The 140696-nt window shown below is 50.1% G+C and overlaps 5 protein-coding genes across 15 annotated transcripts; 3 read left to right on the top strand and 2 right to left on the bottom strand.

Annotated features, from left to right (window-relative positions):
- Positions 1-793: 793 nt before the first annotated feature.
- On the bottom strand, positions 794-9346 carry LOC101943973 (cytoglobin-1-like). Of its 2 annotated transcripts, XM_065559860.1 has the most exons (4): positions 9116-9346; positions 6968-7084; positions 3148-3370; positions 794-1189 (listed from the first exon to the last, which is right to left on the bottom strand). In XM_065559860.1, exons 2-4 carry the CDS (start codon positions 7063-7065, stop codon positions 1046-1048), a joined length of 465 nt encoding a protein of 154 aa, XP_065415932.1. In that variant the 5' UTR covers positions 7066-7084; positions 9116-9346; the 3' UTR covers positions 794-1045. The 2 variants fall into 2 exon arrangements, with proteins under 2 accessions (XP_065415932.1, XP_005306251.3); XM_005306194.5 differs by lacking the exon at positions 9116-9346 and having other exon boundaries at positions 6968-7251.
- Positions 9347-29233: 19887 nt separating this feature from the next.
- PGAP6 (post-GPI attachment to proteins 6) lies at positions 29234-83075 on the top strand. 3 transcript variants are annotated; one of them, XR_010591140.1, is made up of 14 exons: positions 29234-29519; positions 39448-39625; positions 48781-48988; positions 51109-51242; positions 51706-51971; positions 53337-53686; positions 68187-68280; positions 69150-69273; positions 71388-71524; positions 73604-73782; positions 75188-75334; positions 79029-79145; positions 79854-81205; positions 81314-83075. XR_010591140.1 is itself a non-coding variant. In XM_005306159.5 (13 exons), the coding sequence occupies exons 1-13, from the start codon at positions 29417-29419 to the stop codon at positions 80148-80150; spliced, it is 2334 nt and encodes a 777-aa protein (XP_005306216.1). In that variant the 5' UTR covers positions 29234-29416; the 3' UTR covers positions 80151-81248. The 3 variants fall into 3 exon arrangements, 2 of the variants coding, with proteins under 2 accessions (XP_005306216.1, XP_042717494.1); XM_005306159.5 differs by lacking the exon at positions 81314-83075 and having other exon boundaries at positions 79854-81248; XM_042861560.2 differs by lacking the exons at positions 29234-29519; positions 81314-83075 and adding an exon at positions 29601-31441 and having other exon boundaries at positions 79854-81248.
- LOC135974030 (uncharacterized) lies at positions 56343-58483 on the bottom strand. The gene is made up of 2 exons (XM_065559859.1): positions 57907-58483; positions 56343-56912 (listed from the first exon to the last, which is right to left on the bottom strand). Exons 1-2 carry the CDS (start codon positions 58481-58483, stop codon positions 56437-56439), a joined length of 1053 nt encoding a protein of 350 aa, XP_065415931.1. The 3' UTR covers positions 56343-56436.
- Positions 83076-87070: 3995 nt separating the features above from the next.
- On the top strand, positions 87071-101093 carry MRPL28 (mitochondrial ribosomal protein L28). Of its 8 annotated transcripts, none has more exons than XM_005306161.4 (6): positions 87071-87215; positions 88768-89068; positions 93684-93836; positions 94421-94555; positions 95275-95361; positions 100598-101093. In XM_005306161.4, the coding sequence occupies exons 2-6, from the start codon at positions 88781-88783 to the stop codon at positions 100691-100693; spliced, it is 759 nt and encodes a 252-aa protein (XP_005306218.1). In that variant the 5' UTR covers positions 87071-87215; positions 88768-88780; the 3' UTR covers positions 100694-101093. The 8 variants fall into 8 exon arrangements, with proteins under 8 accessions (XP_005306218.1, XP_023956415.1, XP_005306219.1 ...); XM_024100647.3 differs by having other exon boundaries at positions 87191-87251; XM_005306162.5 differs by lacking the exon at positions 87071-87215 and adding an exon at positions 87233-87322.
- A 28052-nt stretch (positions 101094-129145) lies between these two features.
- Positions 129146-132066, top strand: LOC135974092 (protein maestro-like). Its single transcript, XM_065560400.1, has 4 exons — positions 129146-129508; positions 129865-130017; positions 131269-131338; positions 132047-132066. Exons 1-4 carry the CDS (start codon positions 129254-129256, stop codon positions 132064-132066), a joined length of 498 nt encoding a protein of 165 aa, XP_065416472.1. The 5' UTR covers positions 129146-129253.
- The last annotated feature ends 8630 nt before the right edge of the window (positions 132067-140696 follow it).

Here is a 140696-nt window from a genome sequence, read left to right as displayed (position 1 = left end):
ATGTTAAAATCAATGGTTAGAACCTATTTTGGAAGGATCAGTGCGCAAAAGGGGAAAGGATGTGGCAGTCTACATAAAAAAATGGCACTACCCATTTTCAAGTTACTGATAGCTGTTAGAAAATGATCTTGAACACTAACTGATCAGTGTCCTAACTGGCAGTGGTTCTCAAACTTCATTGCACGGCAACCCCCTTTTGACAACAAAAATTACTACACGACCACAGGCGGGGGGACCAAAGCCTGAACCCGCCTGAGCCCCACCGCCCCAGGGGGCGGGCCACAGCCTGAGCCCCACGACCGCAGGCGGAGGAGCCAAAGCCAAAGGCCAAGGGCTTCAGCCCATAACCTGAGCCATACCACACAGGGCTGGAGCTGAAGCCTGAGCCCTGTCACCCTGCACAGTGGGCTTCGGGCCCCAGCAAGTCTAACACCAGCCCTGATGACCACATTAAAATGGAGTTGTGACCCACTTTGGAGTCCTGACCCACAGTTTGAGAATCGCTGTGGGAAGCAGGTAAAGCACAAGATGGGGTGTTAGTCAGTGTGTGCTACAGACCACACAATCACACTATGGACAGGTGACCAGTGACAAATGCAGACTGGAAATAAAGTGTAAATTTTTAATGGTGAGAGTAATTAACCATTGGAACAACTTACCAAGGGTCATGGGGGATTCTCCATCGCTGACAATTTTTAAATCTCTGGATGTTTTTCTAAAGGATCTGCCCTAGGGTCGCTTCTGCCCTTGGAATCTGTGAAAGTGGAGGGCAGATTATCCCACATCTGCCTATCGTAGGGCTCTTCCACCCTTTCTTCCTCTGTCAGACACGACCCTGACTAGATGGATCTGGGTCTGCTGCAGTCTAGCAATTCCTGTGTTTTGAAATCAAACACTGATCAAGAAAAATGTTGCTGAGTCTCCCTTTATTCCATCACATCTAGAACTATTTCCATATATATATTCATGTATCTATATAATAACATGAACAGTACAAAGAGACTAGTCTCCTCTCTTCCATAGCTATAAAGTGACTGTGGCCACTTCAGGACTTGGAAGTGCTTACATAAGATGCATTTATTTGTTCAGAGAGCAGACCAAAGAGCTTCTCCCAGGAGAGAGACACCTCTGTGCTGAATTCATTTCCCAGGACGTCTTTGCAGACATTCAGGATCACCTGAAACATGCTCTGTCAAAGGAACACAGACCAAGTGAGACACAAACACAGAATTGCATTAAGGTTGGTAAATTCTTCAGCTTGAAAGGAACCAATTCTGAACAAGCAGTGTGGTGCGGTAACCCTGGAATGACAGGCAGAACTGCCTGCCAGTTGTCAATCCTCTTACATCCCTTGGGAGCAGGAGCCCAAACTGACTGCCCCAGTTCCCCTCACCTCTAGGGCTGCCTACTCTCACCTCTCTGTTTGTGTCACAAAGTTAAATTCTTGTGGCTTTTGTAGAGCAGCAGATCTTGTGCGCAGACATTGGCTCAGATGTGAGGGAGCCATGGAGCTGAGGGTCATCCGGGGCTCCCTGCCCTAGGTTAGGGTTCCTATGGGTAGGGTACTAGAAGTTAGGGTTAGGATTCCTGTGGGCAGATTATGTGGAGCTAGATTTAGGGGTCCTATGGCTAGAGCTCCCTGCCCTAGGGATAGGGTTCCTATGGGTAGGGTAATTGGAATTAGGGTTAGGATTCCTATGGGTAGGGCTCCCCGCCCCAGGATTAGGGTTCCTATGAGAAGGGTACTTAGAGCTAGGGTTAGGGTTCGTAGGCTAAGGGTCCCCACCCTAGAGTTAGGGTTCCTATGGGTAGGGAATTTGGAGGTCGGGTTAGGGTTGCTATGGGTAGGGGACTTAGAGCTAGGGATAGCATTCCTATGGATAGGTTACTTGGAGCTAGGTTTACTGTTCTTATGGATAGGGATCTCTGCCATAGGGTTAGGGTTCCTATGGGTAGGGTTCTTGGAGCTAGGGTTAGGGTTCCTATGCATAGGGTATTAGGAGCTAAGGTTAGGGTTCCTATGGGTACAGCTCCCGGCCCTAGGGTTAGGGTACTTTGAGGTAGGTTAGGTTTCCTATGGGTAGGGTGCTTGGAGCTAGTGGTAGGGTTTCTATACCTGGAGACACTGCACTCCCTGTCACCTTACTAGCTCTCTACAGCTCCTGACTTTCTCCGTGTAAGTTACTGCTGTGGGCGTTATGGGATGTCAAACAATTACATAGGGGAGGGGAGGTGGGCCGCAGCCAGGAACAGGAGTGGAGGCATCTATTGGATGCTCTCTTTACTGAGACATGGGCTATTCTATGAAAACATTTGAAAAAGTACCAGTGGAGGCTGAACCTCATTTTATTATGTCCTGCCCGTATTTCTGCACCTACAACCTGTAACTGTACTTATGGGCTCTTTGCTCCCACTTCAGCATCGTGGGGGATGGACCTAACACTGATCTCTGCAGGACTCATTAGATGTCTCCCCCAAATCTGCACCTTCCCAATGTCATTCTCTTTAGTTTAGGCTTCTGGAGCCAGGGATCAAACCAAGTGTCAGTGTTTGCATCTAAGCCCATTTAAGTGCATTTTTCTGGTATTTTTTCATTAGAAGTTAAATACTTTGTAAAGACTTTGTGATGAGAGGAAGGATGATGTGGGTATGGATCTGGCTGTGGGTCCAGTGATCTGAGTCAGTTCCTAACTTTGCCACAGACTCCTGATGTGATTTGGGGAAAGTCACTTATCATCCAAGTTACCTCTCTGTAACATAGGGGCTATCCCTTCTTTGTTTATCTTGTGTGTGTGGCCTGTAAGCTTTTTGGGGCGAGGACTGTTTATTACTGTATTTGTGTACATAGTCCAGCACAACAAGGCCCTGATCTTGGTTGAGGCCTCTGGGGATTATTGTAATAAACTTCTGTGATCTCATTTTCCATTTGATCGCACACACAATTGAACTTGCATGGCATGGGTGCTTTATTAACTCTAATGCTTATTGCACATGCCTATGCTAACCTCCTGCTTTTTGACCACCATGTCAGAATGTGTGAACATGCATAACTATGCCTCTGGGATACTGATCTGTCCCCTGTTCCAGAACAAATAGCTGTAATCTCTAAACAAAGCATGTTCCCTTGATGTCTGCGTGCATCGATACCTGGAAATTCACTGCTGGCACTTGGTGCACATTCTTGTGCTTGTCTGCTAGACGGTCCAGAATCCTGCAGGCCTGCTTCCAATTGTCCAGGTTTTCAACCACCTGGTTGAGGGCAACCATGACTCTCCGGCCATGGAAACGCACCAGCGGATCCTCCTGCAGGTTGCCTTCAGTCGGGATGTTCTTGAAGTATGCTTTTGTCTCAGGATAATCTTTGAAGAGTCTGTATTGGGAAGAAACAATAGTGACTGAAAAATCACAAATTAGCAAAGCAAGCCCACTGTGGCTGTGGCTTTAAGAGAATCTCCAGGATGGGAGATGACTGTGGGAGGAGGCTGTTGGTTTTAGGTTAGACTGATAGATTGATCGGAGTTAAGATGCTCCGTCTATATGTTAACTATGTGTCTAATAAAGACCATTGTTAAATTACTAGCAATGAATTATTATTAAGCTTAGTAGATTACTTGAATATAAAACACCACATGGGACCAGGAGGGAAGCAAGTGATAAAAAGAACTGGAAGAAGTTTAAAAACAAACAAACCCTAAGGTAATAGTTACTCAGCGGTGAAAAACAAGTTTGAATGAAATAATATGGATCAATTAAAAGTTCCTACATTTCTAAAAATGTTGCAAAATGCTGAAAAGGCTTAAACAAATATTTGATTTATTTTTGAGGGCATAGGGATCTACTTATAAGACAGAAAAAGATTGTCATCTTTTTGAACATCGCAGGCACTGAAGCAATTTCATTATATAATTCATTTGAGCTTAATGTTAGAGAACAAACTGACTATGAGTTTGTCTTAGAAAAAATTGAGGCATACTGTTTACAAACAAGAAATGAAACATTTTTGAAATATTTCAGTTTCACTCAAGAAATCAAATGGAGGAAGAGATTTTTGAATCATTTTTAACAGATCTAAAGATAAGAAGGCAGACATGTAATTTCCAGAATCAATATGAGTTAATGATAAGAGACCAAATTGCGATGGGTATACAAGATATTAGTGTAAGAAAAAGACTGTTTGAAGAGCCAGATCTAAATCTGGAAAAAGCAGCCAGTGAAATACATGCCAAGAAAAACCTTTCTTGCTATGTGACTGTTCAACAATGTGTTCCCTCCCATTCAAAGGTGACATGTGTGGGGGACCCGCAGATCATGTGCCTGCCCCCTCCCCGATTTCTGCCAGGGTTTGCCAGCCCCACTTGGTCACATGGTGTGGCTGGGCCCCCTTCCTGCGCAGCAACTTCCAGAGCCCATGAGCTGCGACCGCGGGGAGAGGCAGGAGCCAAAGCTGGAAGCTGCAGGGAGGAGCCGCTGCTTGCTGGGAGGGCAGACTGAGGGTAAGGGGGCGGGGCTCGAGCTGTTCTGGAGGCGGCTGAACCTTTACACTGTGCCCTCGTGCTATCAGCAGATACCGGTTGTCTCTGAGCCAGAGTCCTGGGGCTTGGTGCCCAGTTACAGTAAGGCCACTTTGCACCAAAACAAAGATGCTCTCACTTTCAGGCCCCTGCGGACTGCAAGAGTGCATCAGTAGGTCTGAGACCATAAACACTGGAAATCTGGCAACAAGGCCTGTTCCTGAGAGTTCCATATCAAAGTTCAGAAAAAGTTCCCATCATGATTTCTTAATCCCTTCTGGTTGGTGCTAATTATTGTTGCCCTGAAACATTACGCTCTATGTTACCAGGTCAAAGAGGTCATTGGACCCTCTCCCCAGGTACTAATGACAGTGAATGGTGATGACTTTTCTTAGTTGGGACAGTAACAGCAGCAATTCTGGTTAATGGGGACATATTTGGCCAGTGCTGAGGCTTCATAGATTTTTAAGGCCAGAGGCACTATTAGATCATTTAATCTGACCTCTTTGCATAAAACAGGCCACAGAATTTAGTCTAGTTACTCCTCCAGTAAGTTCAATCGCATGGTGTCTAGCCAGGGTGAAACATTAAATTGAGGCTTCTTATTATAGAGTTTGTCAAATACACATTAAAAGAACCCCTGTATTTTGGTTCAGTAAATCATTTTATTTCATTATATATTTTTCAGACTGATATATTTAATGGCCTCTTCTCTTAATCGTGATAGCTGCTTAACTGTTTACTGGGATGCCCAAAAGGACAAACTTGTGGTAGGTCCAGGTGGCAAAAAACAAAGGATATTTGAAGGAAGAGGACCCCCTTAATCCAGATCATTCCCTTTCAGAGTGAACTAGCCCCCTCTCATAGTGTGACTCCTGTCCTGTATTTGTAATAGCTGCTATTTTAGCTAGCCAAATTCCCAAGGGTGCTTGAGAGTGACAGCTGCAACATTACAAAAGTCCAAGTGTGAACAGATGGGCTTCAAGGAATTTACAAAAGAGTAATACTCAGTAGCTTAGACCAGCATTTTTAAATGTGCAGCAATATCACCCCTCAGAGACAGAGGATAGAAACTGGCTAATTCACTCCCAAAGCTGTTCAGTACCTTTGGTAGATCACCTGATGCACACTCATTAACAAAACCTCTTAGAAGAACAGATTATCCTGGAACACATCTGGCCAGCAACTATTAAAGGGAATAACAGTGTGTCCCCAGTGAATGTAGTGGGAGGGGAAAGGACTCCTGCACAGTCAGCAGCATTGTAAAGGGCAGAATGAAAGGAGCAGTTATATTTGTAATGAACATTATTTCTAAGCACATTTCCAGTTTGAATAACCCTCTGCAGCTCAGAGACCAGACAGCGAAGGGGAGAGGCAGAATGAGGGAGCATGTGTCCTCTTGAACCTCATGCCAAACAGACAAGAAGGATGCATGTTGTCACTGTCCACCAGGCATCTCCGTCCCCTTAGTCCAAAGGCCCAGCTTCAGAATCTATGGACTTAGAATTTGAACTGAACCTGGAGTTCATTTATCGACTGAAACAAAACCACACGCGAAGATGAGAGGAGCTCAGAGAGCAGAGCAGACCTGCTCATCCCGTCACAGAGTAATGCCCTAAGTCTTCACTCTCAAGCAGCACAGAGACAGAGAGGGATGTTTCATGAGGAAGGAGAAGGGGGGAAAGTTTCCAGTGAAGCAAAACCAAATGTGTAGTGCTCTGCTATGACCTTTATCTGCAAGTCTGTCTCGTGGGCAATCACAGTCACTATATAAATACACTCACAGCAGGCATATGCAGTGTTGTTGTAGCCTTGTCAGTCCCACAATATTAGGGAGACAATGATAAAAGACAAAAACACCACATTACCTGTGGGAGAACAATTTTCACAAAGCAGTCACCCTGTATCTGACCTATGAGTCCTCATCCTCAAAGGAAACTTGCACAACATTTTCAAAAGATGAGCCTGGGAGCTTAAATTCAAATAACTCTGCTGCTAGACACTAACAATCATGATCTCAATAAAGTCACTGGATTTATGGCTTATTACAACAATCTGTATCCCATTAATCCCCCTTTTTGTCCTATGACTGCAGGGGTATTTCCAGGCCACTTCACCTTGAATGGTCTCTTCACACACATTCTATTTATGCTAAACTATCTGTTCCACTTTGTATTAAACTGGCACACTCTTGAGTACCTTTCCCAGCCCCGAAGAAGAGCGCTGTGTAGCTCAAAAGCTTGTTTCTCTCACTTACAGAAATTGGTCCAAAAAAGATATCTCACAACAGCTATGTTTAGTAGAGACAGAAGGAACAACAGTGATTATATCGGATGTCACAAACAAGGACAGAAGAAAGCTTCATTTTATAGCATATTTTACACTACAGTTTGAATTAAAACAAAAGCAGGAACTAAACCCAGATAAGCAGGAAGCCCTTGAATGTCATGACTTACTTGATCACAATTGTTTTGCCATTCTCTTCTGGATTCTCAAATAACTTTGCCCAGATGTGTTGGATATTCTTCTTATCAGCATCAGTTAACAAAGCCATGATGCCTGGAGGATGCTTCCTGGTGAAATGACAAGATAGCAGACAATTTCCAGCCCCTACTTTTGGAGGAAGCCAAACATTTTGATGAATTCAGACATAAATGGAACAGACATAAATGTTCCATATGAAACCACTCCTTCGACAGGAGGGGTCTGTTTGTGACACAGGGCTTACTTTCATTCTGTACTTCAGAGAGACAGACAGAGAGAGAGATGTGGGGGTCACTTCCAAACAGAAAGTGCAGACGGGACCGAAAGGGAGAGTATAAGAAAAGCCAAATGAGCCATTGCAGCACAGTGTAAAAGAGATGTTTTCCAATCAGAACTTTGATCAACTTTGAACTTTGGGGAAAGGAGTGAAATCTGATCTTTTCAGCCTGGGTCCATCTCTAGTAGAAAATATCTGCACATTTTGGATGAAGTTTCAACAGAATAAGCTCACGCTTCACGGGAAGAGAACATTCTGGGGTGGTGGAACGCATGGTATAAGTGTTCTTATTTACACTAGGCTTCCACACCATTAGGCCAATGTTAACAAGAAGACCTCCTGTCTCCTAGTGGGGATGCACGACCAAGCACCAGTAGTGACGAAGGGCAAAAACTGCTGTCTCCTGCTGGGGACAGCAAAGGGGACTGCATACAGTAAGAACCTATCAAACATCTGTGTTTTTTGACATTCTAAATATTTGAATAAATTGACTCAGGATGCCCCATAGCCCTTTCAGAGGGATCCATCCAAAAAATGGCCTCTTTACACTCCTTCCCACTTGTTAGATGGTGGAGGCTGGGTGAAGCTCAGTGCTGTAGTCCACTTGAACAGTCAAGTGGTGAGCATCCTCTTTCAAACTTTCAGAGGTCAGTTGGCAGACCCACAGCCTAGCTCCAATTCACACCATCCCTGGTTTTCTGAGGTGGGACTGGGAAACACTGCCCCAGGTCGTGCTACTCCTGACTGTGCACTGCTCTTTAAAGCACTGTGACACTGAGACATCAGGCCTATCTTAAACCCCCACTGCACTCTGGGGTATCAGCCAAAATGTAGGCGGAAGCAGCAGAACTTGGGGGAACATTTCCAGGCCCTGCTGCTTCAGAATGGGGTGGAAGGGAAGCTGTCTGCTCCCCAGAAGATCATTTTCCTAGAGATAGAAGGGTAGAGGAGATCTAGTAGCTGAGCTCCAAAATCCCATACAAATTGTAGCTGCCCAGTTGTGCCTTGGAGATGAGTTCCAGCATTGGAAGGATTAGTAGGCTGCTGAGACTCACCTCCAAGAAGACCTACAACAATGCAGAGGAGAAGCAAGGCCTGCTGGGAGTGGAAGATAGATAACACAGTTAAGAGAGCAGGGCCTCCAAAAGCTGGATTCAGATTTTTTTATTCAGAACCAGACCTGGAATCTGATTCTTTTAGGTTCCCTGATCACTGTCCATCAGCGAATTAGAGTTAATCTCAGCCCTGCCTCTGTAATTTGCTTTGCTGAGACGTCCCAGGCAAACTGTATGTTGGATTATTCCCCTTGGCCTTGGACTATTTAATGGCACTAACGTTTATCTCTCTGTGGTCCTAGGATCAGGGAACTCTATCAAGAAAGTCATGGTTCTACTGTGTTCTTTCCCACTGCTTCAGGCACAGGCAGCAATAAAACAGATGGTGTCTGTGCATGAATTGAGCTCTGTGACCCTCAAATCCTCATTTCAGGCCACACTCCCTGTCCTTCTTCACACATCTCCCACCTAAGCCTGTGTAGCTGGGCTTGACACTGGAGTGGCAGAGGAGAAGGAATCCTCCCCTCCCGGCTGCAGTGACAGCAAAGCTGCTCCATGGTGGCAGCTGCAGGCCCTGTGATTGCAATAGTCCTTGTGTGGCCCTTCTCCGGGGGGTGGGGTGGAGCAATATCTGATGGATAACAGGCCTCGCCTCTGGCCCATTGCCAGTCCCTGCTGTGCAGGGGGAGCCCATGCAGAGCAGGCCAGCAGCAGGGCCCTCTGCAGGTGCAGAGGAGGGAGTAGGATTTGCCCATGGTGTCATTTTAGGATGTATACATGCCAGGTACCTCAGTGCTGGAATCCTGTTTCTTCTGAATAAAGAGGCAGCGGGTGCAACCGAAAGGGAACTTCAAAACAAAAGTGAGACAACTAGTGAGCTTATTGGGAAGGTGGGGGAAGCTGAGATTCCCATCAGGGGCCTCAACAGCACAGCTGCAGTCAGGACCCCAAACCAATTCACGACTGTGTGTGTCCATCTTAATATGAACAGTAACAAGGTTTCCAAGGAAATCAGAGTTACTAGGGAAACCGCATTAAACCTCCCTTTCAAAAAGAAAATGTGTTTAGTTTGTGTTCCGTAGCTTCAGGGACCTACAAAACCACGGATCAGGCCTTTCAAACCAGCATCATTTACGGTCAACTCCTGGCCCCATCGAAAGCCGTGGGGAAAAGCCCACTGACACTGGAACTGTAGGGCTGAGTCGCCGCTTATTCACCCGTAATGAGAGTCAGGAGTGCATCCACGAAAGTAAAGTTAGTGGATGATACTGGTGTGACGCCTGAGTCAATGAGAGGAGATTTAGGTCCTTGTGCTTAGGAACGTGGCAATATCGTCTGTGTGCACCTCCCCCACCTCAGAATGCCCCTAGAAAGTGAAGGGTGCTGCCCCGTTGGCTCAGTGAGGCTGTGTCGTGCCCAGCCCTGATCACCTCAGCACAGCCAGGGGGCGACGCTGAGAGCATGGCCTCACACTGTCTGACTGGGGACTTCACCACGGGGAGGCTGCTGAGATCCAGACCCAGAGTGGGGGGTGCTGCCCCTCGCTCGGCCTACTCGCCCTGCTGCCATGCAATGGGCTGTGGGGCCAAGGTCAGCCCTCGCAGCCAGGAAGCTCCATGTAGTTAAACACCAGCCCCCTAGATGGGGGAGCCAGGGGCTTGGGGCCAGGGCAGGCTGCTCCCCTATACCCCATCCTGTGCCCAGAGCCTCTCCTCTCACCACACTGCTGGCACCTCCAACTGATGGAGCTCCCCAGCTCTGGGAGCATCTGGCAATGGAATGCTGGGGGTGACAGTTGGGGGGAGTAGGAGGGGGAGAGAGCTGAGTGAGCAATGGTGGAGGGAAAGGGAAGGCTGGGACAAGGGGGAGGTGAGAGAAATTCAGACAGAAATTTGGGAAATAATGAGTCAGCAGGGGGAACCCTGGGTGCGTGAGGCATGGGGAAAAGGAATATACATCAGTGAAAGCCCAAGGTCCAAATTCTCCCGCTGTGGAAATGCCCATCGGCAGGGCACATAGATAGAGCCATGCTTTACCTGTGAGGGGTTCTCTCACCACCATATATGGTGGGGACAAAGGTGCACCTGTCAGGGGACTGGCCAGGAACATTGCAGGGAGCAGAAGCCAGTTGCAAAGCTAGTCCCAGGAAAGCTGCAAGCCTGGAGAGAAAGTCCACCCGGAATGACTGCACCCAGGGCAAGGTGAGCTAGACAGATGAGCGGGTCCCCCAAGGAGCTGTCCTGGACCTGTGCTGTTTCACATATTCATTAATGATCTGGAAAAGGGGGTTAATAGTGAATTGGCAAAGTTCTCAGACAATACAAAGGTTTCAGAGTAGTAGCCGTGTTAGTCTGTATCTGCAAAAAGAAGAACAGGAGTACTTGTGGCACCTTAGAGACTAACAAATTTATTAGAGCATAAGCTTTCGTGGACTACAGCCCACTTCTTCGGATGCATATAGAATGGAACATATATTGAGGAGATATATATACACACATACAGAGAGCATAAACAGGTGGGAGTTGTCTTACCAACTCTGAGAGGCCAATTAATTAAGAGAAAAAAAACTTTTGAAGTGATAATCAAGATAGCCCAGTACAGACAGTTTGATAAGAAGTGTGAGCATACTTACAAGGGGAGATAGATTCAATGTTTGTAATGGCTCAGCCATTCCCAGTCCTTATTCAAACCGGAGTTGATTGTGTCTAGTTTGCATATCAATTCCAGCTCAGCAGTCTCTCGTTGGAGTCTGTTTTTGAAGTTTTTCTGTTGTAATATAGCCACCCGCAGGTCTGTCACTGAATGACCAGACAGGTTAAAGTGTTCTCCCACTGGTTTTTGAGTATTTTGATTCCTGATGTCAGATTTGTGTCCATTAATTCTTTTGGTAGAGACTGTCCGGTTTGGCCAATGTACATGACAGAGGGGCATTGCTGGCACATGATGGCATATATCACATTGGTAGATGTGCAGGTGAACGAGCCCCTGATGGTATGGCTGATGTGATTAGGTCCTATGATGATGTCACTTGAATAGATATGTGGACAGAGTTGGCATCGGGGTTTGTTACAAGGATAGGTTCCTGGGTTAGTGGTTTTGTTCAGTGATGTGTGGTTGCTGGTGAGTATTTGCTTTAGGTTGGGGGGTTGTCTGTAAGCGAGGACAGGTCTGTCTCCCAAGATCTGTGAGAGTAAAGGATCATCTTTCAGGATAGGTTGTAGATCTCTGATGATGCGCTGGAGAGGTTTTAGTTGGGGGCTGAAGGTGACAGCTAGTGGTGTTCTGTTATTTTCTTTGTTGGGCCTGTCTTGTAGGAGGTGACTTCTGGGTACTCGTCTGGCTCTGTCAATCTGTTTTTTCACTTCAGCAGGTGGGTATTGTAGTTTTAAGAATGCTTGATAGAGATCTTGTAGGTGCTTGTCTCTATCCGAGGGATTGGAGCAAATGCGGTTATATCTTAGAGCTTGGCTGTAGACAATGGATCGTGTGGTGTGTCCTGGATGGAAGCTGGAGGCATGTAGGTAAGTGTAGCAGTCAGTAGGTTTCCGGTATAGGGTGGTATTTATGTTACCATCGCTTATTAGCACAGTAGTGTCCAGGAAATGGACCGCTTGTGTGGATTGATCAAGGCTGAGGTTGATGGTGGGATGGAAATTATTGAAATCATGGTGAAATTCCTCAAGGGCTTCTTTTCCATGGGTCCAGATGATGAAGATGTCATCAATGTAGCGCAAGTGGAGTAGGGGCGTTAGGGGACGAGAGCTAAGGAAGCGTTGTTCTAAGTCAGCCATAAAAATGTTGGCATATTGTGGGGCCATGCGGGTACCCATAGCAGTGCCGCTGACTTGAAGGTATATATTGTCCCCAAATGTGAAATAGTTGTGGGTGAGGACAAAATCACAAAGTTCAGCCACCAGGTTAGCTGTGACATTATCAGGGATACTGTTCCTGATAGCTTGTAGTCCATCTTTGTGTGGAATATTGGTGTAGAGGGCTTCTACGTCCATCATCAGGAATCAAAATACTCAAAAACCAGTGGGAGAACAATATAATCTCCTCAATATATGTTCCATTCTATATGCATCTGAAGAAGTGGGCTGTAGTCCACGAAAGCTTATGCTCTAATAAATTTGTTAGTCTCTAAGGTGCCACAAGTACTCCTGTTCTTCTTTTTGCAGACAATACAAAATCATTCAAGATAGATAAGTCCAAAGCAGACTGTGAAAAGTTACAAAACTTGACTGGGCAACAAAATGACAGATGAAATTCAACATTGAAAAGTGCAAAGTAATGCACGTTGGAAAAAAGAATCCCAACTGTACATATACAACGATGGGCTCTAAATTAGTTGTTACCACTCAAGAAAGAGATCTTGGAGGCACTCTGGATATTTCCCTTAAAACTTCTGCTCAATGCTCAGCAGTGGTCAAAAAGGCTAATAGTATCTTAGGAACTATTATGAAAGGAATAAAAATAAGACAAAATATCATAATGCCACTATACAAATCCATGATCACCCACACCTTGAATATAGTGTCCAGTTCTGATCACCCCATCTCAAAAAAGATATAGTGGAACTGGAAAAGATTCAGAGACGTGCAACAAAGATGATCAAGGGTATGAAGTGTCCCACCAAAGCCAGCATCATTACAAGCACCTACAGGGGAAAAAATGGTGGGTGCTAAGCAACCACCAGCAGTCCCCCTATCAGCTCCCCCCCTCCCAAAAGTTATAACCTACTGAATATATTCCTCCTATTTGTATGTATGTATCATTCTTGTATCTGAAGCTAGAAATATAAAGTATAACTCTGGGGTCCTATTGTAATTATGCAAAGTGTGGGCCATTGATTGTGGTTTAGAATCTTGATGGCTCCCATTGATTAGGACAATTGGTTGTAAATGGCTGTTTACTTGCAAGCCTTCCTGTGTTTCTGTAAGCCAGCCCAGGAAAAATGGAGGTTGGGGGTCTCACAGGACATGTGACCATGTCACATGATGCTGAAATCCATCTTAAATCTGGTACTTTTCTGAGGGTGGGGACCCAGAGACACCAAGGCAAACCACACCAGCCAAACAGAAAAGACTTTGGTTTTACCCCACTGGCAACTGTCAGTCTCACAAGCAATCCCTTAGACACTCCAGTTTCCCAGTATCACCACCGGTGCCACTCGTTATGGGGACAAATGGTTATGAAAACCAATACCTCAGTAAAAGAAAAAAGGTTCACCTGATCTCAAAGGACCAAGCCCCAGACCCAGGTCAATATACAAGTTAGATCTTACTCATAAATCACTCTGTTGCCAATGCTTTAGAATCTAAAATCTAAAGATTTATTCATAAAAGGAAAAAGATGAGAGCTAGAATTGGTTAAATGGAATCAATTACATACAGTAATGGCAAAGTTCTTGGTTCAGGCTTGTGGCAGTAATAGAATAAGCTGCAGGTTTAAATCAAGTCTCTGGAGTACACCCACAGCTGGGATGGGTCATTCAGTCCTTTGTTCAGAGCTTCGGTTTGTAGCAAAGTTCCTCCAGAGGCAAGAAGCAGGATGGAAGACCAGATGAAGATGAGGCAGCTGCCTTTTATAGTCTCTTCCAGGTGTAAGAACATCTCTTTGTTCTTACTGTGGAAAATTACAGCAAAATGGAGTTTGGAGTCACATGGGCAAGTCACATGTCCATGCATGACTCAGTTCTTTACAGGCGGCGGGGGTTAGTTACAAGGTCATTGTAATGGGGGGAGTTGCAGTACTGCTAACCTTACTTCTGCACTGCTGCTGCTGCTGCCTTTGAGCTGGGCAGCTGGAGAGTGGCGGCTGCAGCAGTAAGGGTGGCAATACCATGCCATACTTCCGCGCTGCTGCTGGCAGCAGCTCTGTCTTTAAAGTAAGTATGGCATGGTATTGCCACCCTTACTTTTGTGTTGCTGCCTGCAGAGCTGAGCTCTCAGTCAGCAGCCGCCACTCTCTGGCCGCCCAGCTCTGAAGGCAGCAGAGCAGAAGTAAAGATGGCATAGTATGGTATTGCCACCCTTACTTCTGTGCTGCTGCTGGCAGAGTGCTGTCTTCAGAGCTGGGCAGCCAGCCAGCAGCCACGCCTCTCCGGCCACCCAGCTCTGAAGGCAGTGCAGAAGTAAGGGTAGCAATACTGTGACCACCCCCTAAAATAACCTTGTGACCCCCCCGCAACTCTCTTTTGAGTCAGGACCCCCAATTTGAGAAACACTGGTTTCCCTCGTGAAATCTGTATAGTTTAAGGTAAAAGTACACAAGACCAGTTTTCACAGTCTGTGACATGTTTTTCATGGCTGTGAATTTGGCAGAACCCTACATATGGTGCTCCTGGAACTACTCAGTGCTAGCAGGGACCAGGGCTGAGAGGAAGAGCTCCTGGCTGGCTGCTGGGCCTAAACTTAAGATGAGCCCTGGGGGTAAGGGTGGTGCTGTGGAGAAGTGGCCCAGGGAACTGAAAGTAGTGCAGTTAAAGGGACGTGGTGGCATGTGACTGCTATTTGTAGGGCCCCTGGGCTGGAACCTAGAGTAGTGGGTGGGCCTGGTTCCCCACCCCCCTCATAGGCCATTGAGGATGTGGCCTACATTTGGACAGAGATACACCACAAGAAGGGGATCTGAACTGTTAAGAGGCTGAGCTGATACCAGAATAGACCAAAAGGATGAAACCATTGCCTCCAGGGCAGAAGCCCTGGGGGTACAGCCCAATACCAGGGCTTTGACTACCTAAAGATCGCAGACACACTTGAGCAGAGGGGTGCTCATGAGAGGAGGGCACCATAGAATCATAGAATCATAGATTATAGGACTGGAAGGGACCTTGAGAGGTCATCGAGTCCAGTCCCCTGCCCGCATGGCAGGACCAAATACTGTCTAGACCATCCCTGATAGACATTTATCTAACCTACTCTTAAATATCTCCAGAGACGGAGATTCCACAACCTCCCTAGGCAATTTGTTCCAGTGTTTAACCACCCTGACAGTTAGGAACTTTTTCCTAATGTCCAACCTAGACCTCCCTTGCTGCAGTTTAAACCCATTGTTTCTGGTTCTATCCTTAGAGGCTAAGGTGAACAAGTTCTCTCCCCCCTCCTCATGACACCCTTTTAGATACCTGAAAACTGCTATCATGTCCCCTCTCAGTCTTCTCTTCTCCAAACTAAACAAACCCAGTTCTTTCAGCCTTCCTTCATAGGTCATGTTCTCAAGGTCATACTGCAGGACATTTAGAAACCTTCAGGGCTGGATTGTACCCTGGGGTTTTGAGGCTGCTGAAGATATTTGCTGCAGGGCCATGTGGTACTGGAGAGCATACCTGAGCAACTCTCTAATAGTCCAATGAGGGAGACCAGAGGGATCAGGTAGGCCATGCTCTCTTACCTGATGGCTCCAGGCAGGAGACCACTAGAGCTTATTGTTTTTTCCTCAGAAGATGCAATGGTCCTCTTCAAGACAGTTACTTATGTCCATATTTCTGGCCTTTTTACAAAGTGGATTTTGATTATCTAAACCCTAATCTCTAGGTTCTCGTGACAGTATGTAAATGTACCTAGCTGCTCTGCCATAGCCAAGGACATGGATAATCCGGTAATTCACATGTACAGTTCAAAAGGATCCAGCCACAAGAAACTAGTGCTGCACTGGTACTAAAATCCCAGCCATTGTGCTTGGGGTGCCCAGCCTAACATTTGGGGTCTGGATTTCCTGCATAGTTGAGATAAGGATCGAGGCACAGCAGCACAGCACAGATGCCTAGCCAGAGAGCTGTCTCTTTACACCTCCTGTAGCTGCTGTTTCAGTGAGCCAAGGGTCTCCATTATGGGAGATAAGGAAAAATGTGTTGTGGAGGCAAACTGGCTACTATGGAGGAGTCCATAGTCTATATAGGATCCATTCAAAGGCATCTGATGCCACTGTCTTATTTGTATATTTACATATTTTTCAGAATTTAACTTCAATAAACAATCCTAGTTTCTCTCCAGCTATATTTCAAATTTTGTAAAAAATGCTCTTTCAAGAGTGAGGCTCTCGGCCCAGCTTACGCCCTGAAATGTTTTTTTGAACTCCTGTTTACATGCCTGAAAAATCCCTGTAAGCAGAAACTGTATAGTTAGCCAGGCAGCAATTCAGTCCTAACCAGGCACACATGTTTCACTCCAGGTGTCCCTCACACCTGACTATGTCTATGGTGCATTTGGTTGGCTGTTTTTTGTTTAGTGTTGCACCTGGTCTTGGGGTGAAGTCCTAGTCCCAGTGAAGTCAATGGAAAACTCCCATTAACTTCAAAGGGAGTTTGAATTTCATGTCTGGTTAACTTTTAAAAGAGTTGCTGCAATTCTTGTTAGAGCCACAAGAGGAGGCAGCTGTCAAAGCATCTGCTTTTGGTTGCTTTACAGTTTACACTGACTTCTGTGCACACAAGAGGCACAGCATAGGCAAAGGCAGTGCAAGCTTCCCACACTTCCCCAAAGGGTTTAGCCCTGATCTGTAGGGATGAGGATAGTTCACTCTCCATTGCCCAATCTTGACCTTTCTGCTGAGAGTTCCAATGAGGGCCAATGGCAGTGGAGGTTTTGTAGATTCCCTCCACTGAAGGGGGAAAAATCCACCTAGAAAATTCCTCCCTGACTCCTTTGAAGGCAACCAGTAAACCTACCAGGAGCATAAGGTGTGAGCTGATTACTAATATAAAACTGCAGTTTTTAGGAACTGACACGAACAAATGAGAATTGAGAAGGGAACTGAACCAATATTGTGATTGGTATTTACTCTGAAATATTGTTTCCATATTGGCATTAGAAATGAACTCAACTCCTCAGGATGAAAGGGAAACAACCATTATATTGCAGGGGGAAATTCCTTCCAGACGCCACAGAGACAAGGTGGGGAAGGTAATATCTTTTATGGAACCAACTTCTGTTAGGGCACATCTTCACTGGCAACATGGCAGCGCTTTAATGTGGCTTGTGTAGTCGCAGCACAGCGCTGGGAGAAAGCTCTCCCAGCACTCTACAAATCCACCTCCATGAGGGGCGTAGCTACCAGCGCTGCAGCACTGTCTACACTGCCACGTTACAGCACTGAAACTTGCAGTGCTCAGGGGGGTGTTTTTTCACACCTCTGAGCAAGACAGTTGCAGCACTGTAAAGTGCCAGTGTAGACAAGCCCTATTAGTAAGATAGACAAGTTTTTGAGCTCATACAGAGCTCTTCTTCAGTTCTGGGAAACTAACTCAGGCCAGATCTACACTACACACTTTGCTATAACTACCTCACTGAGGGGTGTGAAAAATCCACATCCCTGAGCAAGGTAGTTATACTGACCTAACCCCCCGTCCTCCCGGTGTAATCAGTGCTATGTTGTGGAGGTGGAGTTATTAAACCAATGGTAGTGATCTCTTAAGCGTGTCTTCACCAAAAGCGCTACAGCAGTGCAGCTGCATCAGTGAAGCTGCACTGATACAAGTTTGTAGTGTAGACCTGCCCTCAGAATGTTACTGCTAAATACAAGGTGGAACAGATTGTGTAGCATAAGTAGTTCACACATAATTCAAGGGACCATTCAAGTGAAGTGGCCCATTAACACCCCTCCAGTCATAGGGAGGAAGAGGGGTGTGTGAGAAAGCAGTTGGGGGGCCTTGGAGATGGTTTACAGAAGGCTTTAATAAGCTATAAATCCAATGTCTCTATTCAGTCCATAATTTTTAGTATATACCAAAATTATAGATTTAAGCTCCCAGGCTCGTCTTTTGAAAGTGTTGTGCAGGTTTCATTTAAAGACGAGGACTGATCAGTAAGATACATAGAGTGATCACTTTGTGAAAAGTGTTCACCCACAGGTGATGGGGTGTTTTTGTCTCGTTATTTTCCTGTATGAGTTTGTTCAAAAGGCTAGCGATTGTCTGATTTCACTTACATGGTTTATTGGAGGCATTTAGTGCACTGGATGAGGTATACAACATGTTGTGATAGGCATGTGTTGTACCCATGTATCTTGGAAAGTGGGTTATGGGGGAGGGTTGATCACTGTAGCAGCAGAGAGATGTTTGCAGGTTTTTCACCTGTTCTGGCAGGGTCTGGTGCCACTTTGAGATGGTGTGTCCTGGTCTGTGGGGAGCTTGCTTCTGATGATGAGCTTGAAAAGGCTGGGCGTTGTTTGAAGGTCAGAGAAGGGGGTTCAGGAAAGATTTCTTTCAGGATGGTGTCCCTACTGAGAATGGGTTGTAGTTGTTTGATACCTTGTATGGGCTCCAGTGTGGAGTGGTAGGTGACAATTAGGAGTGTGTGGTCAGAAGGGGGTTTATTTCTGTATTGTAGCAAGTTCTCTTGGTGTATTTGGGTGGCCCATTCCATGATTACATCTACTCCGGTGGGGTGTCCTTGTTTGGTGAAGGCAGTTTTGAATGTGTTAGGGGTGTATATCCCAGACTTTCCCCTTGAAGCACATTCTTTGGAATCTGAGTGCCTGGCTGTAGATAACAGATTTCTTGGTGTGTTTGGGGTGGTTACTGGATTTATGAAGACAGGTGTGATGATCTCTGTGTTTCTTGTGTATATAGTTATCTGAAGGGTTTCGTTGTTGAAGCTGATCATGGTATCCAGGAAGTTGATGCTAGTGTGGGAGTGTTCCAGAGAGAGTTTAATGGACGGGTGGTAATTATTGAAGTTGTGGTGGAAATCTACGAGCGAGTTTGTTGTCTGTCCAGAGGATGCAAATATCATTGTTGGGTTTTGTTGTGCATTTGTCTAGAAATTCTTCTTCAGGGTGGCCCAGGAAGATGTTGGCATATTGGTGAGCCATCCTAGTACCAATGACTGTGCGAACCATGGGAAACAAAGTGTGTTGTTAAAGTAAAATTGTTATGGGTGAGGATGAAATGAATGAGATTGGTGATGTTTGGTGAGGATATCAAGTGTTGCCCATTGTCTTGTAAATATTTGAGGCAGGCAGCTATGCTGTCATTGTGAGGGATGTTGTTGTATGGAGAATGATATCCATGGCTCCAGGGCTGGAGCACCCATGGGGAAAAAATGGTGGGTGCTGAGCACCTACCGGCAGCCCTCCTATCAGCGCCCCCTAGCGCATCCTGCCCACCTGTGTATCTTGGGAAGTGTGTAGAACAGGGGTTCTCAAATTGGGGGTCAGGACCTCTGAGGGGATCACGAGGTCATTACATGGGGGGTTGTGAGCTGTCAACCTCCACCTCAAACCCCGCTTACCTGCAGCATTTATAATGGTGTTAAATATATTTAAAAGTGTTTTTAATTTATTGGGGGGGGGGTCGCACTCAGAGGCTTGTGATGTGAAAGGGGTCGCCATTAAAAAAGTTTGACCCACTGGTGTAGAAGATCCCTGGGGTGAGTTTGTGGGGGATGAGTTTATCTTGGAGTTGTTTGGGGAAGGATTTTATTATCTTAAATTCCTGGGTAAATTGTGTTGTGGAGTCTTCGAGTTCTTTATAGGTGTCGTGGAGTTGTTGGCCTCATTAACGTAGTTGTCACTGTTGAGGACTACAATGGCACCCCCTTTCTCTGCTGGTTTGATCACTATCTGGTAGTTAGATTTCAGGGACTATGTGGCTGTCTTCTTGGTGGTGGAGAGATTGTGGTGGATGTGATATTTGCTAAAGATTTCAACTCCCCCTCCCCCCCGCAAGCAGTAAATGTAATGATCAAGAGTGGTTTCATCCACCCTGTAGTGTCAAGTCAGATGACTGTCCTTTCTTATGATTGTCAGTGGGCATGTGGTAATTGTGAGTGGTGTCATTGTTGTGAAAGAATTCTTTGAGGCAGAGACGGCGGATGAATTCTTCTAGTTCTCCACATGTTAGTATGGTATCAGGTTGTATGGTGGGGCAGACGTTCAGTCCCTTGAGTACAGATAATTCAGTTCCAGTGAGGGGCAGACTTGATAAATTGATGTTGTGTAATGTTCATGTGGTGGGTACTGGTGCCAAGGTTTCTCCTGGAGGTAGTGCTCTGTGGGTTGTGGAGTAGTTGTAGATGGCTCCACTTTTTGTGTTGGATTGCTATCGTCAGGGTTTTTTTTTATATAGTCTTGGATTTCTTGCATGACTTCCAGGTAACTTTTTCCTGTGGTGTGTGATGTGGCAAAGCAGAACTCTTGGAACATACCCTGGATAGCTGACCATCCCACTCAACCATGTTGGTTCAAATGGAGGCAATGTGGCATGAGGGTGCTAGTACTTCCACCTATGACAGTGTCTTGTTCCCACTCATACTCTTTTTGGTCTCCTTTGAACTCTTAGGAGACAGTGCTCCATTAGCACAAGTGACATAATCAGGAGCACATGATTCTGTGTTGTCATTGCTGTCTCATCTATCACCACCTGCTTCTAGCAGTAACCAGCCAGAACTAGTATTTCAGGGGCTCAATCTCCTAGAGCAGGGGTAGGCAACCTTTCAGAAGTGGTGTGCCGAGTCTTCATTTATTCACTTTAATTTAAGGTTTCACGTGATGGTAATACATGTTAACGTTTTTTAGAAGGTGTCTCTCTCTAAGTCTATATAATATAACTAAACTATTGTTGTATGTACAGTAAACAAGGTTTTCAAAATGTTTAATAAGCTTCATTTAAAATTAAATTAAAATGCTGATCTTACACCGCCAGCCTGCTCAGCCTGCTTCCAGCCTGGGGTTCTGTTCACCTAGGCCTGCAGCGGGCTGAGCAGGGCCTGTGGTCGGGATGCCGGCTGGCAAGGGGCCAGCAGCTGGGATCCCAGACCTGGGAGGGAGGGTTCAGGGCAGAGGGTGCAGGGCAGAAGGCTGTGTGTGTGGGGGGGGTTCAGAGGTCAGGGCAGAGGGCAGTGGGGATGTAGGGGGTTCAGGGCAGAAGGCCAAGGGTGTGGGGGGATTCAGGGGTCAGGGCAGAAGGCTGGCGGGTGTGGGGGTGCAGGGCAGAAGGCTGGATGTGTGGGGGGGTTCAGGAGTAAGGGCAGAGGGCTGGGGGTGTGTGGGGGTACAGGGCAAAAGGCTGGGTGTTGGGGGACTCGAGATCAGGGCAGAGGGCTGGGGTGTGTGTGGAGGTGCAGGGCAGAAGGCTGGGTGTGGGGGGATTCAGGGCAGAGGGCTGGGGTGTGTGGGGGGTGCAGGGCAGAAGGCTGGGGTGCTCGGCTTGTGGGGATGCTCCCAGCCCCCTGCCCTGAGCGGCTCATGGCAGGGGGCTGGGAAGGATATGCCCTATTCCACCCCCTTCCCCCAGGCTCCGTCCCTACCTCTCTCCGCCTGTTCTACGGAGCAGCAAGCACGCTGCCGCTCGGCTCTGCTCCGCTCCCCCTCCCTCTCGCAAAGGCCATCGCCGGCAGGGAGAGGGAGGGGAAGGAGGAGGAGGAGGGGCCGGTATGCACCATGCTGGGGGAAGAAGCGGGGGAGGGGGGAAGCTTGGCTGCCATAGGACCAAGCTTCTGCCTCCTGCCCCCGCAGGGGAGAGTGGTGGGTGGCGAGGCAGGAGGCAGAAGCTTGGTCCTGCGGCAGCCAAGCTTCCCTCCTCCCCCGCTTCTTCCCCCAGCGTGGCGCTTTCCGGCCCCTCTGCCCCTCCTCCTTCTCTCACCGGGCAGGCAGCGTGCCACTCAGAATCGGCTCGCGTGCCGTGTTTGGCACGCGTGCTGTAGGTTGCCAACCCCTGTCCTAGAGGGTAACTTTTAAATGTGTTTCTGCTGCCACTTCACCCCCTGCTCTCTCCATGTAAATTACTAAGGATAAAAGGTTGTCTGCTCCCTCTACATGACTGCAGATGTAACAAAGAGATGCATTCCCCCAGGGCAGCACCCAGCAGCTCCATACCTATGCTGCAATTGTCACAAGGTTGATACTAATCACTATGGCCTGAAGAGAGAGAAGCTGCTGTAGAAGAGGGAGGAGTAGGCAGTGCATGTGCCTCTTACTAAAGTCATCACGGAAACAACAGACAAATTCCATAGTGTCAATAAACATCTGTTGGTACTTCCCTAAAACTGAACCACAATGGAGGAGGCAGCAGATGTGACACTTCCCAGGGGTACCCAAGGTTGTGAGGCACCTCCCTACCACCTGCCCTTAGAGCAGTGGTTCTCAATCTCCGGGCCACGGGCCATTTGCGGCCCAGTCAGCACAGAGTTGCGACCCATGTGACATCCTCAGGGCCATAGAGGTAGTATTGGATGCAGCCCACATAACACATTGTGGACCACATATGTGACCCACAATAGAAAATAGGTTGAGAACCACTGCCTTAGAGTCAGGGGTGAAAGAAACTTAAAGGACTTACTGGTACTCCAGAGTCCTGCGGAGGGGGCGGGGCCTCAACTGGAAGAGGTGGGGCCTTTAAATCCCAGGGATTTTAAATCAGGATTTAAAGGGCTTGGGGATCCGGCTGAATCTAGGATCCCCCGGCCCTTTAAATCACCCCCGGAGCTACCAGCTGCAGAGGCGGCTGGGAGCCCTGGGATTTAGGCAGGGGTGAAAGTAATTTACATTTCTTACCCATATGGTCCAATCGCAAGCAACCCACCTCTCCTACCTACTTCATGGATCCCTCCCATTGCATTACATAGATATAGAAAATAAAGCTGCTACTACTACTAAAAATACTGTCTGTAATAAAACTTTAATATTGAAATAAACACTGTCACATTTTTCTCCATGTCTTCCGTCCTCCTCCAGCCAGGTTGCCGATGCTAGGTTGTGCTTTCCCCCTGCCTGGCACTCAGCAGCGGCTGCAGGGGCTCCCCTCTAGCTTGCAGCAGGGAGCAGGGAGACTTGCTGAGAGGGAGAAGCAAGCCTACCCCCTGTATAAGAACAGTTTAAACTCAGCTGTTCCCTGTGCAGTTCAGCCCCTGGGGTTAGGAGCCATTTCTGGCATCCTTGTTAATTTCACTCACAGTTGTTGGGGGGGGGGGTGGAGAAGGGTGTGTGTGACCATGGCAGGGGCAGTTCTTTTCTGCCCCCTGGATGAGGGGATCTCCAATACTACTATAATACAATAGTAGGGGCCGGTTGCTGGGGTCGGGGCAGTCGGCGGCAGGCAGCAGCTGCATTGTTTGTGACACACACATTCATACACATACATACTGTATGTATTACTGTCCTGTGGGGAAGGTGCCAGTGCCCTTTTAAGGGGTGGGGAGACAAGTGTTTCTGGGCTAACACCTCAGGAACTTCTGCTTAATGTGTGCTGCTTAATGGAGTCCTCCTTCCCTGGGGGGCTGTTGGTCCAACTCCTACACTGAAGAGCTATCTTTTTTGAGAGATCCATCCATACTGTACCTATACATTTAGAACATACCTGGATCAGAGTAGATTTAGATCTGTGAAGCAAGACAAGAAGATTTTGTTTTCCCAGGAAGACATTCATGTGGATGTTTCAAAGTTAGCTTTGCACCATGCCCACCAGTGCCCCGCTTTCCCTAGATCCTCCCTATTTCCTAGCAAGTCAGATATCAAAGATTTTTTAATCTCCCTTCCAGGCACATAAAAGAGTGCAGGGGGCACATCAGTGGGTGGCTAGTAGTAGGGGAAGGCAGGGCAGGGGTGAATGAAGGACAACTGGAATAGCCTTCATGAAATATACAAGATACTTAGAGAAAGTTTTGTCAATTTCAGCTTCTGCACTCTGCAGGCAGGACAAAACAAAAAGAGATCTGAGATTGCGCCCTATGTTCTTATGCAGGCAGCTAGAGGGGAGAGCCCCTGCTGAGTGGGGGGTGGGGAGGATTTAAGCTGTGCAGCCAAATGCTTGTATTTGTTGTGTATATTAGCTTCGGCAGCACATATACTAAAATTGGAGAGATCCCCTCATCCCGGGGGCAGAAAAGAACTGGCCCTGCTATGGTCAAACACACCCTCCCCCCCCCCCCCCCCCCCCCCGACCCCCAGCAACTGAGTGAAATTAACAAGGATGCCAGAAACGGCTCCTAACCCTGGGGGCTGAACGGCGCAAGGAACAGCTGCGTTTAAACTATTCTTATGCAGGGGTTAGGCTTGCTTCTCCCTCTCAGCCAGTCTCCCTACTCCCTGCTGCAAGCTAGAGGGGAGCCCCTGCAGCCACTGCTGAGAGCCAGGCAGGGGGAAAGTACGGAGCCTAGCATTGTCAGACTGGCTGGAGGAGGAGTCAGACTGCACCTTTTCTTACCGGTCCTCTGTACTGGCCCATACCAGCTTTCTTTCACCTCTGCTTAGAGTAAGGAATTCTTGTCTAGTCCCTGACACCTCCAGCCTCTGGCAGCACAAGCACTGCCCTTCAGGCCTCTGCCAGACCTGTTCTCTTTACAGATTAAGGATGGACACATTCCAACATCTGAGTCCTCTGAGCATCTGTCTGGAGACTCCAGCCTCTGATCACTGGACACTCTTAGAACATCCTCTGTTCCCAAAGGGACAGTACACCCAGTCTTTCCAGTTACATTGCAGAACGTGGTTCTGCTTAATACAGCACTTACACTTCCTTTCTCTATAAAGAAGTTTATGTTTATTTAACAAAGTACAGAGATTCAAATGATAGCAAGCATAAATATTGGAAACAAAGGATACGATAAAATCATAACACACACAGCCTAAATTTAACCAATAGGACATAATGTCCTAAGAGCTAAAGCTCACCCAAAAGCCTTCCAGCGTATTACACCCAGGCTTGGCTGTGATCTTCCATTCAAGATGCAAACCCGCTGTCAGTTTACTTTCTAGATTAAAGATACAAGGGTGTCCTTTTGCAACTGCAGATATATCATACAGTCCTTTGATCTTGATTCATAAACCAGACCCCTCCAGCTGTGTGTTTTCTGTAGATTTTTTTAATTTCTTGTTCATTTGTTAATCTTGATTAGCAGATGGTTTAGGATGTAGATATGGATCCATGGTGAACTAGAAAATACAAAATTGTCATATAATTAGATAGATGAGTGTTGCCTGCCTGTCTGAAAAAAGCAACGTATTTGTCATCTCCTACTGACCTTCTTTAACTCAGACCTGAAGGTTGTAATTTCCAGTCTAGGAACATAGCTCCTTACATATTATCCTTACCTACATTTCACAACGGTTATGATGACCAGTGTCTTACTCGCTCTGAGATCTCATATGCCTCCTTTTAGTGAATTATGCATATAACTGACCCAGGGGAGCCCTGTAAAACTCCATGCATCCCCTGTGCCCTCTGCCAGTTAGCTTCAAGAAGTTCCTGGGTCTCAGCAGGAATAGACTCTAATCACACAAATCTCCCCTGATGCTGAGTGGGGGACACCCCAATAATCACCCACCTTTCCCTGGTCCTTTCAGAGAGGGGTTATACCACCTAGGACTCCAGTCAGTTTTTCCTCAAAGTTGTAAAACAGCCCTGGTTCCCCTCACACCTCATTGAACAACTGGGGCTCCCAACTGAACCTACATAGAAATGATGACTGGTGAATCTGGGCTGTCACCCTGCAGGTTTCCCAGCATCATCACCCAAATTCCTGCATTTGGGCAGAGAAGGGGTTTAATGTGAGCTCTACTTGCTACCCACAAAAAAGTCTGGGACTGTTCTCCTGCTTGTCCCCAGCACCTTCCACACACACCCCGAGCTCTCTGCCAGTCAAACAAATATTAGTACCTAAGAATGTTTTTGGTTTTGTTTTTTTAAATCGGGGGTGGGGGTGGGGTGGGGTGGAATCTGTGCCTGATTTCACATGAATTCTGGCAGGATCCACACTCAGAAGTACAAGAGCAGTCATCTACTCTGCTTCTCTGGGCAGAACGGAGCTCTCCAGTACACCCTCTAACCTTTCCAGAATTTGACTGCTGCAGCCATGGGACTAATGGCCCTGACAGCCCTGGCCACACCAATGGCTCTAAGATTTGTTTGCAAGTAGGTCTGAGAAATTTTCCCAAAGCCTGAGCCAGGGTGGGTAAATATTTATTTTAAAAAAAAAAATCAGATTTTTAAAAAAATCTACTTAAAATTAAATTTGAAATGACAACCTATATTAAGGCCTAAATTTATTATACTCTATTAAAACAATTTAAATTAAATTAAAAAAAAATTAAGCAATCCATGTTTGTTACCCAGTTTTAAAGAACACACTAAACTGCTGGAACTCACTGGCTAAACACCTGGAACTAGAGTTGATGAGTGAACCCAGGTTTTGACAGCACTTGGCTCTTCTTCTCAGGGGTGCCAGATGACAGAATGAGGAGTAATGGTCTCAAGTTGCAGTGGGGGAGGTTTAGGTTGGATATTAGGAAAAACTTTTTCACTAGGAAGGTGGTGAAGCACTGGAATGGGTTACCTAGGGAGGTGGTGGAATCTCCTTCCTTAGAAAGTCACAGAGGGTCCTCTGGCACCTTTAAGACTAACAGAAGTATTGGGAACATAAGCTTTCGTGGGTAAGAACCTCACTTCTTCAGATGCAAGGCTTACATCTGAAGAAGTGAGGTTCTTAGCCACGAAAGCTTATGCTCCCAATACTTCTGTTAGTCTTAAAGGTTCCACAGGACCCTTTGTGACTTTTTACAGATTCAGACTAACACGGCTACCCCTCTGATACTTGACTTCCTTCCTTAGAGGTTCTCATAACTATAAAGGGAAGGGTAACAGCCCTCCTGTGTACAATACTATAAAATCCCTCCTGGCCAGAGACTCCAAAATCCTTTTACCTGTAAAGGGTAAGAAGCTCAGATAACCTGGCTGACACTTGACCCAAAGGACCAATAAGGGGACAAGATACTTTCAAATCTTGGTGGGGGGAAGGCTTTTGTTTGTGCTCTTTGTTTTGGGGGTTGTTCGCTCTTGGGACTAAGAGGGATCAGACATCAATCCATGCTCTCGAAATCTTCAGAACAAGTCTCTCATATTTCAAACTTATAAGTAACAGCCAGGCAAGGCATGTTAGGTTTATCTTTGTTTTCTCAACTTGTAAATGTTCCTTTTGCCAGGGGGATTACCTCTGTTTGCTGTAACATTGAACCTAAGGCTAGAGGGGGTTCCTCTGGGCTCTTTGAATTTGATTACCCTGTAAAGTTATTTCCCATCCTGATTTTACAGAGATGATTTTTACCTTTCTTTCTTTAATTAAAAGCCTTCTTTTTAAGAACCTGATTGATTTTTCCTTGTTTTAAGATCCAAGGGGATTGGATCTGGACTCACTGGGAATTAGTGGGGGGAAAGGGAAGGGAGGGGGAATGATTAATTCCTCCTTGTTTTAAGATCCAAGGGGTTTTGGATCGGTGTTCACCAGGGAATTGGTGGAGGAGTCTCTCAAGACTACCCAGGGAAGGGAGTTAGCACTTGGGAGTGGTGGCAGCAAAACCAGATCTAAGCTGGTAGTTAAGCTTAGAAGTTTTCATGCAGGCCCCCACATCTGTACCCTAAAGTTCAGAGTGGGGAAGGAAACTTGACAGAGGTTTTTAAGATCAGGCTTGACCTTAAAAACCTGGCTGGGATGATTTAGTTGGGAATGGGTCCTGCTTTGAGCAGGGGGTTGGACTAGATGACCTCCTGAGGTCCCTTCCAACCCTGATAATCTATGATTCTCCAGGTGCAGAGAATATTTTCTTCACTTCAATTTATTCAGTTCAATGACTAATTCATTCAACAGTGAGAAAACAATTGAGTTGAAAAAGCAAGAGAGTCACTTTTCTCTTTCAATCTATGAATAAAAATGAGGTGTGGGAGGATGAGCTTGACTACTGTTAAAATCTTTAAAAACATGGTGTCCAGAAATAATTTAAATTCACTAACTCTATATAGCATCATTTTTTTAATAAATAAGTTTTAAATGCAAAACATACTTTGATAAACTTTTTCTTCTTTCCATCAAATTTAAAGGTACTTGTATTTAAATTTAAAAAAAAATGCTGTTTTTGTGCTTTTTAAGTGAACGTGAATTTTTATCCAGAGCTTGGCACAAAACACAAGTAAAAATTTAACATAATCTAGAGTAAATAAGAAATATAGCATTCAACATTTTCTAACAAAAATGTAAATTGCTTAAATGTGTACTCATATAGTGTATTCTTCTGGTTAGCAGAAAAAAAAGCACCAACTTTAGTGTAAAGGCTATATTTAGTTGCAAATTAACATGTTTTAGGTTGATTCTCATTTGTTGGTAATCTTTCTTTGGGAATGTACAAATGCAAAACACAATTATTAGTTAAATCAGGCTTTCTTGCTTGCTGAGGTAAATCATGATTAATATTGATGATTTAAATCACTTTCATTTCAATGAAAATCAATCCTGGCCAGAACTAGGGCAGGTCTGGAGATGGCTCTGCCTCCCAGATCACATATGTGCTCTTGCATTTTTCTAGCAGCACCGCTGTGGTTCCCATCAGCCCAACTTATGTGCCTATATTTAAAGGGCTTGTTTACACAGGGAAACTTTAGAAAATTAACCTTTGCATTAATTAAAGGTGTGTATTTGAACTGCAATAAACCTCTCTGTGGACAGTCTCAAGCAGAATTAAAGTAGGCTATCAGCTTAATGGTGAATTAAAATAAATCAAATTAAGGCCGCTTTAATTCTGAATGAGACAACATTGCTCTACCTATTTTACATCAGCATAGCGCCCCAGCAGTAATCACCAGAGTCCTGCCCCCAGCTCCAGGGGCCTCTTAAGGGTTATGGGGACAGGTGCACCACAGGGAATTGCCGGGGGATGGGTCACTGTGGGGTGAGGGGTCATTCTGGGGAGGTCTCTGGAGTCGGGGTATACAGGGAACTCTCTTGGGGCTAGGGAGTCTCTGAGGGGGTCACTCCAGAGTGGGAGGTGTCTAGGGGGTGACTCCAAGGAGCTCGAGGGAGGTCACTGTAGAGTGGGAGGTCTGGGGGGGGGGGGAGTGTCACTAAGGGCTCTATGGCATGACGGGTCACTCCTCGGTAAGGGCGCCTGTGTGTGTGTGTGGGGGTGTCTTGTTCCGCCCCCCGGGCTAGAGGAGGCGCCCCGCCCCGGCCGGGCCCTTCCCCTCGGGCGGGGCCGGGCTAAGCCGCGGAAGCCGGGGGGCGGGGCGGGACTCGGCGGCCAGGGAGCCGCAGGGGCGGCGATGGGGTTCCGCGGCGGGAGGAGTCCGCGGCCCTGGGCGGCGATGCCAGGATAGCGCAGCTGGTGCCATGGTGCGGGCAGCGGCCCCAGCGCTCGGGCTCCTCCTCCTGCGGCTGCTGCAGCTTCTCTCGCTCCCCGCCGCCCGCAGCAGCCGGCCCGGCGGCCCCGGCGGTGAGTGAGCGGGGCGGAGCTGAGACCCCCGCCCGGCAGGGCCCCGCCGTGTGGGGCAGAGCCCGGCGCCCCCTCCTGCCCTGCCCCCCCCCCCGCCCCGGAACAGACGCACAGCAGGGGCGGGCACAGCCCGGGTAGCTGTTTTCAACGGGCGCTGGGCACCGGGGAGCTCTCCCGGGCTCCTCCCGTCTCCAGAGACCTGTCCTGGGAATTCGGTGCGGCGCCGCGCTCAGGGGGCCGGGTGCTTGGTACCTACGAGAGCAGCCCCGGCCCCGGGGAGGGGAGCCCGTGCGCCAGGTCCGCCGGTATGGGGAGCGGTAGCGTCCCTGAGACCGGCCACCGCGGCCCCTTGGCGCTTTTCCTGCTTCCCGGTGGAAGCGGAGGAGGCAGGGAATGGGCCAGGCTGTGCAGGAGCGGTGCTGATGGCCTTGGACTAATGTCCTGGTTTGGGAGGGGGGAATGGAAATAGCCTGAATACTCCCTTAGCGGTGTCTGCGTCTCCTCGCTCCATGGCTGGAGGGGGGGAGTCAGCCTCTTTCATGCTGCTTCCTGGCCTCAGCAGCCGAGCCTGGAAACAGGGCAGCTGGCGGCCTGCTGGGCCGTCTGTCTAGAGCTTGTTGACCAGCTGTGCAGTGAGAATCGGGGGCCACTTTGCTCTGCGTTCTGAGCTGGCTGAGGGGGCTTAGCAGTTTGCGCAGTGTCTGTCCTCTTTCCTTCTTCCGTGCTCCGCTGGCTGACCCTATAGAAATTGAGTGTTGGAGGTGGCGTCTAATTTCAGCCCTTTAAACTGTGGCCATTATTCACGTCATCACTGGAGAGTTGCTTGTGAGGAGCTGAGTACGCTGCATTGGCTGGGCTCCTGTTACTTTTGTATGTGGCTTTCTCCTGACCTAGTCCCATATGCTAATTGTGTGTCATCCTTCCTGGAAGAGGGTGAGATTTCTGAACTCCTGTCCCTGAGGAATTATCACAGCCAGACATTTCTGTACCAATGCTGTGAGCATTGTTGGAATTTGGTGATGGCGTTTGGCTTGTGCAGCCTGCCTCGCTCTCATTTAGTAGTTGCATTTGTGGGCACATCAAATTCTGATCTCTTTCCATCTCTTGCATGTGCTGGTAAATTCTTCACCTGGCAAATTCTGCTGCCTGCATTAAATATGTTAGACTGAATTTACTGCCTAGGAAGGTCATTCAATCTATAATCGATATTAATTAGCTCTGCCAGAAGCTCTCTAAATGTTTATATATAGCATAGTTTCAAAGCTGCAGAATTCTGTCTGGGTTTGTAAGATTTCCTGATCCTCAACACTGCCTCCTCCCTATCTGTGTAGGCACTGGGCAGACTTTTCAGAATCAGTGGGAAATGGCTATCTAGGAAAGTTGTTTGCAGTGTTGGTTGTAGGCATGTTGGTCCCAGGATATTTGAAAGACAAGGTGGGTTAAAGTTAAGAGCATTCAATCCATATGCTCTATCAGTTGAGACTGATTAACATAATCAAATTCCATGGTCAGTGAGTCATTCTCTGGTGCCTTGTGGTGTGCTGGAAGTGGAACAATAGAGGGTTGGTACAACAGACCTGGCTTTTGACTTCCTCACTGCTCACTGGTTCTATATGTGAGTTCATCATCAATGAAATGGAATTAACAAGATTTTAGGAAATTTTTTTGCTCAGCCTGTGTAAGGGGAGAAGAAGAAGACCCATGCTAAGGGTCAGGGAGCTGGATGTGTCTAAAAAGGCAAGTCCCCTTTGCACCAAGATCACTTAAGAGACTTTCCACACACTCCTGGTTAGATGGACAAGCTGTTCTAAAAATGTGGAATGCCATTTTGAAAACTTTTCAAAATTGTCTTTTTTGCCCTATCCTGGCTACAAATTGGCTTGTCTGAGAAGCCTCAGAAGAGGATTATCCAAAAGATCATGGTGAGTTGTTTCCAGGCCACATCTGAGGTGCTTCCCTGCACACGTTCTACTTGGAAGTCCCCTCCAGGCGGGCTATCACACCCCTCAGCTGGTGTGCATCCTGGAAATGTATTCTGGTGCTGTTTGGGAGGAGTATGCATCCTGTTGAGACCACATACTTCCTTTCCTAGAGGCCAGGTTTCAGTGCAAGATCCTTCCCCACCCACGCTGAGTTGGATCATGCACACCTTCCCTATGGCCGGAGGCCATTCTCCAACTCAATTTCATCAGTTAGGGAAGCACGTCAGTGATGCTGTGAAAGTTCTGTCCTGGGGCTGCCAACCCTCCCAGCATGGCATTTGCTGGAGTAATCAACCCACACCTGTCTTGTGGCTGCCATCCCTTAGCATGGCTTATTGTTCAAATATTTGTGTTTTAACTCCTGCAGAGCTGTGAGTCCTAGCTGAAAGGGCAGATGGGGTATTCTATGAATTCATTACAGAGCAATGAAAAGCAAACAGCACTGTGCCGTTGCTTGTAATAAAGGTAGCTCAAAACAGAGTAAAATAAACATAATTAGAAACTAAGCTTGAAAGTGGCAGGACTGACCTGACTCCTTATGATTCTCATGGATAAAAGGTTATAAAGGTTTCTTTTACTACAGAGCCTAGCCCCTATTGACAGTTGTTCTAGCCACTCCCTCTGTAGCACTTTGCCCTTGAAGTGAACAGGACTGGTGGTGAGAAACAGAGCAGAACTGGGTCTTCTGGTTTTTGCTCTTGTCATTCTCTGCAGCGGGTTGTTGCATAGTTCATGCCTGATCATGTTAATGCCCCAGGTTCCCTTGTCCCTGCCATCCACATTGTTCTAATTTTCACAGTGCCTGAAGGTGTCTTGCCCTCAACTGTGTCCGGAAGGCAGTGACTCTGCCCTGGGTTAGGATGCAGAGGGCAGCAGGTTATAACATGGTCATGTCCAGAGAGGTTCATTGAAATAGGACCATTTCCTTCCAATCTTAGATCTGGGGGAAAAGGAATTGTTCTGATGTTTGTGACTACCTGTCTGGGTTGAATTTGTGCTGGGGCTTGAGTTGTGGTGTTTAACCTAGCGTAGAGAAGTCCAGTAATGGTGTCAGCTCATGGAGTCTCCTTTGTTTTCTCTCTCTGAGGTGCTTCAGCTTCTTTCCATGTAAAGTGAATCTTCAATTTTAAGTGTGTACAAAACACCATCAACTTGAAATCTAGTCAGTCAAACCATGACTTAATCATGGTTGTTCCAGGTACTGCTTCTGCCGGGGTCCCTCTGCCAATGACATGATTTTCAATCATGTTTTCCTATCTTACAAAATAAGGACCCACAAAATGGGGAGTGTTATTTACAAGGAAGCCAATAGCACTGGTGATAGGCATATGCACAAAGGAAACGAATTGAATGCTTACTGTATTACAGTGGTGCCCAGAATGCAATGCTGACCACAGGATGGCCCAGACCATGCCCTAGCGAGCTGCTTGTAATCCACTAAAAAACCAGGAAGAGTGATGTTTAAGTTGAAAGTGTCCATTTAAGTAATTTGGGGTTAAGGTGTTCATAAATAGATTATTTATTTGTATTGTGGTTTAAGACCAGAGCCCCACTGTTAGGGTTACCATATTTCAACAATCCAAAAAGAGGACGGGAGGAGCCCCGCCCTAGCCCCGCCCCCGTCCTGCCCTAGCCCCGCCCCTGCCCCTTCCACTCCCTCCCACTTCCTGCCCCCTCAGAACCCCCAACCCTCCCCCCTACTCCTTGTCCCCTGACTGCCCCCTCCTGGGACCCCTGCCCCTAACTCCCCCCCAGGACTCCACCCCCTACCTAAGCCTCCCTGCTCCTTGTCCCCTGACTGCCCCCTCCTGAGACCTTCCCCACATCCTAACTGGCCCCCTAGGACCCTACCTGTACCCTGACTGCCCCAACCTTTATCCACACCCCCACCCCCTGACAGCCCCCCCCCCCAGAACTCCTGACCCATCTAAACCCCTCTGCTCCCTGTCCCCTGACTGCCCCCTCCTGGGACTCCTGCTCCTAACTGCCCTCCAGAACCCCACCCCCTACCTAAGCCTCCCTGTGCCTTGTCCCCTAACTGCCCCCTCCTGAGACCCTGGACCCTGACTGCCCAAAGCCTTACACCCCCAACTCCCAGACAGCCCCCTCCCGAACTCCTGACCCATCCAACCCTCCCCCTGCTCCCTGTCTCTTGACTACCCCCCCCCCCCAAACCTCCCTGCCGCTTCTCTGACCCCCTGGCCCCCTTACTGTGCTGCAGAGCAGCGCGCTCGGCAGCGGGGGAGGGGAGCAGGGTCGGAGCTCCAGACTGCCGGAGGCCCGAGGCGAACAGCCAGCCGGGATCTGCGAATGCAGGGGGGGAGGGAGGGAGAGAGATAGAGGAGGGGAGTGGTCTCAAGTTGCAGGAGAGAGGAGGGGGGAAGTGGAGGAAGGGCTCTGGCTGCTGGAGCCCCCGTGCGAGTGGCAGGATCCGGCCGGCTGCCCTGTAAGCCGCGCGCGCTCTGCATGGGGGGAAATCCGGACATTGACAAATTCCCCCCGGATGCTATTTTTAACTCAAAAAAGCCGGACATGTCTGGGGGAATCCGGACGAATGGTAACCCTACCCGCTGTGCTATAGGTGGTGTACACAGAACAAAGACACAGTCCATGCCCCAAGATTTTTTGGGATCCCACTCCTCAGCCTTTGGAAGTAAGGAGATAATTGACATGTGATTTGAACCCTCTCTTCAGACCCACCCAACATTGTTTTTAATGGAGCGTTAGCTGTCTGCTGTGTTCTGCATTGAGCTGCCACTGGTTACGTAGTGGAGTTTGTATGATAGTTGATCTCTAGCCTTTGTACTCTCTCTGTGACTCTAACAACTCCCATGGCTGTGATACAGTAGAGTCTCCGCTGCCCTGGAGAGCCCAGTGTGGGCTGACTGCCTTGAGTGCAACAGGGTATTTGCAGTCATTGCTGACACAGGCTGTTTTAAGGAAGCTGCTTCTTTAAGGTTTATGTTTGGCCTTGGTTATCCTTTGACAGAATTATCTTTCGAGCTTCTCTGGCTACTCCCTCATTGTTTGCAGTGTTTGTTCAAGTTGCTGATGAGCACTGGGAGCCAGCTCTTGGTACAGTTGTGCTCTAGCCCCACCCTCGTCTGGCATGCTGTTTGGTGGGTTAACCGACCCCGCTCTTAAGCTGCCACCCTTCTTCCCCGGGCACAGTGCACTTCTGGTGGTGGGGGGTGGATAGAGCCGTTAGACCTCCAACACACAGCTGGAAATCAGGCTCTGATCTGAGAGCCAAAGGGGAATTTCTAAGTGCCAAATGAACAAACTTTCCCAGCAGGGATTTTCCATTCCTGGGGATGATGTGGTCATGAGGAAGCCAGCCCAACTGAAGGCATGAACAAAGAAAGTGGGGTTTCCTTTATTTTAAAAAGTGAGACAACCCATCATACTTAGAGCCCTGCAAATCTGCAGATACCTGCTTTATATCTGTGGACCATGTTTGTGGATCGCAGATCAGACGTGGATACAAATTTTATATCCATGCAGGGTTCTAATCATATAGCTGCACCATACTTGAGCCAAGCGAACGCCATCTCACTAATCGCTGATGAGCTGTAACTGGTGGGGGGAGCTGCCCCTGGCATCACCTCCTCAATCACTCATGGGTAGGGGGAAGGGCATTGCCTTTCACCTGCCTGGGAATTTGTCATTCTTTGCAACTGCTTCCATGCCCAGCTCACCCTGTGTACAGTGTAGTTCTGCTCACAATGGTTTGTCTCAATTCATCTCTTTTCTCTGCATCTCCCTTTAAATCCCACTGGCCTTACCTGTCATTGGGATGTAGCTAGGCAGGTCCTGAGCTGCTCTGTGCAAGTAGCTAGACTACATGAGAACACGCTCCTACTATAATTATTCTGTCCTTCCCCATGCCTTATTTCATCCCCATGTGTCTCATGACTGACCTGGACTGTGAGTCCCTTACTGTGTTTGTACAACATCCAGCACCCAGAGCTGGTTTCTTGGAATGCTCCTCTAAAAAGTCATGTGAAAGGGAAGCCAGCTCTGATGTTTGTCTATACACAGGTTACACTGGATTATCTACAATTGTATTGAAAATTGGTTCACTGGCAGGGGTTTGCACCAGTTTACCAAATGAAGCTGACAGAATAAGCCAGGTGTAGACTGATTGACATTGCTCCACACAGCAGCTGGAAGCAGAGCCTGTCACATCAGGGTCAGGAACTGACATTAAAACTGCAGAAAGGCTGTTCCCTGCTCAGGTTCTGTCAGATCCAACCTCCAGATGATTTAGCTGGGGTTGGTCCTGCTTTGAGCAGGGGGTTGGACTAGGTGACGTCCTGAGGTCTCTTCCAACCCTAATTGTCTAAGATTCTGACCTGCACGCACTGGCTCTGCTCCCAGCTGCTGTCTGGCTCTGCTCAATCCCCCTGCACTAACAGCTGTGCTTAGCACTTATCCAGTAGAGCTCTAGCGTTAACCTGTTCAAAGCCAAATCACCCCAAGGAGGTCAAGGAATTATTTCAGTGCCTTTAGCTATCTTTAGGGGAGGATGGAGATGATCTAAGAAATGGCAAAGGCCTTGTCTATGCACAATTTGTGCAGGTTTAGCTGAAGTATTTTTCAAGTTCATTTAAACTGGTGCAGACAACTGTGTGGCTCTTCCATCTCCCCATATCTCTGTCTACCTGTTCTTCCCCCAACCAGATCCCCTGGTGCTTATAGGCAGTGGCTGCTTTAAATGTTTGTTTCATTTATAAAGTGTAATGCTCTACTAGCTAATCTCAAACACCCGCAGTAGAGTTCCTGGGAAGAGGGGGAGCAGCATGACAGTAGGGCTGGTGGAGCAGTCCCTGGGTGGGGAGGAGTGGGGAAGGAAAGGAGAAAGGACAAGAACTACTCACAGCCTAGTTTATTTTTCTAAAGGGCAGGTAAAGAGAAATAAGTCGGAGTCATTCTGACTCCCTACGTCTCTGGAGGCTGCTATGTGATGCTGCTCCCAGCAACTTTTGAGATCTATTGGCTAGGGTCAAAGCAGGAGCAGGGAGAAGAGGAAGAGCCGCTGTTGCTCTCCAATAGCTATCAACTTTCGTGTGTGTTTGTAAACTCCAAAAGTGCCTGTCCCATGCTTGTCCTTGGCAATCTTAAATCAACATGATAAATAGAGACCCCTCAGTTCCCCAGAACAAATCAAATAACCCTGAGACGCAAATATAATATTACCTAGCTCTGGTATAGTACTCATCATCTGAAAGTGCTTTACAAAGAAGGTAAGCATCATGATCCCATTGTACAGATGGGGAAACTGGGCACAGAGAGGTGCAGTGATGGTCACCCTGCAGGTCAGTAGCAGAACCAGAAATAGAAGTTTAGAGATCTACTATCCACCCCACATGAACACAGTGCCCTCTGGGTCCAACAATACCGCTACCAACTGTTCCCTACAGCTGATCCCCCTGGATAAAAGCATTAACCGGGTATGAAATGTTATTGGAATGGTTCTCCTCGGGCTCAAGAGTTATCACCCCCATTGAATCGAGTGAGAGCAGTTCCCCTCTCTTAACTTACACTCTCAAGCTGTTTTTCTGCAGACCAGGGAGCTCCGTCTGCACTAAGAAACTGAGAGCCTGAATTGCTGAGTGGGAAAACTGGGCCTGTGTGCCAAGAAATTAAACCCATGATTACCCTGTCAAATTGCAGTGCCTTGAGTGTAGGCCAGGCCAGTTCCTGCTTTGAGGTATCAATCATGTTTCCTGTTGGCAATAGGCTCCCCTAATTTCTTAGGCTCTGGGCTCCAAACGCTGCTTGGGGACCAGCCCAGCATATGTTCTGCCCTAAGCAGGCCCTTTATGAAGCTGCCATAGCCTTAACAGCACAGGTTAAACAACACCCACTGCTCTGTTTCTTTCCCAATAGAAGTGAAATTGGTCTCAAAGGGGCCATCTTCCCCTGGTGCCAAGGAAATTGTGGGTAGAAAGAGGTAGTAATGGAATTTGGGAGGAGTGTGAAGTGGTGCCGCCTTCTCCCCTCTCCCCAGAACATTGCTGAATGTTAGGAAGCCTGCGCTCCCTGCAGGCATAGAATGGCCTGGGCCACTTGTTCCAATGCACACGGGCAGAAACTGGAGCGCAGTCTGCTAATTCTCTGCCTCCATGCTCTCTTCCCAGCACCAGTCATTTAGGGTATGTCTAGACTGCAATGAGAAACCCTTGGCATCCAGTCTCAGAGCCCAGGTCAGGTGACTCGGGCTCGTGGGGCTATAAAATTGTAGCACAGACATTCAGGCTTGGGCTGGAGCCTGGGTTATGAGATGCATCCTTCTGGCAGGGTCTCAGAGCCTGGGCTCGAGCCCAAGCCCATATGTCTACACTACAGTTTTACAGACCCACAGCCCGAGCCCGCTGAGCCAAGCTAGCTGCAGCCATCCTGCAGGTCTCTTATAGCAGTGTAGATGTACCCTAAGTGCTCTGTATCCACAATAGCCTTCTGGCTGTCCTATAAATTTTGATTAGGGCTGAACTTTTCACCCCACCTGGGAGCTGTGTCCCCTAGTTACTGGACAGCGTGACTCAGGGTAGGTCTACACTTACCCGGTAGTTCGGCGGCGAGCGATTGAACTTCTGGGTTCGACTTACTGCGTCTTGTCTGGACGTGATAAGTCGAACCGGAAGTGCTCGTCGTCGACTGCGGTACTCCAGCTAGATGAGAGGAGTACCGCGGAGTCGACGGGGGAGCCTGCCTGCCGCGTGTGGACCGAGGTAAGTTCGAATTAAGGTACTTTGAACTTCAGCTACGTTATTCACGTAGCTGAAGTTGCGTACCTTAGTTCGAATTAGGGGGTTAGTGTAGACCTGGCCTCCGACTACTCTGTTGAACCTCCCGGGTGTAATATTCAGGCCAGTAGACTGGCCTGGCCCATCAGTTCAGAGCCCTGCTTCCCCAGGAGACTCTGAGGAGTCCATGGCTATGGACCCTCAGTGCCTAGCTCTGTGTGCTAGTGCACGCCCTGAGTTACCATGAGCCACCTTGTGTCTGACCATGTCTTGTTGGCTTTTCAGGGCTAGGGAGCAAGGTCAGGCATTGGAAGGTGCATTTGAAAGAGAGAAGTTGGGGGCTGAGGATTGTATAAGCTTTTGTCATTCTAAATGTGGTCTTAAATTTCAAAGAAATTGTGAAAGTGTGCTACAAAACACTAATACCCTCGCAACCAGCCAAGGGATGGGAGTGACAGTGCAATCAAGGGGAGTAAGACACGGTTCTTTTCTTAGTGATGCCACAGCCAGTCACTGAGATGCAAAGTCCTATCCATGCCCCAAAGCCACTAATGACTTCTGCATACCTAATCCAAGGCCTCTGTGTGAGCCTCATCCTCCTGGGTCCAGCCAGCTCATTTTGGCCCAATTATTAACTGCATCCACCTGCTGCTGGGCTTTTGTGGCTGTTTGCTTGGTGGCTTTACTGCCTCCATCATGTTTGACTGTGACATTAGCATCTCCCTGGCTGGCTTCTCCCCTTCCCCTCCAGAGGGTCCCTCCGGGCTGTCTCTGTCCTTGGTCCCCTCCCTTCTACCTTGACTCCCAGGTTATCCGGTAACTAGACTGCACGGGATGTAATGTGTCTATCCAGCTAGGCAGTGCTGAGGATGCCCTTTCCTCCTCCTCTGACATATCCTGGCTACTGAAGGCTTGGCCTGCATGAGAGTGTGATCTTGCAGTGTGACAGGAGTAGTGAGATTGGCATCTGTGTCTGGTTAATGCTGACGGTGTTGACTGTCCCTCTCACAGGAGCAGGGCTCAGGTGGCACATAGGTGACTGACTGGATTGTGGCAGGAGGTGAGAACACAGGGTCCTGTGTGAGAAGTCGGTGAAGTAACAGGGTTCTTTCCAGCGACACTAGAATGCCCACACATCCCTGTGGATAGGACCTGCATGAAGGGTCCCTAACCTGTGTTCTGCTCTCTTCCTTCCAGACCTCCTGTACATCTCTGAGTATTTTTCTCAGAGTGCCCAGAAGCTGTCCTTCTACAGCTGGTATGGGAATGCCAAACTCTTCCGCTTCCAGGTGCCGGAGGACACGGTACTGCTGCGCTTTCTCCTGCAGGCATCCAAGGGAAAAGGACCTGAGTGCACCAGTATGGAGATCACCATGTATGTATAACCTGGCATCCATGGAGGTTGATTCTAATCCCCTCCCTTAAAATTCCTTCGGGGCTGCTATCAGCCCAGAGGGGAATTTGCCTGAGCTGCAACTCCTGATTTTTTGAAGGGTTAGTTCCTCCCTCTGTGTTTTGCACTTGTGTATGCTTCTTGTGCATTTAAAATCTATGTGTAATGCATTTTCAACAAACTGAAACTGTGAATTTGACATACGTTCACCAAATAGTTTTGGCCAAAAGCATTTTTTTATGAGGAGGTGGTGGCAGTGTCTCCCTTATAAGCTGCAGCCCAGTCATTAGGGCACTGGCCTGAGGTATGGGAGACCCAAGTTCAATTCCTCCCTCTACCCGATGTGGAGCAGGGATGTGGATTTGGATCTTCCATGCTGCAGGAGAGTGCCCTAACCATGGAGCTATGGGATGTTCTGATATGGGGCTCAATCTCTCCTGTGGAAACTGTTCCACTGTGTATAAATAGTCATTGGAACAAAAACATTAACTTGGGTGTCTCACCTCCCAGATGGGAGCCCTAACCACCAGACCAGGGGTTGGCAACCTTTCAGAAGTGGTGCGCTGAGTCTTCATTTATTCACTCTAATTTAAGGTTTCGTGTGCCAGTAATACAGTTCACCGTTTTTAGAAGGCCTCTTTCTATAAGTCTATAATATATAACTAAACTATTGTTGAATGTAAAGTAAATAAGGTTTTTAAAATGTTAAAGAAGCTTCATTTAAAATTAAATTAAAATGCAGAGCCCCCCGGACCGGTGGCCAAGATCCAGGCAGTGTGAGTGCCACTGAAAATCAGCTCACGTGCCACCTTTGGCACGCGTGCCTTAGGTTGCCTACCCCTGCACCAGACTATAGAGTCATTCTTGCTTGCTCTCTCTGGCCCAGTGATTGTCTGTATTTATACACAGTGGAATAGCCTCAACAGGAGAGAGTGAGAGATGCCACTTGTAGGCTGATGGCCCTAGTCAGGGCCGTCCCTACCTATTCTGGGGCCCTACGTAGCCCCCCTGTGGAGTGTGGGGGGGCCCCAAGCCTCCACAGGGGTGGGTGGGGCTGGCCCAAGGCCTCCGCAGGGTGAGAGGGGGCTGGCTTGGGGAGCAGGGGGGAAATCACCCCCAGCACTTACAGGCAGCGCGGAGTGAGCTGGGGCCGGGTCCCTGCACTTCCCACTGCCGGTGAATGCAGGCCCAGCCCTGCTGCACTCTTCAGGGGCGGGAAGAGGCGGGGCTGGGATGGAGCAGGGGTGGGACGAGGTGGGGCAAGTTTCCTGGTGCCCTACACCGCTGCGTACTTTGCGTATGGCTAACGAGGGCCCTGGCCCTAGTCTGTCACAACCATCGCCTGTCCCCAGGAGCAGTGTTCCCCACTCCTCCTTTGAAGGCATCGTACCCCCTGCCTTTGGGTTCGCCGAAGGCCTGTCTGTTTCCATGAGAAGTGTTGCTGTATCAGGAAAGCTGTAAACTCTCAATATTGTAACTTTGCCAGACTTCACCAAAGACAAAGAATTCTGTGTGGTTGGGCAGACGAGTGTGTGGGCAGCCAGTGGGGTCTAGCTGGGCTTCCCAGCACTGCAGATTCAGGCTCTTGGGGCTGCTGCTTTGAGTCTTGGCTTCTCCTGAGCTCGATTAGCCTCTGAGCTAGATCTTACTATACTGCTGCCATCCACCTCCCATCCAACTGTGAGCTCTGACCCACAGTGGCACTTGGGCAGCTGCAAGTTTGGGCACAATGCACCATTGAATGGCAGGCGCTGGGCACTGGCTGGCACAGCTGAGGTCTTAGTCTGATAACGTAAAGTGTCTCAAAAGGTTTGGTATGGTTGGACTGGATGACTTAATAGGTCTCTGCCTCTGTCAGTGAATGGTATGATCATTTATTAAGCAGCATCCCAGCAAGTGCTGTCGTGACCAGTACTGCAGTGAGAGGATAGTGGGCTTCCAGAGACCACATTGTATAATACCTGCCATTCTAACCCTCTGCAATCCCATAACTCCAGAATTAAAGGAGTGTAATATAATTCATGGCAATTAACATGGATTTTTGGAAAATAGATCCTATCAAACTCACTTGATATCTTTTTTTGATGAGAATACAAGTTTGATTGATAAAGATAATAATGTTGATGTAATAGATTTCTGTAAGGCATTTCACTTGTTACTGCATGATGTGATTAAAAAACTATAAAATTAGAACTATAAAATTAACATGGCACACATAACATGGATTAAAAGCTAGCTAACTGATGAGTCCCATTTACAATTACATTCTAAGACCTATCATCAAGGGGATGCAGTTCTAGTGGGATTCAACAAAGATCAGTTCTTGGCCCTATGCCATTTACACTTTTATTAATGACGTGAAAGAAAAGAAAATCATTGCTGGTAGAGTTTGCAGATTCCACAAAAACTGCAGGAGTGGTAAATAATGAAGAGGACGGATCACTGATACAGAGCAGTCTGGTTTGCTTGGTAAACTGGGCAAAAGCAAACAAAATGCATTTTAGTATGGCTAAATGTAAATGTCTACAGCTAGGAACAAAGAATGTAGGCCATACTTACAGGATGGGGAGACTGTATTCTAGGAAGCAGTGAGTCTGAAAAAGAATTGGGAGTTATGATGGATAATCCACTGAACATGAGCTCCCTATGCAATGCTGTGGCCAAAAGGGGTAATGCAATCATTGGATGCATAAACAGGGGAATCTCCGTTAGAATAGAAAGGTTAGAAGTCTAGAGAAGTCTGAATACAAAGATGGGTGAACGTGATTACCTGGTATTAAATGAGGATCTTGATATAATAAGCATCACAGAACTTGGTGGAACGATGATAATCAATGGGACGTGGTAATACCAGGTACAAAATATACAGGAATGCCAGAGTAGGTCACGCTGCTGGGGAGTGAAAGAAATCATAGAGTAAAATATAGTAAAAATCTTAAATGAATCAAATTGTACCTTTAGAATCTCTATGGATAGAAATTCCATGCTTGAGTAATGAGTATAGCAGTAGGCATATACTACTGATCAGCTGACCAGGATGTTGATGGTGATAGAGAAATGCTCAGGGAGATTAGAAAGGTTACAAAAACAGAAAACCTAATAATAATGGGGGATTTCAACTATCACCATGTTGACTACCGGTAGGTATATGTCACCTTAGGACATGATGCAGAGATAAAATTTCTAGACACCATTAATGACTGCTTCTTCGAGCAGCTAGTCCTGTAACGCACAAGGGGAGAGGCAATTCTTGTTTTAGTCCTAAATGGCACACAGATCTGGTCCAAGAGGTGAATATAGCTGAACTATTCGGTAATAGTGACCATGTAATTAAATTTAACAATCTTGTAAGGGGGGAAAATACCAAAGAAACCCACCCCAGTAACATTGAACTTCAATAGGGGGAACTACACAAAAATGAGGAAGTTAGTTCAACGGAAATTAAAAGGATCAGTCACAAGAGTGAAATGCCTGCAAGCTGCATGGAAACTATTTAGAAACATCATAATAGAGGCTCAATTAAATGTATGTCCCAAACAAAAACAAACAAACAAAAAAGGGGGGGAGAGAACCAAAAGAATGCCACCATAGCTAAACAACAGAGTAAAAGAAAAAGTTAGAGGGGGAAAAAAGGCATCCTTTAAAAATTGGAAGGTTTCAGAGTAGCAGCTGTGTTAGTCTGTATCCACAAAAAGAACAGGAGTACTTGTGGCACCTTAGAGACTAACAAATTTATTTGAGCATAAGCTCCACGAAAGCTTATGCTCAAATAAATTTGTTAGTCTCTAAGGTGCCACAAGTACTCCTGTTCTTTTTAAAAATTGGAAGTTATATCCTACTGAGGAAGATAGAAAGGAGCTTCAAGTCTGGCAAGTCAAGGGTAAAAGTATAATTAGGCAGGCCAAATATCAGATGCTGGATGACAGCCAACCAATCAGTAGGGCCACTGGATGATCAAGGTACTAATGGAGCACTCAAGAAAGACAAGGCCATTGCAGAGAAGCTAAATGAATTCTTTGGTCTTCACTGACGAGGATGAGAGGGAGATGCCCACACTTGAGCCATTCTTTTTAGATGACTAATCTGAGGCCTTGTCTACACTGGGAAGTTTCTGCACAGTAAAGCAGCTTTCTGCTGTGTAACTCCTGTGGTGTACACACTTCCAAGCCATTTTGTGCACAGAAACTCCTCAGTTGCAGCGTTGCAAAAAACCACTTCGAGTTGTAAGCCTTACAGCGCAAAGGATCCAGCGCTGTATTGGCAATGTAAACACATTACAGCGCAGAAAGCAATCAGTTGGCCTCTGGAAGTGTCCCATAATCCATCAAGTGGCTGCTCTGCTCGTTGTTCTGAACGTGGCTGCCCTGGAGACATGCGCCTCTCCCCTTTCAAAGCTCAGGACACAAAGCTAACCATTAATGTGGAATGCTCATGCTGTTGAACACAGAGGTGTGTGAGAGAGAGATTCTCCCTCCCCCTGCCTCAGGACTGGTTGCTTCCTCCACTGTATGAACTTACAAGACAACATGCTGACACACTCTCTCCTCCCCCCCCCACTCTCTCTCTCTTCCCCCCCACCACTTCAGTTGAAAAGCAGCTCGCAATCTAGTAGGATGCCCATGGAACAATGGGATTGGGAAACCTGCATCATGTGATGCTGTGCCTGCCCCATGAGGCATTGCAAACCCTTCCCAAAGCACCCTGCGACCAGTTGCACAGTGGGATAGTTACCACAATGAACTGCTCTCTTTGCAAGAGCTGCTAAAGTGGATGCGCTCCACCATCACAAGGAGCACAGTGTGGATACGCAACAATGGTTTAATTCCAGCGCTTTAATAAAAGTGGTATAACTTGTTGCACAGAAACTTGCCGTGTAGATATACCCTGAAACTGTCAGAGATTGAGGTGTCAGTTAAGGAGGATTTGGAACAAGTTGGTAAATTAAACAGTAATAAGTCACCAGCACTAGATGATCTGGAAAAGGGGGAAACAGTGACATGGCAAAGTTTGCAGATGATACACTTTTACTCAAGATAGTTAGGTCTAAAGCAGACTGCGAAGAGTTACGAAGGGATCTCACTAAACTGGGTGACTGAGAAACACAATGACAGATGAAATTCAATGTTGATAAGTGCAAAGTAATGCACATTGGAAAACATAATCCCAACTATACATATAAAATGATGGAGTCTAAATTATCTGTTACCACTCAAGAAAGAGATCTTGAAGTCATTGAGCCGATGTTTTCCGAGAACTATCCACAATGTGTAGCAGCAGTCAAAAAAGCGAACAGAATGTTAGGAACCATTAGGAAAGGGACAGATAAAACAGAAAATATCATAATGCCATTATATAAATCCATGGTACGCCCACACCTGTATGTAGTTCTGGTCTCCCTATCTCAAAAAAGATAGTAGAATTGGAAAATGTACAAATAAGGGTAGCAGAAAAGATTAGGGGCATGGAATAGCTTCCATGTGAGCGGAGATTAAAAAGCTTTAGACTGTTCAGCTTGGAAAAGAGATGCCTAAGGGGGGATATGATATAGGTCTATAACATCTTTGAATGGTGTGGAGAGAGTGAATAGCGAAGTGTTATTTACCCCGTCACATAACACAAGAACCAGGGGTCACCCAATAAAATTAGTAGGTAGCAAGCTTAAAACAAATATAAGGCAATACTTCTTCATACAATGGACAGTCAACCTGTGGAACTCATTGCCAGGGGATGTTGTGAAGGGCAGAAGTATAACTGGGTTCAAAAAAGAATTAAATAAGTTCATGGAAGATAGGTCCATTAATGGCTATTAGCCAAGATGGTCAGGGATGCAACCCCATGCTCTGGATGTCCCATAACTTCTGACTGCCAGAAGCTGGCAATGGATGACGGGAGATGGATCACTCTATAACTTGCTCTATTCTGTTCATTCCTTCTGAAGCATCTGGCACCAGCCACTGTCAGGGTCCTGGACTAGCTGGATCATTAATCTGACCTGATATGGCAGTTTTACCTCTGTGTTTGGCACTGGTTTGACCACTGCTGGAATACTGTGTCCAGTTCTGGTGACCACAGTTCAAGAAGGATGTTGATAAACAGGAGAGGTTCAGAGAAGAGCCATGAGAATGATTAAAGGATTAGAAAATATGCCTTATAGTGATAAACTCAAGAAGCTCTATCTACTTCGCTTAACAAAGAGAAAGTTAAGGGGTGATTTGATCACAGTTTCTAAGTATCTACATGGGGAACAAATATTTAATAAGGGACTCTTCAGTCTAACAATCAAAGGTATTACATGAGTCAATGGCTGGAAGTGGAAGCTAGACAAGTTCAGAAAAGGGCAACAAAAATTATTAGGGGTATGGAACGGCTTCCATATAAGGAGAAATTAAGAAGACTGGGACTTTTCAGCTTGGAAAAGAGACAACTAAGGGAGGGATATGATAAAGTCAATAAAATCATGACTGGTGTGGAGAAAGTAAATAAGGAAGTGCTATTTACTCTTTCTCATAACATGCAAATGACATGCACATGCAGAGCTTGTGTGAGGGCTCATTGAACTGCATCAGCAGAGCTGGGAGCAGGACTGGCTGCTGCAGGTCATGATAGATACTCTTGGGGGAATTCTGCGTCACTGCACGTGCACAGAATTCATGTCCCCCACAGATTTCTTTGCTTCCCCACAGAAAAAATGACTTCCGGGCGGGAAGCAAAGGGAAGCTGCAAGAGCGGTCACACGCCCCTCCCCAGCAGTGTAGGCAGCTTGGTTTGGGTGCCCAGAGCAGCCGGTAGGGACGTAAATCACCGCCAAGAGGGGGATGCACGTGAGAGAGACACTCTGTCCCTCTCATTCGCTATTGCAGCACGCTCAGTATGGAGGGGCAGGGCTTTGGGGTGTTTCTGAGGACGTAGGCATGGGGCGGGCTCTGTCCCCTCAGGCAGAGCAGAATGTAGCAGCCTGCCTGCTTAGTGATTTATTCCCATTGTCTTTGTGAATTCCCCCAGGAGTATAAAACAGGTGTAAAAGTTTTAAGGCTTCTTTACAATGCCAGAGTGGTGTAGAAGAAGACAGTATGACCTTATAAATGCGTATGGTGCTTTAGTGATTAGAACTGGTCTAAATTTGGTCTGAAAAAATTTCCTATCAAAATGTGCTCCAGGAACTGTTTGCTACTGACCTTTCTGGAGATGGTCAGTAGCCAATATAAATTGTGAGTTTTGATTCCCCTGCCCTCACTTGCTCTTCAGTTGCCTGTGATGTAACATGGAGAGCATATAGCTGCATATATTTGTTGTCTCGAAATAAAGGGTAAAACCTAGCTATATTACTATTAGGCAAGGGGGTTTGCGCCCCACTCCTGTTCGCTATCCATTATGTTGTAGTTTAAATAAATTACCAAAATAATTGAAACTAGCCCCTGTGGGGGCTGGTCCAGGCCCCGCTGCACCCCTTGGATGTTCCTCCATGCCTCCCCAGGGGGCATGCCCCACAGTTTGGGGACCTCTGGTGTAGATGCTGTGTTGCTTATGTCCACTCATACTGGCTTTCAGGAGCCATCCCACACTGTCCCACGCCGACAGTACAATTGATACTAGCACTTCTGGTGAGGATGTGCACCGCTGACACAAGGAGCAAAGTGTAGACATGTACAGGCAATGTAATTACTACGGCGGCTGCATGTCGACGTAAGTTAGGTAGATATAATTTTGTAGCATAAACATGGATTTAGCCTTTCTTGGGGCCTGGCAAAGTGCCTTGGGTATGGTCCCTCGCAGCTTTCTCTCTCAGAGGTAGGGAGTGGTGCTGGTAGCTGAATTTTCCCACGCCCTTGGACCCAGCTCTAACTGCACTCTGCTGTTCTCCCCCTGAAATGCACGCAGCTCCCTCCTGCCCTCCAGCCTGGATGCATCTCTAGTGCCCCACTTATTTCTGCTGTTGATTCACCACTTAGCTCCCTCTTCCCAAGCACCCTGTGGGTAAAGCCCTCCTGCCCACATTGCTGGCATATGGTGATGCCATTCTATAATGAATGGTGTGGCTGCCGCTGGAATCCCGTGGGCAGGATTGGCCACCCAATCTGAAAAAGGAAACTGCAGAATTAGAGAGGTTCAGAGAAGAGCAACGTGAATGATTGGGTCTGGGAAAACTCTCCAGTGAAGAGAGATTGAAATGACTGAGATTGTTCCCTTAGAGAGGAGAGGGATAAGAGGTGATGTAAGTCAGTCAAATAATTGTCTAGAAGTGATAGATTGGGAGTGTCTGTTCTTTCTGTTTGATAACACTAGAAAAAGGGGACAGTCAATGACTTTAAAAGGGAACAAATTCAACACTGATAAAGGAAATGCCCTTTCATACAGCAGGTAATCACCACAGAGTTTTGTTGAGGCCCAGAACTTAGCAAGATTCAGCGAGGAACTGGACTCTTACTGGGTAGTGAGACTATCCAGTTGTTATAGTTTTGGAAGGACTATAAACCCTCCCACATTAGGGCTCAAGCCATCTTCTAGGAGAAGACTTCTAAAGGAAGCATGTTATCCCACAGTGGGACTGCAGGGTTCTTGCACCTTCCTCTGAAGCATCTGGTGCTGGCCACTATCTGAGACCGGATACTGGACTAGATGGATCTTGGGTCTGATTCAGCCTGACAATTCCTATGTCCCTTTGCTGCTGCAGCCCAACTTCTTGCCTGTGGCTGCTTGAATTTAATCAGTCACTGGTGTCTGGACCCATCTTCTCTTGGTGCTGGGGACCCATTGGTTGCTCAGATCTCTGTCCTGTGCTGGCTAAAATGTCATCCCCATGTTGGTTTGCACACTGAGTACACTGGTGGCTGGAGGGGAAGGTGACTCCTAAGTTCAGACCCCTTGAGCACATTCTGCTGCTTTAATTATTTTCCAGGCCAATGAAATGTTCCCACTTTCTTTTCCTCAGGAGGATTTGCCAGCAGGTCAAGAGTGGGAGGGGGCAAGGCAACATCTGGAGTCCAGCCTGCAGCTCTGTGCTCTCCTTGGGACCAGGCTGTTGCCTCCTTTCTGCTCCCCGGTTGATCCAGTCCAGCCTGGCTGTTGCTGTAGGTGCTCATGCTATTGGAGGGTGGGCATGGCATTTTATGTGCATCCTTCCCTGCTTTATCTTGCAGCTACTTCCGTTATGGAGCCCCTCCCGTTATTAACCCACTGGGCACTCGGTTTCCCTCAAATGCAACTGTCCGCCCATCCTACAACCTAACCATGACTCTAAGCATCACTCTGCAGAACAGTATCTTTGTGAACATCACCAACCCAGCTGCCGGAGACTGGTTCATCGCTGCACACCTGCCTCAGGCTGCAGGCAAGATCGAAGTGAAGGTAAAGGCTATAGGGGACATGAGTCCAGAATCCTTTCACCAGTCCAAGGCCCCCAGCAAGGGAAGCCCTTGCCCGTAGTGAGGAATGGCAGTAACTGTTCACCATGGCCTGTGCAGTTGGGCATGGAATGGCATTCCAGCCACGGGAGAGTCACTCTGCCAACCCCGGGTTCCCAGTTTGCAGCTGAGATGTGGGAGAGGGGCTACATGGGGGTGGAACTCTCTGAGCTGTCCATGCACGCTTGGACCATGTCTATGTTCCCGTGGTAAGTGGGAGCCCAGTTGGCATCCAGGCAGGCTGTGAGATGGTTCCCCCTCCGCTGGGACACCAGGACATACAGCGAAAGGCTGTGTGGGAGCTACACCCCTCTGCTTCTGGGGAGAAGTGATTTTCTAGAAGATCTGCTCTAGGAATTATTGTAGTGTAGTTTTCTGGCCTGTGTTCTACAGGAAGTCAGACTAGTCAGCGGTACTCAAACTGTGGGTCGTGACCCTGTTTTAATGGGTTTGCCATTAAAACCCCCTACCTGGGACTGAAGCCCTTGGGTTCAGCTTTGGCCCCCCTCTGCCCGGGGTGTTGGGGCTCAGGCTTTGCCCCTCCCCCCTCCCACCTAGGGCGGCAGGGCTTGGGCAGGCTCAGGCTTCAGGTCCCCCTTCCTGGGGTCGTGTAATAATTTTTGTTGTGAGAAGTGGGAGAACCCCTGGAATAGATGATCATAGTGGTCCCTTCTGTCCTTGGTATCTGACTTCCCCAGGAGGGATAGACAGTCTTTGCTGGAGCCAGACTGGCTGCAGATGCCAAGGGGACATTCGTTGGGGAGGGGCTTGAAAAATGTAGCCAATGCCACACAATTAGGCTTATTGTCCAGAGACTGACTTGAGAAATTCCACCATTCTTGCGGCTCTACCCTGAGACAGCCTGGTCCAGAGACACTGCCCTAGGGAGGCATCTGGGTAGAGCCTTCCACCAGGGAGAGGTACCCTGAGGGGCTGGGGACAGGTGGCATCAGGGCTGCTCTGTGTAACGGTAGGAGAGGCCAGGGTATCTGCAGACCCAAGTTGGCTGGTTCTGGTTCTGAGCTGTTTTGGGGGTTCTCATGGCATGTGCTAGGTGCAGAGGTTCCATTAGTACAGACTGGCTGTTGGAGGAATCCAGATTCCACTCTGCTCTGGCATGCCTGCTGGGAGTGCATTCTGCCTCCTCCCATAGGCTCCCCTTAGGGCAGGGGTCTCAAACACGCCACCTGCAGCCCGCCAAGCTCCCCACGCCCCCCCAGTTACTTCCTGTCGCCGCTCCCCTCCCCCACCCTCCCCCCCGCTAAGCTCCCTGTGCGCTGCTCCCTGATGTTTGGGGCCGGGTCTCTTCCCCGGCCCCGCCTGCCGCCCCCACGCGCCTCCCCCGAGTATCCCCGGCCTCACTTGCTGCCCCCTCACCTCCCCAGAGCCTGCAGCTCATGCTGACTCTGCTCTGCCGTCTTCCGGCATCACCTGCTGCTGCAGGGTCCTAGTGCCCCCCTCCACTAGGGCCAGGGCAGGCTGCCCTTCCCCTGCCCTTCTGCCCTAGTCCTGAGCCTCTCCAATGTCCCGAGCCTCTCCAATGCTCCAAACCCCTCATCCCCAGCCCCACAGCCCTCACCCCTGCACCCCCTCCTATCCCCAAACTCCATCCCAGAGCCTGCACCCCCTGCCCCAGCCCAGAGCCTGCACCCAGCACCCAAACTCCCTCCCAGAGTCTGCACCCCACACCCCCTCCCCCATCCAAACTCCGTCCCAGAGCCTTAGGCAGGTGGGGGGTGGAGTTTTGGGGGGGCAGGTTCTGGGCACCACCAAAATTTCTACAAATCTGCCACCCCTGGAAGAGGCAGAGCAGGGGTGGAGTGGTGGACCCTGAGGGGTCCCAGCCCCCAGTTTGGGAACCCCTGGGCTAGGGTGTCGCTGTGTGTGCAGGCAATGGTAGGGGAAGGAGAGCATTGATTGGGAGTCAGGAAGGGCTGGCAGTGGGTGCTGGTCCCTTGGTTATAGCTGGACTCTTCACTGGCTGATCTTTCACCCAACAAAGCAGTTTTCGGATTGGCAATCCCTGGTGGCTGATGCTAAACTGCCTTCCTGCTCTCCCTGCAGGGTTTCTCCATTCCATGCGCCTATATATTCCAGCCGGACATGTTTGTGCTGAGACTTGTTGATGTCCCTGTCCTCCAGCCGGACATTCCCCTGCAGCAAACCATTGCCTCTCCTGCTAGGCCACTGCATGTCAAGTAAGTGAGCATGACAGCAGAGATTGCTTGGAGCTGCGGGTGGGGCTTCTCTCCCACAGGTGCTGGCCTAGTAAAGGCGCACACGAATCTCATAGAGGGCCCTTGGCTGCCTTGCACCTCAGAGCGAGCTAGAGCTGTGATAGTTCCCCTGGAACCAAAGGGTCTGTGTGTTGGGGGCGGGGAGGGGCTTGTACTAAATGGGGCCCCACTCCTTCAAGGAAGGGAAAGACAAGCTCCTTCATGGTGCTTTTAGAGACACAGTTACACATTACAATGCACCATCCTGGACAGGACTGTAGCAATACAAACCAGAGTGACCTTGTACTGGGCTCCAAAAGCCCCTCTGGACTCACCCTGGGAGGGTTTCACTTTTTAGGTCTACGGACCTTCTCCGCCCCTTGTGCCCCAGGCTGGCTTGTGTTCAGGGCAGGTGTTGAGGTGTTGATGGCTCCCATTCCTGCAGGATCTTCATCCCTGAGTACACTGCCACGATGCAGTTCACACTGCGGAGCTGTGTGGTGAACAGCACAAAGGCTTGTGCCATCCGGGTCATGCTGGGCTCCATCATGCTGCCGCAGTCCTTCCAGAAAACCCTCAGCTGCAAGGGGACAGCGGATTGCAGCCTGGTCCTCCATTCGCCCCCATGGGAGAAGTGGCTGCAGATCATGGCAGAGAATCTGGACACTGCCAACGCCAGCATCTCCTTTGAGATGATTGCCTCCTTCACAGGTGTGCTCTTGGATGCTGCCAGCCATGTGGGGAAGGGCCAGTGTGCACATCAGTCTGCCATGTCTCCACTGGGCTTTCACCAGCACTGGCTGGCTTGCTCCTGTGCTCTTCCTAGAGTGGGAAACGGGGGGGCAGGAGGGAAACAGAGGTGGGACAAGCCCCATGTCTTGAGAGGGGCAGCTTATACCGTGTGACTGGACGTAGTCGTGTGGGTCACTGTCCCCTGTATCCCTGCTGCCTGGCATGGCTAGGCCATTCAAGCTTTCCAGGAGGCTGGGATCCAGTTGTGCCTTGTGTGTGCTGCTCCTTGTTAAATGATTGACCACTGGGTCTGAGGCCTCCCTGCTGGGTGCTTACAGCTGATTCTGTTGGGTGGAGCAGGAGGCTGTGTTGGGAATTCAGAAGAGCCCAGGGTTTCTCAGCCACAGACTTCTTCAAAGGCCACTGGGGCGGCAGAGGCTAGCTCAGGGCACTGCAGTGAGAGAGGCAGCCTCTCCCCTCCAGCACTGAGGCAATAACCATCTGCTGGCTGTTTGGCGGCTCTGCAATGAGCCTGGTCTCTGAACGATGTGGGGCAGGCCACTGATGCATTGGGTGCCCCAGACTCGTTTGGCTCTCAGAGCCAGGTTTTACTTTGGGGAGTTTATCTGATCCTTGGAAAGTTTTTAACAAATTAGCTTTTAGAAACGCTTTTCTCCCACCTGATAAGAGGGCTCTGGAGGCTCTGCCTTCTGCAGCAGCTGGTGGGCTCTCGAGGCAAGAGAAGAGCATAATCCTAGGTGCTTGTAGGGAAGCAGTGTCTCTAGCTGCTGCAGAAGACAGAGCTTTGGGGAAGGGAGGCAGGAGCTGAGCTCAGTAATGGGGCACTTTGGCCCCTGTGAGTACCTGGTTGTGGTGACCTGCTGCCAAAGCCAGTGGAGCACTGAGTGTCACAGTTCAGATTGTGCCCCCGCGCTTTGGGGTTTATTCCTGGTCCTGTAACTGGGCTTGAGGCAGATTTAACCCCCACCCCCACCCCCCAGTGCAGCAGCATCACCAGGCCTGTGGGAAGCTGTGGTCCCTTGTGTGCATGGAACAGTTGGGAGACGACTAGCGCTAGTGCCCCATTCTCGTGTGGCAGCAGTTAGTGCAGGTGCCCCACGCCCCCTGTACTCACTTAGTGTGTGCACCCCTTCAAGTCTCAGCCACCTAGAGGGGTGAGGCCTGGTTTCCAGCCCTGGCCTCAGGATCAAATGACTTTGCTTGGCAGTCCTATGAGCTGAAGGCCTAGCATCCCCCTAAGCAAAGTCCTCCAGTTCCAATGAGCGGTGTGTTCGTGGTGGTCTCGGTCACTCTAACCTCCCTTCTTTCCTCGTTCCTCTGCAGCTTGCAAGCCGGGGAGCACCAATTTATTCCTTAACTTCTACAACAGCCTGAATCAGAGCCAGAGCACTCCAGCCCTGGGGCGGGGTCGCAATGCCAGCACCCTGGGAATGTTGGGGAACACCACTCTACTCGCAGTGGGTGCTGCAAACAATGCATCCAACCCAGGGACCTTCTGCGTCCAGAATCAGCCCGTCATCCGTGAGGACCTGGACGTTGCCTCTGTGAGGTTCAGAGTTATAAATGGGCCCAGCATTCCTGTCCACTCTGAATTCCCCACGCTTCTCCTCTTCAACTTGAATACTGGCATGGACAGTGGAGGCACCCTGGTGGTGAACCTGCTGCTGAACGAGGTACAGTGTGCTCCCATGTAAGCTGTCACCTTTGTGTTGGCATCTTCACTCTATAGTTGCCCTGCCATGCATGCATATACACTGTTCGTGAGTCATCTGGGGAGTGTAGGTGCTAGCAGAGCTGCAGGGGCAGGCCTGAGGAGGCTGGGAGTTGGTGGGGAGCTACAGAGCCGTGGGAGAACCTCCCTATACATTGCTTTTCATCTTTCAGTGTCACAAAGAATTTTACAGATCTGCCATTCTGTATCTAGCATGTCCTGCAGGCTGGCTCTGGATCTGCGGGGGAGAAAAGTGTCCTGACTGGGGGGCCAAGAACTGTTATTTAGTCAGTGTCTCTAAGGCCTTGTCTACACTACGAGAGTAGTTCGATTTTACTTGCATCGAATTTTTGTAATCGATATTGCAAAGTCGAACGTGTGTGTCCACACTAAGGACAGTAATTCGACTTTGTGCGTCCACACTAACGGTGATAGCGTCGACATTCGAAGCGGTGCACTGTGGTCAGCTATCCCACAGTTCCCGCAGTCCCCTCTGCCCATTGGAATTCTGGGTGTAGCCGGCAATGCCTTCTGCGTAACAAAATGAGTCGAGGGTGCTTTTGGGAAACTCGTCATCCGTCCATCACTCCCGCCCTCCCTCCCTGAAAGCGCCGGCGGGAAAACAGTTCGCGCGCTTTTCCAGTCATTGACAGCGCGGACGCCACTGTACTCCGAGCATGGAGCCCGCTGTGACCATCGCTGCAGTTGTGGCCGCTCTCAACGTCTCGCAGCTTATCATAAAGGTTTCCCTGAGGCAGATGCAGAAAAGTCAGGCGAGGAGGCTACGGCACCGCGGTGATGTCCTGAAGTCTGAGAGTAGCACAGACCTGTCAGAAAGCAGGCGACCCAGCGCCGAGGACATCACAGTGGCAATGGGTCATGTTGATGCCGTGGAACGGCGATTCTGGGCACGGGAAACAAGCACTGAGTGGTGGGACCGCATAGTGCTGCAGGTCTGGGATGAATCCCAGTGGCTGCGAAACTTTCGCATGCGGAAGGGAACTTTCCTGGAACTTTGTGAGTTGCTGTCCCCTGCCCTGAAGCGCAGTGACACCCGGTTGCGAGCTGCACTGAGTGTACAGAAGCGAGTGGCCATAGCCCTGTGGAAGCTTGCAACGCCAGACAGCTACCGGTCAGTCGCGAACCAGTTTGGGGTGGGCAAATCTACCGTGGGGGTTGTTGTGATGCAAGTAGCCAAGGCAATCGTTGATGTACTGCTGCCAAAGGTAGTGACCCTGGGAAACGTGGAGGCGATCATAGATGGCTTCGCAGCGATGGGATTCCCAAACTGCGGTGGGGCCATAGATGGAACTCACATCCCTATCCTGGCACCGGACCACCAGGCCACCCAGTACATTAACCGAAAGGGCTACTTTTCAATGTTGCTGCAAGCACTGGTGGACCACAGGGGACGTTTTACCAACATCTACGTGGGATGGCCGGGCAAGGTTCATGACGCTCGTGTTTTCAGGAACTCTGGTCTGTTTAGACGGCTGCAACAAGGTATTTACTTCCCGGACCACAAAATAACTGTTGGGGATGTGGAGATGCCTATAGTCATCCTCGGGGACCCAGCCTACCCGCTAATGCCCTGGCTCATGAAGCCCTATACTGGCGCCCTGGACACTGAAAAAGAACTCTTCAACTACCGGCTGAGCAAGTGCAGAATGGTGGTGGAGTGTGCTTTTGGCCGTCTCAAGGGGAGATGGAGAAGCTTACTGACTCGCTGTGATCTCAGCGAAACCAATATCCCCATTGTTATAGCAGCTTGCTGTGTGCTCCACAATCTCTGTGAGAGCAAGGGGGAGACCTTTATGGCGGGGTGGGAGGTTGAGGAAAATAGCCTGGCTGGTGATTACTCACAGCCAGACAGCCGGGCGATTAGAAGAGACCAGCGGGAAGCGCTGTGCATCCGGGAGGCTTTGAAAGCAAAGTTCCTGAGTGAGCAGGGTAACCTGTGACTTTATAGTTTGTGTACTGAGAAGCTAAACCTGCCCCCGTTTCTTTACCCAGGTAATGTTGACTATCCTATCCAGTTACATACCCCCTTCACCCCCCCTCCAACACACGCGTCGAAATAAAAATAATTCTACTTTGTTAAAGCACACCGTTTTCTTTAATACTGTTTTCGCGGGAATTTTTTAAAACTGGGACGCAGACTGTGGTGCGGGGCGGGTGTAGTGTTGTGACGCGAATGCAGCTTCTAAACTCAAGGATTGACAGGCTCCGCTGCAGTGGGATGCTTGTTTCAACGGAGCCTGTCAACCCTCCTGATCGGGACTGTGTGTATGGGGGGTCTATTTGACTTTGTGGCAGGGGGAGGACGGTTACAGATCCCATGCTGTGTGGCTCTGTGATCCTGCCTAAGGACCGGCGCTTAAGATCTGTAACTGCCCTCCCCCGCCACAAAGTCACAGAGCAACCCACCCACCCCCCAACATTACATCAAAACAACCTCCCAGACTAACCGGGGCAACTAGTCACTGCATCACTGCACTGTGTATGTGCCCTGCTGCTGTGCCTGCCCCCGACTATGTACCCTGCCAAAGGAGACTGTCCTGTCCAATTACCAACCCCCTTTCCCCTCCTCCTCCAAAAGAACATGATTGAAACAGTAGTTAACAGAAACGAATTTTTTATTATCAACTACACATGGCATTGGGAGGTGAAACTTGGATGGGGGCTTGTGTCAGGCGGGAAGGAAAGAACTTTTCAAATTTTGGGAAATGAGAGCCTTCTGCTACTAGAGCTCTCTGCAGGGGTGGAGTGAGACTTAGCAGGGACTCTGCCGCCTCTCCTTCTTTGCACTTTGGGTGAGGTGGGTATGGGACTTGGTGGCGGGGGAGGGCGGTTAGAGATGGACTGCAGCGGGGCTCTGTCCTCCTGCCTCCGTTCCTGCAGAACATCCACAAGGCGCCGGAGCGTGTCCGTTTGCTCCCTCAGTAGTCCAAGCAGCGTTTGAGTCGCCTGCTGGTCTTCCTGCCGCCACCTCTCCTCCCGATCCATGTTGGCTTGGTGCATTCGGGTCAAGTTCTCCCGCCACTGGGTCTGCTGTGCTGCCTGGGCTTGGGAAGAGGCCATAAGCTCAGAGAACATGTCCTCCCGTGTCCTCTTCTTCCTACGCCTAATCCGCGCTAGCCTCTGGGAGTGTGATTCCAGGCTAGGTTGTGAGACAGTCGCAGACGGGGCTGTGGAAATGGGAAAAAGGGAGTGAATTCCTCAGAAAGATAAATGTAGTTGTGAACAAAGAACATAGTCTTTCTCTGTGAACAAGACCATGCACAGCACCTTTCACATGCGCACTCAGCACAAGGTCGAATTCTCGGCCTTCGCATTCAGTGCCTGGGGTCTTGAACAGCACATTTGAGAAGCGAGGCAGCACAACGGAATTTCTGTTGCAGGCAGACATGGTAAGCCGTACACTTGTGGCAGTTTAAAACTTTTATATTACCACTGGCCTCATTTCACATTTAAAGCAATGTCAGTCCCTGCTGCCAGCAATCCGGCAAGCGGGAACTCTGCCCCTGTCCCACCCCCTCGCGGCTGTCCCCGGGAACGATCCCTTTCGGCTGCCCCTCTCCCGCCTCCACCGCGTGGCTGCAAACCAGCGGTTACAGTTCTGTAAAGGAACGGGAAAGCAGTCCCAACACTAACATTCCCCTACCTAATTAAAAGCAGGTCACCATGGCCGACATCACCCTGATGAGGATCTCCGAGAGCGACAAAGAGAGAATGCTCCGGGAAAGCCTCCAAAGACCAGGGCCGTATGCCGCCCTGCTGTGCAGAGCAATGATCCCCGAGTACTTGATAATCTCGTGGCGCGGCAACGTGTCGTACTTCGGAGGACCCAATAAGGCCGCTCTCCCCAAGAACCTCATGCAACGGCTTTCAAATTACCTCCAGGAGAGCTTCATCGAGATGTCCCAGGAGGATTACTGCTCTATCCCCGGACACATAGACCGCATTTTACTGTAGCTGCAGTAGCAGGGAATAAACAGTAGAGCGGCTTGTGCAGGACAATCACTGAAAACCGGACATTGCTAGATTTCTTTTCAAAACTTGCACTGCCCCTTACTAAACCGTTAAGCGCCTAGGGCACACTAATCATGAACAACCCATTCTTTTAATTGTTAATATTCCTGTTTTGTTAAAAATAAATGTTTAGATGTTTACAACACTTACTGGCTGATCCTTCACCAGATTCTGTGTCCGGGGTAACGGCTGGGGACGCTTCGTAGGGGATCTCTGTAAGGGTGATGAAGAGATCCTGGCTGTCGGGGAAATCAGCGTTGTGAGAGCTGCCGACTGCCTCGCCCTCCTCATCTCCTTCCTCATCTTCCCCGTCCCCTAACATGTCCGAGGAACCGGCCGTGGACAGTATCCCATCCTCAGAGTCCACGGTCACTGGTGGGGTAGTGGTGGCGGCAGCACCGAGGATGGAATGCAGTGCCTCGTAGAAACGGGATGTCTGGGGATGGGATCCGGAGCGTCCGTTTGCCTCTTTGGTCTTCTGGTAGCCTTGTCTCAGCTCCTTGATTTTCACGCGGCACTGCGTTGCATCCCGGCTGTATCCTCTCTCTGCCATGTCTTTAGAGATCTTCTCGTAGATCTTTGCATTCCTTCTTTTGGATCGCAGCTCGGAAAGCACGGACTCATCGCCCCACACAGCGATGAGATCCAAGACTTCACGATCAGTCCATGCTGGGGCTCTCTTTCTATTCCCAGACTGCACGGCCATCACTGCTGGAGAGCTCTGCATCGTTGCCAGTGCCGCTGTGCTCGCCACGATGTCCAGACAGGAAATGAGATTCAAACTGGCCAGACAGGAAAAGGAATTCAAATTCAAATTTTCCCGGGGCTTTTCCTGTGTGGCTGGTCAGAGCATCCGAGCTCGCACTGCTGTCCAGAGCGTCAACAGAGTGGTGCACTGTGGGATAGCTCCCGGAGCTATTAGCGTCGATTTCCATCCACACCTAGCCTAATTCGACATGGCCATGTCGAATTTAGCGCTACTCCCCTCGTCGGGGAGGAGTACAGAAGTCGAATTAAAGAGACCTCTATGTCGAACTAAATAGCATCGCAGTGTGGACGGGTGCAGGGTTAATTCGATGTAATGGCGCTAACTTCGACATAAACGCCTAGTGTAGACCAGGCCTTAGTCGCAGCAGAGCAGAAAAGTCCAGCCTGTGGAGAGGCAGTGGGAAAGAACTTGAGCTTTCACAACAGCCCTAGCCCAGTCATACTGAAAATGCTAGGTTGCAGAGCCTCCCAAACAGCTGAGAGAAGCAGGGGGCTGCTCACATTAGCAAGGGAGGAAGGATGGTCCAGTAGTTAAGACATTGGCCTGGGACTTGAGACATTTTGGTTCAAGTCCCTGCTCTGCCAGGACCTTGGGAAGTCACAGCCTCTCTGTTGAGTGATGGCAACTAAAATGTATTTCTCCATGCCTGTGATCTGGCAAAACAATATGCTAGAGTGAACAGCCTGTGCTGGGAGGTCAGATCCACCCCCCTGTTCCCCTTCTGGGAGCTTCACCCTGATATGTTGATGAATGACTTGGGCAGCGACTTGTGAGCCTTTCAATGAGCATGTAATACATGCACTGCAGTGCATGCTGTATTACTAGCAGCACCTGACTAGAAAACTTCCTAATGCTCCAAGCAGGTTATTCTCACCTCTTCCCCTGTGCACTGGGGGTGAGAGCAATCTCCGGGATCCATGACTGGTTGGCATGTGGCAGTTCTCCAAAAAGGGCTATATTTTTGGAGTTTAATGTACCCACCCTCTGTACACAGACATCATTTATTATTAAGTAAATTTAGATGAGGTATGATAGGGAGCTATCAAGTGGTTCCGTAAGCTTGTAGATGAGGTGAAGCAGTGGTACCCAAAATGAGGGTAATGTTTGCAGTTCCAGAAACACTGCAACATGACTGACTACAGCTTTTACTGTTAATTACAACACCGTAATGTGGTGTTTATTGGTCAAAGCTACCAAATGAGAACATATTACAAGATTTTTATTGGCATTACATGGCCAAGTATTTTTTTTTCCAGAAATGATGAAGCTGTTTAGCATGTGGCAAAAATAGCAAATCTCAGTATTTTCCAATATGCTGACATGAAATGTTTTCACATCCCATATTTTTAATTGTCAAAGTATCTCACAAGTGATTATAATAGTTTTCTATATTTTCAGCTGAAATTTGCTAACCGGATCAGTCTCTCGCTGAGGGTTGTGCATCAGTAGCAGTAGATTGCGTACCCATAGTTTGTACTGCATAGTGGGTAGATATAAATATACATGAATTCCTAAAGTAATGCTTCTCCATTTGTAAGCTTTTGTGTATACAATGTAACATGTAATCTGCTTGATAGAAGGTTTTAATTTGTAATTGCCCACAGATGCAGTACTAGCTGTTCTAGCTATTCTAGAAACTAGCTTTTTAATTCAGTGGCGCTTATGCACAGGTCATTATTAGTGTTAGAGATGACAATACACAACTTCATACTGGGCTTCAGTCAAAGTACTCACTGAACAAAAATGGCAATTTTGATACTAATATATAGATTTAATTTAGCACGAGTTTGTGTACTTGTACAAAATAACAAGTGGTAGTAGTGGGGGTGGGAATGCTAACAATGTGCTTTGGAAATTTTACCTCTACAGGGAAGTTAAGTATATAAAGACAGAGAGAATACAAGTCCCTTAAAGTTTACATCAAAGAAAAAAAGGCTCTCCGCAAACTTTGAAAAATGTTTTGTATTTCAAGAAAATCAAAAGAATGCAAAACTGTCAAAAGCCACCAGTGCTGAACAGAATTCTGTGACGCTGGCAGCAGACTCCAGGAGAGAGTAATTGTGTTGGCGGCCTCTGCATGAGTTTTCTAGTGTAGAGGATTTGCTGCCCATACTCTATCACAGGGGTTGCTTTCAGAAATGCAGGCACGAGTCAGTTTTGGCACACCAGCAGAGTTGTATTGAACCCCGGAAAGAAAATAGACTCTGAAGCTGATAAGAAAGCATCATGTTCATCTGCGTCTGTAACCATCGGAGCAAGCCCGTCTTCCAGCGACAGGTCCTGTTGCATTGTTTGCTTGAGAAAACCACATGAAAAAGATAAGAAACTTCATAAAATAGAAACATACGAGAGAGCAACCATTCTAAGAGAGGCAGCACTTCAAAGCAGAGATGGTGACATGTTGCAAAGAATATCTGTGGAAGACTTCATTGCTAAGGATGCAGTTTGTCACTCAATATGCCTTTCTTCCTACTTGAGTACAGTGACTTTTAAAGCAAAACTATCCAGTTACACTGCAACAATACAGTCACCTCATTTTATCAGCTGATTGAAGAGATGTACATAATATCATTGTCTAACAAGAAGGCTCTTTTTCTGTCCAAGCTGCTACAAAGATGCAGAGCCCTACTTCCTTCGGATGTCGAAACTGTAAACTGTTCCAGTAGCAAATTACAGGCAAGATTAGAAAACAAACACAATAGTTCTGCACTTCATTTCATTCACAGCATGGACAAGGCAAGTCTACCATTCTTCTGTGCACTGCAGTAACATTAGCTGATGCTATCCAAGCTGCTAGTAATCTGAAACAGGAAATTAAGTCATCCAAATATTTTATGGATGTTCTTCTAGTGAATGAGCCTGATCAATAGCTTTTAAGTGAACAAGTGGTTTTATATAATACTGCTTCAATCTTTCAGTCTGAAATAGCCAAAATGAAAGCCTTGGAATATTATCCAAAGTCAGATGACAGTAGTTCAGAGGTCAGCTACTTTTGTGCTCCAATTGGTGCAGGAGTTTGACTTTGGCTGATTGATAGATAAAGAGGCATATAATTCAGCCAGCAAGAGGTATCAGCCTTCAGAAGACATTTAAAGAAGATAGCTCTCAATTGCAGAGTGCATCATATTTAACAGTTCCAAAATTATCACACCACTGCATGTAAGCCTTGCTGCACAGCTATACCATGAGTTTGGGTCTTGCAAATTAATTGACATATTACACATTCCTGGATTCCGCATCAGTTATGATGAGCTCAGCTGGCTCATCACTACTGCTGCAAAAACTGAAGTAGAAAGACTCCAGGGAGGTATGTTCATTCCAAATGAATTTATACCACTTCATGCTGGTGGAAAGCTTCTCCATGGAGGAGATGATAATATAGACATCAATGTAGAGACCACTGATGGAAAGAACACCTTCCATTCAATGGCTAGAGTGGTATTTCAAGACCAGTCTACATGTAGTCCAGCATCACAAGAAATATCACTGAAGTGTAGGAAAGAAAAGTCACTTACTCTCTCTGGGCAATCAGTGTTTGAAAAACCTAGAACACGTCCAGAACCAACTTGCCATGAAAAAGTACTGGAGAAAATAAACTCTTGTCACCTTCATATGAACGCTTTCTGAGATCTCTCCTTGTGTCTTTTAAGATGACTACCTCGTGATGTCCTGCCAGTACCAGATGCTGCTCCTACTGCTGTTCACACTCAGGTGGTTCCATTTTGGCCTAGTTTCAACCACAAGCTTGCAACAAAAAAGAGCACCTACACAGTAGTTTCATATATAGCTATTGTGGAGGCCAAACCAGCTGACATGGCCACAATCTATCCTACAGTGCTGAAAAGTAAGGAAATGACAGGGATCAGCAGCTGAATGCTGTTGCTCAGCAAGTGAAATGGACTGTCCCAAATGAACTTGATACCACTGTAATTTTTCTGGGTGCTTTTCACACCCCGTGCTGCTTTAGCTCATGTACTGGGAAATTTTGGGGAAACACAGGATTGCGAGACCTTCTTGTTGATTCTGATGTATATGCAGCTTGTACTGCAGCTCAAATGCTTGTTGGTTAGCAATTCAATCATGCTCTATGTGGCTTGCTTCTAGCATTTGAGGCCCTGAGTGCACTGGAACTTTATTCATTTGTTCAGTGGTGTGAGCAAGGAAGAGGTGCTCCTGTAGTTCCAGCATTTGTCTGGCAAATGTTGGCTGATGCTCAAAAGGTGTTTGAGTCTGAAGATACCGAGTCCTTACAACATGTTGTTAAAGAGATGATGCTGTGACTCAGCCTATGCTACCGCTACTGGAGGCATACCAGATAAGGGAGTATGCCAAGCCTCCTACATTCAAATTCTCGGATCATTTTCTCCAGGTTATACAGATACTACTTCTGAATGTCCATACAGAACGAGAGGATGATTGGAAACTTCACCTATGCTCACACACAGTGTGCAATGCTACCATGTTTTACTGCAGACAGGCCCTGAAGAAGTACATAGTGCCTTTGAATCTGGCATTTGCTTTGTGCCAGACTCCTGGTTCTTTTAGTGAAATTTGGAGGAGTTGGCGTCGTCTTTCGTATGGTTGGTGTAGAGCAGCAACTACAATTTCACCTGAAGTTGATTGAGCCAAATGGCTACAGCAGGAGTAGCAGAATTTATTGCAATAATGCCTCCTTCATATTTATAAATTGGGCAGTAGGTAGTGATATGTTCGATGGTCTGTTGTGGGGAACCATACTCCCATGCTGGAGAGTCCTTGATTTTTCATTTGTGCATTAGATGTCCACATATACCATGATTGGTTCGGATTCGGTTCAGAGTTGACCAAGATGACCATGGAAGGTCAAACCCAGGAACATTCTGCGTGGGATTTGGCACAAGGTGCTTATTTTTAAAGTCTTGTTTAACCCAATCTGCTTTCCAAGCCTCCTCCTGATTGCATGAGGCTAAATGAATGTTCCCTGAAAGGCTTGCGGGACTTAAGACATTGTGTGGGGGTGTTGTCAAGGTCTTGGTGGATAGGAAGATGTCTGTTTTCCTGGATTTGCTGAGCTTTGCAGAATGTCGCAGCAATTCAGCGTATCGGTGGGGGAGCGATGTTAGAACAGATAGCCATGATGTTGGAGTCGATTTAAGGGTTCCCATGATGCACTGCATTACTGTATTCAGCTGGGTATCCACAAGTCGCCTGTGGCTGCATCTGCTCCATATCAGTGCACAATATTCAGCTACTGAATATACAAGTGCTATTGCAGATCTTCTCAGTGCTGATGCATCACAGGTTGTACTTGCTAGTTTCTGGATTATGTTGGCTCTCGTTTTTACCTTTGCAGCTACCTTCTCAAGATGATCATGGAAGGTGAGGGTGTGGTTGAGTTTCACTCGGCGATATGTTGGAGTGTAATCATGTCGCACATTTTTACCACAGAAACCTACTTTCAGTGTGTTTTTGGCACTTCTATTATCAAGACGAAATGCACTTACTATTGTTTTCCCAAGGTTTGGTATGAGCCTCCATTTCCGGGAGTATTGTTCCATAGTTTGGAGGTCCTCAGTTAATGCTTTCTCATGTCACGCAAGTTTGATACTTTGATTGTCATGGCAAGATCATCTGCATATCCTAATTTTGGAGGCATGTCACTTATGTAAATAGTAAAAAGGGTTGGAGCAAGTACAGAGCCTTGTGGTAACCTGTTTTTTATGGTACAGGGTGAGCTGGTCTTATTACCCAGGTACTCCTGTAGGCATCTGTTACTCAGCATGATTCACAGCAATTGAAGTGTTTGGTAGCAAGATAAAATTTTAGCAAGTTTCAGCATCAGGCCTTTAATCCATACAGTATCATACGCAGATGACAGGTTGACAAATACTGCACCAGTCTTTAGGGTTTTTTTTATAGCCGTCTGTGGTGGGGTGATGACTCACCGGCGCAGCGCCTCCTGCTGGTCGTCCTGGAAATTAGCTCTCCAGCATATGGAGCGCCCTCTTCAGGCCAGTGTCTCGCCTGCGCTGGCCCCCGTGTCCCTCCCGGACCCTGGTGCCCCTCTACATCAGGGTTCTGCCCCCTAGCAGTAACCCACAAGCTGGGTCTCCCCACCCAGGGGAACCCCCAACCCTCTATCCCCACCTTGCTTCAGTGGCTACTGTCAGTCACCATCTAGCCCCTGCTCACTGGGGCGACTGCAGTCTATAAACCACTCATCATCAGCAAGAGGGGGTTGGACCAGCTGCCTCTGCCTATCTCTGGGTTGCCCCTCTTCAGCCCCAGTACCTTTTGTAGGCCTTTAACAAGGCCTGCAGCCTGGGGTTTTACTAGGCTGGAGCTCCCCAGCTCCCTCTGCCCTTCCCCAGCACTGCTCCACCTCAGGTACCCTTCTCAGCTCCCAGGCAGCCCGGTCCTTCTCTCTCAGGAGCTAGAGAGAGAGAGTCTTCTTGAGCTCCTGGCTCACAGCCCTTTTATAGGACAGCTGTGGCCTGATTGGGGCATGTCCCCAGCTGTGGCTGCTTCCCCAGTCAGCCTAGCTTTTCACAGCCGCAGCCCTCTGCAGGGCTGCTTTTATCCCCTGTTCTTCAGGAGTGGGGCAACCGCCCACTACACCATCCTCAGCGTGAGTTGTGATTGCCAGAACTTGGTCACAACAACACATTCTGGCTGGAAGCCTGCCTATTCAACAGGAATAATTGGCTCAGTAAAAGGGCATATTCTTTTGAGGCTGATAGGTTCAAGAATTTATAGGTCATGTATAGTAGAGAAATTGGCCTATAAGCTTCCTGCTTCATCAGTGGGCTTTCTAGGCTTTGGAATGGTAATTACCATTTTCTCAGGCCATATTTCAGGGATCTGTACTGTCCTTAAGGTAGCAGACTACAATGTTGCTAGCCATTGAAGTCCTTTAGGATCAAGATGGTGGAGGAATTCTGGCGGAATACCATTAGGGCCTGCAGCCTTCCCTTTTTTCATCGATATCCTCATGTTGCAAGAGACCCATGTTAGTAATAACCAACAGGCTAGGCGCTACCGTATCTGTGGATACAACCTAATGACTAGCAATTATCATCCTAAATGTGGTTTGGCAATATACATCAAGGACACAATCACAGATTTGAATATTATTCCACCAACTGAAGAGGAGACCACATTTACCACAACTATCAAAGTAGGGGAGCTCCACATTACCAATGTCTATAAAGCCCCTAGCATAAGATGGCCAAAACCAGGGTATTCCATGCATCTATGCAGGTGATTTTAATAGTCACCACACTAAGTGGGGCTATAAAACAAATGAAACCGATGGCAAAGATCTCCTGGACTGGATGTGTGCACAAAGACTTACAATGAATTTACATACTAAAACAATGGTCATCATTCCATTCAAGCTGCTGGCAAGAGGGGTACAATCCAGACCTAACATTTGTGTCTAAAGACCAAAGTGGTAACACTCTCATTGCATCACATGAATTGGCATTTCTGAACAGCCAACACAGGCCTATAATGATCTATGTAGGCATAGAAATTCCTGTGTTTTTTCCAAAACAGGTACTATGATGGAATTTTGCTACAGCTGATTGGGATGCCTACAAATAGACTGAGAAAACTGTTGCAAGGATTCTGGTGAGACCATAATGGTATCAACATTTCGCAGGGCTCCTGAAAGTAGCAGGAAAGAAGAACATTCCCCGAGGTGTCCGGGAAAAGCATACTCCCCGATGGATGACAGAGTCGCAGGAGTTGCTCCAGCAATACAATCAGACCAGGAGCTATCACACTGCAAAATCCCTGCTATGCTCCCTTGACACAGCAAGATGCCAATGCTGGCTTGTCTGCATGCAAAACCTTGATATTGCACATTCAAGCCGTCGAACCTGGACATTACTGTAACATCTTGGGGTTGCTAATCCCACAGAGCATTGGCCACCAAAAATCCAGCCAAACTCAATAGCTTCCAAACTGCTAGAGAATACAAAAGGATCATTTGATAAACACACAAGAAGAGAAGTGTATCAACAACTCTACTGGACACTTGCATCAATCTCCCGAGGAGAACCTTCCACTGTAAGCATTGAGAAAGTAAAAGAAGGACTTACCACAATGAAAAAAGGGAATTTGGAGTGACATGGGAACAGAGAAAACGATCATCAAAGACTGAAAAGGCTGCAGTGGGATTGTAGGACTGACAAGAAAGAAGCCAGCTCTTGTCAGACAGACCCTCACAAGACATACCTCGAATGAAAATGCGAAGCAGTGAGGAGAAAGAAGTGGCCTAACAAGTCCTTGTGTCTGCACTAGAGAGGAATGAAAAGCATGTTACAGCTCTTGACAACCACATCAGCAACAATATGATAAACCCATTTGACCCTGAATCACATCCAGGGGTGCTTATCCACATATCTACTGGACTGCATGTCATATCAGATGTACAACAGTCTCTACTGAAAATAGCAGTTGTTGGTGAAGAACAAATGGAGAGAATTGTGAGAGGTGCACTTGATTCTGGTAGGACTCATAGCTTCTTCAGTCCCATCAAAAATTTGGCATGTTGGGAAAGAGTGACGGACAAGCCTGAATTTCTACAGCAAGGAAGTGCTCTATGACCAGAGTGAGAGAGAAAAGAAGACCCACAGAAACCTGAATTGCTTGTGCCTCGGTATAGCCATCAAAAAGGACAAGTCACTGGCAAAATTCCCACCATGTGTGGACAGTTTTGAAGAGCATGTCAAAAGAGCATCTTGGCAAACAAAGATTTGGATATCTTCACACAAAGGGAAACCAGCTTTGGGTCACTATTGCAACATGGCTGGAAAAATGTGGATGATGAACTACTTCCTGTATTCTTCAAGGGCCCAGTGGCATCTGAGCTTCTATAAGACCTTATCTGTGCTGCACCCCCTGTTGTTACAGGCACAATCAGTTATGTCCACACAATCTTCCCTGCACAGAACTGTGTATGAGCCAAGGCAATGAAGACTGTAGTAACCCATGTGCTCTCGACACAGATCGTAATGATGAACAAGATGGCAGTGTTGACTAGAAATATCACCAATGCTATTACATTTCAATGACACCTGTAGAAATGTATTAGATTTTGTTTTACCCTTTGGATTGCTGTGATGCTTTTGAGTCACAAAGAAATCCAATTTTATGTCTTGAAATGATACCTAGAGTTGTTAAACTAACCGAAACAAATGGAAATATTTCAAAGTGGTCATGTTAACTTGCTGATGATGTCATCCCTGCTTCTGTGGTACAGCACCACGTGACAGATCCACACTATATCTCATCTTAAAGCAGATATAATAACCTTTCAAATGATGTACAATGTGCACGTGTGTAGAGCGGGAACATTAAGTCAGCAAAATCACTGGTGTCTGCCATTCGCCTATAAGTCTCTTTGGTAGAGTCACTACTAGTGCCCCAGCCTGGCTTGCCCAGAGAGCAGTGAAGTGTTGCCAGATGGGTTTGTTCTACAATCCCTGATGCCAAACGGTCTGTTTGGGGGATGTGGGGAGGTATGAAATGATATAGCTGGGAAATGTTGTGGGGAGGGGTGGGTATCAGCATAAGGCAGGGGGTGGTGGAAATGTGTGGTGTGTTGGGCAGAGTAACTTTAGGAGGAGGGGTCAGCTTAATGTTTTTTCAGCTCTTGTGTGTTTTATTTCCTCAGACTTCCCTGAGCATAGGCAATGCTAGCGTGTTCGCATGCATGAGTGCTGCCTCTCCAGTGCTGACCCTCAATACCACACACAACTGCAGCACAGGTACGGGCATCGCTGGCACCCACCTCTGGGCTCTGCTTGTATTCCTGGTGTAACATTTGGGTTCTGGCAGCATGGTCTCATGGCTGGTGCTGGAGCCTGGCAGCACTTCAGTTCCTGTTTGATAGTGATGGTCTGTTTCAGCCTGAACCATCCTCTCCAAACCTTGCCCCCTTGTTATAAAGGGTCCCTGTGGAAGAAGCTGCATGTGCTAGCGAGATTAGGGGGAGATGCTGTTGCCACTGCTGCTGCCCAGCCTCCTGCTGGTGGAATGGGTGTAGTTGCTATGCTGGGGATCTCTGGACTTTGTTCAGTGGAGCTGAGGGAACCATCGAGATTCTGCTTACACTGTGGAGCACGGAGCGCCACGGGAGTTAGCTGTGGTGGGAGCACTGGTGCAGTGAGTAGCCGGCTGCTGGTGGTGATTTAAGCCCTTACTCATCCTGCTGTGAGCAGGGTAACATCACACAGTGTCATACAGCAGAGACCGCCCCGGGCCAGCCTCACCTGGGCTCCCAGTGCTGTGAGGACCAGTGGAGCTGAACCAGTGGGTATCTTTGGACACTGTCCCTAGTGGGGATGGGGGCTTGGAGAGTGCTGAGGTATAGGGTCTGGGCTTTTCCCATTACCCCTAATCCCTGGTCATGAGGGCTGGCTCCCTGGTGTGCTCTGATCTCAGGAGGGCCAATCGTGGAGAGATCAGGCTGATGTGGTATGTATCTCCAACTGCTCCACAGCTCAGGGGATTGGTCTCAGCCTGGTATTTCTATGGGTCTTGTCTCTTTCCCTTCTCCACCCGCCAAAGCTCTGGAGCCCATGGGAGTTCTTAGCCATGTCATGTAACTAATGGCAAACACCCTTTTTCTCTGAAGCTTTTTTCCAGGGCTACCCTCTGAACGTGACTGGGTCCTCCACAGAAGCAACGCTGATTATTCCCTACCCAGAGACTGACAACTGGTTCCTTTCCCTGCAGCTCATCTGCCCACGGGGCCAGGGGTGAGTGTGCGATGGCTGGCCAGGAGCTCCCCTCGACAAACGCCACCACACAGACAAACTGCACCACTGCACTGCCTAGTGCTCTGCTATGGGGCAGCACACCTGGCACCAGGAAGCCACTGGCACGAAGCCCCTTTGCTCTCACCTGGAGGAGGCAGTGGTGGAGGCTGGTGCTGGCTTGCATTCTTTGCTCTCACCTGGAGGCTGGCTTTCACCCGACAGGTGCTGCAAACGGCCATGCTGTAAATGAAAGTAAAACTGCTGTCCTACAGCTCCGCAGGGGCCTCTGCAGCCTTAAGCTGAGAGCATTTCTCTATTGTTTGAGACCTGCAGAGGCTGAAGTCACTGTCTCTTCACTGAGAGTTGGACAGTGCAGCTACAGGCCAGGAATATCCAATCACCATCAAATAAAGTCTGGCCCAGGGTGGCTCACGGTGCTCTGTAAGGCCTGTCCAGGTGGCTGGCTGTGCTGCTTCACCTCAGTGGTAACTCATCTCCCAGCCCCTGAGCACTAACTCTTCTAGCTGTTAGGACTGTGGACCTCAGGGTGTCCAGTGGCTTTCTCTGGCCAGCTGAACTCTATCTGCACAGGACATGCAGCTGCTTCACTTCTCTGGTATAAATTTACCTGATCTGGTACTGATTCCACAGTGGATGAGACTGAAGAGATGGGGCTGCAGGTGTTGAAGGGAAATGGGGTTAATGGGAAGCAATCGCTCTACCCAGATGGACAGGATGGGAGTCAGGCAGCTGAGCCCATCACCCTGGGGTAGCATTCACCCTACCTAGCTCATGTGCCTTTGCTATACAGCCAGCTCACCAGTCGGTCTCCTGTGCCCTCATCAATTCCCTTCTTCCCCATTCAGCAATCAGTGTCCTAGCCAGGTCCTTCTCTCTGGCCAACAGCAAAGTATTCTGTGTGAAACAAATAAGGGTGAGCATGGTTCAAGAGGAACCGAGGCCAAGATGCCCAAACTTGGGGGCCTGCAACCAAGTTTCCACGTTCACAGTGGGGAGAGGGATAGCTCAGTGGTTTGAGCATTGGCCTGCTAAACCCAGGGTTGTGAGTTCAATCCTTGAGGGGGCCACTTAGGGATCTGGGGCAAAATCAGTACTTGGTCCTGCTAGTGAAGGCAGGGGGCTGGACTAGATGATCTTTCAAGGTCCCTTCCAGTTCTAGGAGATAGGATATCTCCATTAATTTACAGCTCCTGGCTGGAACCTCCTGCCAGCCCAGGTCCATCCATACAGGTGTCCAAACCTGGGGGCCTGAATCTGTATTTAAACGCTTTGGCCAAGGTACTCAAGAACCCATTCGGGCCAGTGAGCAGGTCACCAAGCATCAGTCAGGCCAGAACCCTCCCACATGTCCCATGTCTATGGCAACGGAAGAGAAACCCCCATGGGATGCCCCCCACCCTTACTCCGAGTGCTCCATGCCACTCCCACTGTGCTTCTGTGGGTGACAACAGGAGGTGGTTTGAGGTAGGAGGTATCTGGGTTGGGGCCGTGCTGGAATGTTTACATCCGTCTCACATGCTGCTGGGGGCTGGGTGGCAGCATTCATTTCAGAGCCCTCAAAAGTACTGGGTTCCCTGGGCAGGGGGCAGGAGGGACAGGCCAGCTGGGGGGGGGGGGGGGATCAGGCTCTTCCGTGATACCCGGGGGGAGGTTTCTCTAACCTGCTAGTTCTGAGGAGCCCCCACAAACACCCTTCCCATACCCATTTATTACTGTGGTCCATGAGGCTCTGGAGGCCTTGGCACACCACTTTGGTACTGTTATGGCTGCTCTGTAGCATGCAGCAGGGGAAGGGTTGGCTCCCCAGAGAGGTGCCCGCTGTCCTCAGCTTTCCTCCAGCCCCTGGAGAGGGGCAAGTCTATCAGTGGAGATCAGGTCACTGGCAGCGCAGCACAGGGAGCCCAGCACACTGAACAGGGGGACTGCCGGGGTGACATCAGCCCCAGGATCTCCTGGCCCCAGTGCAGGGAGGGGCTCCAAGTTGTGTACTAGCCCTTTGTTACCTGGGGGAGGGGATCAAAGTGCGTTCTGTTGGCAGCAGGTGACTCTGCACATTCAGGCTCATCTGACAGTCAAATCTCCTCTGGCTGCAGAGAATGTAACAAAGCGAAAGCCAAAGTGACTGTCTCCACATACCTCACCCCCTGCTTTGACGACTGTGGGACATATGGACAGTGCAGTCTTCTGAGAAGACATGGCTACCTCTACGCCGGTTGCAGCTGTAAAGCTGGTGAGTCCCCTCTCTCTCCGGAGCCTGGGCTAGCCTTCCGGCAGGCCTGCATGTCCACCCTGAGGCAAAACTTCCCGTTTCCTGTGTAGGGACTCTGATGTGCAGGCAGTGGAGTCCAGGGGCTCCAAGAGCTGGAGAGTGTAGGGTGAAACCATAGCACCCCATGCAGCCCCTGCACAGGCAATGCTCAGAGACCCCCGTGCTAGTGAGGAGCACTGGAATAGCCCACCTGCAGTGGCCACAGCCACCTCCAGCTTGGAACACCTGGGGAAGGGCCCTCTGGCTGCAGCGCTTGCTGCTCTAGGCCCAACTTCCCCTTCCTTATGAAAGTAGCTCCAAGACCGTGATCTTCCAGTGGCATCACTAAAGGACAGCAAGGTAGGCACTTCTGGGCCAGGCTACTGGCAGTGAGACAAAGGCCTCTCACCCTTAGGAATGCAGTGATCCACAAAGTGCTCCTACATGTTTCTTGGCTTTGCGAGCCATGAGTCTGTATCAAATAGAAAATAGCCCAAGGAAGATGCAGGATGACTTGGCTGGTTGCCTGTATGTGTTAGGCCCCATGCAGCCATCGGGGGGTGCCTGTTCCCTGACTCTTGCAACATGTCTAAGAGTTACAGTGTGGATGGGATAGAGCCATGTCCCTGTAGACCTTAGCCCAGTTCCTGAGACATGGTTAGGTCCCATGTACTCTACACTATTCATTGTATTATGATGAGGTCAGCACTTAGAATTCACAGATGGGCTTCTAGACTTTCCTCCTAAATTGCAGAGCTGGGTGAACCCTTCCAAGTCTTTTCTGAAAACATGCAGGCACATCAAACCCAGCATTTTGCACTTCTTGGACCTTTCCACGAGTGTCCTAGCAGGGCCAATGAATACTGGAGAGTGTTGGCAGGAGCTCTGCAATTCCTAACTGAACATTCACCCTACAAACCTGTTCTGGAGAGCAACGCCCATCCAGTCAATCAACAGAATTGGCATCCAATCAAAACTAACCCACAGTCCTGGACCTGGGACTCTCAATGGCTCAGAGCAAGTGGCTGGCCAACCCACTGCAGTCTGGGGTTTCACAGTAATTACTTAACATATCCTTCCAGCTTTGCACAAACTTGAGAAAATCGTTAGCTCCTCACAGACACAGAGGTGAAATTTGCCCAAAACTCCTGGCTGTCTTCAAATTCCAGCCAGTTGCTTCCTGGCTATTTGGCTGCAGCCATGTGGCCCTAGAGCGAGAACGCAGCCTCCTCTGTAAACTGTGGCGTTGGTTTTCAATCCTGGTTCTCTGACTTTGTAGGAATCTCCCCTTTTGAGCCCCCACCCACTGGAGAGCATCATGCCCCAAGCCACTGATCACCGTGTCTGAAAAATAGCTTAGCAAGTAGGGAATGCCTGTTGAGTCACCCTGGAGATGGAGAGAGCCCTGACCTCCAGGAGGGATTGACAGACCCTGTGCAGTCCATCGACAGCTGATAACCCCCACTGTACAGGAGCAGTATGGAAACCTCTCCAAAATAAGGGTTAGGCTCTGTTGGGATGTTCCCCAGGTTTTGGGGTCTGGGCCAGTGCCAGTGTAAATTGGAGACCGCACCCCTCCCGGGGCTGGCACATCACTGTGTGCTGAGAGCAGGAGTGTCACTGGCTGAAGGTTTCAGATGGGCAGTTGGAGCCATGTTACCTGGGACCCTTGGCTAAGCACTAGGAGCAGGAAGGGGTGTAGTGTCCATTTGTCTCTTGTTACTGTGGATTTGACCAGCCGATGCACATTGCCTATTGGAATCACTGTGACCCCAGCACAGGAATCCTTCCTGAAGGTGCAGTCTGCCCCATTCCCTGCCAAGCTAAGCTGCTGCAACAGAGCCTGGGGTTGCAGGAGCAGGGGAATAGGCAGATGGCTAATGCAGCAAGTGCATTTGTTCACCCACAGGATATGGAGAGAGGAGATTGAGAGGGATGTGGAATTTGTCACATGTGGGGATGGATTGTGTGCGCCTTTGCTAGGGAATCCTTGGACAGCTGTTGGTATGTTATGGAAGCCCTGGAGACGTGCCATTGTAACCTCCCTCTGCTGTGTGCCAGGTTGGGGCGGATGGAGCTGCACTGATAACACTAAAGCCCAGTCTGTCGGCTCACAGAATCTGGCCACCCTTCTTCTCACGCTCAGTAACCTCATGTTCCTGCCAGCCATTGCAGTTGCTCTGTATCGCTACTACCTGGTGGAGGCCTCTGTTTACACCTACACCATGTTCTTCTCCACGGTAAGTCATGTCTGTTCACTCTGCCACCCAGCAGCAAGTTGGTGTGAGGTGCTGGGCCCTCCCCAGAGGCTATAACCACTCCACTACCCACACCCTCAAATTGACTGCTCCTGTAGTCCGCTTCTCTGTACCTGAGGGGGAGAGGCTTAGTAGGGAGGGTGCTCTCTTCCTATAGCCCCCACAGTTCTTGGGAACACTCACTGCCATCAGCCGGGCACCACCAGTGGAGAACAGACCCGTTAAAACACACATGCCCGGCCCCATGTGAACCCTTTGCCCGTGCTGGTGAACCTGACAGGGCTGCCGCTCCATCCGAAACTTGGCATGAAAAACATCCTCATCAGCCTGCCTCCTTCCAATGTCATGTTAGCGTCCCAGCCGGAGCCTGATCAATGGGAACCATGGGAGAGCTTTGCGGGGGTGGGGTGCTTGTCTTGTATGTTAATTACCCTGTCTCCCAGTGGGATCCATTCTCTCTAAGACTGGGTGCACCCCTCTGTGGGGCCTGAGGCAGACATGGACCATGCAGGCCAGGGGGAGGCAGCCACAGTGCGCTCAGTGAAAGCTCACACTCTGCCTTGGCTAGCTGGGATAGTGACCTGGAGCCTGGACCTTCCACATAGCCTATGAGAGGGATCATAAGGGATCATATCTAAAGTATGACACGTCTAGTACCAGAACAGCCCCTCCACTCCCCCACAGCAGATTGGGACGGGAGCCCTGGGGAATACACCCAGGGCTGTTCCTAGTTCCTCCCGCACTGAGTGCAGGGAACCCAACAAGCCAATGAGGCAACTGAATCTCTGCAAGGAGGTGAAGGGCAGGCATTAGTCATGACTGAGCAGGGCAGCAAGGAGGTCTGCAGAAGGGGAATGTGGGTGTGGGGTGCTGCTACTATGACTTCAAACAGAGCAGTCTCCAAAGAACAAAATTGCCCAGCCTCCCCTCCCTCTGCCCAATTCTTGGGCCCTATGGGTGAACTGCAGAGCAAAACCGCCACTGCCTTCAAAACCTGTTTGCTTTGCAGCAATTTGACACTAGAAACATCAGGTGCTCCCTTTCCCCTCTCAGCCGGGGAACCCTTGGCAAGATCTCGGGGACGTGAATAGGGATGTCACATGAGACTGATCTGTCCCAGGCACTTGCAGATGGGCTGCTGAGTCTGTTGAGAAACCAACGTTTCCTTCCCCTCAGCCCTTGGCAGGCCTGTCACCAACAAATACAGTTCAAAAGCAGATGCTCTCCGTGCCTGCAACAAGGCACCAGGAGACCCTCCCTGCAGGTACTCGTAGCTCCAGGGCTGAGCCTTTTGTATTTGTCTACCAACTCCGTCCAAAAAGGAGCTTGGCCATGCGAGCATGTCGGTCTTCTGCTGCACTTGGCTCTTCTTGTTCCCTGCCTCTAGTTCTACCATGCGTGTGACCAGCCAGGAGTTGCTGTGATGTGCATCATGGATTACGACACTCTGCAGTACTGCGACTTCCTGGGCTCCGTAGTCGCCATTTGGGTGACGATCCTGTGTATGGCCCGAGTGAAGAAAATCTTAAAATATGTGAGTAACAGGCATTCGCTGCACAAAGCATCAGTCACCCTGCAACATGAAACACTCAAGGATCAGCACAACGGCTGTTATTCTGCTCTTAATTCCACAGTCTACCAGCCAGTCCAACCCATCTCCTACAGCCGTAGACTCTCCATTCCCGTTATCGCACAAGGAAGGGATCTCCTGTAATGTGTACATATGATTCAAAGGCCTGCCCTATAGAAAAGGGAATCTGTTTCACAAGATCAGTTTAGTTTAAAAGCCAGTGCAACATTTTTAATACAGACAAGCACTACGGCTGCATGTTAACTGCAACACTGGCATTTCCTGGCTTCCTGAGCACTGGACCATGCATAGGGTTACCATACGTCCGTTTTTTCCCGGACATGTCCGGCTTTTCAGCACTCAAAGCCCCGTCCGGGGGGAATTGCCAAAAAGCCGAACATGTCCGGGAAAATGCCGGCCAGGCACTTCCCCTCCTGCGGCGGCTCTGCTCCTCCCCTGACTCTTCGGCTCTGTTTAAGAGCCGAGCTGCCCGAGCGCTGTGGGCTTCAGGCAGCCCCCTTGCCTCTGGACCCTGCGCCGCCGGCCGGGCACTTCCCCTCCCGGGCTCCGGCAGCGCAGGGTCCGGAGGCATGGGGGCTGCCCGAAGCCGGTAGCGCTGGGGTAGCTCGGCTCTTAAACAGAGCCCAAGAGTCAGGGGAGGAGCAGAGCCTCCGGCCGCGGCGGCTCTGCTCCTCCCCGACTCTTCGGCTCTGTTTAAGAGCCGAGCGCTACGGGCTTTGGGCAGCCCCCATACCTCCGGACCCAGCGCCGCCGGAGCCCGGGAGGGGAAGTGCCCGGCTGGGGGCACAGGGTCTGGAGGCAAGGGGGCTGCCCGAAGCCCAAGCGCTACCGGCTTCACGGTTTGCCGGGCAGCCTCCAGACCCTGCGCCCCCGGCTGGGGGCTTCCCCTCCCAGGCTCCAGCTGTGCTGGGGAAGCGCCGGCCGGGGGCGCAGGGTCTGAGGGCTGCCCGGCAAACTGTGAAGCCGGTAGTGCTTGGGCAGCCCTTTCCGCGTGGCTGGGAGTGGGAGGGAGGAGGGGGCAGGGTTGGGGCGGGGAAGGGGTGGAGTTGGGGCGGGCTGGGGTGGGGAAATGGGCGGGGCCAGGACCCCATGGAGGGTCCTCTTTTTTTTATTTGTTAAGTATGGTAACCCTAGCCATGCAGCCTGCACCCTGTATCAGTGTTGTGGGATTGGCCTTTTGCATTTAAATTTCTAGGAGATTTTGAGAGAGCCCTATTTCCATAACTAACTGGTCCAAGTGAGCAAAGGTTACTGTGCTCTTGGGGCCCAAGCCAAAGGCCGCTGTAGTTGATGGATAGATTCCAGTGACTTCACTGGGCTTTGGATCAGGCCAGAGGTGACATAGCAGCACATGGCTTGCCAAAGGCTGACTAGTATTGCAGGCTCCATGCCCGCTGTTTTGTGCTGCTCTGCGCCCTTGTACCTGTGTCAGTGGCCCCTGGGATTCTAAATGTTCATAAATGTAAAAGCCCTGAATGTCCTTGGTATTTGGCTTGATGTCTGTTAAGGCAACCCAGGGCCCTTGGCACAGCCCCACTCGGGTGCCGGTCCCCTATGGCCCTACCATCCTGCTTGGGGTGGCGGGGGTGCCACATGAGCCATCTGCTGGGCTAATGGGGACAGCTGCTACTTCTCTTTGGGGAGACTGGGCCTCCCCATTCCTTGACCATGGCTCAGGCAGGCTGGAGTCTGTCTGTGTGGGGGCCCTGCCAGTGCTACCCAAGCAGAGCTGTGCTGGGATGGTGGAAAACGGGACCTTCCCCACACAGAGTCCTCGGCTGCGCCAGTATTGGGCCCTCCAGAGCTGGTTTGAGTCAAACTCCTAGAGATGAATAGGAGTTCATCGCCCTCTCAGCCCCTGGTCTCAGGCTCCCTGCAGACCCTGAAGCAATAGCTCTGAGACGGATGAATTGCCCCATTCATTTCAGTAGGGTGGGGCTTAATGATTGATTACTCAAATATCCATATTGTGAGCATGCAGAAAGGCAAGGGCTGACAGGGTTAGGTAGGTCTGCGCTTGGGTACTGCCTGCCTTCTCGCTCAGCTGGGTAAAGCTGGGAGAGGCCAACACGCCTGCTCAGTTTAACCCCTCCATCCCACGTGTTGGTGGAACCACCCGGCCTCTCCAAGCAAAGAACCAGACCCGGGATCTGTCTTCTGAAGTGGGAAAATGGCATTTTTTCATCCATTTAAAAAAACACTTTTCTAAAATGGCTGAAGGGATTTTAATTCAACTTCCAAACAAATTCTCCATGCAGCAGTGACTCGGCGAATGAATGTGCAACTGAATGTGTGGCTAAGTTAGGACTGCAAATCCTGGGCAGTCTGTGAATGGTACTGACCCACCAGGACCATTGTGATTCCTATCCTGACACCCACCCAACTAGCAGAGTAGGGAGAGGGCAAGTTTCCTCCTGCCCTGGTCCTTCAGAGATCCGTTTTAACTGAAGAACCCAGGGGAATGTCGAGGCTGAGACCTGCGGTGCAGGAAGTTGCTTGTCACAACTGACTGAGACTGGCTGTTTAACCATTTCTTTTCCTGCTAGCCCCAGAGCGCAAAGCTGGGCTGTTGTGAAAGCAAAGGGTTGGGGGGTAGGAGAGCTGGGTTCTGGTCCTGACTCTGCCGCTGACGGGCTGCGTGACCTGGGCCAAGGCATGTTCCAAAGTGGCCCAGGGTTTTATGTGCCCGGTGCGAGATGCTTGGCCTGGCTCAGAGACAGAGCGCCTTCACCCTGCTGGGTGCAGATGGGGTTGAGGGGGCTCGGGACTTCAGGCAGGCCCAGTGTCTCAGGCTCACTGGCCACTTAACCCCTCGGCGGTGTCATTTCTCCATGTGTCAAATTAGAGAATGAGTTCTTTGGGGCAAAGCCTGCGTTATATTCTGTGTTTGTGCAGCACCCAGAGCCTGACTAGGGCCTGTGTGTAGGGTGACCAGATGTCCCAATTTTATAGGGACAGTCCCAATTTTTGGGTCTTTTTCTTATATAGGCTCCTATTACCCCCCACCCCATCCCGATTTTTCACACTTCCTGTCTAGTCACCCTACCTGTGTGCTGCTGCAATACATTCAGCTGAATCTTCCCCTCCTGACTGGATCCGTTCCCCCTCGCCCCTTTGTGCCATCCCCCTTCAGTTAGCTGTAGACCGTCACGCGTCTCCTTTATTCGCCCTCACTGAGCCAAACTGTAATCTCTCCTCAGAACTTGGCTCCTGCAGCTTCCCGACTATTTGTTTTGGGGAAGCACTGTGGAGCCCAGCTTGGGCCAGGGCCTGCTGTGTAAAAACACAACACCAAGACCGTCCCTGCCCCCAAAGAGCTTTTCTGTTGCTCTTCTCTGACCCTCTCCAGTTTCTCAGCATCACGGTGTGCTCAGCACTGAACCTGCTGTTCCAGAGCCACATTGGCAGGGCAAGTGTGGCGCTTCTGTCTGTCCAGGTGGCATTTTTTATGCTGCACTGTTGTATCCCATCCAGATTCCGGCACCTCTCTGCAGGATTCTCCCTTCCAGGGACCCTGCATTTGAGTTAGGACATTGGCAGCCACAGGAGCCAAGTGACTACAGTGCGCTGCACAGCACTGCAAGGTAGTCTGGTAGGTACGTTCCTGATGTCAGTGTTGTCCTCTTGTCTTGCTTAGGTTCTCTTTGTGCTGGGGACCCTGTTAATTGCCATGTCCCTGCAGCTGGACCGCAGAGGGATTTGGAACATGATGGGCCCCTGTCTTTTTGCTCTCATCATCATGATCATGGCATGGGTAAGTGACTGCTGGGCTGGGGCTGTGCTCCATTTGTTACTGCTTTCAGAAACATGTTTTTAACAAGGTGGAATCTGGGAGGAGCTGCAACAGTGGCTGAGTGGGATGAGATCCCTGACTGCCCCAATGAGCAGGCCTCAGGCAGCCTCCCCTCCGCCCATGGATCAGGATGACCTGGGGATACACTGACCCTGGTAAAGGGGAAGGCTTAGGTGCTTTCAACTTCTGTCTCTTCCTTAACTTGTTGCCACAAGTTAACTGAGGAATTCCCAGGTTACCAATCTCAGCCTGGCCCGGCCCAGCTGCTCTGGCAGCTCTAACTCACCAGCACGTCTCATGGCTGAACTGTGATTGCTGGCTACATATGTGCTCTGGGCCTTTAAAGGTACAGCGACTGTGACTTGGGCATTGCTAACTCCATGTGTTTAAATGTGTAACTTGGTTGTTCTATTAACTGAAGGTATTTTGGGCCTGGAATACAAAATAGACAGGTCCAGGCATTGCATCATGCTGGGGCAGACTCTAAGCTTCCTTCCTCAGGACTGAGATGGTACAAGTGACCTCTCTTGCTGGGAGGTGCAGACCTCTTAGTTATCACTTTGTTCCCCTCCTGGCTGGATCCCCGGGTACCAGTGTGAGCGTCTGCTGGTCCCCACAGAAGAGGTGGGTCTGTGCTGCTATAACCCTTCTCTGGTATTGTGCCTTTAGGTTTACCACGGAGTGAAGCGCCGCCATTGCTACCCCACCTCATGGAAGCGCTGGGTTTTCTACCTCATTCCAGGGATCACCTTGGCTTTCGTCGCCATCTCGGTGTATGCATTCATGGAAACCAGTGACAACTACTACTACACGCACAGCATCTGGCACATCCTGGTGGCCAGCAGCGTGGCTTTCCTACTCCCGCCTCGTGATAAGCATAAGAATCCCTGGGCCTGGTCACAGAAGCTCATCTGTCGCTATCAGATATGCAAAAATGACCGCGAGGAGCTCTATGCAGTGACCTGAGTCGGGCTGGCGTGCAGGGCCACAGGCCAATGGGATGGAGGACTTGCTTGGGCCCCCCTTCTCCAGACGAGTGAGAACTGCCACCTGTGCATGCTCAGAACTCAGTAATGTTTTTGCTGGCTAGCCAGGGCAGCACAATGGCAGGAGCAGGTTTGACTGCAGATGCTGGGCCTCTGCCTCTGGGGAAAATGGTGACAAGGAGTCCCCACACCCCTCCACGGGATAGGGAGAGGCTTCTAATGTGTTTTATAAAGAAAGGAATAGCCTGCATCCACATGCCACCAAAAAGCCGAGAGCTCCATTCCTTCCAGCCATGGCAGCTGGTCTGGGGCTCGCTGTTACCTACCATAGTGAGGTCTCTGGCACCAGAGCTCCTCTCTAGATGCCAACTCCTCGCAGAGGGCTCCAGGATGGTACCTGGCTTTGTTTCCACTAGGAGTTCCTGTGATCTCACCTCCCTTTGCCATGGAAAGGGCAACTACCCCAGCTGTGTATTAGCTGGAGCCGGTGGCCTCCTTCAGCAAGGCATGTCTGTCTCATCTTGGCGTTACTGGGGAGCTGCAGGGGTGCGGTGGGCTGCCCATCCCAAAGCAAAACTATGGAAATAGAGGCACACTGTGCCCATATATTCTAGAATTAGCTGCCCCTTTGCCCATCTCCATAATATGCTCAAGGGTTTGAGTCCTTCACATCCAGCTTTGCATTGGGGGAATAATAACTGACGTGGAAATTCTGCCACTGAAACAAGAACCAAACCCCAGATCAGGCTACTGTTTTCACTCCTGTTTCTATCAAGTGTCAGGTCGGCAGCTGCTGGAGTTTGTTTAAATGCCTTGGCGGCTATAGCATCCACAGCTGAGATCATGTCCAGGGCCGTCCTTACCCATACGCAAAGTACGCAGCTGTGTAGGGCACCAGGAAATTTCCTGGTGCCCTGCGCAGCTGCATGCTACTCTAGCCCCTGCTCCAGCTCTTCCCTGCCCCAGCCCCGCCTCTTCCCGGCCCCAGCCCCACTCCCCTGAGGACTCCAGAAGCAGTCAGGCCTGCACCCACCGGTAAGTAGAGCAACCCGGCCCCAGCCTGCTCCGCTCCCCTGGCTCCCAGCCGCGCTGCCAGCAAGTGCTGGGGGGCAGTTCCCCCCTCCTCCCAAGGCTGGGAGCCAGGGGAGCAGAGCAGGCCGGGGCCAGGTCACTCCACTTCCCGCAGAAGGTGGCCAAACCCCCTCTCCTCCCCCACGGAGGCCTAGGGCCCCACACAGCCCTCCTCCCCCCCCTCCCACGAGCACCAAAATAGCTAGGGACAGCCCTGATCATGCCGATGTCAAAGTGCATGTACCAACCAGGGGATCAGACACCTCAGCAAACTAAACTTCAGGGGCAAAATTGCAACTGCAACTATTTGTGTGCAATTTGTGTCAAGCAAAAGGAGGCCAGTGCCTGAACATCTGGCCTGGTGGATGTTCAACGTATGTGACTTCTGGCTTTTCCCTCAGGGTGCTGACTATTTCATACTTAGATCTGATGTGAGTAGTGTGTTGTATATTTCCTGTATACGATATGGAGTCTGACTGCTATTTGACATCAAGGATCCTTCCTTCACGATGATCAGCTGCAGAGGAAGACAGCAAAGGCTCTGTTTAAAACATGTGGTTGGGAGAAGGGAAGAGAGTAAGAGCTGTTAATTAAGGGCCCTTTCTCTGGGTAAGATTATTTGGCTTTTGAAAAATAGCCCAGCATTTTGCCAGCTGCTTACAGTCTCAAACTTTACCCTTCTCTAGCAACTAATCCAGTCACCAGCTAACTTAAAGTTCCAACAAACACTCTTCAGGGGGCCTGGGCTGGATTTGGTGCAGGTAAATCTGGGGAAGACCTGAAAGCTGAGTTGACCTGCATCTTGCTCCTGGAGTAGAAGCAGCAACGAGAACTTCACATTGGTTGCCATATTTCTTTACAAATTAATTTTTTCAAACAGACATACAGATGAGCGAATAACACTCATTGTACCTAGATGAAAAAGCCACTGATGGAAGGGGAAAAAATGGTTATGGCTATTGCAGGTTGTTTAGAAACACTTGTATCTCTTCACTCCATGCTACAGGTAATGTGAATTTGTATGGAAGATGCTGAGTGGTAACACTAAGTGTTGTGGTAGTCTGACTTTTTAGTTGTTCCAAGCAACATGAAGTCAGGATTTTATATTGAGATGATATGTCCCAAATCCACCAGCCTTTGTTATTCTGCTATAGGCTTGGGTCTCTGTCTTATTGTTCCTTTCCCTTCCTGTAGCAAGGCTCTCGTTAGTAATTTTGTACCTCGTTGGAGCAGGATTTCAAAAACTCTGGGATTCCTATAACTTAATCACCAGTTTTTAGCACTTTTCCTTCAGTTGTTACTAATTAGTTGTAAGCTGAGCACTTGGCCTTAGCGGATTGTAATAAATTGTTTGCAACTCTTTCATACATAGAATGCTGCATTTGCAGCTGGGATGCTGCATATTAACTAGATGGAGCAATAATACTCTAATTTATGCCTTTTTAATATAGTTTTCAATGCTGTGAAGCACATTGAGCTTTGGGATGGGTGAGGGGGGTAAATCCCTGTAATTATTTTGTTACTCTTATTCCTCTTCATCCCCAACACTATGATTGGAAAGAATTATCTTGCATAATTTTACTGGGAGAAATAAATATTTTGTCAATTACCTCGGGTAGAATTTGAGCAGATGCCAATATTTAAATACTTGATTTTTTTGCTGTAATATTTGTGGTTTAATTTTATTTTATATAGTGAATTTTAAAGCTTCGTGTTTTTATAATTTAATAAATGTAATTGTACTTGAAATCGTCCAATCTGCAATAGCACTTTCTGGAATGGGATTTTATATTTGTATGTCTAAGGCAAGAAATCAAATAAAAAGTAAAACAAAGTTCTGCAGTCCCAGCCAGTCTCTTCTTTCATGGGTATGATTGTGTGGTGATGGTGCCCTGGAGGCTGAAGTAATCTCTCCATAGAACAAGCGTAACATAGACAGCGGCAGTGCACGTTCCCCCTTCCCCACCAGTGAGTCCCCTTTCCTGGCTGTAGGGAACCCACTGTGCGAGGGAGAAGAGAGTTCAGGCTTTGTGACCCATTCAGTCCGTGGCCTCTCTGCTGAGACCATGTTGGTGGCTTTTGTGGTGTGCATAAGTATCCAGTAGGAACTGGCCTGGGAGCACCAACCTCATTGCACGTAGAGCGCTGAACAGGCAGGCAAAGACATGGAAATGGTCACTTCCTGCCAGGGTTACTGGCAGAAAAGCTGAACCGTAATCTCCCTTCCTCATGTGCAGGGCCGGATTTTGCAAGAGCGGGGCCCGATTCCTGGGGGCGGGGCTTGCTGCAAGCCCCGCCCCCAGGAATCAAGCCGCGCCGTGGGGACGGGGAGACCCGAGCCGCGCCGGGGGGGGACGGGGAGACCCGAGCCGCGCCGCGGGGGGGGGGGGGAGACCCGAGCCGCGCCGGGGGGGGGGGGGGGGGTGGGCCCGAGCCGCGCTGCGGAAGCCGCGCCGTGGGGGGACCCGAGCCGCAGGGACCGGGCCAGGCCGGGCGGCGCCGCGGGGGCCGGGCTGGAGCCAAGCCGGGCCAGAGCCGCTGGGGCCTGCGGGAACGGGCCGCGCCTCCCCGGAGCCCTTCTCGTGCCCCCACCACCCCAACTTACCTTGTGCTGCCGGCCCGCCCCTGCTTCTTTTCAGACTTCCCGCGAATCTCTGATTCGCAGGAAGCAGGGGAGGGGGCGGAGCGTTCAGGGGAGGGGAGGAGGGGGAAGTGAGCTGGGGGCGGGGTGGACAGCTGCAGCGCGGGGCCCTCTTGGCGCGGGGCCCAATTCAGCCGAATCTGCTGAATCGGCCTAAAGCCGGCCCTGCTCATGTGGGGGAACCCTGACCAAACATCTAAAGCAGCATAATTCAGTAGAATTGTTCCTCCACTATTGCTTGTGCATGTCAGTGCTGACCTCATGCCCCCATCTTCTGTCTCTTGCAAAATGTTCTATTTATATTATTGTAGCTGGGTCTAATTTTCTGGTGTAGAACAGCCCAAAGACTCTAAACTCTTGGGTCTACATCCAAAGGGCCTATGAAGTCAGGAGGCGTCTGCCCAGGACAATAGCTGCAGACAATGGATTAGCCATTCCATCTCATTTTATATCTGGAACAGAAAGTGAGTAATGGTTGGCCTACACTAGCATTCTTCCATCTACCTAGCTACCACCTCTTTGGGAGGTGGATTTATTACAGCAAAGGGAAAACCCCTCGTCACTGTAGTAAGTGTCTACACTGAAGTGCTACAGCGGTGCAGCAGTAGTGGTTAAGTGTAGACATAGTCTAGCAAATGGATAATCCACCTCAGTTAAGCAGGTGCAGTCTCCCATGCACTACGTACTGGAGTCAAGAAGGAGGGGATCTTTCCTGAAATAGGCAGTTCCTCCAGCCTCCTCCAAGGCCAATGGCAAAGCTTTGTGTAGGAAATCCCAACTCTGGCACAGACTTCAGTGAGGATGTACTCTTCACAGCACACTGGAGAATGGCTCCTCCTGCCCTTCCTGGCTGGAACAGGAGTTCTGTATTTGCCTTGTGAATGAGCCATAGTACTTTCCCATATTTCATAGGCCCATTTCTATTCATGTGCACAAGGCAAGGACTCACTCCAGAGCAGGGCTGTGAGAGAGTGGTTGAAACGTGATGTTCCCCTAACCATTTACTATTGCGTGCTATCCACCCCATCTCACCCTGCACAGGCCACCAGCACTGGCAGCTGAATCACAAGGTCTGATGCAGCTGAAAGCCTAAAGCCACAGATACAGAAAACTGCAGGTAGCAGACTGCACAGCTCTTGCCACTCACCCTGTACAGGCTGTCAAATGGCATACAAACATACTGCTTTCAAAGCAACATCAACCAAGCCAGAAAGAAATCACACTTATTCCAGAATAAAAACATTCACAAAGGGAGTTATACCCATATAGCTATAGTGGTAAAATTATACCAGTGGAATCATGCTGGTAAATTGTCTACAATCCATAGAGTGTCGTCTGGGGGGAAAATAGGAGCCAACTAAGATAAAGCCCTGCTTGAAAATAAGAAAGTAAAACAAGCCAAATCTAGTGTGATGCTAGCAGACCAAGTCAGATCAGGGCCACAGGCCAATTCATTTGTGTTAGTACAGATCAAAGTGTTTGTATAAAAGTGGTGTTTAAACTTCATGAAAACTAATGGGACGTAACTTGCATTATTTTCACTTGTCTGTGTCCTGTTATAATGTAACAGCAAAAATGTACAGTGTGTACACCGCTGTAACTAAATAACCCATCAAAGAAGTCTTGTGAAATGCTAATTTCAAAGCAAGCAGCCATTATGTATGATGGTCAGAGGTCAAAAGACTATGTGCATTCCTCACTACTCAGCATCAAAGGAAAACCTCATGTGGGTAGAGACACAGCTTGCTTTCTGTGTAAAGAAACTATACATATGATTCAAAGAAAGCTCCTGTATCTCTGGACTGTTTGGATTCTTACAAGGAAGAGTACCAGATGCAAAGCAGAGATCCCCAGAGACAATCTGGGTACCCTGAAAAGACTTTTGGGAAACTGGCAGTTTATCACATCACTGCCACCATTTGGAACTACAAACTGTGACTCACCTGTTAATATCTTTTACCTGCTTTAACCTCTCAACTCTTATTTCCTTTTCTTAGCTAATAAACCTATAGTTACATTACTATAGAATTGGCTGCTAGTGTTGTCTTTGGTGTAAGATTTGGAGTACCAATTGATCTGGGGTAAGTGACTAGTCTCTTGTGACTAAGAGCAACCAGATATAGTGTGATATGGGTTTGGGGGAGTGCAGGGTTGGGGCATGAGCTTACCTCTTGCGGCTCCCGGGCAGGGGCACAGCCGGGGTGCATAGGCAGGCTTCCTGTCTGTCCTGGCACCGCAGATCATGCTGCACCCCGGAAGCAGCCAGCAGCAGGTCTGGCTCCTAGGCTGCAGCTCTCACCTGCAGGCACTGCCTCCCCCAGCTGGTGTTCGGGGCAAGGGCAGCGCGTGGACAGGGCTGGCTCTGGCTTTTTTGCCACCCCAGGCAAAAAAGCCTCCCGTTGCCCCCCGCCGGGGAGCGCAGCAGGGGAGGGCGGCGAGCCCGGCCACGGGCCCGCTCTCCCGGAGCGCCGGGAGGAGGGTGGAGAGCCTGGCCGGGGTCCCGCTCTCCCCGACTGGCCGGAGCGCCGGGAGGAGGGCGGCGAGCCTGCTGCAGCTCCGCTCTCCCCGGGTGAGCACCGCCCCCCTCCAGGTGCCACCCCAAGCATATGCTCGGTAGGCTGGTGCCTGGAGCCGGCCCTGTGCGCGGAGCCCCGTGGCCCCCCCCACCAGGAGCCAGACCTGCTGCTGGCTGTTTCTGGGCCACAGTGTGGGGTCAAAACAGGTAGGGACGAGCCTGCCTTAGCCAGGCAGCACCACCGACAGGACTTTTAACGGCCTGGTCGGTGGTGCTCACCAGAGCTGTCGCGACCCAGTGCCTTACATTACAGTACTGGGCTGTGACCCAGTTTGAAAACCACTGCGCTAATGCATTTTGGTCACAATGCGCTACAGTGGGCACTAGGGCCCTTTTTGGGGGTGGTCAGAGACTGGTTTTTCTGCATCTTGGAGGTGGCCGCCCTAGCCCCCAACCCCACCACCCGCAGCCTGACCCTGGTGCTCCCAGCCTGACCCCTTAAACCCCCTGACCTCAGGCCCGCACCCCTGCTAGAGCTGGGCTGAGCATAGGCAGGGCCCTGGTGCGCGGACTCCGGGGAGCTCGGTTCGCCCCGCCCCGGCGGGCGGTGCCCCTTCGCAGGCGCACTCTGATCCGCTCTTCGCTCGTCCCCGCTCGCGCTTTCTCCAAACCCCGAGAGGAGGGGGGCGGAGCTTGCGAGTGACACCAGCGGCAGCCAATGGGAGCAGCCTCGTGGATAGCGCCGCGGGTCCCGGTTTCTGTTTCCGGTGGCAAGGGGCGGGCGCTGGGGCTGTCTGCGCGAGCGGGGGTTGGCTGTGGTACGTGGGCTGTAGATGGGGTCGGGCTGTGGGGGGGTGAGTGAGAGGGAGCAGGGCGGTTGGAGCCCCGGGGAAGCAGGGCGGTGGCAGAGCCGGATTAACCTTTTGTGGGTCCGGCGCCAGGCATGCTTGTGGGCCCCCGCGGGGGCAAAGGAACGGGGCGGTCCCCAGAGCAAGGGGCCAGCCAGGGGCATTGGGGCATAGCATGGTGCAGGGCCGGCTCTAGGCACCAGCAAACCAAGCACGTGCTTGGGGTGGCACATGTTCAGGGGCGGCATTCCGGCCATCTTTTTTTGGTTTTGTTTTTTGTTGCTTCGGGTGGCAAAAGCCTAGAGCCGGCCCTGGCAGCAGCAGTGCGTGGTGCGCACAGGGCGCCCTGGGGCTGCTATGGTTCATGCTGTGGGGGAGCAGCGCCCGTACCTTGTGGCTGGGCCGAGCAGGAGATACTCGTGCTGGGGGCCGCCCCGCGGGGCACAGGGAGCCACCTGCAGGTACCGCAGGGCGGCCGCCCCCCAGTTCCGCAGCCGGGGCTGGGCGAAACAGCCCGAGCTGCCCAGGGACTGCAGCAGGGCAGCCAGAAGCAGAAGTAGCAGCGGGGCCATAGAGGGCAGGGTGCTGCCATGTGGGGCCCGCATCCCGCTCTCCGGGGCTCCACTTCCTCTGGGGCTACCCTGTCCCGGCTCCTCAGCCCCCTGCCGGGGCGGTCCCCCAGCTCTGCCCTCCTGGGTCCGGCTAGTCCTGGAGGTGGGATCCCTGGCTGGAGGGACCCTGGGCTGAGGCGCGGCCCGAAAGCCCCACTGCTTACCCCGACCCTGCCAGCGCCGGACTGGCTGGAGGCAAGGGGGGAGCAGGCGGAGTCAGCACTGGTGGGGGGAGCCCAGGGCTGGGGCGGCAGGGGGTGTGGGTGGGGGGGGAGGAGAGAGACCAGGGCTGTGGCGACAGGGGGTGCGTGTGGGGGGGGGGAGAGAAACCAGGCCTGGGATGGCAGGGGGTCTGGGTGGGGGAGGGCACTGGTGGGGGGGGGGGGGGGAGGTGAGAGCCCAGGGCTGGGGTGGGGGGCAGCCAAAAATTTTTTTGCTTGGTGCGGCAAAAAACCTAGAGCTAGCCCTGGCATGGTGGGGCCGGCCCCGTTCCACCCAGCCCAGTGCAAGGGCTCTGTATACAAACTGGCAGTTGCCAATCGCACACTGACCCGCCCAGCCCTGTGCTGCCAGCGTGCCCCTTCCCCTCGGGGGTGGGCCCATGCTGTGCCACACAGCCCCGACTCCCTATGCCCAGGGCATCTGCCAGGCTGAGCTGGCAGCGTGGCCAGGGCTGGTCCAGTGCCAGGATGGGGAATCACTCCAGCCTCTCGGGAGTGGCACAATTAGTCAGGCCAGGGTCTCCCCCAGCCCTGACCGGACTCTCTCAGGACCCACTTGCCTGGAGATAGGATGACCATACATCCCCTTTTGGCTGGGACAGTTCCCTTTTTAAACTCTGTCCTGGCCATCCTGACTTTTTTGACAAATATCCGATATCCTAACTGATCCGTTCTGTTGTTTGTTAACAGCAACCACTGCCTGATGCCGCTACACAAGTACCCGCCGCGGATCTGGGAAGCTCTGAAACTGAAGCAGGGTATCTATGCCCGTCTGCCTGCTCATTATCTCAAGTCACTACAGGATAATACACAGCCCACCCCAGTTCACTGGAAACCCCTTGGGGTGAAATATAAATTAAATCCAAAAACAGGCCAACGAGAGCGAGTGCAGGATGTTCCTATCCCAGTCTACTACCCCCCAGAGTCTCAGCAAGGGCTCTGGGGAGGAGAAGGCTGGATTTCTGGCTTTCGGTATGCTGGTAATGACAAAGTGAGTGAGTATGAAGTGCATTCTCATCTTATGGCTTCATTTGTCTGCTGAGTGAATTGGGCCAATGCTAGGAACAGGCTGCCACCACCACGCACTTTAGCACCAAAATCAGAAGGGAGAGAAAATTCCCCCCCACCCCCCATTCTTCAGTAGCAGGGAGCTTGGGTGGCAGTTGCTGTAACTCTTATTCTTTTTTCTTCACCAATAGTATCCAGGCTTCCATGTTAGGGTTTATTGTTCCTCTTTCTCCCACCTGCTCTGATGAGAGCATCATATGAACTGTGGTCTACTATACTTTCATTTGCTAATCTTGAGAAATAATTCCTGTTTATGCAGTGTTGTAATGGGCTGTGTAACTAAGGGTACGTCTTCACTACCCCCCATATCGGCGGGTAGCAATCAGTTTATCCGGGATCGATATATCGTGTCTCGTTAAGACGCGATATATCGATCCCCGAACACTCCGGAACTCCACCAGAGCGAGCGGCAGTAGCGCAGTCGACGGGGGAGCTGCGGCCGTCGATCCAGCGCCGTGTGGACCCCAGGTAATTCGATCCAAGATATTTCGACTTCAGCTATGCCATTCGCGTAGCTGGAGTTGCGTATCTTGGCTCGATTTCCCTCCCCCTCCCCCCCCCCCCCCCCCCCCCCCCCCCCGACCAGCCCCAAGACCCAACCACATGTGCAAGAGGAGCTGCTGCAGCCTTAATGTTGCCAAAGCTGCAGAGCTACAATAGAGTAAGAGGAGCAGAGTGGTAGGAAGCAAAGTCATAGCTACCGTCAGGCAGTGTGAGGAGTGATAAATTTATCCCCACGTGGTTTAGAAAGGGGCCCGTGCATCCTGAAAGTCATTGCTTTTTACCTGCTGTTCTGCAGATAATTTTATTATAAGAAGCAGAGTTGGGGAGGGGCATGCCAAGGTCAATTCTGGCCATGAAGTTTGGAGGTGTATTTCTAAGTGCTTAAGTAATGACCTTCTTGGTAACTAATGAACTTAATGTAAATCGCTTTTTCTTCTTTTGTAAGGACATGGATCTTGTCTCCTATTTACATAGAGAGTTCTTGCCTTCGATGTATTTATTCAAGATGTGCTTTATGTAAAACCATATTTTCAGACCCGTAGACTGTCCTATAACTTGCAGGCCTGTTCCTCTGGCATTTGACTGTGTTGAGCACAGATAAGAGATCCTGAGCACCAGCCTCTTAAGCTTAATCAGGAATAGAGTTAAACTTGTTCCATCTAAAACTGTTATTTTCAGCTTGGCACCCTTCACTAGTTTATAATATGAGACCAGATACTAGTCCAGGGGTCGGCAACCTTTCAGAAGTGGTGTGCCAAGTCTTCGTTTATTCACTCTAATTTAAGGTTTTGCGTGCCAGTAATACATTTTAATGTTTTTAGAAGGATTCTTTCTAGAAGTCTATAATATATAACTAAACTATTGTTGTATGTAAAGCAAATAAGGTTTTTAAAATGTTTTAAGAAGCTTCATTTAAAATTAGATTAAAATGCAGAGCCCCCCGGACCGGTCGCCAGGACCCGGGCAGTGTGAGTGCCACTGAAAATCAGCTCGCGTGCCGCCTTTGGCACGCGTGCCATAGGTTGCCTACCCCTGTACTAGTCTAAGTTGTTTCATTAAGGGTGATGCTTAAAGTATGTGTTTATGGTCTGTAAAATTGATGCCTTATTACTTCACAGAACCTGCTACCTGTGTATATTTAGTCTTATCTGTTGATTTCACAGACCCAAACAAGTTCCTGCTCCTGTTGGTACTGCAATGCCAGTACAGCTCTGGAAGAGAACTGGTGCCTACTCTTGTTTAGATGTGTGGCAGTTCTCCAAAAAGGGCCATATTTTTAAGTTTAATGTATCCACCCTACACACACCCACGTTATATATTATTTGAAAACTTATTTAAGATGAGGTATGATGTGGCGCTGTAAGCCTGTAGGTAAGGTGAAACAGTGGTACCCAAAATGAGTGTAACTTTTTTCACAGTTCCGGAAACACTGCAACATGACTGACCATGGTTTTTCTGTTTAAATTAATTTCAATACCTTAATGTCATGCTTATTAGTCAAAGCTAGCAAATGATAATGTATTAAAAGATTTTCATTGGTTTTGCATGAGCAATTCCCCCCCAACCCCCCAGAAATGATGCTGTTTAGCATGTGGCAAAAATGGCAAATATAAACACATACTAACATGAAATGTTTTCACATCACATGTTTTATATGTCAAAGCATATCACGTGATTATAATAATTTTCTATATTTTCAATTGAAATTTGCTGATCTGATCAATCTCACGCTGAATGTTGCACACCACTAGCAGTAGATTACATGCCCATAGTTTGTGCTTCGTAGTGGGTAGATATAAATGTATGTTAATTCCTAATGTAGTTCTCCATTTGTGAGCTTTTATACATACAATGTAGCATCTAGTCTGCCTGGTAGATTTAAATTTGTACTCGCCTATGCAACTACCCATTGAAATATTCTAGAAACTATTGTTTTAATTCAGTGACACGTATGCACAGGTCAGTATTAGTGTTAGAGATGACAGCTTCATATTATGAATATCCAAAGGCTATGAGAGAAAGAAGTTACCTAACAAGAAGAAGTGAAGACAAAGTCCACAAACAAGTCCTTGCCTCTGCACTGAAGAAGGAAGAAGAGCATGTTACAACTCTTAACAACCATGTCAGCAACAATAAGACAAACACATTTTACCCTACATAGCATCCGGAAGTGCTTATCAACATATCTGCTGAAGTACATGTCACATCAGATGTACAAGAGACTCTACTGAAAATAGCAGCTGTTGGGGAAGAACAAATGGAGAGATTTGAGAGAGATGCATGATTGTGCTGCAATTTCTTATACATACACAGTTCTGCTTATGCTGTCAAACATGAGAATAGACTCTTAAAATCCACAGCAGGCTTCTGTCAGGCCTACATATGCCTTTGCTCCCAACAGTAATGATGTTGACTAGAAATGTCAGCAGTGCTATTACATTTCAATGATACCTGTACAAATATGTTGTTAGACTTTGTTTAACCCTTTAGATCAGTGGTTCTTAACCTTTTTTCATTTGTGGCCCCTAAAAAAAATTTCAAATGGAGGTGAGAACCCCTTCGGAAGTTTTAGAAATAATCTGTGGACCCCCAGGGGTATGTGAACCACAGGTTGAGAATCATTGCTCTAGATTATAACTTCAAAGCATCACAACAACAAAGAAATCCAATTTTATGTCTTGAATTGATTCATAGAGTCAAACTAACAGAAACAAATGCAAATATGTCAAAGTGGTCATTTTAACGTATTGATGGCAGTTATATCACTGTTTCTATGGTAATGGCATCAATTCACAGCTTCACATTAGACCTCATCTTAAAGTAGACATAATAAGCTTTCAAATGATGTACAGGGGGCATATGTGTGTATAGAGAAAGTATACTAAGTCGACCAAATTGGTGGTGTTTGCTGCCCACCTATTTGTGCAACGTATTCAGAATTGTTGACTGAATTCCAGTGTTAGGTTCTAGTGCTGGTGATGTGCAAATCAGGAAGAGCCCAGCTTAACTATCAGATCCCAGGGTAAGTGTGCAGGGATGGCAGGTAGAACAAATATAATTTTACTTATCAGCTGAGCAAACTTGCTCTGGAATGACTGAGACCCAATACCCACAGACTTCTCCAGCAAACCCTTCATCCAGTTTTCAGTAAATCATGCCTAGATTTAATTTCTGACCCAGCATGATTTTATTCTGTAGTTCCTGAAAGGCTGTAAGGGCCAGACCCTCCAGGTATCAGGTGCCCATCTCCCATTGAAATCAGGTGGTAGTTGAGTACCTAAATACCTTTTGAGAATCTAGAGCAACTTCTTGACACAGGAATAAATCTGTTGCACAGCAGAGCCGACAATAATTAGTATTGTGTTTGTCTAACCGAGGTGTGTGAACCAAGGCTTCTGCACACAGCAACAGTGTGTCTACTTTCCTATGGTGTGATTAGGCTTCCTGCCTTAGGGCTAGTCTTGGGAGGTGTTGGGATGCCAAACAAGGCACGTTTGTGCTTTTTGTAAGAGTTTGTCTGTTTCGTTCCAAGTAATCCCTTGGTGTGTCCTAGGATGACCCAATGTTCTGGGTCTTGGAGCAGCATTGTAATGTCTCCAGCCTTGGATCAGGGTAAACCTGAGGTGAATGAAACCTGACAAACACTGACCAGCAAGGAGAAGGTGATGTGGGGGAGCAGGAGGAAGTCATTGGGTAGGGGGGCACCCCAACTTAACTCAATTGTGGATCATAGCAGCTTATCAGGAGATTAGTTTGCATAAAATGGAGTAGATTGCAATAGCTGTGAGAAGTACTTCCCAGCATGCAATGTAGCCTGGCTGCCCAGATTGCATGCTGGGTTCTGCTTTCCCCACACGCTATATCTGCGGGTGGGCCCTATTTGTCCATTCCTGCCTTAGGGGCTCTGTGACAAAACATAGGCTCTCTACTGCCATGCCAGTGTTTGTGGGTGCGATTGTATAGTCTCTTCTGAGTAATGTGGCCATTAACAGAGGGATGATTTATTCTTTGGGAATCTTGTTTATCCCTATTAGCTCTCAAACAGATTGAAGAAGACTTGGAAGCCACAGCTTTTTGAGCGGGAGTTGTATAGTGAGATCCTTGACAAGAAGTTGACCATTACAGTCACCATGAGAACCCTGGACTTGATCGACGCAGCCTATGGATTGGATTTCTACATCCTCAAGGCAAGGCGCATGTGTTTCTGCTTTGCTGAGTTATGGGGGAGGGTAGGCCCCTGAACTTTTCCCAATGAGATCCACATCAGAAGCTTGGCATTTACCACAGTGCTGCACCCAAATCATGTAAGTGGAGCTGGTTGGAAGCACCCTAACCTTAATATGGCAGTGCAGCCCTAAAGGTCCCAGCCTGCAATGTTCCATCTTGATTTCAGCATTAAATGTTAGGGCAGCTGTGTCTGTATTCTAGACCTCTGTGACTCAGGGGCTACGCTGACCACACCTCAGAGTGAGTTAAGTTCAATGTAGATGCAAGAAGTTGCTGTGCCTTGTCTGTCCTCAAGCCTTTCTAGTGAGAGCTTCAACAACCTCCACCAGCTAGTCACGCAGCTGTTTGCAGCATTTTCTTAGTGCCTAGTTTAAATTTCCTTTCTGGTTGTTACTACAATGCTGCCTATAAAATAGCAGGCAGTACTGAGGAGTAGCCACAAGTAGGTGGGGAAAGGACTGACTGTTTCACTGATGTTGCAGAAAAGTAATTTACAGTCTTTTTTGAATCCATCAACATCAATCATCAAACTTTATTCCTTCAGACTCCAAAGGTTGATCTGTGTTCCAAGCTAGGGATGGATTTGAAACGAACAATGCTGCTACGGCTTGCTCGGAGGGACCCTAGCCTGCATCCAAATGATCCAGCAAAGAGAGAGGCTATCTATAACAAGTATCAGGTGGGTAGTTCACCTGTTTATTATCAGATCTATACAATGAAGCTTGTCTGTCCCTCCTAATTGGTCATGTTTTTGGCAGTGGGGTGATGAATAGTTGAAGATTCTATTCTCAGGGTTAAAACTGGAGGGTAGAGTTGATTTCCCCCTCCCCCATTCTATTATTTGGCCAGTTGTCATTTTACATGGGCTGTTTGCTGAGTGCACCTTTGATCAGTCAGAAGGGAAAGGCTCACGTTTTTGGTGTTAGCCAGAAAGGCCTTGAAATGATCACTGGGCTTCTACCATCACCACTATGTTGACAGAGGGGCCATCTGAGCTGCTGCTGCAGTGAAGCCCTATCCGTGTGTGTGGGATACGGCTGATTAACATTTAATGCTGAAGTAAGTCAGCACAGAGCCAGTGTTAACGTAATACCCAGTTCCCAAAGCTATTCTGACGTTCACTATGCTGACCTAAGACAGAGCCTGGCAGCTTGTGTGCAATAAGAAACAAACCTATGTTTGCTAAATGGAAAAGTAGTAAGCTGGGACGGATAAACTTCTTTGCTGGTCACCAGAAATGGAAAGTGCACATGCACAATGCTCAATTCTTTTGACGGTGATTCTGTTCCAATTAGCTCCCCCCCCAGTTGCCTGAGACATTCCCACAGTCCTACTGGAGCTAGTCACTAACTTCCCCAGTGAAGATTGTACCATTAACCCCTTCCTCTTGTCACACAGGAATTTGTGATCCCAGAAGAGGAGGCTGAGTGGGTTGGGCTGAGTTTGGAAGAAGCCGTAGAAAAGCAGCGGCTTCTAGAGAAGAAGGTGAGTTCTGAGTTATATGGGAACACAATGTCCTCACTCTCTCTTGGGCAGCACCCACTTGCTGTGTATTCAGTTGCTTTACAAAGAGCCCATGCAGTGCTCTCATTGATGCTGTGCTCTGAGGTGGGCACCTCCGAAGTGCCACGTTAATCAGCACAGCTAATGTGGACATGTTTTAACAGGAGATGTTTAATGTTGGAATGATTTCCTTGGGGGTGTTTGATAGGAGTCAGTTACACACACACCCTTGACCCTATAATGGAAATGCTTTGAGTCTGCTGGCTTCTTTCTTTTCAGAAGGAATCATTCCTCTGAGCCCCTTCTAGGTCACATCCATGCTGCTTAGGATATGTAGATATGACTGCAGGTTCCAGGTCCCCCCCTGCAGCCCTATCAACACCTCAGTTTCACTTGCTTTTCAGAAATACTAATCTGGAGCTTCTTAGTATTATGAGGTAGGGGTTGGGGATCCCACAGGCAGCCACAATGCATCAGAAGAGAGAGTAGCTTCCAAGCTTCCCAGCAGCCTGCAGGGTGTGTGCCCCACGCTCACCCCCAGTACTCCCATCCTCCCATCTGTTTGCAACCTCAGCAGTCACAGAAAGACACAGCATAGTATGGTTTAGTTGTTCCTGAGCTTCATGGAGGATGGGATTCCAGGCCACCAATTCCAGGGGTGGGGGTGTCCTGTAGTAGCAGAGGAAGAAAGGACAGAGCATGGAAGGGTTGGCAGTGGAGGCCAAGGGCAATTATCAAAAGGCTTAGCAATCCTCGTGTGGAATCATTGATCTCTAGCCTTACCTGCATGAGTGTGGATGGATCAGTACTTGTGCTCTTCTGTGAACTTACTTTTTTTTTGAGACATCCTAAACAGTTGAGACACAGTTGAGGAGGAGAGGGTGTTGCCAATACTTTGGAGGATAGAACTAAAATTCAGGGGGATCTTGATAAATTGGAGAACTGGGCTATAGATGACAAAATGAAATTCAACAAAGACAAATGTAAGGTGCTACGCTTAGGGAAGAAAAATCAAAAGCACAAATACAGAATGCAGGATAACTGGCCTGGCAGTACACAGCATTGCAGAGAAGGATCTGGGAGTTGTGGTGGATCACAACCACAACATGCATCAGCAATGCGATGCTGTTGCAAAACAAGCAAATGCAATTTTAGGTTACATTAATAGAGGCATAGCATGCAAGACACGGGAGGTGATAGTACCGCTCTACTGGAGTACTGCGTCCAGCTTTGGTCACCAATGTATAGAACGGATGTGGAGAAATGAATGGATCCAGAGGAGAGCAACAAAGCTGATCAAAGGATGGAATGCAAGCCATATGAACAAAGGCTAAAGGAACTGTGTGTGTTTAGTTTGGAAAAGAGGAAACTAAGGGGAGACATGATAGTAGTCTTCAGATACTTGGAAGGGTGTCCGCTCTTGCCTCAGAGGGCAGGACAAGAGATAATGGGTTCAAACTACAGCATAGCTGATTTAGATTAATCTCAGGAAAAACTTCCTAACTGTAAGAACAGCAGGACAATGGAACAGACTGCCTAGGGAGGTTGTGGAAGCTACTTCACTGGAGGTTTTCAAAAGGAGATGGGAGAGTCATCTGTCTTGAATGGTTTAGACACAACAAATCCAGCATCTTGGCAGGGGGTTAGAGCAGATGATCTTTGTGATCCCTTCTGACCCTATGGTTCCTATGATTCTATAACCTGGTGCCCAGTCTCTGAGTGGCTTCAGCACCTAGCAAAGCCTGCAGTGCTTTCTGGGGTCAGGGCGTTAGATTTTTTTCCCCCTACCCGTGTAGTGATCGGCTGAAACCCTGTAGCAGCATCACACTGCGTGACCCCAGTGACTGCAAATGACTACTGCGTTATTTATGATAAATAACTAGAGGGGTGCGCTTTGTGGTGTCTGTGGGCCAACCTGCAGACCCAGTGAGAGGGCAGCATGTTCCTGCAGCCTGTGATGTGTGGGCAGCAGGTGGAGAGCCAGTCATTTTTATCCGCAAAAAGAACACGAGTACTTGTGGCACCTTAGAGACTAACAAATTTATTAGAGCATAAGCTTTCGTGGACTACAGCCCACTTATGCACCGAATAAGTCATTTTTATGCCTGCAGCTATTTGGCCGGGGGAAGGAGATGTGTAGGGAGTGATGTGGATGGATAATGGGGAGCCTGCAATAGATACTTCTAGTCCCTGCACTCGGAGCTGCTTTTGTTCTTTACCTTCCAATTACTCATTAATCTGACTCCATCCTCTTCCCACTTGACTATAGAAGTTCACACAGCTCCCTCACTAGAATCCTAATGCCCCCCAGCATTTGGCTGAGAATCACTGCCTACTCTCCCACCCACCCTCCAGGGCCCCCCTTCTTCCAGAGACAGTATTTGTGCTGTGGAGCTGATAAATGCAGGGTTCATTATAAACAGTCTCTGCTGCCTCTTCTGGGTCCTTATCTTTCCTCCCCATCCCCAGATCCCTGCTTGCCTCATTATCACCCCCCACTCCCTTCCAACTACACTGCCCCCTCCCCTCCTGGTGCCTGCTTTGACCTCCACATCTTCACTTCCCTCCAGGTTAGTGGTCCCCAAATTGTGGGGCATGGCCACATAAGGGGGCATGGAGGAATGTTCAGGTGGGTGCATGACAGGGCCTGGGCCAGCCCCAATGAGAAGGCAGGGAGGGATCTCCCCCCGCTGCAGCTCTGCCCTCATTCCCTCTCTACCCCCAGGCCAGCTGTGCCTGTACTCCCAGCTCCTCCCACATCCCCAGTTCCACCCCCAGCTCCGCCTTCAGCCCAAGCTCCTCTGCTGAGCCAACTGTGCAGTAATCGGGTGGTGGGGGTGGGGGCGGGGGAGAGAGGCATGGACAGATTCCATTACTGGTCGGGGGAGGGGGGAGCACAACAGGGCACCACTGCTTCAGGTCCCTGCTTCCCCTCACCACACACCCCTGCAACTCCAAAGTACCTTTTTACTCCTTAGTCTCCTTCCCTCTTCCTCTGCCCCCCCCCCCATTTTTTTCTCCTGTTTCACACCCTGAGTGCCTTATCTCCCAATCTGTTAAACTCCTCTGGAACTTTGGCAGAGATGAGATGGTCGGGGTGTTATGCTGGAAGTTAATGGCTGCCATCATCTGGTCTTTAAATCTCTACAATTACAAGCCTTGTTAAAGCTGCTAGATGTGCTAAGCAGATGTGAGGGGTTCTGTGCCCCCCACTTCCTTTTTCCGGTTTTCTGATTTTCCCCAAAATCAATAGGATTCTGCCCATACATAAGTAGAACGTTCCCTGAAATTTTGGAATAGATCAGATGTGGTATTCCAAAGTTACAGCTTTACTTCCAGACCAACAGTCACATGCTATCAGGATGAGAGCAGGGCCCTGCTTCGCTCAGCCAGTAAAATGATCCAGCCCCTTCAGTACATGACCATCTGCTGTCCTGCAGCACTGGCTGGGTGAAATTGCTTGACATGTACAGCTAATGGAGGGACTAGTCAGTTTTCACCATCCCTTCAGGATTCTAAGTACCACAGCCCAGTCCCCACTTGCGCAGCCTCTTCCCAGGTTGCTGTCTGGTCTCAGTCCTGCCCAGACCTCTGCCTATTTTCCTTGCCCTTCTTAGGGCCATTTCACTCTCAGCGAGGTGATAGTGACCAAATTTCTATTCAGAGGGAATGGCAAACTGCTCAGTAGAACGCCATGAGATATTGTGCATCACTTTCTACCCCATGTGCTTATGGCAGAGCATGTCGCAGGTTCAGAGTTGTGTGCGTGAGAGAAAAGACTGGGTGACTTTTCCTAGGGTACATTACTTTACACTTATTCAAATACACTTTCATTGGTCACTGTGACCTGGGGTAGCCCTCACTGGAAATGCGAAAGTCAAGGCAGGCTGCAAAAGGGAGAGAGATACTCCCAAAACTGGTGGTTAATTCTCAAGTTAAGCTCATCACCAGTCACAAACTGTGCTTCCTATCTCCCACACTGATTATCAACAAGCCAAAAAAGAAATCATACAGCTTCCTTTATTGCAAGCCAGTTTTCTGGCTCTCAGTCAGCACATAGGTCCAGTACAGTGAGAAGTTATTTTAAACTCTGCTCACAAATACAAAAATGTGGCTGACCCTTTGGGGTTAGAAGAACGTCACCAGGTCAGTATAGGTTTGGATCTTACCCAAAATATCATGCTGCCAGCCAATGCTTTAGTGTCTAAAACTAAAGATTTATTATAAAGAAAAAGGAAAGAAAAAGAAGAGAGACAGTAAATGGTAAAACAGTCACATACATACAAAGACTTTAAAGTCCATATATCAGTCCTTAGCAGTAGTGGTGAGTTTGCTGGCTTGAAAGTTCCTCTGGAATACATCCACAGCTTGGATGGATCATTCAGTCTTTTGTTAAGAGCTTCAGCTTGTAGCAAAGTTCCTCCAGAGGTAAGAAGGAGGATTGAAGACAAAATGGAGAAGATGCAGCTGCCTTTTATAGTCTTTTGCCATGTGGCCTGTGCTTCCTTTGTTTCAAACACAAGCTGCCCAGCACCTGGCTTGGAGGCCTTAGCATTCTGTCCATAGACATGCCCCTGCATGCCTTGCTGAGTTATAAGGTGTATCTGCCTTCTCTCAATGGGTCAGTTGTATAGCTGATGGTCCTTAATGGGCCATCAAGCAGGCTAGGCAGAGCTGATGCCCACACTGTCTGGGGGTGTCACCCAGAAGCATAGCACAAGTTTTGAAATACAGACATACATATCTATAACCCATAGCACAAAGGTGACACAAACATATAAACAAGATTATCATCTTTGGCAAATTATAACATTTTTGCAGATCGCTTACATGGCATATCTGGCACAACTCATTACAATTTTACAATATTGATATTCATAATGTCCTTAAGTGTCCCCCAGATGCCACACAGCGTCACAGTCACCATGCTGCTCTTTCCTCCTAAACTATTCAGGAGTGAAGCCGTATCTTTCCATGGGAGAGAGGGGAAGGGCTTGGGAAAACATCCCAAGGGTGAGCTGCAGGTTAGTGAATAGAGATAAGTCTTGGTGCCGTAGTACAGATAGAGAGAGGCAGTGTGTTTAAAAGGTAAGGACTAAAACACCCATTAAAGATTGTTCATGGTTTAACTAGCACAATGGCCGTTGCACACTTTACCCCTTCCCTCTTCCTGTTGCTGCTCAGGTTCAGTCTCTCATTAACCCATTTTCTCTCTCAGGACCCTACTCCTCTTTTTAAAGTGTATGTGGAAGAGCTGGTCCAGCAGCTCACGGAGCAGTCACTCTCTGAAGCAGCAGAAGTAAAGAAATCCTAGCAAGGAACAACTTCCTGTCACAGCCTGGAGTGTGCAGCCTTCCAGGACTATTGATTTCAGCAGGCCTCCCTCTGCTCCTGAGTCACTCGTGCGGCAGAGAAAGGTGGGCTGTTGAAGAGTTTGATCCAGAGTGATCATAGCTGCTACTACTCTCTAGCAATAGTGGCACAAAGTAAAGCCTGAATTCAGGAAGAAAATGGCCCCTTTTGGTCAGGGAAGGACTTACCCCCATCACTTCCTGTCATGCGCCTGTTATACTGACCAAAGTGACGCCATCTGCTTCTGCAAATAATTCCCTTTGGGTCTTGAACTGGGAGCTGATTTAGATGCTTTGAACTGGATTCCTGATGTACAATGAAATGTGCTTATTCAGGGCATCAATAAATATCTTTGCATCTGATAACCCTAATGCTGACTGGCTTTATTTGGTCTGTAGCACAGAATGCAAGCTTTAGGGATGAAGCAACTTAGGAGTTCAGGTCGCTTGCCCCAGCTTATATAGAAGAGCCAACTATTTAGCATCTGAGATTCTGGGCTCCAAAATAGTGACAAATGCACATATCTGCCAGCAGGTGGAGCAGTGTTCTCAGCCTGGGTGGACTGTATCTGTTTGTTACTGCTACACCATAACTCTGGTTCCTTTACAGTTCAGTTTAATACAAGCTTTAGCTCTTTATTTTGTAAAAATCTAATTGAACTGGCTAAAACCAAACGCTAGAATAAAGTGTGAGAGCTGTTTGAAGCGTTCATGGTGATTTGATGAAAACTCAATTGATACAGAAAGAACAAAGTTTAAAAATCACCTGCTTTGCCATTATTTCATTGGATTCTCACTCTTCTCTACACTCCAACACAAAACCATAACAGTGACCTCAGCAGGGTTCAGGCAGAGCCATTGCCCCCCACCTTTTACTGGCTGTGAGGGCAAACAAGGGAGGGGAGGGGGCGGAGAGGAGTGAGCCGGGGGAGCAGGGTCTGGGGGGGGGGGGGGGGGGAGAAGGCAGCGCAAGAGTGGGGCCTCAGGGAGAAGGGGCCATGTGGGGGCTCGGGGAAGGGGTGTCGCAGGGGTTCTGGGGGATCAAAGGGGCAGTGTGAGGCCAGGGCCTTGGGGTGGGGCCACGGTTTGGGCACCGGTGGGCCCCCCACTTTTAGGGTGCTTCTGCTGCTCCTGTCCCCATTGCATGGAATATGGAGCAGCCAGATTTGCTGATCTGTTGATATAATTGATCTAAAAGGATGCGGGATCACTGTTAATGTTTTACCCTAGTAGGTTTGATGAAGCTGAGGTATGTAGTGTTTTTGTTGGAGATGGAAGTAAAAGCCTTATGGAGTGCTGAAGAGTGTTATCAACAGCATTATAGGCCATATGAAGATAGAAAGGAATGCCCAAGTCTTTCCTCTTACTCCCATGCCTTTAAGATGACTTTTGCCCCTGCATTAACTGTTCCTAAATAGAATTTTCTTCTTCAAATGAGGGTCCCTGTGTGTATTCCACACACTGGTGCACATGCGCTCCAGCTGCCAGAGTCTGAAATTTTTTTTTCAAGCAGTGTCCGTTGGTCCACACATGTGCCATAGCATTCTTTGTGCACTGAACCGAGGGCATAAAAGGTGGCGTGGGCCAACATTTCTCCATTTCCTTCTGAATGGTCCAAGTAGGAATCTTTGGTGTGTTCTCAACTCATTTCTACTGTGTTGTTTCTGTAAATATATTGTAAATAGTTTTAGTATTTTTTCTAGTATAGTGTAGTTAGATAGTTGGTCCCCTTTTTCCACCCCACACACACCTTGGGGAATTTATTCCCCCCCCCCAGGGAAGGCTGGGCTTATGCCTAGGGTTCTGGGGTTCAAGAACTGTTTCATGTCCTGGGTCTTTTTCTGTGAGTAACGAATATCTCAGCCAAGAGTAGCATCTGCCGCCCTTTCCCCCAGAACTCCTGAGGGTTGGGAACTGTGACTTAAGAAACACCTAACGGAGAAGGAAATGAGTCTAATCTGATCAGGGCCAGGGACAACCCCCGCCCTGTACGTCAGACCCATCAAACAGGAACTGAGGCTAAGGCCATGTTTATACTTACCAGGGATCCATGCTGCTGTGATTGATGCAGCAGGGGTCGATTTAGCTGGTCTAGTGAAGACCCACTAAATTGACCGCAGAGCGCTTTGCGGTCAACTCTGGTACTCCACCGGAACGAGAAGATTAAGGTAAGTCAACGGGAGAGTGTCCATCGACGCAGTGCAGTGAAGACATTATTCATGTAGTTGGAGTAGCGTAACTTAGGTCGACTTACCGTGGTAGTGTAGACAAGGCCTAAGACTTCTAAGCCTAAAGAGAAGCCTTCCTATGAGAGTAAGAGGCACTCATAGGCAAAAGGACAAACTGTCTTTGTGGAAAACTGCTCCAAAGAGGAAGGATCCCTCCCCACCCTGTCAAAGTTGGGAGCTAAAGACTTAGGCTTGAGTAAATCTTGGCAAGAGAAAGTGGTGCTCAGGGGTATGGATCCGCCAGTTGCAGCACCAGTTCCTATGGCTAAGGACAAACAGCCGCTGGTGCTCTCTGCCACATCCAGGCCAATGTGGTGCCTATAACAACATGACCCCAGATGGATCCGACTTCCACTTTGACCAGGGAAGCTTTGGATCTGACAGCTTCACCAGTGGACTCTCCCTGCTCCCCAGGGTGGTCTAAGACCTAAGTCTTCCTGGAGGACATTTTTGCTCTCCCATGATCTCATTCACCCCTCCTCTTGGGACCGTCCCTATTCCAGGACACTGTTACTCCTGAGGATGCAAAGTCATTCTTCCATCTTGCCTGCCAGCCTCAGTGCGCAGCCGTCAGTGCCATTGGTTTCTACAGGTATGTTAGCAAAAAGAAAAAGGTCAGGGAAAGTATGGGACCCTTGATGAATGGGGGAGGCAACCTAGTGACAGATGATGTGGAAAAGGCTGAAGTACTCAATGCTTTTTCTTTTTGCCTGTGTCTTCACAGACAAGGTCAGCTCCCACACTGCTGTCCCTGGGCAGGCAACAGTATGGGGAGGAGGTGAGCATCCCTCAGTGTTGAAAGAACAGGCTAAGGACTATTTAGAAAAGCTGGACGTGCACAAGTCCATGGGTCCAGATCTAATGCATCGGAGGGTGCTGTGGGTATTGGTTGATGTGATTGCAGAGCCATTGGCCATTATCTTTGAAAACTCGTGGCGATTGGGGGAGGTCACGACGATTGGAAAAAGGCAAATACAGTGTCCATCTTTTAAAAAGGGGAGGAGGAGAACCTGGGGAACTACAGACTGGTCAGCCTCACCTCAGTCCCTGGAAAAATCATGGAGCAGGTCCTCCAGGAAACCATTTTGAAGCACTTGGAGGAGAGGAAGGTGATCAGGAACAGTCAACATGGATTCACCAAGGGCAAGTCATGCCTGACCAACCTGATTGCCTTCTATGACGAGATAACTGGCTCTGTGGATATGGGAAAAGCGGTGGACATGATATATCTTGACTTTAGCAAAGCTTTTGATAAGGTCTCCCACGGTATTCTTGCCAGCAAGTTTAAAAAGTATGGATTGGATGAATGGACTATAAGGTGGATAGAAAACTGGCTAGATTGTCGGGCTCAATGGGTAGTAATCAACAGCTTGATGTCTAGTTGGCAGCTGGTATCAAGCGGAGTGCCCCAGGGGTCGGTCCTTGGGCCGCTTTTGTTCAACATCTTCATTAATGATCTGGATGATGGGATGGATTGCACCCTCAGCAAGTTCGCGGATGATACTAAACTGGGGGGAGAGGTAGATACGCTGGAGGGTAGGGATAAGGTCTACGGTGACCTAGACAAATTGGAGGATTGGGCCAAAAGAAATCTGATGAGGTTCAACAAGGACAAGTGCAGAATCCTGCACTTAGGATGGAAGAATCCCAAGCACTGCTACAGGCTGGGGACTGACTGGCTAAGCAGCAGTTCTGCAGAAAAGGACCTGGGGATTACAGTGGATGAGAAGCTGGATATGAGTCAGCAGTGTGCCCTTGATGCCAAGAAGGCTAACGGCATATTGGGCTGCATTAGTAGGAGCATTGCCAGCAGATAGAGGGAAGTGATTATTCTCTTCTATTCAGCACTGGTAAGGCCACATCTGGAGTATTGCATCCAGTTTTGGGGCCCCCACTACAGAAAGGATATGGACAAATTGGAGAGAGTCCAGTTGAGGGCAACGAAAATTATCAGGGGGCTGGCGCACATGACTTATGAGGAAAAGCTGAGGGAACTGGCCTTGTTTAGGCTCCAGAAGAGTGAGAGGGGATTTGAAAGCAGCCTTCAACTACTTGGAGGAGGGTTCCAAAGAGGATGGAGCTCGGCTGTTCTCAGTGGTGGCAATGACAGAATAAGGAGCAATGGTCTCAAGTTGCAGGGTGGGAGGTCTAGGTTGGATATTAGGAAACACTATTTCACTAGGAGGGTGGTGAAGCACTGGAATGGGTTATCTAGGGAGGTGGTGGAATCTCCATCCTTAGAGGTTTTTAAGGCTCGGCTTGACAAAGTCCTGGCTTGGATGATTTAGTTGGTGTTGGTCCTGCTTTGAGCAGAGGGTTGGACTAGCCCTCCTGAAGTCTCTTCCAACCCTAATCTTCTATGATTTTATTATTCTAATCTGGGGTTAAGCCTTTTCTTCCAGTGAGTTGGAAACTCCTCTGGCGTCTCTGCAGTACCAGGTAGAGTTGGCCCCAGACAGAAGCCCTGTAAGATCAAGGTCCCGACCTATGGCCAGATATGATTGGCCAAAAGACAGGTGGTATCCTGTGCCATGAGGTTTTCCCCTTCCAGTTGCTTCCACGTACTGGCATTGATGGGCCCATGGGAGCTCTACTGTAGACACCTGGGGTTGGTACGTGAGCCCTATTTCCCATCTCCTGGCCAACACCAAACAGCTCCATCGGAGTATTCTGAGGAGGAAGGTGAGCTGGATCTGACCGTTCTGGGGACTAATTTCATCGTCTTCACCGGATGAGGTGGTTATTCCATCTTCGGTGTCTTGGCCTGATGACTTCAGGCAATACTAGGAGCTTGTGCTCAGTGGAGCTTCCAAGGTGCAGATTCAGCTTGAGGAAGTTCAGGAGCCTCAACATTGATTGCTGGATATTTTGCAGCCTTCCGGTCCCAGTCAGACAGCCCTCCTAATCAACAAGGCCATCATGGACCCAGCAAAGTCTTTGTGGTACACTCCTGGTTCTTGTGCTTCCACCCCAAAGAGAGTCAAGAAGTGTTACTTTGTTCCATCTGAAGGGGGAGAGTTTTTATTCTTGCATCTGCTGCCTAACTTGATGGTTGTACAAGTGGCCACTGAGCGATCCAGGCAGCAACATCCAAAGGCTATTCCCTATGATAAGGGGCACAAACAGCTCGACGTCCTGGGAAGAAAAGTCTTCTCTTCCACCTCCCCTTCAGTTCAGGGTCTCGAACTATCAGGCCTTCCTTGCCAAATGTAATTTTACCAATTATGCTAAGTGTCTAGATTTTAAGGACATGCCCCAGGAAGAGGATAGAGCTGAATTCCAGGTCTTAATTGATGAGGGCAAATTGGTGGCCAGAACTTCCCACCAGGCTGCGGTGGATGCTGTGGACACTGTGTCCAGGGGAATAGCTGTGGTCATTCCTATGAGGATTGTAACAACTAGTCTCTCCTCAGGTTTCCCTAGAGAGGTGCAGGGTACCATCCGGGATCCGTTCTTCGATATGATTAGTCTGCTCCATGAGAAGACAGATGATCACCCCCTCAGGGACTCGAGGACAACTCTTCACTCACTGGGCATCTGTATACCACCACCAAGACAAAACATCAGAGACAGGGATATACGGTGAGACCACCACCGCAGCTCTTTTATCATAAATGTTCTCGGGCACCACCATAAAAGACAGAAGGTTTATAGACCCAGGAATGAAGCCCTTTCAACATCCACCACCACATCTTACTCTGACCCTCAGCCAAACTGTTTCTTTGAATGTGACTGTTGAGACCGGTCCTCCTTTATTGATGCCACATCATTTCCCTCCTCAGATTTTTGGAGGCCACCTTGTGCCAGTAGTTGCAGGCAACTTGGGTATGTGTACAGAAAATTATTCATGGTGGCTGTCTGATTGAGTTTCTGGCAACTTCTACCTATCAACCTCCTTCCCGATTCCTTTTCAGGGACCACTCTCACAAGGAGATGTTTTCCCAAGAAGTGGACTAGCTTCTCTGGGGAGCCTTAGAAAGAGTTCCACCTCAACATCAGGGGAAGGGGTTCTAACTCTCCTTAATCCCCCAAAGGAATGGGAGATGGAGACAGATTCTCGACCTATGACAATTGAACATATTCATATTCATCTGACAACTAAAATTCCACATGATCTCTTTGGCATCAGTAATTCCCTCCCTGGAGGATGGCACATGGTCGCAGCTCTTGACATGTAAGATGTTATACTTTCACATAAACATTCACCCATCTCGCAAGAGGTTCCTCAGGGTCCTCTTCAGTTAAGACCATTACCAGTTTAGAGTCCTCCCCTTTGACTACCCACAGCATCCAGGTGCTTTATAAAAGCTTTTTCAGTGGTGGCAGCTTGGATAGATTTATTAGTAATCTTGTTAAGCATGTGGCAGACTCTCTGCAGATACCCCTTGAGGAGGTTGGGGAACCACAACACAAGCTACTGGAAATTCTGAGACACTGTCTAGAGTTGCTCTTTCCATAAACAAGGCTCTACTGGAACACGCTAGAACTATCTAGCAAACCCCGGCTTTGGTGACATCCATTTGTAAAATATGTCCCCGCCACGGACTCTGAATTCCTCTTCCCCCACCCATCTCCCAATTCTTTGGTTGGTGATGAGATGAACAAGTGGGGCAAACAACCCCGTTATAAACCCACCCCATAAAACAGAGACCAAAAACATCTGGACCTCCTGGGAAGGCGGGCCAGCTCATTGGCTACACTGCCATTTCGTATTGCAAATTACCAAGCACTGATGGCCAAGTACAACTTGGCCAAGTACATGAAATTTGGGTCATTTACTGAGCACCTTTCCCCCCGACCAAAGAGAACAATTCCAGGCCCCTATTGCTGAGGGACAGTTGCTGGCACGAACATCTTTGCAAGTGGTGCTGCAGACACTGCAGTCCATTTCATTGCTATGGTAGTGGTAATGTGTAGGGCTTCCTGGCAGCAATTGTCTGCCTTCCCCAGAGAAGTTCAAAATATGGTTGAGGATCTCCTGTTTGATGGACGGACGTTGAATCGTTACATACCCTTAAATCTTCCAGGGCCATGTTATGCTTGTTAGGCAGTTATACTCCTGCAAACAAACGGAAGTTCAGCAGATCACACATGGCTCAGAGATCCCGACCTATACAATTCTCTGGATTCCAGAGACTCATGGAACCTGCCCAGGAAGAGGCACAGGTTCCATAGAAAGAGACTCTCTACTCCATCTGATGTGGCTCCACAACAGGCGTTGTCATTGAAGTGCCAATTTTGACGTGACTCTTGGGGGGTTGAATTCCCACCCATCATTAGCCTGCCAGCTTCAGTGTTTTGCCCACTTCCCCCATTTGGAAACAGATTTTCCACTTCGAGCATGCATGGGAGTGGATGACCTCAGACAAATGGGTACAGGAAGTAATATCATTAGGCTACACCATCCACTCTACCTCCCTCCCTCCTTCTCATTCCCCTTTCCCGTCCTGCTTCAGGGACCCTTCTCACAACCCTTGTTAAGGCAGGAAGTAAACACCCCTCTTCATTTAGGAGCAATAGAACTAGTACCTGCTCAATACAGGAAAAAGGGATTCTATTAGAGTTATTTGCTCATACTGAAGAAGAATTGAGGTTGGAAACCAATTCTAGATCTAAGACTCCTAAACAGATTGGTGAGACCCCAGAAATTCAGGATGGTGACCCTGGCAGCTATGATTTCTTCTCCAGATTTAGGGGACTGAATTTTTGGCCTAAAGCCTCCAGGCTACGTACTTCCATATAGCAATACACCCATCTCCTCCAATTTGTGGTAGGCCAGGATCATTTGCAGTATCAAGTGTTCCCCTTTGGCCTCTCCTCAGCCCTGAGAGTATTCTCAAAGGTTCTGTCAGTGGTGGTTGCTTACCTGCGTTGCCAGACTATGGTGGTATTCCTGCACCTCAATGATTGGCTACTCAAGGATCAGTCCTACCAAGATGTGTTGTCCTCCAGGACAATGCTTTCTCTGGTTTTGGACCTGGGCCTCCAGCTGAAGGTAGAAAATCCACACTAATACCTGTTCACAATATACAGTTCATAGGTCAGCTGGATTCCCTGGCAGCAAGGGCATCTCTTCCCATGGACAGGTTCTGGATGTTATTGCACCTCGTCAAAACAATTTGACAGCCCCCAGATCTCAGTCAGAAACTGCCTTCAACTTCTGGGTCATGTAGCCGCTTGGACTTTCGTGACAGAGCATGTGAAGTTACACCTCTGCTGTCTCCAGGGGTGGCTCAGAATGGCTTGCTTGCCAACCAGACAGTCTACACAAGCAGGTGTTGGTTCCCTAAAGGGTGAAGCGTTCCCTAGGCCGCTGGAAGCTTCATCACAATGTGGGGGCAAGGATCCCCTTTGTCCAACAGGCAGTGACTGTAACCGCAGATGCATCGCTGTTGGGTTGGGGGGATGCACCTTGGCTCCCTGACAGCACAAGGCAGGTGGTCACCTCAAGAGGGAGGTGTGCAGCTGAGCAGTAATCACGAGCCAGAGCCATCACTTCCAACATGTGCAGAGCCAGTGTCCATGCAAGGCTGGCAGTAGACGGTGAAAACAGTAGCAGTGGCACGCCCTGAGAGCGAGCTGGTTTAAATAGGACTGTTTCAAGGCAAAACAAGGAGACTTGCAGGCCGGAGTGCTAGAAGAGAAGAGAGTTTGTGCAGGGGAACATCTCGGGAGCAGGAATGTGCACGGGTGGGGTCCCAAATACCTGACCGAGGGCTGGGCTGGGCAGTCCTCAGAATAGCTGACTGGCCTGTGAATCTGTATTTGGCATTTGTATGGCCGGATGATCCATATTTCTGACTACAGGAGTCAGGGGTGCCTCTGGGACCCTGTGTGGGGAGCACTGCTCTGCAGTGCCCCACACTCCTCATGAGGGGGCAGCAAGCATTCCTGTTTGTGTGGCAGCTTGGAAGGTGGAAGCTGTCACCATCCCAGCCAGGCTATGTGGTGTCTGTGTCTGAGCTACAGTGTGCTGAGCACTGCACGTTTTCAGTGGGCTCACGAGAACAAACAAGTGGGGAAGGTCACATTTGCCTAATTAATGGTTTCTTAGTGAGTCTCTCACAGTGACATTTGGGTAACTTCCCCCTCCTCAGGTCTGATACCAGGCATCTGAGTGAGAAGTCACTGCCCAGCTCCCCTGGGACCTTGACATTCTGCCCTCATTAGAGCTAATTACCTGGGATGAGCTCCTCCTAGACAGCTCTGTGCATCATAAGGGCTATCACAGCTACTGGCGTCATACATATTAATGCCAGCACATGGTAGCTCAAGCATAGCCCCAGCTCATGCATATGCCACAGGAATCCTGTAAAGACCAACAGCATGACCCAGATCTGCAAATCAGTATTCAAACCGTGTGCTGGAGCACAGCACCGACTGGGGCAATGGGTCCACAGCCATCAGGGATCCACTTAGCCCAGGGGCTCTCCTATGGCCCCGAATGGGGACCATGACTTAATATAGCCATTGCCTGATGGGCATCTCCCTTCTCATCCCTCCCATTCACTGTCACTTTGGTCATCTCCCTTCCCATTTGCCATCCCCCTCTCTTCTTTGTGATGCTTCCTGTGGGTGCGCAGGGCTGTGAGGCATCTCGCTACCACCTGCCCTGAGCATGAGGAAGCCTTGTCTGTGGCTGCGTGGGTCAGCTCCCCAGGCAACACAGGTACTCCCCTCCAGGCTGCGTGGGCCCTGTTCTCTCCACAGGTTAGTGATAGGCATGCTCCAGCTCTTGGAGTGTCTTCTTGGAGCATGCAGCCACTGGACACTCAGAATTCATAGAAAGAACAGGAGTACTTGTGGCACCTCAATATATGTTCCATTCTATATGCATCCGAAGAAGTGGGCTGTAGTCCACGAAAGCTTATGCTCTAATAAATTTGCTAGTCTCTAAGGTGCCACAAGTACTCCTGTTCTTTTTACGGATACAGACTAACACGGCTGCTACTCTGAAACCTGTCAGAATTCATAGGCCCGCTGCTCCCAAAGAAAGCTGTGCACCACAGCTCACCAGTTCCACCCCAGCTCACTGCTTAACACACAGCGTTTAGATACGTTTATAGTGAAAACTAGTAAAGGTTTATTTAACAAAGCACAGAGATTCAAGTAATAGCAAGTCGAGTATTGGAAACAAATGGTTACGTATAAACTAAAATCATAACACACGTTCTAGAACCTAGATTCAATTAACTAGATGCTTTTATGTCTTGCAGCAGAATCTAATCTACAGTGCTTTCAGTGTCTTGCAGCCAGGCTGGCTGTGACCCTATGATCATAACACAAACACTGTGTTAGCTTGCCTCCACAGTGAAGGATCCAGGGTGTACTTCTGCAACTCCAAATATATCCCAACAATCCATTGTCTTTACTTGAAATAGGATCCCCTCCTGCTCTTTATTTCTTCCTCTCAATTTCCTCTCTTGAAGATTTCACAGTCTCTTGATAGCATTTAGCTCACTATGCAAACAGGCATCTATTGTGAGACATCAGTGCCCAATACACACATGACCAGACAGAGGGATAAGGGTTTGCTTGAAAGAAACCTGTCCAAGTTACATTACTGCCTTAACAACACAATGTTCAGTACACACATGTAACGCCTTAAATATTATCTGTACATACATTTTGCAATGGTCATGACAACCAGTGTCTTACTAGCTCTCATAGAGACTTCACATGCCACTCTTTGGTGAATTATTATGCATAGCTCTGACCCAGGGGGTTCCTGTAAAACCCTGTGCACCCCCATGTCTTCTGCCAGTTGGCATCAAGAGGTCTCTGGCTCACACACACCCTTCCCCTGGCCCTGCCTCCTTGCACAGTCCATGTCATCTGTTGGTGGCTTCTAATGGTCCCGCTTCCTTGTACAGCGCTGGCATGTAATCCAAATAGGTTGGCGTCTCCTTTTTGCTTCCAGCTGCTTTTATAGCTATCTTGGCTGGTCTTTGCAAAGATGAGGCCAGACACCAGTGGACGCCACTGATGACAAGGGGGAGGGGCCAGTATCCCGTTGCCCCTGTATCCCCAGAACTCCCAGCAGGTCCGACAGCTGCTGGGGCAGGCTCTCCGGGTTCAGGTTCCGAGGCCCCTGCCCTGCCTATGTGACTGAGCTGTTGAAGTGCCACCAGGCACGGTGACCCTCTGGAGAGCAGTCCCCAACATGTCCTGAGAGCAGCTTTAACTCCAGAAAGAGATGGGGGGAGGGAGGCAGGGGGAGAAACCCATGATTTTTAACTGGTGTTGGCAATGCTGCACCTGCACAATGAAATGATGTTAAATTGTGTAAATCATCCACATGGGTGTGTCCCTTCCTGTTGCTCAGCAGATACTGTACAGGGACCTGTGACACTGCATCTGAATGGCAGCCATGGAGACCCACAGCAAAACCCAGCAACCTGGGGATTTGTGCAGATACCCAGCACCCACAAAGGGCTTCACAGAGCCAAAGTAAAACCCAGAAAGCAGGTGGAAGCCAGTGCCCAGGATGGAAGGCAGGTGCGTGCTGATGCAGGGCTCCAGTACAGCTGTGGGTAACCCAGGCTGCACCCAGCGCATGGCTCTGGATGCACCGCAGCAATAGAGCCATGTAGAGACCCTTGTGGTGGCCCAGTCTGGGGTGACTGCAGCGAGAGCCCCGTCAGGCAAGAACAGTCACACCCTCCCCCAGGCCAATGAGAACACAACAAGGCAAAGCCCCATTCTCTCACAAAGACAAAACACCATGAAAACCAGTTAAAGCTGCTTAAGGGGAGCTCCCCCCTGCAAAAGCAGGATATGCCATTACTTGAACCCCCCAGGCTGGAGGCAGGGCTCTAGGGCACAAAGGGGGTGGGGCAGGTTAAAGAAGCACTGCTTGTGGAAGAGGCAGGCACCTGGCCAGTCACCATGTCTGTCCATGGGTGGCGGTAGGCCCAGTTGCCAGGTCTATCCACGGGGTGTCGGTAGGCACAGTTGCTGTGTTTATTCACAGAGTGTCGGTAGGCCCAGTTGCCGGGTCTGTCCATGGGGTGTCGGTAGGCACAGTTGCTGTGTTTATTCACAGAGTGTCGGTAGGCACAGTTGCTGTGTTTATTCACAGAGTGTCGGTAGGCACAGTTGCCGGGTCTGTCCATGGGGTGTCGGTAGGCACAGTTGCTGTGTTTATTCACAGAGTGTCGGTAGGCCCAGTTGCCGGGTCTGTCCATGGGGTGTCGGTAGGCACAGTTGCCGTGGCTCTCCACAGGGTGTCAGGCTACTCTCTGGTACTCAGTGCCCTGCAGCCTCCGATGCCCCGCCACACACAAACGCTGCCTGACACGTTCCCAGCCTCCTCCCTTCTCCACACCCGCTGGCTGGTGCCTCCTGATGCCGTAGCAGGTGTTACCAAAACCCTGGTGGGCCCAGCAGGGTCCTGGAAGTGCCTAGAACCACCTGATGCTCCATAGAGTCCCCATCCCAAGCAGGATCCTGCTAGCTCGCAGGTACATGATGAGAAAGATTGTTACATTTTGTTTCTTGTTGGCAGACAAGGACATCCGTGGAGCTCCTCAGCCCACACTTGTTCTCGCTCCTGCATCCACAGTCCTGTCCTGGCTCCTTCTAGCAGAAAGACTAGTCATTGTGCAGGGGAACTTTGATTCAAGGAACATGCACATGCTGGCCCCTCACAACCATTTACCACACACCCCCACGGGCCTTATGCTTACGCTCAGACTGGTGGAAACCAGGAGTCTCTCCACTGAAGCCAGGTGTAAGTGGGAGCAGAATCAGATCAGAGAGGTGCTGTTCCTCCACCAGGCATATGAGGAAAAGGAAGCCAATTTCCTATTGTGTTAGTGTCAATTGTTTGGTTACATTTGGGACCCAGGCAAATGAGCAGACACTGGGGGCTTGGTTACACTTACAGCACTGCAGCTGCCCCCCATGGTGCTTAGTGAAGACACTTCCTATGCCAAAGGCAGAGCTCTCCCATCAGTGTATACACGCCATCTCCCCAAGAGGCAGTAGCTGTATCGATGGGAGAAGCCCCCCCACACCACCACCCCCGTTGACATAGCGCTTCCCATACCGTGGGGTAGGTTGGTATAACTACGTCGCTCAGGGGCGTGTAGAGTCAGGCAGTTATACCAATATAAGCTGGCAGTGTTGATCTGGCCTGGAATTCCTTCCCTGGCTGGTTTCTCACCTGGGTCAATAAGCCAGAACCAGGAGTGTTGGAGGCCTCATCAGTGCTCTGGAGCACAGTGTTGAGTGATGTGGGGTTTATTAAACTGATTCAGACCAGGCCAACATAGACAATCCCTGGGCACCTGCAGCAGCGGTGAAAGGTTCTCAGTCTTTCATGCTGTGGCTGGAATCAGACAGAACAACTCCAGCCACTCCTCTGGGAATTGCCCTTTTGCCCCTTCTTGTTGCAGTGAGAGGTAATTAACCATGCTCCCTGTGACTCTGCTGCTCTTCCGTGGATCCAGCTGAGATGTAGCAAAGCCTGAAGTTCAGCCAATGGCCGCCTGACTTTCCAAATGTGCTAAACAAAAGTCCATGTGACCTGGGCTCCTGCTGCCTGGTCCCACTTTCTCCTGGAATTGTCAGACATGAGTGTCTGGCAACATTTCTCTTGGACTTTCAATACGGTCTCCAGTTTGACTCATGACTTGGATATCACAAGCAATTATTGCTCTCCACACAGGTGATACACCAGCAAACAAACGTGCATCTTTACTGTAGGCGAGCTAGAATTGCTGTGCCTAAGCATAAACTCAATTAACAGCACTCATTAGCTTCTGAAAGTGTACTTATTTATACTGTCTGCAGGCAGCCATCCTTCGCCACTGGAGAGGATGGCTGCAGCCAGGAGGGAAGCTGCCCATTCAAAAAGCAACCTTCCGTGTAACCAGGCCCTGCAGTGAAAATACAAGGGTAAACTGGGTGTCCTCATCCTGACAGAATTAATGGCTATGAGAGGTTAGGGGGCAACATTCAGAGTTGGTTTGAAATTGATCATCTAGAGATCATCTAGAGATGGCCTTCTCACTGCAGGTTCTGAGCCTCAGAAGCCAACTCCAGAGACATCTGTGTATAAAACAGACACTCCCATTCACACTGAGCAGCTCTGATAGTGCCTGCACTCCTTCCGCTCCCCTCCTCCCCCCAAACACGCTGGGCCCTCGTGCCACTGGCCTGCTCGTACCAGACAAACACAGAGCAGGGCATGCTCAGGGCAGCAATTCACCCACAGCAAACTGAAATGTTTGAATCAATGAAATGAAAAAATGGGGCTCCCAAGAGAAGTTCCTGGCCCACTGGGGCAGCTTTTACAAAACTGTGGCTGTCCCAGTGGGACTGAGATTCTGGACTCTTTAGGCAGAATGGAATTACTTAGCATAGAATTTGGCCAGGACAGTGGAGCTAATTTTCTCAGGAAAATTGCCAGGAGCCCTTTGTGATGGGTTGGATCACAGAAAGCCCCTTGGGAGCTGCCAACTGATGTGCCAAGACTACTTCTGCCCCTGCCTTCCCTGCCAGCTCAGGACCCCAGCACCCTGTCTTGCTGAGCCAGACACACCTGTCTGCTCCAACACAGACCCAGGGTCTGAATTACTTGCCCCAAAGCTGCAGACTTAACTGAAAGCTGCTTACAGAAGTGTTCTCATCTTTAACACTCAGATGCCCAACTCCCAGTTGGGTCTAAACCCAAATAAATCTGTTTTACCCTGTATAAAGCTTATACAGGGTAAACTCATAAATTGTTCGCCCTTTATAACACTGATAGAGAGAGGTGCACAGCTGTTTGCTCCTCCAGGTATTAATACATACTCTGAGTTAATTAATAAGTAAAAAGTGATTTTATTAAATACAGAAAGTAGGATTTAAGGGGTTCCAAGTAGTAACAGACAGAACAAAGTGAATTGCCAAGCAAAATAAAATAAAACACACAAGTCTATGTCTAATACAGTAAGAAACTGAATACAGATAAGATCTCACTCTCAGAGATGTTTCAATATGTTTCTTTCACAGACTGGACACCTTCCTAGTCTGGGCACAATCCTTTCCCCCGGTACAGCCCTTGTTCCAGCTCAGGTGGTAGCTAGGGGATTTCTCATGATGGCCTCCTTCTTTGTTCTCTTCCACACGTTTATATATCTTTTGCATAGGTGGGAATCCTTTGTCCCTCTGGGTCCCCCCGCCCTTCTCAATGGAAAAGCACTAGGTTAAAGATGGATTTCCGTTCAGGTGACATGATCACATGTCACTGTACGACTGCATTACCCACTTGCCAGAACACACATATCCAGGAAGACTTACAGGTAAACACAGCCATCTGCAGTCAATTGTCCTGGTTAATGGGAGTCATCAAGATTCCAAACCACCATTAATGGCCTGCACTTTGCATAATTACAATAGGCCCTCAGAGTTATATTTCATATTTCTAATTTCAGATACAAGAATGATACATTTATACAAATAGGATGATCACACTCAGTAGATTATAAGCTTTGTAATGATACCTTACAAGAGACATTTTGCATGAAGCATATTCCAGTTACATTAGCATATTTTCATAAAATCATATAGAGTGCAACGTCACACCCTTTGCTAGCCACAGTGGCTGGGAGCTCAGGTTTTAGTTCTGAAGATTCTTTTCAAATTTGATGACAAACTTTTCAAAGCTCCAAGCCTGTGTGTGAGCTCTCAGCCCAGCCTGGTGTTTGTGGTGCTGCTCTCCTGCACTGGGGCATGGCCCCTCCAGCCCAGCCCGACAGGTGGAAGGTCTCCTGTTGTTCCCCCTCCTGAAGCTGGAAGCACGTTGATGGTATTAATTGGCTCTCCTTGCTGCGCTTGCCTCCTCCGGCTCTCCAGCCTCCAGCCAGTTCCAAGGGATTTGCAACATTAATTAGTTGCAAAGGTTCATTATGTGAGGAGAAAGCAGGGAGGATGGAAATGAGCTCAAAACAGCCTGCCATGGCCCCCGCTTTCTGACAAAGTGCTAATTAGGTATGGCCCATCAGACACCCCAGGTGGTCTCTGAGTTCCAGCCACTAAATTAAAAAACAACAAACATGCTTCATATAATTCTAGTTAGCCCCACTTGACGTGGGGAGGCGGAGGGGGCTTGCTAAAGTAAGTGATGGCTGGAAGACTTCCCTTCACGGCCTCTCTGGCAGATCAATGAGGGGCCTGATTCCAGGGTCCCATAGCAGGTGAGTGGGGAACCCGTCAAACTTCAGAGCAGATCCTCCCTCTCAGTGGCTGGCAGAGCCCCTCCCACCCTTCCTTCTCGTCCTGCCCTGCAGCAGCCTCAGAACTAACACAGCTCACACCACAGACCTGCCAGGGAACACGCTCCCTTCTCCACGCCTGGAAATAGCCACAGCACCCAGGGAGCATCCCCCAAAAAGCTCCTGGAGACGCACGCAAGCAGCAAAACACCATCTCAGATCCAAACCAGAGAATTGTGCTCAGCTTTCACTGGGACCAATGGAGGCAAAGGGAGAACCAGGCAGTGTCAGCTCGGAGGCTGGACAAGCTACAGAGCTGTCAAGGCAGAGTTCAGTGACTGCCCACTGTCTAGGGCAGGGACTGTCGGTTTGGTCTGTGTTTGTACAGCACCTAGCGCAGTAGGCTCTTGGGCCATGACTGGGGTGCCTGGGCATCACCGTAATACATCTAATAAACAACAGTAATAACAGAGGCACTGCCCAAAAAGCCAGGAATTAGGGAGAGAACACAGAGCTAAGCGTAGCCCAGTGCACTCATCAGAGAAATGCCCCAGAGCTGGATCGTGCACAGGACTTGGACTGCATCCGGGCAGCAGAGCCAAGGCAGTACGAGCTGACTCCCCACCTGCAGCCTTCCTTCCCCTGCAGGGCAAGCTGGCTTCTCTTGGATCCCTCCACCCTCACACGCATCGGCCAAAGGCGAGGAGGCCGGGCTCCAGATAAATGCCGGGAGATCGGGGGAGCTATCCCAGCCCCTGGAGGCCAGCACGGCAGTCCAGGTGTGAGTCCTCCCAGGTTAGTCTCAATGTTATTCCTGATGCTTTTGGGTGCCATTCCTCCCCGATAAGGCTGGGAAGAGCTCGGACGCGCTCTTTGCTCTCATGTATGTTTGGGAGGGAGGCCAGAGCACAGGGACTATCACAGATTTGTAGAATTTACAGCCAGAAGGAACCATTAGATCAGAGACAAACTGTAACCAAGAAAAAAGAGGAGGAGGAGTACTTGTAGCACCTTGGAGACTAACAAATTTATTTGAGCATAAGCTTTCGTGGGCTACAGCCCACTTCATTGGATGCATGCAGTGGAAAATACAGTAGGAAGATGTATATATATACACAGAGAACATGAAACAATGGGTGTTACCATACACACTATAAGGAGACTGATCAATTAAGGTGAGCTTTTATCAGTAGGAGAGAAAAAGAACTGTTTGTAGTGGTAATGAAAATGGCCCATTTCCAGCAATTGACAAGGAGATATGAGGAACTGGGGGGCGGGGGAAATAAGCATGGGGAAATAGTTTTAGTTTGTGTAATGGCTCATCCACTCCCAGTCTCTAATCAAGCCTAATTTAATGGTGTCCAATTTGCAAATTAATTCCAAGGCATCTCAGCATCTTCTTCTGTCACCTGCAGAATCAGCATTCCCACAGGGCACCACTGGGGGCTGAGGGGACCCAGAATGAGCCCTTAGCTCCTGGAAACACGTCTGGGCTGGGAACCGGAGCAGGAGGTGCCTTGCAGTGTCCAGGCAGGGATTACTAAGGCATCCTGCCTTGGGAGGACTAAGAAAGCCTGTGGTCTAAGTTAATCAAATCTTCACCCAGGGCTGCCAGGACAGACTGTTGTGCTGGAGGATTTGATCCATGGGCAATCACAAACATCACTGAAGCTGACGGGGGTGTGAGCTGCCCTTCATTCAGGCTATATGGAAGAAGCAATTAAGCTCTTATATGAAGCAAGATAGATGAAACAACAGTAGCCACTGCCCAAAGCGCTGGACATGGGGAGGCCTGAGCAAGAGCTAACTCGGGAAGAATAAGAAGATAGCAAAGGCCAGGGCAGAGCCCCTGGCTGGTGGAGCAGTGTGTGCCACAAGCAGACAGGGCCAGAGAAGCACTGGTGAGAGAGGCCCTGGGAGGAAGTGTCTCTGGGGCAGAGTGCTGGCTGGAAAGGCAGGCATGGAATGATGAGCAAGGACACTTCTTGCTGCTGTGCGCAGGGAGACAGGACTCTGTGTCCATTGTTTGTCAATACACAGGATTGCACCAAAGAAATGCCTGCCTCCGTTTCAATTTCCCCTCCTAATGGAACCAACCCACTAAGGCTCCAGTTATTAGCCATCCACTCGGGCCAAGGGACTCTGGCCCATGAGTGCCATCACTGACCCGAGTGTGATGTTTTGTCCCCACAGTAACCGCCGCTCCTGTTACATCCAGCAAATGATTAGGCACTGCGCCTGGCCTTGTAGCTCCAAGTGTGTACACTGCATGCTGCAAGGCAAGGGGCTGTCTGCATGCAGTCAGGCTACAGCAGGCTGTCTCTGCACACCTGGTTTCTCTGGGCGCAGGGCAGCAAGGGCTCAGAGGTGTCGGAAAGAGCCACTCAGAGCACTGCCAACCTTTCAGGAACCCTTCTAATGTAGGAGTGAAACCCACTGGTCAGTGAGGAGTCCGGTGGCACCTTAAAGACTAACAGATTTATTTGGGCATAAGCTTTCGTGGGTAAAAAACGTGTGTTACATCCATAGAGGATGTGAGTCTGTTGCAGCTTTTCCCTAGCAGGGCTGGCTCCTTGGCTCAAGCTGCAGTGATTCAGACTGTTAGCTCTGGCAGTCCCTCGTTCAATCCCAGCTGGTGGTTGTCACTTAAGCCCCCCCAGCTGTTCCCACTTCTGCCCCTTGGCATCTAGACCATACCATATGCAATCAACTGATATTTGCAGCCTGGGCTCCAGTTGAACAGATTCCTGCCTAGCTCTTCTCTGGTGATTGGTCCAGGATTGTGGTAAATAGTTCCCACCAGGGGGCTCCATTGTAGTCGCTTGCATAAAGAAATTCCAGTTCCAAAGTAGAATGCAGGAGCTGTTCTCATTTGGGCTCAGGGGAGTCCCTCTGCCCATTGTTAAAGAGGGACTTTTCTTCCCCCACTGCCCTCCTCTGGGTCCCTTCTATCCAAAATGCCACCTACCCAAAGCTGCGTCTCTGGTGGTGGCTGTTCTCCTAGCTCTGTGGCTAGGAGCTCTTGGTGCACCAGGGAACATTTGCATTTCAGGCCCTGGCAGCAGCAAGCACACTGGTAATGGTGCAGCAGCCCAGACCTCCTGTTGCCCTGTTCATTCTGGGCAACAAGGAAGACCCAGCAGGCATGCTGTCCTCCTCTGTTTGTTCAGCTTTTCGCCCATGGCTTCACAATGGGCTGGCTGCCTGACCCTGGTGAGGCACTGCCGAGCTCCCACAATAGCGAGCTGCTAAGCAGACAGCAGATCACGGAAGGTTTGATTTCAGTTATATTTGGAACATAGTCAGCTGTGTTTGGATGATAATTCTATTGTTGCCTGTGACAATGGCTGCCTGGCCAGGAGATCACTGTACCGTACAATGTGCTGTACGCTTCAGAGGGAGAGAGGGATTCAGGGTTGACAGGTGAGCATCAGTCAGAGGCCCTTAGACTTACTGCCGTGCACCAAAGCATGAGGAACCAGCAAACTGTGACTTAGGGGATGTCTATCCTGCAATTAGATACCTGCGGTCGGCCTGTGCCGGCTGACTTGGTGTAGCGATCCAAGCCTGGGCGGCAGCCCAAGCTCTGGGGTCCTCCCACATCGCATGGTCCTAGAGCCTGGGCTCCAGCCTGAGCCCAGACATCTACCCCACAATTAAACAGCCCTGCAAGCCTGAGCCACACAAGTTCGAGTCAGCTGGCACAGGCCGGCTGCAGGTGTCTAATTGCAGTGTAGATATACCCTTGCTGGCCAAGAAGAAGGTGTGAAACACTCACAGAAAGAAGGCTCCAGACTCCTTTCTGTACACTCTATTTGTTGGTTTTCTTGCCACACTCCCTTGTGTTGTTACATAGAGGCCTTTACACACAGTGAGTGAGAGAGAGAGCACCACTGCCCCCTGCTGGAGAGGACAGTTCAGACCTGGAGTGTGCATGCATGCGTGTGCGCAAGAGACAAAGAGCATCACTGCCCCCTACAGGACGGCACTGGTCCCACCCGCTTTGTATGTGAATCTCATGTTAGTCTGTGGGTGTCAGTCCATGTCATTAAGGCAGCACACAAGAATGAGGGAAGGAGATGGGGCCAAGCTGCTGCTGCTGAGTGGGAATCCTGCAGCATCTGCAGCTGCCCGTCTCCCCAGTGCCAGCCCAGCTTCTGCCCCGAATCAGAAGAGCAGAGAGGGCACCTGGTGTCGGCCCTCTACAATCCCCAGCCAGGAGATCTGCTGCCAGACCCATAGCCCCAGCCAGTGGAGACAACTCCCCTACATCAGTGTGGGTGCTGGCGCTTGCATGTGGCTCAGCATGCAGGGGCTTTGACTGGCAGGTTCTCCCTGAACTTGGTTGGTTTCCATTAGCGGATTCATGCTGCTTACACCTGGGACCATTCCCCATCCCACTTCTCAGGGATCTGCCTGGCAGCCAGAAAGCGCCCTGGGGATTAACTCCAAGGGTTTTCACTCCGGGACATGATCCTGAGGAGTTAACAGGCGCAGCCCTCCCTTGGTTTGCAGGAAAATATTTGACCTCAGCTGTTCAGGACTCTAATGCTCCCCGTCACAAAATCGCCTCTGCCCAGATCCCCCTTCCCTGCTCCGTGGCAGATGCTGAAGTTTCCAGATGTGCCGTCAGGAATGGCGAAATAGGCTCTGGTGAATGTCTCCTGCATTCTGGCCACATGGCCGCTCCCAGGCCAGCTTCCCAGCTCCGTGCCCCAGTGCACTGCACGCTGGGGCTGAGGGTCGGTGGGGGCGTCAAACTGCGTTTGGAGATTCCACATCTTGCTGAGGAACCGGGCTCCCCCAAATTCTTTTGCCTTTGACTCTCTGCTTTGTGCTGCAGGAGATGCTCAGAGGCAAGGACCGGGCCCGGCTGCAGAGCCCCGATCACCAGCATGCCCTGCTGGCCATCTCATACATAGGGTACGTCCATGGGGCCTGACTCAGCTGCGGAGCCCAGCAGCAGGGGAGGGGCAGATGGAGGGAGAGGAAGTGGGGGAGGGACGAGCTGCAATAAGAACCGGAGGATATTTCTCCCTGGTGGCTCACTAACGAGCCATACCCTACTCGGCCTCCGGGTCTCTTTATCCAGCCCCCATCTCTGCGTCTTGCCTGGTAAGAGGGAGCCCCTCCCGTCAGCATGAAGTGCTGTGAATGGGTGCAGCCGCAGAGCAGGGCCCAGGATCAGCCCCGGAGAGCAGCTTCCCCAGCAGAGCCCCTGCCGGGCCCAGGGGGCAAAGGCATCTCCAGACAGGACCATTCCCTAGGCGGTGGCTCTGCTGGAGATGCCCCCTGGAGCTCTGCTGCTAAGGGAGGGAGCTGTCCCTCGAGCCATCAAACTCAACCTGACTCATGCCAGGACCTGTCTCTGGTCTAATGGCCCCGTCTGCTCCGTTCCTTCCAATCAGGAAATTTGAGCCTCGCCTGTCTAAGGAACAGGAGGCTGAGACCATCGGGACTTGTATCGCCAGCGCCATGATTCAGCGCCCAGCCCTGGCGAAGCTGAGAGGGACTGAGGTGGCAAAAAGCTCCGCTCTCCGGGCAGAGGTTAGTGAGGCATGGACAAAGCTGCAGCTTCCACCTGCCTCCTTGGCTGGGAAACTCAGCCACCCCCCTGCTGAGTAGCTGGACCCTGGCCCGATGCAGAGAGCTGCGTGTCCAGCCAAATCCAGCCCCTCGGTTTATTTTCCAAAGGGCTGGTGACAAGTGGCTACGCAGTTAACTCTGCAGTGGGGTTGGCAGGGAGAACAGCTGTAGAGGTGAGTGTCTGTGAGACTGTATAGAATTACCCTGGATTCTTGGCACAAGAAGCTACCCCCGTTTACACCAGCTGAGGCTCTGGCCCAGAGCGTTAAATAGCATTTGGTGCAGAGGGAGCAAAGCATAGATTTGGGACAGCCGCACGGCCAGGCCATGACTCGCCCTGCCACAGAAACAGAGATTGGCTGGAGCGGGATGAACAGCTCAGCCCTTGGGGAGCCAGCGGGGTGTTGGGGGGCAGCTGGGGCCCCTCCAGAGCGGGAGGGAGGAGGCCTTCCCTCCAGAGCCCAGCTCAGTACATGTGTTGGGGAGCCCAGGTGGGAGGAAGGATTCTTTGGGGAAGGGCAGCCCGTGGTCCAGGTGAGACCCATGTCTATGTGCAGGGGGATCAGTATCACCTGGGTAAAGGGACCCCGAATACCAACAGCACCTGGCTCCAGACGGGGGGATCCACTCATCCCCCTGCCTCGTGCACCCCACCTCCCTTGTTATTTACTTCCCTGCTTCTCTCTGCTCCAGTCTCTCCAAGAACTGCCCTGGGAGGGCCTGGATCTTGTGCTGCAGACATTCCTGGAGCAGCACCTGACCCCCACCACGCTACTGCATCTCTTTCTGGTATGATAGGGCGGGGGGAGGGGCCCATTCGCGCTGGCCATCTGGGGATGGGCCGGCTGGTCAGGTTCTACCCGAACCACAAGAGGGAACGCTCCAGTTGATCCCGAGGGGGCTGAGCAGGCCTCCCAGCTGCTATGAACAAGCCAGTCCCCCTGGGGCATACACCCAACCCTGGGATCCAGCAAGACAATCCTAGTCCTGCTCCAGGGGTGTCACTTTGGCCTCCTACATTTGGCCTGGAGCCCCTGTTCCCCTGAAGGAAACAGCCCCGAGACCCTACAGGATCAATGGGGAGAATGCTCAAAGCGCTGAGCCCAAGACCCTCAGACCTGTGCCAACGCCCCCCAGACAGGAGAGGAGCGCTGAGTTCCAGTGTCTGGAAGTGGAGGAGAAGAGGTTAAATGCTCCATGTCCTCTCCCTGCTGGGGCGGGAAGCAGGTTCTGGAGGTCGCCCCGGCATTGCTGCCGCTCACACGACTTTCTCCCTACTCCCCAGCACTTGCAGCTGTGGATCTGCTCTCCCGGGCCCAGGAGAGGAGCCGAGCTGTGAGAGCCAGCGCCCGGCTCTTCATGTTCTACCGCTTCAAAGCCATCACCGAGGTGAGCAGCGCAGACCCTGCTGCCCCCCCGCCCCCCAGCACTCACGGGAAGTGGGGGGAATACAGACAGAGCTGGGCTCGTCCCGACCTATGCCCTCAATTTCTGTTTGGTGGCCCATTAGGACCTGAAACCCATGGTAGAGCAGGGCTACATGGCCGGGCTGCTGACAAGCCAGGCCTTCGATGCTCAGGAGGCCACCAGATACTGGGCATCTCAGGCTCTCTACTGGCTCTTCACACCTTGCAAAGGTAAGATAGAGCGTAAGCAGTCGCCACTTCTCAGCCTTCACAGCCCCGGCCGTTACCTAGCGAGCAGGGCTGCAGAGAGAACATGGCACCTTCATCGCAGCCCTGACCAGAGGGACACAGAGCAGAAGTGGGTTGGTACCTCCCGGGCTGGCTTGGCATCTGCCCTTCACAAGGTGCCTGGGACCATCTGGGACCTCCCCTGATCCCACCCCAGCCCCAACACACCTTCTACATCAGGGTGAAGAGTGGGCAGTTGGCCCAGAAGCCAGCTGAGAGCTCACCCTAGCTGGTCGTTCCCAGCTGCGGCTGGAGTCTGGCCCTTCGGCACCTCTGATCTGGCTCGAAGGGGAGGGGGAAGAATCCGCCCCTGAGAGCTCTGCCTGAGCACTGCTGGTTTCTTGTGCAGCTGTCGTGTACACCAAGACAGGGGCGGTGGTGAGCGTGCTGAGCAAGACGCAGAAGGATGCCAGCTGCAGAGAGAACCCTGTCCATGTTGCTATGGTGAGTAAAAGACTGTGGCTGGCGAGACAGACACACACATGGGAAAGGGGGGTTATTGGCTCCTTCCCTCGATGAGGAGCCGGCAGATGGAAATTCCTGGGTATGGGCTCCAGTGCCCACTCACATAGCCCTGGGCACAGGCTGCCAGTGCCTCTGTCCCCGTTCCCCGAAGAGCAAACCCACCTCCCCGGGCCGGGGCTCGCTGCTCACACTCGGCCTGTGCCTTTCCCTGCAGCTCATCGCGAAGCACCTGCAGTCGAGTGACCTCATGCCCTTCAGCTTCACCCTGCTGGTGGGCCTGCTGGAGAAGGAGGAGTGTGCAGACCAGCTGGCGGGCGTCATGGAGGCGGTGCTGAGAGAGCAAGAATCAGAGCTGCAGGGCCAAGTAATGGCTGGGCATTGGAGGCACCATGCTGACATCTCGGGCAGCTCCATCTTGCCCCGTGCCTAGAATTCCTGGGGCACGAGGGAGGATGTGGAGGGGAGACATCCCTTCTCACCATCATTGATCAATGGGACCCATCCATGCCCTGTCTGCAAGGGGGCCGCTGGGCACGGCCCTGTAATGGTTTTCAGGCTTTGATCCCAGGAGTCTGGCTTGCCCAGCTCACTCCCTGGGAAATGTGCCCTATCTCCAGACCCATCCCCCAGCTGGAGGAACAGAGCCTGCGGTGGGGTCCCCCGTGTCCACTGACTCTTTGCCCAGTGGGCATGGATTGACGTACAGGATGGAAATGCATCCCAGACGCTTAGACCCCACTCTGGTGCTGAAGCAGCCCAGGCATGTTGTCACAAGGGGAGGTACAGCCGGGATATCCGGGGGGTGGGGTGTCACTGGGCAGCGGGATTGGGACCCTTAGTTCTACGGTGCTGGATCACGGGTGGGGGTTTCAAGGTACCGAACCCAGAACCCCCCTCGGCTCAGTCACTCGCTAGGAGAGTTTATCCATGGCCTCCGCCGGGCCATGTGACCGCTGCCTTGTTTCTGAGCCTGCCCAGTTCCTCCTGGCCCTTGCCTGCCACCCACCCACAGCGGGGGTAGGGTCTCAGCCCCTGCTTTGCCTCCGCAGGTGCAGGATCTCCAGGCGGCTCTTTCCTACACACTGAGCCCACCCCGGGGGGGGCGGCTGAGTGAGGGGACGAGAGACATTCTCCACCTACTGGCCAGACAACACACCAAGACCGCGGTCAGCATCCTCCTGAAGATGCCCTGGCCTTACAAACGGTGAGCGCCAGCCCCAGGGAAAGGATAGAACACCCCACTCCGGCCTCCAAGCCCCCCCTTAATGGGATCACTCCACAGCACCACGGTTACATGCAGCACAGACCCTCCCCTTGCACACAGGCCCCCAGGGAACAGCCCTGCCCCGGCATAGCCTCCCTGTCCCTTGGAGGGCTCCGTGTGCTCTGGGACCCCCGGCTCAGGGCTCCCCCAGCTGAGCTATTCCTAACACAGCTGTCACCCTCCCCCACTTCGTTCTGTGCACTGCTAACCAGTCCACCCCATCCCGGTTCGGCTGTGCAATGGCTTGGCTGGCTGGAGGCCAGAATAGTCTTCCAGCCCCCACTCCCCCCATCACTACACAGACCAGGAGAGACCCCATGTGAGCAGGGTCACCTCCTCTGTCAGCATGGCCCCCCGCTCCCGGCAGGGCATCCCTCCAGGCTGAGGCAGGAGAGGGGCCAACCTAACTGCATTGCCCCCACAGACGCCCCTACACTGAGCATGTCCCCGCAGGGGCACCCCCTCCCCGCAGCTGGGAAATGCCCTCTCCCCCCTGGAATCCCAGCCTGGTATCTTCCCCATCACCGCACGCTTTTAGACGTCTCATCCCACCCCTAGAGCCTGGTCTTCTCCGATTCACCAGCCTGCCAGGTTCCCCTGGGCCAGCAGCGCCTTCCCTGCATCCTGCCCAGAGCCGACAAGCACAGAGCCCATTTTACAGCCTTCTCCAAACCCCGCACCCCAGAGCCATGGCGTGGCCAGAACTGGAGCCTTGTTCCTCCTGAAACCCCCACACTCTGCCCCATGGGGAAGGAGCTCCTGCTCTCCTTGGCCGCAGCTCCCACTCTGTGCCCCCCGCCCCCCAGTTCAGGAGATCCAGCCCAGCACCTAGCCCTAGCCCCTCCCAAGGGTGGGCACCTCCTCACACCAGCCCCCACCCCTGAGCCCAGAGTCACTGCTTTCCCCCATGGGGGCTCTAACCCCAACCCCTCTGGTTCCCATCAGGAGAAGGCAGCAAGGGAGGGAGGGGGCCCCCAAGCTGGGAGAAGTGAGTCTGGCCACGTCCACCCATCCCTTTCTGTGACACAGCGCCCCCTGGCAGTGCCCAGGCAGGAGGGTATGAACCCCTTAGGACTGGACAGTGCCTGAAGGGCCTTGAGGTCAGCCACCAGCAGGCTCAACCTGCTGCTTCTGGCCTGTCACCCCTCGGAGGGCATCATCCCTGGTGTGTACCAACTGGGCCCGTCCTCTGTGTGAATTCCTTACCTGCCGTCCCTCTGTCCGTCACAGCCCCAGCAAGGCCATCTGGAGATTCCTAGGTGCAGACCCCATGCTGACCAGGGAGGTACTGCACATCCTGCTGGACGACAGCCCAGAGAAAGGCCGGGCTAACCCTGGGCAGACCCAGGACAGGAGCTGCCCCCAGCCAGCCCGGCTGCCCCCGGCGGTAAGTTCCCATCGCTGGCATTCAGCCCTCTTTCCCGGCTGCATTCTGCGCACGGCCACGGTCTTCTGACTGTATCTTTTCCCTTCCAGACCACATGCGGCCTGTGGGAGCTGATCGGGGCCTTGGGGCAAGCGGACACGCTGGAGGGACGCGAGGACGACCTGTTCGCCTCTTGCTTCCTCGCCATCGCCTGCCCCCCGGCACGGCACCTCTCGGGAGCCCATCAGGACTTGCCCAGTGACACCAGTCCACGCAGGTAATGTGTGGGGCCGATGGATCCCAGCACCCACGCAGTGTCTGGGCTAGCCCCTAGGAGGGGGAAGCTTCCTTCTTGGACCTTCATTGTCCAGGGACTCCCGACACCTTCGGGGGACCGAGGGTTCAGATCAGCCAGGCTTCTCGTGCTTAGGAGCGGGCAGAACTGCCCCCGGATACTCAGGGAGCCAGAGAGCTCCTCAGAATGGGCAGCTCAGCAGGGTGATGAGGGAGCTGAGCTGGGGGCGGGGGGAGGGGGAGCAGAGCTGGGGAGCAGGGCAGAGCTGGCTGCTGTCTCTATTTACTGTCTACTTTGAAGGCTTTGGGACAGGCCTGGCCTGTCTCTGAGCCACTTCACCCCTTTTCTGCAGTGGGCCCTGGGGGGCAGGGCTCAGGGCAGCAGGGCATTCAGGGGGGCACTGCATGTACTTTTCTCCCCAGGGTCAGTTTCCTGGGCGGGGCGGGGAGGGGCAATTTTCACATCTTTGGAGGCGAGCGAAGGTCACATCTGCAGACACTCCCCCCTGCCCTCACAGTTGCGGGGGGAGAACCAAAGGCAGAAGTGGGGCAGCTTCTAGGCTCAACCTGATCCCTTCAGTGCTGCAGCAAGGGAGTCCTGCCCGCCCCCACCCCGCCCAGAGATCAGGAATCCCTGCATCACCATCTCCTGCCTCCTTCTCTTCCCAGCATGGCCGTGCAGGCCCTGGCGCGGGTGCTGCGCCTCAGGGGCAGTCAGCCAGCTGTGGGGCTAATGGACCAGGAGCGAGGCTGGCAGCTGCTGGAGGAGGCCCAGTCCGAGGGGTTCACTCTCCTTAGCAGGTGAGGACAGAGGCTGGAGGAGTCACGTTCTCACTCTGGAGCCCAGTGGGGCAGAGATGGGAGGGGGTGGCCGGGACCGGGCCGGATTCCGGCATGTGCAGGGTTGTCATGCACACGTCAACACGAACTCTTGTTCTCTCCCAGGGCCATAGTGACCCACCCAAACCTGGCCCTGAAGAGCATCCCAAAGCTTCTCCTTCCCAGCCTCCAGGCTAGCCAGGAGGGCGAACGCATGGCCTGCACCGCCCTGTTCGCAGAGGTGAGCCTGGAAGACCGGGGGGAGGGTTAGCCAGGCCCAGAAGCTGATGGAACAGGGGGCCAATAGCTGGTCAGCCAATGAGAGATGGTCCCGGTGGTGTATTGCTTGTAAATTAATCCCTCTGCTGGGGGCTCTGTGGTGGGATTTGGGAGCACCCCACTGGAAGCAGAGGGAGCGTTCTGCCCTGCACATGTCACTTCTGTTAAGCTCAGCTGAAGCCAGCCCCTCGTGAACAGCAGTCAGTACGGATCTATGTCACCTCCTGGCCCCTGATCATACTCCCTTCCCCTTGCTCCTCCTGGCCTCGCCCAGCCCTCTCTGACAGCTCCTTTCGGTCCCTTTAGTTCCTCGGCAGCCCCCTGCTGATGGAGAAGGAGCCCAAGGCGATGCGGAAGCAGGTTGTGAAGACCGAGCGGCGTCCAACCCCTTCTCTGCAGGTCAGGAAAAAGCGAGACAAGATCCTGGAGAGTTTTGTCCGCGCCGTGTGCGAATGCTGCAACCCCCGCACCGTTCTGGAAGCCATGGAAGGGCTCTGCTGGATGCTGCGGGACCCCAAGGCGCCTCTGAAGGCTCACGTCGCCGTCCCACTGGCCCTGCAGGCGAGAACGTTCTTTGAGGATGTAAGTACCAAGCAGGGCAGGCCCCATGGCGCTATAGGGCACCCCACAGGGGAAGGTGCTCAGGACCTGCCTTCCCGTGGAGGGGGCTCAGTGTCCGATGCAGGCACATTTCTGGATTTGTGGGGCAGCTCAGCTCCTCTGCTAGGGGAGGCAGGATGCAATCATTCTTGGGCCCTGGGCCCACAATTGTTCAGCAGCCCTGGGGCCCAGCAGGAAAGAGGGGAGTTTGCAGAGAATTGTCCTGTCGTTTGAACTAGCTGAAACCTCTCCGGGCTCCGCAGCTGCCAGGCTGATTCCCAAAGCATGTGAGGGCCTGAGCCTGTCCCCTCTAACCACCCTGCGCCCCCTGTCTGCAGGAGACCAGCGGCCTGAGGCGGGCCTCCATGGAGCTCTTTGGCCACCTCAGCAAATTTGTTTCCAAGAAGTCATCCCTCTTTGGGGCTGAGGTGGAGAAGAGCATGGGGACGCTGCTCATCCACCTACAGGACGGGGACCCCCAGGTGGCCCAGGTGAGTGCAGCTGAGGGCTCATAGGGGAAGGGGTGGCTGGGGGCATTCTAACAACATGGCAAGGGTGGTGCAAACTCCCCCCTCCAAGCCCCAGATCTCCTCAGTGCTGCCCTGTGGCACCCAGGACCCCCCACTAATCCAGCCCTCCCCCACCCCACACAGAGCTCTGCCAGCCCTCAGAGTGTAGCTGTGGGGTAGATCTGTGGGGTTTCCTTCTCCTCCTCCATTCCCCACAGGCACCTCCAGCCTCCCTGCCCAGCCAGCCTCTGCGTGGCTGTGGCTCCATTTTACAGCCTGCCCTGTTTAGTGGCCAGGTCCAGGTCTATCTCTGGCCCCTAGCAAGTGACCTAACCCAAGCAGGGCCACAGGGAAGGGCAGGTCGCTGAGGCCGATTGGGTCTCCATTGCTGCTGCCCTGCCCTCACTTGTGTGCTAGCTCCTGTCTGGGAATGACCAGCCTCCTGCAGAAATCCCACCACCCGCGCCCCAGCCAAGTAGCAGCCCCCGATAGTGCCTGGGATTGAGGGGAGGCCAAGTACGTTGGTCACCGGGCAGTGCTGTTAACCACCCACCGGGGACCCACAGGGAATGGCCCCTTCCCTGTTCCAGGAGTGTACCTCCCCGGCCCCAGCACGCGGGCCTGGCTCCCCTCAACCCAGCCAAGCTGGAGATGGGGGCTGTGGGGGCCTGGGGAACAACCGTCAGGCCAGAGGAGGTTCTGCAAAGAGGTGGCTCCTTGCTGCTCCGGCACAGCGGAGTCTCCCCAAGCCACACAGAGCCTGCGAATTGGCAGCCCGTTGCGCTCAGGGACTCAACCAGTTTCCTTCTCGCCCTCTCTGGCAGGCGTGCAGGGTGGCATTGCTGCAGTGCGCACCCTTCCTCAGCTACCAGCCCCTGCGTAGCTCGTGCGGAGCCAGCTAGACGAGGGGGCGGCCCCTGCCATCCCCGCCTTCCTGAGCGAAGCCTGCAGGATCCTGGTGAGTGAGCTCTGGGGTGTGGGCCCTGCAGGACAGGGGGGGTGGGAGGACCTAAGCACACAGTGAGCTTCCTTGCTCCAGGGAGCCCCCTCACTGACTCAGCCCCATCCCCCACCCTTGAGGATGGCTCCTGTACAAGTCATCTCTGTCCCATGGGAGGAATCAAGAGGGAGAGGGCTCTGACAGCCAGGGGTTCCTCACCTCCCTACCAGGCAGCTCCCCTCAGCCTGGGGAGAATGTGTGGCTTGGGACTAACTGGGTTCTTGGCTTCCCAGCTCCAGGACTGCCCAGGGAGACTGAGCAAGAAGGCTGCCCTGAGAGCAGCAGCTGCCCAGCAGCTGATAGGTAAGAAAAGAGCTGGAGCTCTTCTTCCTATTATCCCTCCCTGCCCCATGAGTCCGGGGCCCAGCTCCACATGCACAATGCTAACGGGGGGAGGGGCTGGCCTCCGTTGTCCACACACAACCAAACCCAACTCCCCCTCCACCCGCTCCTTCCCATCTCCCTGGGACAAAGGGGGAACCAAGACTCCCTGCAGCCAGATGCGGGAGGGCTCTGCGGCCAGAGGGTCTCCTCTGCCTTGGCCCTGGGCAAGCCCGGCACCTGCAGCAGGAGCAGGCCCGAGGGAGAGATCCTGCCTCCCAAAGGTCTCACCCTGGTTCCCCCGCACCCCACCCCGCACGAGGCACTGGCCCCAGCCAGGTCCCCCTGCAGCCTGTACAGGGAGGGCAGAGATTCACAGGAAGCCCCAGCCCTGCACACCCCAGCTACCACCAGCCATGCAGGCAGAGAGCCAGGGCAGCAGCTCTGCCACACTGCTTCACGCCAACTCCCAGTGGGGCTTGTGTGCACAACACCTCTCCTGGCCTTTGTGGGGCACGAGGCCAAAGGCAAAATGATCCCAATAATCTTGGGGACTGACTCTCCACCCAGCTCCTTCCCCTCCTCTGCCCGGATGGATTGGGGGTGGGGGGCACCTTGAAAGACAGAAATCCAAGCGGTGGCTGGTGCCCTGCATGCTGTTAAATAACCAGGCCCGCCTGCCTCCCCTAGGATACATGATGGACAATTGAAGCCAGAGAAGAGCAGGAAGCTCGGACCACCCACCCTGCTGTGAGTCACGGCTGAGGGGTATTGCTGTGCTGGGAGGAGGGGCGGGGGGAAATCGGGGCAGGGATCTAGGGGCAGGGGGCAGCAGCCACATCGCACGGTGGCTGGGAGCCAGAACCCAGTTGGAGTGACCTGCAGAGCGTAGGAGCAGGGAGAAAACCCTTGGGGCTGGTTCTGGGGTATCTTCTCCCCGGCTATAGTTTGAAACTCCCTGCCCTGTGGGGTGTTCCCATCCTGGCCCAGGCAGGAGCCATGGCTGGTCAGCAGGGTCTGGGAGTCAGAAGTGAGTTGTTCCTGGCAGGCAGGGGGCAGTGGCAAGCAGAGAGGGGGTGGACTCCACAAGAGGGAGGGAAACCACCTCCTATGGGAGACCCGGCTGCTGGAGGAGACTTTTCCCCCTAATCCCTCACCAGCCGCGGTGCCGCGGGCTGGACTCTGAGCAGCCCCAGCCAAGGGCGAGGCCGGGGGTTCCTCTGAGCCTCATTTGGTGCTAACTCTGCAGAACCCAGCCTGGATTGCTGCCTGCCCCCTGCAAGTGGCAGCTCCAAGAGCCCCTGCACGCACGGAGCAGCTGACACCACCCCAACCCCCCACCCCACCCCACCCCACCCCAGCCCCAGCTATGCTTATGGGGATATGAAATTCTACCTCTGAGTCTCCCTGCCTTCAACAGCTGATCATGCCCCAAAGGGCTGCACCAGAGCTGAGGAAACAGAGCCAGGTGCTGAGGAAACACATCCCAGGGCTGGAATGTGCAGTCCAACCCCTCCCCCGCATCACGGGCACTCGTTCTGTCAGAGGCTGACCCTGCCAGCTGCTCACTAGGCAGAACCCAGCCAGGTGCTGGGCAGACTCTCCTAGGCCTGGTGCTTAAATACCTGGAGAGGCTGCAGTCAGCCCAAGAAGGGTGGGCAGGGGGTGGCGTAGAGTCGTAGGCTGAACTGCAGGCCGCAAGCAGACCCAGCGTCACTTCTCACAGCCCCAATCCACTGAGCAAGAGGGGAATAAGGCTGCTGCAGCCAGAATTTCCTTCACTCCAGTAAACTCCTCTCCCCACATTTCCTGACACCCTCCCTATTTACAACCAATGCAGTTGGCTGCTTTTTAAAGATAAGTGCATGTTGCAAACTCATGTTTTGTTATCCATTTCCTTCTTTGCAGACAAAGATTCAGGCGGAGAGAAATTCCGGCATAGTTCTTCCCACAGGTCTAGCTACTTAGATGCTCTGCTCACACAGGCAGGCTGATCATATGGGCTGGACCACGCTGCTGTGTAGATGAGGGAAGCCTATGGAAGATGGGGTGTAAAACAGCAGCTGACGTAGCCTAGATGGGCGCATACTCACTGAAGATGCTCAGACCAAACGTGGGTCAGGGTGCAATGCTGAAACAGTCCAGCAGAGGGAGCCACCGCAGGAGTAATGGGCAGGCTGCCAGTAGATGTCCCCATATAGGCAAGAGAGCACTTGCACAGACCTGTGAGAAAGCAGGAGGATACCCAGGTTACTGCCTTGCAGAGTTCCAGAAGGGAGGGGTCTCTTTCTCACCAAGATCTACCCGAGCTCTGATCTCTAGGGCAGGAGCCTTTTATTTGGCTCCACAGGCCTCACTCATACACCTGCCAACCAAGCAAGGCTTTCGAGCTCAGTTTGCACCATACAGAATGAACGGGTGGTCAGACTCACTCACCTCTAGGGCGCCCTTTTTGTATGTCTAGGACATTTCCATCTTCTCCTCCTCCACTGAGGAGAAGAGGATGGAAGCTCCAGCTCTTGAATTGGGCTATTAGGGACACACACTGATCACCAGTGACTTATTAGGGAACTAAATAGGGAACCCGGGAGACAAGGGTATTTCCCCAACCTGCCTATGGTGGAGAAACATTAAGATTCAGGTCCCAGGAGTCCAGAACCTCTCGAGTTTGCCCTCTGCAATCCGTTCTCTCTGGATGGAGCCTAACAGAAAAACAAGAGATTAGTGGCCAAGGGCACAGAGGGCTGCCACGTATACCCTCCGGGAACCAAGGCTCAGGAGAAAAGGCTAGTGGCCTGCCAAGCAGCAGCAGTCAGGCTTGGCCTTCTCTGGCCCCTCAACAAATCTTCCCCAGAACCTCTGAGCTACATGCAGGCTGCCCGGAGGGTATCGCTCAGTGAGAATTCACCTCTGGCAGGCAGCCCTATCAAGAGGGGGCGGGATCAAAATTACATGAGCCCAGGTTGAGCTTCCTCTCTTGGACAGTAGAGCCGGGCAACCTGCTGCAGAGGCGAACGCTGCAAATCCAAAAAACATCATCATCATGTTCAGCCTCACCTCCACGAGCAGACGCCTGGCATGTAATCAAGGCTCCATTTTGTCCTCATCCAAAACCTGAAATCAAACTCTTACCTTCTCAACATTAAAGACAGTGATAGATGTCCTTGTTGTGTAAACAGGCAGGGAGGTTATGCAACTTGGGCGGAAACAGGCACTCAAATACTGCACTGATGGGGGCCTTATAAAGATGTAGACAGATGATAAGTAGCATCTTTATATAGGAGATCCTTGAACAATGCACCAAGCTATTGGACTCAAAGCAAGAACAAACTTCTCTTGTTCACCTCTCAGTAGGAGAGCTCAGGGAAGAGAAGAGTGAAGCCACAGCTCGTATCGAATCTGCTCTTCAGCAGACTACACGCTGCACATCAGACGTACAGCAGCAGTGTTGGTGAATTAATCTAGTACAGTGGTTCCCAAACTGGGGTTCGCAAAATGTTACAGGTTGTCCGCGGGGAAAAAATTCCCTAATGGCGGACAGAGCTGTCCCTAGGGACCCCGGGCAGCATGGGGCCAGCAGCCCAGAGCCCCTGGACGTCCAAGAGCGAAGCAGATTAAAGCAAGCATCTCTATCACACTGAGATTTAAACTTCAAAACTCCTTATAGGAAATGCAAAGGGAGGTGGATATTTTTTCCTGTTTTTAAAATTAAATAGGCAGCTAATATTGTTTTTAAAATTATTAGGAAGAACAAGTTTAAGCTTTGTTGTAACGTGCGTTGTTTGTCTGGACTGCTCAAGACCTGAATGCTTGTGTAGAAGGAACTCTAAGTTGACTTCTTAAATACCTTCATCAAGGAGTATCAGGTGTGAAACAGCATGAAACGTAGGAGCCTTGTCTTATAACAGACTTATTCGAAGTGATACAAGCTACGAAAGTAAGATCTTGGAAGAGTGTTGCCGTTTTCATAATGTAATAAAATACTGTAATGATAAATAATAATTAATAATGAAGTGTGTAATAAGCTTGTCATCAAAACAAATTTTATATTTCCCAGATTACTGTTTTTATAATTTATACTCAGGTAAAGGAGAAAATCCCTGGCAATATTTATTTTGAGGAAGGGGTTCGCGAGACTTGACATTTTAGTGAAAGGGGTTTTGTCATAACTATAAAGGGAAGGGTAACAGCCCTCCTGTGTACAATACTATAAAATCCCTCCTGGCCAGAGACTCCAAAATCCTTTTACCTGTAAAGGGTTAAGAAGCTCAGGTAACCTGGTTGACACCTGACCCAAAGGATCAATAAGGGGACAAGATACTTTCAAATCTTGGTGGGGGAAAGGCTTTTGTTTGTGCTCTTTGTTTTTGGGGGGAGTTCGCTCTTGGGACTAAGAGGGACCAGACATCAATCTATGCTCTCCAAATCTTTCTGAACAAGTCTCTCATATTTCAAACTTGTAAGTACAGCCAGGCAAGGCGTGTTAGTTTTATCTTTGTTTTCCCAACTAGTAAATGTACCTTTTGCTAAGGTGTTTACCTCTGTTTGCTGTAACTTTGAACCTAAGGCTAGAGGGGGTTCCTCTGGGCTCTTTAAGTTTGATTACCCTGTAAAGTTATTTTCCATCCTGAGTTTACAGAGATGATTTAGACCTTTTTCTTTAATTAAAAGCCTTTTTTAATAACCTGATTGATTTTTCCTTGTTTTTAGATCCAAGGGGATTGGATCTGGATCCACCAGGAGTTGGTGGGAGAAAGGAGGGGGTGGTGGTGGTTAATTTCTCCTTGTTTTAAGATCCAAGGGGTTGGATCTATGTTCACCAGGGAATTGGTGGAAGAGTCTCTCAAGGCTACCCAGGGAAGGGAGTTAGCCCATTGGGAGTGGTGGCAGGGGACCAGATCTAAGCTGGTAGTTAAGCTTAGAAATTTTCATGCAGACCCCCACATCTGTACCCTAAAGATCAGAGTGGGGAAGGAGCCTTGACAGGTTCACAGGTTGTTAAAGTTTGGGAACCACTGATCTAGAATGAGAATACAGTATCTGCACCATCCGGGTCCAAAATAGGGTAAATGCACACAAGGCAGACTTTTAATAATGCTTGGACAATACAAAGCCAACTCCCTCCTCCATGCAAGTTCTGCTGGTTGGATGTGAAGATACGAGGGTGGGGTTGCAGTCGTGGAGGTGATGTTTTATAAACATGCTCCTGGAAGACCAATAGACTGCTTCTACTACACAGCCACTTCCTAGGGGAATCCAAAGAGACTAGGTTTCATTTGGGGCACCTTCCAAAAAGCAGCTTAGGAGAGAGGTGCTACAGCTGCCTTGGGAACATGTACTTCCAACAGATTCTCTACCACCCAACTGGGAAAAGTCTCCATGTGTGTCAAAGACGGGACTGCTTACGGGCCGAAACGTCAAATTCCTGGAAGCTGAGAGTGAGAAGTTTTAAATCACCCCATGGTGAAACTCCTCTGATTACCAGACAATGCCAGGATTAATTGCCTCAAGTACCATGTCACTAATCCAGCATGCCAGGGACATCACAGAGTGCAAAGGCAAACACGGTGGTTTACGAGCAGCTGTTTTGCTTGACCTAGATACAGAAATCTGGTTTTGCCTGGGAGGGGAAGGAACAACAGATTCTTTAGAACTTTTGACAGCGCTGCAGCTTTAAGCACTAGAGAAGCAAATGCTTCCTCAGATTTTCAGCCTTCAGTAAGATGTGGCAGCCCTTACAGAGACAAGCAAGAAACTGCCTGGAGACACAGAATGGCTACCCTGAAGTCACAAACCTTTGCTGACCTGTCACCAACTGCTGGCGAAGGAAGCTGCACACGCTGCAGTGCTCCTGGTCTGGCCACACAAACACGCTTGGCAGCGTCACTGAGTCAAGACAGCACTCACCAGATCTTCTGGCTCCCTTGAAAGTACTCCAACGGCCCAGCTTTACAGACATGCATGTGGGGCAGTGGGCTGCACTTCCCCACGCATCTTTTGGGGATTTTTTTTTTTTAAGCTGCAGTTCCAAAGGAATGTTTTGGGGGAAGTTCTGGGTTATACAGGCAGTCAGACAAGATTCTAAGGCCAGAAGGGATCATTGTGCTCTATGGCATCCCTAAATTCAGAGTCCAAAAGGGGTGACTTCAAAGGGAGGCTCAAAGCACTGTTGAAAACCAGACAGGCTATCCAGTAACTTAGAGCACCTTCAGACATTGCCACTATTTGCATCTCTCGGGTCCCCCGATTCATTATTAATAGACTTACAGTCTGTATTCAGTGCTCCTTAGCTTACGGCTTTGGATACCCAATGACAGCTGGTTGAGCTTTTCTGGTAGTTCTACCTGTGTATTTATACAACACAATTACCTCATGGGGCTTCCTCACCCAACGGGAAGAGACAGAAAGCAGGGAGGAAAAACTATTAAACTCTTCCACAAAATACTGAGCCATATAAAGTGCAATGTTACCATTTAGGCTAAAAAAATGCAACGTTCACGTCAAGGGGGCTGGGAGTTTAGTGGCTCTAAACACCATGACTGTGTTTGTGATAGACCTCAATCTCCAAGCACTGGATATAGGCAAAGGGAGTGCTGAAGACAGCTCTAAATCAAAAAAGAATCAGGCTAAAGAGAACTGTTAATTTGTTAAGGAACCAAAAAGGATTGATTTGTTATTTAACAGCCCTGCTGCTAACAAGACGGAGGGATAGATTTTTTTTTTGACATTTCCACTGGCTGGTAAATTGTATTACCCCGTTTCCCAGAATGACTCAAGGGATTTGGGGGGGAGGGGGGCAACCTCCCAACTCCAGTGGAAGAGGTGGCTAATTATTAGCTCTCGACCACCACAGAATGTTGCAACTGCTACAAAATAAAAAAGAGTTTATAACCTCTGAACAGGAACTGGGAATTGCTTACAAATTAGTATCTGGAATCCAGAGGCGATACCCTTACATTTATCTGCTAGGGTAAGTCAAACATTGGTCATTTGTGAGGGTCCTAAACAGAGATCAAACTTTCAGGTCTACTGCTATCTTCTCCCACCACCTCTACTTCTGTTTTTATTAAAGGAGTGATTCCATCAGATGCATCTTCCTCCCTTTCCTCAGGAGAGTGTGTGTCAAAATCTCATTGTGTATGATCAAGAAGGAAGAAAAATCTGTACACAATGATTAGCCCTGATATTTTAATGGAAATACTGCACTACAGTCAAGTTTACATTTGTATAGAAATCATCACATGGATAGGTGGCCAAGGATCACATTACAGAATACAAAAAGCAATTTAAAGTAAAAAGAAATCTTGCTATTGTACAGGCTGGGATCAGAGCATGGAGCTCAGAAGTCAGACATCGGGAGGGATGAAAGCTGCAGGAGGAGATCGCCTTGTGTTTTATTGGTTTTTTTTCCTGGGTACCTTGAACAGCAGGAATCCCGCCATGTTAATCCCATTCCGCTCAAATAACATGCAGGCACAGACTCTTGGACAAAACACCCACAAAGCAGCAGCAGCTGTTACTTCCAAGCTGGTAAAGTCTAAATCATCCTGACTTCCACTTCCAGATCAGCTTTAACATATATTAAAAAGAAACACCTGAGGGTGGGGTGAGGCACAGGGGAGCGTGTGTAAAACCTTTGAAATGGAAGAGGACACAATAAAACCCCCTTCCTGTCTGAACACAGCAAAAGGAGGAGAAACGGGACAGGTAACTTATTGCTGGCAAACTCTGAAAACTCCCCTGTGGGATCTTTACTCTCTTTTCCTCTCTCCATAGGAGGCTCCCATTCATCACAATGGCTGGAATTACTCTCTGTACATTGGCTGCCAATGACTAGTGACCCTTATAGGCCATGCATTTTCACCACTCTGCTCTCCCAGCTGCACAAAGGCTGGAGCCATTGCCTTCCCCCGACCCTCTCTCCCCAATTTCTCCATCTCTCTGCCGGGGAAGGGAAGAGAACTCAGTTCTGAGGGGACAACCAGCTGTCTTGAAATCCCTGGGACAGATTTCAGAAGTGGACTTTGAAAAACAGCAAAGCAAAGCTGCATTCACAGCTCTCCAGCTGGGACACGGAAGCTGTTCAGGCACAACTGGCAGCATTGTTTTGTGCAAGGAAAGGATGCCTCCTTTGAGGAGAGACAGTGCAGTTGGGTCTGTCCTGGCTTACGAAGTCCATGCCAACTTGTCTGAAAACCAAAATCTTCCAATGCTTAAATATCTGCCAGCACTAAACTTCTATGCTTAAAAAAAAAAATATCCCATTTGTGGATTTCACTAGTGAAATGCATCACACAGCCTACCCGCCTCGCCGTTCTCTCTCTCTCTCACACACACACACACACAGACATAGACACAAAGCAGCTCTAATGAAATACTGGTTTGGTACTTAGGATGTTTTCTCCAATACTGAGAGGGAAAATACATAAGCACAATCAACCCCAGCTAGGTAGCTCAGCAACACTTCAGATTATGAAGCCAATAATAAAATGGTCAAATGTCCCCTCTCCGCACTGCAAACTGCATGGTGCCTTTCAGAACAGGAACAGGGCTGTGGGTGAGCGAGTGTCTTCCTCAATAAGAACCAAGATGTATTTTTATTTACAAAAGAAAGGAGAGAACAATTTCCACACAAAAGCACTACAACGATAACTCCCTTTGGTAAAAAGTGTAATAAATGTCTCCATAGGTCTGTTTGTTGGTACTAACTCTCAAGCCACCTGGTACTATGGTACACAAGAAGCTGGTACAGTTATACTAGCACATCAAGCATATTTCCTTTAATAAAAAAAGGAAAAAAATTGACAATATGTACATTTATTTACAAAAAAGGAAGGGGAACATGTTAAAATTGTGTTGTTTCTGCTGAGAATCCAGTTGTGATAGGCACCTCTGGTTTCACGACATATCTGAGCATATAACTTTAAATGCACCACTCCGGTCAGGATGTATGCAACATCCAGTTCTCTTCCCTTGAAGTTCAGGCCATTGAGGAGTTAGTCTCAGAAGTGCTGGTGCATATGAGCTAGCTGCATTTCTCTAGGATCACTCAGTTCTGAAAAGGATCCTTCCCTCCACAGTGCACGCTGAAGTCAGAGGCCTGTTGGCAACAGTTCCAGCTTAGGGTTGTAGAGATCCGTTTTCCTAAACCGAATCCTGCCGGTGACAGGATGTACCAGCTGTGCACTAGTCAACTGGCCACGTTACGGAGATACACAGTGAGGGGAGAAAGGCATCTTCCTCGTTTCCTTGATACGCACACACATACACACACCACGTGATCTTCCCTCACTCAGGGACTTTACGGTGTCTTGAATATTGTGCCGTATTTGACACGGTA

This window comes from Chrysemys picta, chromosome 10 (genome assembly GCF_011386835.1).
Source record: "Chrysemys picta bellii isolate R12L10 chromosome 10, ASM1138683v2, whole genome shotgun sequence".
Lineage (NCBI taxonomy): Eukaryota > Metazoa > Chordata > Testudines > Emydidae > Chrysemys > Chrysemys picta.
This window is presented reverse-complemented; position numbering and strand designations above follow the sequence as displayed.

Coding starts and splice junctions, on each gene's coding strand:
- LOC135974030 (XM_065559859.1), bottom strand. CDS start 58,483: ATGCAGAGCTCTCCAGCAGTGATGGCCGTGCAGTCTGGGAATAGAAAG. Junction 56,913..57,906: donor ATCTGGTGAAGGATCAGCCA/GTAAGTGTTGTA, acceptor CCATTTCCACAG/CCCCGTCTGCGACTGTCTCA.
- PGAP6 (XM_005306159.5), top strand. CDS start 29,417: ATGGTGCGGGCAGCGGCCCCAGCGCTCGGGCTCCTCCTCCTGCGGCTG. Junction 51,243..51,705: donor GCTAGGCCACTGCATGTCAA/GTAAGTGAGCAT, acceptor CCATTCCTGCAG/GATCTTCATCCCTGAGTACA. Junction 68,281..69,149: donor CACACACAACTGCAGCACAG/GTACGGGCATCG, acceptor TTTTCTCTGAAG/CTTTTTTCCAGGGCTACCCT.
- MRPL28 (XM_005306160.5), top strand. CDS start 87,603: ATGGTTCATGCTGTGGGGGAGCAGCGCCCGTACCTTGTGGCTGGGCCG. Junction 93,837..94,420: donor TGGATTTCTACATCCTCAAG/GCAAGGCGCATG, acceptor TTATTCCTTCAG/ACTCCAAAGGTTGATCTGTG. Junction 95,362..100,597: donor AGCGGCTTCTAGAGAAGAAG/GTGAGTTCTGAG, acceptor TTTCTCTCTCAG/GACCCTACTCCTCTTTTTAA.
- LOC135974092 (XM_065560400.1), top strand. CDS start 129,254: ATGGAGAAGGAGCCCAAGGCGATGCGGAAGCAGGTTGTGAAGACCGAG. Junction 130,018..131,268: donor GGGACCCCCAGGTGGCCCAG/GTGAGTGCAGCT, acceptor TTGGCTTCCCAG/CTCCAGGACTGCCCAGGGAG. Junction 131,339..132,046: donor AGCTGCCCAGCAGCTGATAG/GTAAGAAAAGAG, acceptor TGCCTCCCCTAG/GATACATGATGGACAATTGA.
- LOC101943973 (XM_065559860.1), bottom strand. CDS start 7,065: ATGGCTTTGTTAACTGATGCTGATAAGAAGAATATCCAACACATCTGG. Junction 3,371..6,967: donor GGCAAAACAATTGTGATCAA/GTAAGTCATGAC, acceptor TTCCCAATACAG/ACTCTTCAAAGATTATCCTG. Junction 1,190..3,147: donor TGCCAGCAGTGAATTTCCAG/GTATCGATGCAC, acceptor TTCCTTTGACAG/AGCATGTTTCAGGTGATCCT.